Source organism: Chionomys nivalis, chromosome 18 (genome assembly GCF_950005125.1).
Source record: "Chionomys nivalis chromosome 18, mChiNiv1.1, whole genome shotgun sequence".
Lineage (NCBI taxonomy): Eukaryota > Metazoa > Chordata > Mammalia > Rodentia > Cricetidae > Chionomys > Chionomys nivalis.
This window is the reverse complement of record NC_080103.1, coordinates 22,256,104-22,393,068: the sequence shown is the minus strand read 5'-3', so window position 1 is coordinate 22,393,068 and position 136,965 is coordinate 22,256,104. Positions and strand designations below refer to the sequence as shown.

The 136,965-nt window shown below is 46.1% G+C and overlaps 4 protein-coding genes across 8 annotated transcripts; 3 read left to right on the top strand and 1 right to left on the bottom strand.

The window, feature by feature from the left end:
• Positions 1-30,391: 30,391 nt before the first annotated feature.
• On the top strand, positions 30,392-38,058 carry Gpr61 (G protein-coupled receptor 61). Of its 2 annotated transcripts, XR_009058623.1 has the most exons (3): positions 30,392-30,485; positions 33,372-35,545; positions 36,123-38,058. XR_009058623.1 is itself a non-coding variant. In XM_057793571.1 (2 exons), exon 2 carries the CDS (start codon positions 33,954-33,956, stop codon positions 35,301-35,303), a length of 1,350 nt encoding a protein of 449 aa, XP_057649554.1. In that variant the 5' UTR covers positions 30,392-30,485; positions 33,372-33,953; the 3' UTR covers positions 35,304-38,058. The 2 variants fall into 2 exon arrangements, 1 of the variants encoding a protein (XP_057649554.1); XM_057793571.1 differs by having other exon boundaries at positions 33,372-38,058.
• A 1,289-nt stretch (positions 38,059-39,347) lies between these two features.
• Positions 39,348-77,655, top strand: Gnai3 (G protein subunit alpha i3). Its single transcript, XM_057794247.1, has 9 exons — positions 39,348-39,583; positions 62,378-62,420; positions 62,530-62,671; positions 66,465-66,622; positions 68,842-68,970; positions 72,595-72,724; positions 73,060-73,213; positions 75,359-75,569; positions 75,659-77,655. The coding sequence occupies exons 1-8, from the start codon at positions 39,466-39,468 to the stop codon at positions 75,547-75,549; spliced, it is 1,065 nt and encodes a 354-aa protein (XP_057650230.1). The 5' UTR covers positions 39,348-39,465; the 3' UTR covers positions 75,550-75,569; positions 75,659-77,655.
• Positions 77,656-84,551: 6,896 nt separating this feature from the next.
• Positions 84,552-92,017, bottom strand: Gnat2 (G protein subunit alpha transducin 2). 2 transcript variants are annotated; one of them, XM_057794248.1, is made up of 8 exons: positions 91,900-92,017; positions 89,783-89,825; positions 89,369-89,531; positions 88,417-88,559; positions 86,852-86,980; positions 86,536-86,665; positions 85,292-85,445; positions 84,552-84,742 (listed from the first exon to the last, which is right to left on the bottom strand). In XM_057794248.1, exons 1-8 carry the CDS (start codon positions 92,015-92,017, stop codon positions 84,552-84,554), a joined length of 1,071 nt encoding a protein of 356 aa, XP_057650231.1. The 2 variants fall into 2 exon arrangements, with proteins under 2 accessions (XP_057650231.1, XP_057650232.1); XM_057794249.1 differs by having other exon boundaries at positions 88,417-88,574; positions 89,390-89,531.
• A 6,893-nt stretch (positions 92,018-98,910) lies between these two features.
• Positions 98,911-111,615, top strand: Ampd2 (adenosine monophosphate deaminase 2). Of its 3 annotated transcripts, none has more exons than XM_057794245.1 (18): positions 98,911-99,339; positions 104,513-104,643; positions 104,785-104,915; positions 105,225-105,293; positions 105,386-105,497; positions 105,710-105,896; positions 106,150-106,291; positions 106,398-106,487; positions 106,702-106,831; positions 107,514-107,708; positions 107,791-107,922; positions 108,072-108,235; positions 108,517-108,643; positions 108,731-108,894; positions 109,192-109,312; positions 109,569-109,742; positions 109,918-110,028; positions 110,161-111,615. In XM_057794245.1, the coding sequence occupies exons 1-18, from the start codon at positions 99,330-99,332 to the stop codon at positions 110,365-110,367; spliced, it is 2,397 nt and encodes a 798-aa protein (XP_057650228.1). In that variant the 5' UTR covers positions 98,911-99,329; the 3' UTR covers positions 110,368-111,615. The 3 variants fall into 3 exon arrangements, with proteins under 3 accessions (XP_057650228.1, XP_057650227.1, XP_057650229.1); XM_057794244.1 differs by lacking the exon at positions 98,911-99,339 and adding an exon at positions 99,673-100,320; XM_057794246.1 differs by lacking the exon at positions 98,911-99,339 and adding an exon at positions 103,296-103,330.
• Positions 111,616-136,965: the final 25,350 nt, after the last annotated feature.

Genomic DNA, 136,965 nt, shown 5'->3' with positions numbered 1-136,965 from the left:
TCTCCATCCTCATCATGCCCCAGTACCTCTCCTCCTGCTCAAACCCACTGGCAGGAAAAGTTAAGTCTAACTGGAGTTCGCTGGAGCCAGTGAACTGACTCCCGGGCAAGAAGCGTCACACGTCTTTTAATTTTCCTAATTAAAGAAATCTGGCTGGACTCCCGCTCTTCAGGATTGGCGGGAAATTCATTAGTCACGTTTTTTGACGTTCCTCCCGATTTTCCCCTGTGGAGCTTGTGAAGTCCCAAAAATTGGGGGGAAGAGCTTTATTGTGTTTTCCTCCATTCTTGATGCCACACTAGTCCATACACCTTGGAGTACCACTGAAGAGCACACAGCTCCATGGCCTGCAAGCCTGCTGGGCACGAGTGTCTTTGGGAGGTGTGTCCTTCTTTCCACCGATAACCCATTGTGCTCCCCCTCTTCTCATCCTAAGCAGCTCTCACTTGTCTTCTTCCCAAAGTAGTGCCTGCACTTTCTGAATGTGAGTCCTGCAGTTTCTCTAGTAACCTAATTCTCAAAAATGAAGGTCAGCGGTGGGGCATTTGCGGTGTTTTCTATAGGTTAATCCCGCAAACACAAAGAAGCTGTTAATCAATGTATGATATTGATGATTGGGGGCGGCGTGTAGGACAAATTAAGTCCATTCTTGAGATAGTGGACACCGAGGGAGAAATTACCAACCTGAAATTAATGTCTCAGCAGATTAGCTTGCTAACAGCCTTCAAAAGAAAGACTATCTGTCGCATATGGTTTCCTGTGAATTTAAACGACTGTATTATCTCTTCAAGGGATATTACCACGTTAACTTTATGCACGATTGAAAAGATATTTTCCCCCTTCCCTATTTAATCCAGGCATGGGTGAAAAAAGTCAGGGAGGGTGGATGGTCCTTTTTGGAGGAGAGGGAAGGAGGAATCATGAAACCAATGATTGTGAAAAGCTTCTGTTTGCCAGAGACTCCTGAGAAGCATGTTTGTTGGTCCTGGCCTGGAGGTTTCTCAGTTGCAGGTACGTGTCACATGGAAGCTGGTCATCAGAAAACTTGACTGGGACCAGAGGGTCAACTTGCACAGAGTCACATGGATCCCTCAGATGGTTTGTCTGTTGGCAAGGACTCAGTGACTCTCCAAGAAGGACAGGTCTCAAGACTACTTAAGTGTCTAGACAGGACAGCTTCCCTCAAGACAAGAGGTCCAAAAACATGCAGACAGAAGTCACAATGACCCAGCTCTTTAAAGGGTTGCTGTCAATCCACTTTGGTCACATAGACAGATCCTGCTGTAAAGAGACCACAATACAAGCATGAATTCCAGCAGAAGAGGATTGTTGGTGCAGGGTGGTGGCGGCGCATGACTTTAATTCCAGCACTCAGGAGGCAGAGGCAGGTGAATCTCTGTGAGTTCGAGGCCAGCCTGGTCTATAAGAGCTAGTTTCAGGACCAGCTCCATAGCTACAGAGAAACCCTGTCTTGAAAGAGAGAGAGAGAGAGAGAGAGAGAGAGAGAGAGAGAGAGAGAGAGAGAGAGAGAGAGAGAGGACAGTTGGGAGCCATCTTGAAGCTGTTATCACACCTATGGTCTCTGAAATCACATCTGTTTTTTTAACTTTGGAAAGTTTCAAACATACTAAAAGTATGGAATGAACTCCTGTATACCCACTATCCTTGTTCAGTAAATGACAAAGGAAGACTATCATTGTATTTTATGCAAATATCCCTGGAAAAATGCATCCTCCTACCTTGCTTTGGCCTCCCCATTCCTCCTTTAGATTTCACCATTCGAGGCTCTCTGGTTCTATCTCTCTCTTCTTTCTGCTGTGTTTGAAAGGTAAGGAAGACACGGGTAGTAGGAAAGAAGAAGGCCCTTTGTGCTGGATGCCAGTTTTAAGAGCTGGTAGCTATACTCTGGATAGGTGTCCTCAATCTCTTTCGATTTTGACTACACTTAAATTAAAAAAAAAAATGCATACGAACCACTGAAGGATCTTGTCAACAGTGAGATTATCACTCACTAGTCCAGAGAGGGGCCCAGTAGTCTGTGCTGCTAGCGTGGTAGGTGATATTAATTCTGCAGACCCACAGACCGAGTGTTGAGTCGCAAGGGGCTGGTAGTTTGCCATTCAAATCAGTAGCCGTGAGTCAGCACGTGTAGCTAGTTGAATTAATTGCAAATAAATAGCATTAGAAACCACATCTTCAGTTTTCCTAGCCACACTGAAGAAGGCATTGTCCCAGAAAGTCCTTTGGGTGGCATTGTATAGAGAACTGAGTCATAATAGCACTGCCACAGCTGCTTTTTAGATCAAACAACTATCTATTAATTCACAACAAAAGACAACCTGTGCAGGATAAATAGCAACAGGTTATTTATAGTGTGTATTTATTTCCTCTTGCTGGAATAGATCAACCCAGTGCTCCTAAATGCAATTTCAGAGGTTATTTGGCTAGCTCAGGACTCGAACAAAAGAGGTTGCATATATCTATTAACTTATGAGACTGGATGGATTGCTTTCGTCCACACTAGAAGTTATTTTTTTTTCCTATCGGGCTGACTGGTATTGATCATTAGACTTGAAAGAGGGGGCGGTAGCTGGCGCACACATTTAATCCCAGCACTTGCGAGGCGGAGGCAGCTACAAAGTGAGTTCCTGGACAGCCAGGGCTGTTACACAGAGAAAGCCTGCCTATAAATAAGTAAGTAAGTAAGTAAATAAATAAATAAATAAAATTAACAGAATAGAATCAAAGCAGAGGATGGCGGGGGAGACACCTATTAAGAAGCTAACTTTTGCAGGGCGGAGGTGGTGCACACATTTAATCCCAGAACTTGGGAGGCAGAGGCTAGTGGATCTCTATGAATTCGAGACCAGCCTGGGCCACAGAACGAGTTCCAGAACAAGTTCCAAAACTACACAGAAAAACCCTGTCTCAAAAAACCAAAAGGAAAAAAAAAAAGAAAAAAAACCTAACTTTTGGGGCTGGAGAACATAAAAATTTGGGGTCGAGGATGTACTCAGTTGGTAGAATGGTTGTCAAGCATTCAAGAAATCCTGAGTTTGATAAAGACCAGCATGGGATATAAAAGGTCCCACCTTAAAAATTAAAATTAAAAATAAATAATAAATAAGGATCTATAAGTTAATCTCTTTTTAAATGATTTGTGTATGTGTGTGTGGGGGGGTGCCAGTGCATATACATGTGTGTATGCATCTGTGTGCACCATGTGGGGGTGCCCTTGCAGAAGCCAGAAGACAGTGTTGGATTCTATGGAGCTAGAGTTACAGGTGCTTGTGAGCCCCTGATATGGGTGCTGGGAACAGCTCCTCTGCAACAGCGGTAGTTGCTCTCAACTGCTGAGTATCTCTCCTGCCCCCAAACTGAAATGCTTGAAGTCTTTCTTCTGTTTTGTGGAGAACATCAGGGTATTAGTAATAACAGTAACTTTACAGCATCCCCAGAAAGTGGAGCCTGTAAAATGATGCTTTCTTGGAGCAGTTAGCAAAAAAGATGTTGCTTAAGATTTGCTTAAAGGAATATGGTTTAGAGCTTACCGTTTGAGTTGCCTTCTTCCTATATCAAGAAGTTTGCCTGTGTTTCCCTTTTTGTTTTGTCCCTGATGGCGCTTCTTCTGTGGGAATCTTGTGGCACTTCCCGCCTTATAAATTATCACTTGTTTCCTTTGCTCTTTTACTTTTTCAGTTCTCAACATGCTCGTACATTCATGTCTTCCCCATCCTATAGGCAAATAATTCCCTCTTTTCAGACAGCTGATGCCACACTCCCTCTTGCCACGCCTTGCCTTTGTCATCTCCACCACGTGCACTTCTGAAAACTCTGGGTAGTCTGCAGTCCACAAGGATGAGCTTGTGGACGGGAGGCTGAAAATGGATCGATGGTGGAGGCCCGAGGGGGTACCACAGACAGTTTTCAGTGCTCTGGGATCTTCAGGTTTATCAAACCTATCTGATGGGACTTCCTTTAATCTATAGCTCTCAGTCAGGGCTGTCCTACCTTCATGGAAGTGATTGTTCCAGGTAGCTAGATTATGAACATTGTCTTAACTCTTGATACATATGAACATCTCAAAATAGTCCTGACCTGAGTCATCAGATAGACGTTTCTGGGAAATATATCTGACAACTTCATGGTTCAAAATGTTATTCCATCCCTGAAGGACAGGATTCTACCATCACAGTCTCTCTGCTCCTGACTAGGCATCCCAAGGTGTAGGGATGGTTCCAAAGAATGATTGCAAAAGAATCCCATAGAGCCCCCAGTGTACAGCCTTTTAAAGAGGATTGGGTTTTTTTTTTAGTTAAGGAGTTTTGTCATGAACCTGAAAATATTTTCTTTTCTTGCTCATGCAACCCCTTTTGATTTTTAAAAAAAGGCCTCCATGTCTAAAATCAAATCCTAGCTACCATTGAGACGTCTCAGCTAATTTTCATATCATACAAATTCTTGACTACTTTGTATCGTGTCTAGAGAGTTTAATATGCCAGTTTAGGAAGGTTGGGCTTTTTGACATAGGGTGGGATAATTGTTTTTTTGGTTTTTTTTGTTTTTTTTTTTGTTTTTTTGTTTTTTTTTTTGGTTTTTCGAGACAGGGTTTCTCTGTGGCTTTGGAGCCTGTCCTGGAACTAGCTCTTGTAGACCAGGCTGGTCTCGAACTCACAGAGATCTGCCTGCCTCTGCCTCCTGAGTGCTGGGATTAAAGGTGTGCGCCACCACTGCCCAGCTAGGGTAGGATAACTGTTAAACAAACTGCTAAGGATGTCTCCCCTGGACCTGTGACCATTTGATTAACACTTTATATACACAGATCTTTCACTAACCTTCCTTCCTTTCTTTTCTTTTTTATTTGCTTGTTTTGTTTCTTGTTTCTACATAGCCCTGGCAATCCTAGAACTCACCATGTAGACTATACTGTCTGCAAACACACAGAAATCTAGCTGCTTTTGCCTCCCAAGTGCTGGAATTAAAGTTGTATGCCACCATGGCCAGCTCTAATCATACTTTCTGACTCCAGTTATACTTGAGGAATTTCAACCATTTATACTCTTCTTAACTGATTATCATTTTATCATGATAATGATATCATTTTGGCTGGTCTGGCCCTTACCTATAGTAAAGAGAGCTTCAGACTGCCCAGGCTGTAAGAGATGTTAGCAGTCAAGTTCACAAGCTAGCTGGCAGAGCATGAAGAGCCAGGAGGGAGAAGTGTCATTTTGTGGTGTAGAGTGCAGTCTCAGCAGCCAGGCTTCCTGTCCTTGCTCTGCCCCTCACTGCGTAATGAAAGCAAGTAACTGAGGCTGTGCTAAGGTGACAGCAAGAATACCTGCCTAATAGGGTAATGAGACTGCAACAAGCTCCTACCGTCCCAACAGAGTCTCTTAGCAGGCAGTAGGCAGTACACACATCTGGAAGGAGGAGGGGGCTGTCCTTGTGTCTTTGGCTGGGGTCCTTTTAAATTTATTTTTGTTCTCACACAATCTCCTACGTGTACATAATAAATTATAGTCATTTTCACACGCCCCATTCATCTCTTTCACCGCTACTCCTCCCACTACTTCTTCACAGCAAGTTGCCTCCATCTTGTGTGTGTGTGTGTGTGTGTGAGAGAGAGAGAGAGAGAGAGGCAGAGACAGAGACAGAGAGAGACAGAGAGAGACAGAGTTTAATCAAACTTTCTTGCACATATAGGCTGGAGATTATTTATTCGAGTATGGGCAGTGTATGAACAGCCACATCTCTGCAGAAAGCTACACCTATCAACCAGCCACAATTAACTGTCAATAGTCCCTCAGAGAAGGGTGGGGCCTCATGAGCTCTTCCCCTGGCCATGATGGAATGTGGATGGGTCTAATGTGGTACAGGAAGTCACAGCTTCACTGAATGTCGATGCACTATAGGACTGTTAGGGACAGCACACACTAAAGCTGTGGTCTGTGGTCTATGTTCTGCAGAGTCCTGTGTTTCAGAATCCAGTGGAGCTTATGGACAGAACAGAGTTCTAGGTGATAAAGAATGGGGTGCTAGGGACTGGGGAGGTGGCTCAGGGGTTAAGAGCACTGAACATTCTTCCAGAGGACCAAGGTATGATTTCCAGGACCAATGTAGAGGCTCAAAACCCTCTGTACCTCCAGTCCCAGATCTGACACCGTATGGCTTCCATAGACAATGCACACATGTGGTGCCCAGACGTACATGCAAGGAAAACACCCGTACACATACAACAAAGAAAAAAAAATTTAAGAAGGATTGGAAAGTCATGAGGAAGCCACAATAGAGGCTGAGCAAACAAGGACCTGGAGTCAGTAGCCAGTCCTGCCCACTCCTAAGAGGGCTCTCGCTGTTCCAGCAGGTTCAGCCCAGCACAGAGTAGTTCCTTTAACACTACGGGTCTTTATAAGTACCGCTGTACTCGGTTTAGGCCAGACTATAGCTGCAGTATCCAGATCAGTTCTGGGAAGCTCATTTACAGCCTGGAGCACAGCCAGAGGTTGCTGATGGAGCGGTGCACAGTCCAGTAATCGTATCATACGCATTCGCTCACAAACATCTGTTGAGTCCCTAGGGCAGAGCACTATGTTACAGGCCTTAGGGGGAGGCTGGGTGAAGTGGGCTGTAAATACACTTTGGAAAGAGTCCTTCCTGTCGAGGGCCTAGAAAGTATGGCACAGGGACTCCATTTAGCAAGTACCTATCAACTGCCTACTAAGTTCAGGATCCCTGTAGGCTGCATGGCTTTTTCGGTCTAGTAGAAAGATCCCCCAATTTCCTCCAAGACAGCTGGACTCCAGTTCCATCCCTGTGGACCAGCTGTGAGACTATGGAGACATTACCCCGAGTCATAGTTTTCTCACACAGGCAGTAGATGTTATAAGACCTTCTTTATTAACAGCTCCAACTGGTGCTGGGGCGATGTCTCTGGCTACCCTTGCAGAGGAAGGACCTGGTTTCCATTTTTAGCACCCACATAGAGGTTCATAACCATCTGTAACTCCAGTTTCAGAGCCCTCTTCGGGCCTCTGTGGGCACTATATACATGTGGTGCACATACATATATTCAGGTAAAACACCCAGATACATAAAGTAAAAATAAATCTTGAAAAAGTACAAATGCAGAGCTCCAGACTTACTGAATGAGAATCTTCATAATTAAGATCATAGAGACAGTTTGGCCAGGAAAGTTGGGGAACGCCACCCTTTAGGTCAATCAATCAATGTTCCTAGGTGTGGGCTTCACACTGCCTGCATCGGAATGTCAAAGGAACCTGGAGAGAAGGTTCCAAAGCCCATCTCCAGACCTACTTAGAATTCTGGGGTGTGGGACCTATGAATCTTTATTCTATGTTATTCTAAGTGGTTCTTTGCACCCGTAGATTTAATTATCTAAGAATTATTATAGAATTTTGGGAAGGATTAAATGAAGACATTTGGGGAAACTTTGATAACTCACGCACAAAAGAGGATGGATCATGGGAAGATGTCATCACGTGCACTTCTGAACGATGTAGAATGGAACAGTGCGTCATTTGGAATCTTCAGATCTGCAAAGAAGAATCTTATGCAGCCTGGGTGTGGTAGTGCATGCCTTTAATCCTAGCACTTGGGATTCAGAGGCAGGTGGTCTATGTGAGTCTGAGGCCAGTCTGATCTGCATAGTGAGCTCCAGGCCAGCCAGGGATACATAGTGAGACCTGTCTCATCATCGCCATTGTCGTTGTAGTCATTGTCATCAGCAGCAGCAGCAGCATCGCCATCATCGCCGTCATCGCCATCATTGTCGTCGTCATTACAATCATCACAACAACAACAATGACCTTACATAGCAGGCTTTGGGAAGAGAGACTTGCTGCAGGATCCCAATAGGTAGCCAGGGTGCTGGCTGCGGAAATCATGGGCCCAGAGCCTCCATATGTTAGAGAATTGAAGTAGTGTTCTGAAATGGTATAAAGAGGCTTGCAGGGGCTGCAGAGTTGGCTCAGTAGTCAAGAGCACTTGTTCTTGTGAAGGACTCAGGTTTGATTCCCAGTACCCACATGGAGGCTCACCACCTCCTCAGGCACCAGGCATGCATGTGGTACACTGACATACATGCAGGTAAAGCACTCGAATAATTTTTTAAGAAAATCAAAAGAAATTAATTAAGAGAGAGAGAGAGAGATTTAGCAATCCAAAAGCCATTTTTTTATGGTTTCCACAAGAAAATACCTGACCTCCAAAAAAAAAAAAAAAAAAGGTCTTGAATGAATCAAATGGCTGCCATCCAATGTGGAGAACTACCTCTCTTTGGGTAGAATTTTTATCAAGTACCTCAAACATTCATGGTTAATTTTAGGATGTTGGTCAATCTTTATCTAATTACTATGATTAGTGGAGCAGTTTTGTTCGGGGTGCATAATACCTGTGGTCCCCTTTCTTTTCAGAGAAGTTAGCAGGAAAAATCTTTAAGGCTGACAAGATGGCTCAGAAGTTAAGAGCAAATTCTGCTCTTTCCAAATACCCCCCTTCAGATCCCAGCACCCACACCAGGTGACTCATAACCACTGTCACTCCAGCTCCAGAAGATTTGCTGCCCTCTTCTGGCCTCTATGGACACTGCACTCATGTGTGCAACTCCCCCCACCCCACTCGCATAATTAAAAAGAAACAATAAAATCTGAAAAACAAACTAAAAGCAAGCCCTCTGCTCATCTAGCATAGATGTTTATGGGAAAGGGGAGGAAAGAAGTGAAGTGTGCTTCAGAAATTTGGTGATGCAGTTCACTTTGCAAAGCTAGCAAATTCCCTCCCACTAAGCACACAGGCGGACATACATGCAATTTCACATTCTTTTTTTTTTTTTTTTTTTTTTTTTAGAAGCATAGACTTCATGCATTGCTAGATTGAGAACATCTATTCTTCTTGGCCTTCAAATGACATAACTGTACAGCTGGGTAGAAGAGGAGTCAGACAAACAGATTTCTACTCCAGGTTCAGAAATATCCTCTGGCATTTCAGTGATGAGGTAGCAGGCTTCCCATCCTAGGACGTGTCTGCACATGGCCAGTTTGCATGGACGGCCATTCATTACTCTCTTTTCATTCATTCTTTCCTACACACCCTCATTCACACACGGTGAGAACTCTTGTGAGCGTTTAGGAGTACAAGAGTGGACAGAATCTAAAGAGAAACGTCTCTGTCCTCAATGTTACAACTAAGTAAAGGAAACCAAGACCCAGGTGGTCATGGACATGATGAGAGCAAGAGCTTGTGTATAAAAGGCTCAGAGAGCCAGGGAAGAGAAAGAAATGAGTCTACAGCCGGGTCCTGCGTACACCAGAGAGTGGCTGAGGACCTCTCGTCTTCTTCCAGTTCTGATGTCGTATACAGCAACAGAGCCAAAGATGAACAGGTAGGAAGAAAGGGCTCCCACAATGTCCTTCCAGACAGATGCATTGTTAAAGTAAGACCACGGTGCACTTTTTGTACAAATAAACTTGAGGACAAATCATCCAACCCTCCACCCCAGCTCCCGCTTTCAACCAATCGGCACAGCCTTTTAGCCTGTCCTACGTGGAATTCCGTGACTGACGCTGACCCCATGTCCTGACCCCGTCCTGGTGATTAGTATCGGGATGGAGAATCTTCAGTTTGCTGTTGAAATGGAAGCCAGGGACTGCCTGTGAGAACGGGCTGGTGAGGATGCCGAAGTGGACAGCGGGCAGTGCACTGAGAACAGATTAGCTATGCCCAACCCCAGGGCCATCTCCCCATAATTGTTCTGACAACTCTGAGGTTTGAAAGCATTTCCTTCCCTGCAGGTTTTCTTCCTCTTCTGTGCCTGCTTGCACAGACAGTACACCCGCCCTTTCTCCCTCCCACCAAGGTCACCACTCAGCAGGCTTTGATAAATGTCATCTTTTTTTGAAAGTCGCCTTGGAAAAAGGCAATTTGACTGCAGTGAGGCAGAACAGGGAGTCGAGCGCAGGCCGCCCATTATCGACCAGAGCCCAGCCCAAGAGCAAAACGAAGAGTGTGGCAGGGCCTGAGCGCCTGGTGATGCTTCTTCGGCTGGCTCTCCCCAGGGATCTGTGCACTGAGCAGAAAGCTCCTCCTTCAGAGGAGCCTGGGCCTGGGGTCCGGGTCTCCTCCTCCCTCTGTCCCTCTCCTTGGCCCTTTGTCTTGTGCTACTTGTTTTCTGGCTGGTAACTAGAGGTCCCCGAGAACCCCCATAGCTCTGGGGGCGGGAGTCCTCTCCACTGTGCAAGCAGTGGGCTGCTGATTAGCGCAGGGAATAAATAACAGCAAGCTAATTATCTCCCTGATTGCGGCTTGCCTCACTAACAAGGCTGGGCTGGAGTGGTGATGCGGCAGTTGATACTATTCCAAGCATACTTCTGGGCTCAGGGAAATTTCCATGCCTTTCCAGTCTGTCGGTACTCTCCCTTCCCAGATGCCCTGGAGCTCTAAGTGGAAATGTTCACTCTTTTTGCTTCACCTTGGAATTGAGAGACTCACCCCAGACAGACTGTTTATGTCATTCCCTAGTGGGTGCTGGAGCCAGCTTCTCAAAGAAGCAGGCAGAGGCTTTCAGAGGGAGGCTAGAGGTTGGCCAAGGGCATGGAAGGATGGGTCCTTAGGGACCACATCCTGCAGTACTTAGTATCCTAATTACATCTGCTACTCTGACTCCTAAAACTGAGTGGTTCCCACTGGGCTAGCAGATCAAAGAAGAAAAGTGCAAAGAAGAATGTTGTTCTGGACTCTGGTCAGACCGTGACTACCTCTGTGGCCTTGGACGTGCTCCTTAGTCACTCTGGTCCCTCTTTCCTCTTTAAGAAATGAGGCAAAATGACTTCGGAGCTTTGTTTTGGTCTGGAAACACAATTTTGTGGCTGTAAGGCTGAAATCCGATAGCAGTGTTCTCCTGGAATTCCATGCTAAAAAAGCTGCTTGCGCCTCTTATGGCCACATCTCCAGAATAAATTTCCCCTTCTGTGCTACCAAACTTCCCCTTCTTCTCTCCCTGGGTCATGAAAACAAAGAGTGAGCGACCTTAGGAAGAGTTTCTTTCTTTCTTTTTTTTTTAAGGCTCGTTTCTATTATTTGGTAATTATATGTGTATTTGTGTGTGTCACGGGTTTGTGCACAGGAGTGCAGATACCTGATGAGTCCAGAAGGAAGTGTCACATACTCTGCTGCTGGAGTTACAGGTAGTTGTGAACCTCCAGATGTGGATGCTGAGAATAGAACTCGGTTCCTCTGCAAAAGCAGTACGTGCGCTCTTAACTGCTCGCCCATCTCTCCATCCCAAGAAGAGTTCTAGCAGCCTAGACAGTGCTAACTTTGCACAGTGCGTAGTTAGAACTTTGAAAAAGACAGGATGTAGAGGTGCCTTCCACTTGAGCAGAGCTGCTGCTGGCTTACTGTGGACAGAGGAAGAAATCAATTTGCCTGCCGACATTTTGGATCATCCCTGGCCATAGGGCCTATTAGCACCCTTAGACCAATTGCAAGACCCACTTGTAGGAAATTGAAGGGCCATCCCCTTCCCCTCAACAAAGAGACTATAGTACAGGGTAAACCTACCTCTGCTGGAGGGCAGATGCTAGACAAACTAGATGTTTTCATCTGCTGAAGACAAATCTAGAAAAAACAAACCTGGGAAAAGGATGAAGTACAACATCTAATCACAAACCCCTTTTCGAAGCGGGGAAGAAAAGGGGGCGGAACTAATATTATACTTGAACCAAAGGGAAAAATGTTGTTTGGGAATAGTCAAAGATAGGCTTGGAGCCTCCCCAGGTACCTAGTCTGGATAATCTGGCCTGATCTGATGGGAATATTGGACTTTTAATGTTGCATCTGAACAGTCTGTTTACTTTCTGTGTTGAGTAGGGTGAGCTAATGATAACCCCCCAACATTCCTGGCTTAGTTCAGTCGAAGACTGAGCGTAGCTTCACGTAGGGATGCAGTGAATGGCTGAGCTGGTGATCCTGGGATGCAGCACTATCCATTAAAGGCTCCGTTCCCGGTAAGGACTTTAGAATTCTCTGCTGGACCCTCTGCATTCAGCTGGCAGATGCAGGATGAAATGGAGCATGCCCAATTATATGGAAGGTTTTTACAGGTCACGTCAGCTACTGGCATTCATCATTTCTGCCACGTTCCCCTGACCAAGATTTGTTCTTCTGAGCACATCTGACCGCAGGCGACCTTGGGAAATGTAGTCAAGCTGTGGACACAGGAGCTCAAAGGAAACGGTTTAGTAAGCAGCTAGTCAGGCTCTGATATATATTGCTTGACATTTAGTTTCTGTGTGGAGAAGAGCCTGTGTTCTGTCTTGTCACCTGAGTGGGCAGGATAGAAAACAGGACAAAGTGCATGAACTTCACAAATCCAAAGTGCATGCAGAAGCAAGCATATAAACTAGTCTAAACACGAGTCAACACAACAAATGCCAGGCCAGCCAGCGCTGCCCAGTGAGGCCCTGTCTCAAAATTATTTTCTTTAATAATTCATCTAGTATTAACTTTAAGATTGCTATTAGGGCTATTAAAGCTCTCTGTAGTTGGAATAAATTTATCTGAACGATATGACAAGTGTTGGGATGATGGAGGAACTGATTTCACAGCGTGATAAGAGGAACTCTTCAATACATTCAACCCATAAACTTGTAGAACCTGTCCTTCCTCCCCCCCCCACCTTTGTTTTGAATGGAGGACTCAACCAGCATAGCCTGCGTGGCCAGCGTGACTGGGCTCATGATTTGGCTGGCCCAGTCTGCATACTGGATGAGCCTGTGGCCAAGATGGTAGCCTGTGAGGTCAGTAGGTTGGTTTGGATGAAAGAGACTGAACAAACAAATGAAGTGCTGAGGGTAAGAGCTGTCTTTTCTCCTGCTTAGTAAACTTGGAGTTGTCTGTGTGGGAGCAGGCAACTAATTCCACCTTCATGTTTGCAATATACATAGGTGTAGCTGTGTGTGTATGTGTGTGTGTGTGTGTGTGTGTGTGCATACGTACAAGCATATCTCTTTGTGTAGGTGTAGGTGTGGTGTGTGTGTATATCTGTGTGTGTACTTGTGAAGGCCAGAGGCAAACATCATGTGTCTTCGTCAATCACTCACCGCCTTTGTTTTTGAGACAGGCTCCTCACTGAGCCTGGAGCTCACTAATTCAGCTGTGCTGGATGGGCAGTCAGGTCCAGTCTCTGACTCCTCAGTTTAGGGACCACAGGTACTCACTACCAAACCTGGCTTTTACATGGGTTCTGAAGATCAAACTGGTCCTCACACTTGTGTGACAAACTTTACTGGTCAAGCCACTTCCTCAACATGTGGACAATTATTTCTCTATTGCAATCTAAGAACTCATTTGTGTGTCCTGAAAGATATGGAAAGCAATAGCAGCAAGCACCAGTCAGCCAGATCTTGGCTTCTAACTATCATTTTAGATACACGCACACACACACATGCATGCATGCACATGTGCACACATATACACACACACATATACATGTGCACACACATACACATCTGATCAGCCTAAACAATACTAGTGAACCTGGAATATCTTACACTACAAAGGAAGAAATATCAAAGAATAGTAGAAACCTGTCAAAAGCATAGAAAATTCGGCTTAAAGGGATGCTCACAGATCAAACCTGAGACCAGTTACACAGCAGGACAAGCCATTCTGATATTAGGTTATAACTCATTGAGTAAAATATGAATGGATTGGTATAAACATTTAATAAGTAAAGGGGAAAGCGAAGTGTTTATCTTCCATTAGAATGCCAATTGATAAATATAAAAAAGAACAAAGTTAGAAAAATCACCACTTGGCAACAATCATCCTAGTAATAAATAATTTAGGCACGATTCATTTGTGGATCTTAAAACCACTGGGTGAAATTTTGATGAGAAAGATGTTTACACAACCTCAAAATGTCTCCCCACAAATACTTACTAATTGATAAGTACACAATACTTATTGACTTATTGTGGAACGACTTGGCTGACCTCAACCTAACCAAGCGACAAAAGCTAATATCCCAGGGATAGGACAAACGTGGTGAACCTCTGGGTGAAATGAACTGAAAACAATCGCGAACACCAACAGTCACTTCTGTAAGATTGCTGTTAGAACTGTAGAACCTGAATCCACTCACTAAGGCAACATCAGTCAAAGCCAGGCTGAGAGACATTCTACAAGACAACCAGAGGAGTTATTCTTACAAGAGAGAGAGAGAGAGAGAGAGAGAGAGAGAGAGAGAGAGAGAGAGAGAGAGAGAGAGAGAATACACAGATTTGTGTTTTTCCAGTTGAAAGAGACAATTCTAAATGCAACACACATGGGTCTGGATTGAAGCCTAGATCTGTTAGCAATGTCTTTAGTACAGTCAGTGAAATTTGAATTGAACATTGTTCTGTATCAAGGGTAGTTCTTCAACTACAGTTTTTCGGTGTACTGTGATTATATAGGAGAATTTTTTGTTTTTTTATTAAGTATATACTGAAATATTAAGTGGTAAAAGGACATTAAGCCTGCAATTTCCTGTCCAATGTGTCAGAAATAAATACATGTGTATGTCGGAACGAGGGAGAGAGGCGGAAGTGCAGGGAGGGTGATAAAACTGAAGTGGAAATGAAGCTGAGGAAACTGAATGAAAGGTACGCAAGAGTTCTCTGAAACTTTTCTAGAAATTCAAAGCTATTTCAAAACAAAGAGTTGGAGCTGGAGAGGTGGCTCAGTGGTTAACAGCGTTGCTGCTCTTTCAGAGGACCCATCTTCCATTTCCTGTGCCCTCATGGTGGCTAAGGACCAGCTGTGACTCCAGTTCCAGAGGATTCAATGCCATCTTCCGGCTACCCGGGTACCTCATGCGCATAGCACACACACACACATACAGGCGAAACATACGCACAAAATAAATAAAATTGTAAAACGAGTAATGAAAGCACACACACCGAACAGAATGCTTTTGGACTCTGACAGGAGAGACACGTTAAGAGGTAGCGTTACCAGCGTGAGAAAGAGGTAGTGGCGTTAGAGGGACTGAATGGATCTGGAATCAGTGATCTAGATTAGATTCTGATCTTGTCTCTTGCCAGTTAGAGAGGATCTGGAAGAAACCATTGCATGCCATAGAGCCTCAGCTGATGGGACTGAGCCCCGCAAAAGTACCATGTGTGATTTAAATATGTATAAAATGATAATGTGTGTGACAGAACTTTGTAAGTCACAAAATGTGGCAGCAAGTGTGTCACAGTAGGTATGTATCTTCTTTCTCCAGGAGCCTACAGCCAGTGAATGCCAAGCTGCACCCTTAGCTCCGCCTCCCCACATCTTCAGCTTTTCAGCCAGGCATCATCTCAGTGTGGTCACTTTCTAAGAGATGACTCTCTGATGAACTGAGAACTAAGGACACCTGGCTCCCAGAAAGAGTCGCCGTTGCCAGGACTTGGCAATGGGGTGTGTGTTTGTGTCCGTGTGTGCAGGTGTGTGAATGCCCATGTCTTGGAAGCCTGGGTTTCCAGCGCTCTCTGTGTCTGCAGAGATGCTGTGGGAAATGATGCATGTTGTTGCCGATTCGTGAACATCTGTTTGAGTGCCCTGGACAGTCCCTGCTAGAAGGAAAGCCCTCTGCTTTTGTCATGACTGACAGAAATACTTGTGCACGCAGTGTTATGATGCCAGCTACTCTGACAGTAGGAAGCCGGATCCACACCCACTGGCAGACAGCAGCATGGGCTAATAAAAATCGCTGCTGAGGTCTGGACACTTCCTGAAGCCTTTCACCCACATTCCTTCGTGTAAGCCTCAAAGCCACAGCAACCTGGGTGGCAAGGACTGCGGGGTGTATTTCTTACAGATCAGAACTTGCCCCATCGGATCTGGGATTTGCCATAGGCTACAATGCTAATAAATGACACCCACAGGAACAAAGTTGGGACTTTAGCAATGCTCCTTACCACAGACATTGTCATCTCCCTCTGTTCCCTTTCCTGGGCCCCCTTTCCCCACCTGGAGAGGGGGGGTTCTTCTCCTGGGATCCTTGGCTTCTCTTCTCGGGGCTCTCCTTCTCTGTCACAAGACATCCACTGTTAGATCTTCAACTCTGGAATACCCTTCTCCTGCCCCTGCTCCAGCTGCCACAGACATCCCTTTCCCCAGCCCCCACATTCCAACTAGAACCACAGGGGTGAGCATCTTGGTTCCTGCTGCTGAGACTGTCACTCACGCCCTGTTTTGGAGCCAAGAGAAAGAAATAAAGATGAGGGTGCCTGCCAGAGGCTCCAGGAAGCTGGCCCAGAACTCACTTCTGTGCCCTCCCTCCTTCCTTGTCCTGTTGCTGTGTGTCATCTTCTAGCTCCTGTAGACGTCCCCTTCCCTTCCAATGTCAGAAGGAAGAGCAACCCTGGTTTCTAGTACCTCAACCTTCATTTCTGTGTTCTGGATGGAGGGAGTTCAGCTAAGGCCAACTTACCAGCAGGTTCTGTCTGCCCTGAGTACCGCCTGGCTGCAGACAGACAGAATGGCCCCCACGCCAGACAGAGCCAAGTCCAGTGGTCTCTGTTACACTTCTCCCTCATTTCCTGACCCTCATCTGATAGATGACCCTGGCAGTGATGGCAGTGGTCCCCTCACTGTTCTAAGAGTCCGGAGTGAGGATGGGGGAGAGTGAAGAGGGTGTGTGGGGTGGAGTGGGGAAGGGGGAAGGGGCTTGGATTGTTGGAGATCTCAGCTAGGCCATGTACTGAAATTCACCAACACTGACCTAGTTGGAGTTGGGAAATCTGATCTCTCGTCAGCCTGTGGATGTCCTTGAGCAAAGTCTCTTCACTGAGACACAGTTTCCTCATCGGTAACACAAATTCCAAATGTCCTTTTTCCTTTCTTGTGTTTCTACTTAGAGCCAAGCGCTGGTTTCTAAGGGCTGGAGCTGGGCCTGGATGGAGCTCAAGTCTAGGATTCCGACCACGGTCTATGCTCCACTCGCTGCTGAGGCTGCAGGGACCGTCATAGGTGTCTGGAGAACAGAGGGTGTTCTGTGTGGTCTGGCCTCTGTTCAGTGGGGTGGGGTGACAGTCTGGCAATGCAGCTGGGGCCGTGAGAGGTCCGGCAACTGGTGCCATTTCTCACGGCGGACAAGAGTTGACAGAGCCACTCCTCTCCTGCCCTGTGCCAGAAACTCAAGGACGTGTGCCCTGGAGACCTCCGGGCTACGTAAAAATTCCATGTGGGATGCTTGCAAGACGTGGAAGGGACCGGAAAGGAGCACCAGGTAGATGGGTCAGTGAGGCACAGCAGAACTCAAAGCTCAGGCCAACCTCCTCTTTCTCACTCAGTCCAATGATAGAGAAGCCATAAGGTTTCGGAGCATCCTTCCAGGTTTGACACTTTAAAACTCGGAAAGTAAAGGGTCAGTTTGCTAAGCAATGCTGGACTCCCTCAGATTCCTGGGGTCAGGCAGCATACACACCTGCCTCAGGAGCCACCCAGCTAAGCCTCAGGGCAGAATGGGGACCTATAGAGAGCCATTGCCTCTTCCCTCCCTTCTTCCAGCACCCCTATTCCCCAAGGATCAGAAGATCTTCTGCCGGTTTCCCCATCCCACAGGAAGCCAAACCCAGAGGCACACTAATGGCTGGGGGCCAAGAGAAACAGCTGCCTTGGGTGTCATCTTCCTGCAGAGTGGAGAGGACCTGGACTTTTAAGGTCCCCTTTGAGATTGGGTAGGTAATATGAGCCTTTTCCCTCCCAGTGCCCCGAGAGAAGGTTGGAAAGGTCCCCAGAAGCAGGGCCAGCACTGGCCCCCAAGTGAGTCTCTTCCTCCAGGCTCCCACATGTGAACTCAAAGCTTGTGAACAGGAGGCAGCCCTTGAGAGAAACACAGCCCAGAGTGCCAGGGGAGGCAGCCACCAAGCTGCTTCCCCCACACACAGACAGAGTATTGATCCTGCTCGCTCACCCCCGCCTCTTCTCCACTTCATGGCGCAGCTAATGGCCTGGAAAAGACTGGCCAGCTGTTCCCCAGCTGTGACATAATGAGCTCAGGGACGATCAATGCCGTTCCGGTCTCTAATTAGGCCGGGAACTGGCTGGGGTGAAAGTGTGGCCTGTTTCCTGAGGGCACAGCTTTCACTCCCAGCTGCAGTCGGCTGGCAGCCACCTGGGCCCCTGCATCTGCGCCCTGGAGGAGTCCGCAGGGCCCTCCAGTGACCGGTGGGAGGGTTTCTGGCTGAGCTCCTCCAAAGGCAGAAGTTGGGGCTACTGACTGAATCATGCTCTCTCTCTCTCTCTCTCTCTCTCTCTCTCTCTCTCGTTTGTGTGTGTGTGTGTGTGTGTGTGTGTGTGTGTGCGCGCGCGAACTCCCCCTCTCTCTCCACTTGCTGTCACACCCTTTACTTTCAGTCACTCTGTGCAGCGGATCTCCAATCCTCATCCCCTCTGGCCCCATAGCTCTGAGGCCCGTCCAGGATTCTCCCTTACACAGGTCCCAGATGCCCAAGCCAGGGGTTAAAGGCGAGTCTGGCTGCTGGCCCAGCCTCTGCTATTTATACCCTCATCCAGGGAGGCATGGATCAGCCTCTCAGCGTACTCATTGCCGAGGAGGAAGTGAGGCTGGGGAGAGACAGGGGGAAGGTGTACATTCAGGCAAAGACACGAGTAGAGCAGGGAGCTGAGGCCTATGGCCCAGAGCTTGAAAAGACTGGAAGCAGGATACATAGAGCAAAGGAGAGGGAGAGAGAGAGAGAGAGAGAGAGAGAGAGAGAGAGAGAGAGAGAGAGAGAGAGAGAGAGAGAGGAGAGAAACCAAAAAATCAAACAAGAGAGGCAGAAAAAGTGAGAAAATGGGGCACCGGGGAAGAAATAGGAGCTCAGAGAATAGAACCAGGGCACACCTTGTGCTTAGAGGGTCAAGCCCCAAGTGCCAGATCAGATGCCCCACCAGGGAAGCTGAGGTGCCGCAGAGACTATCCAGGGGCCTGGTGTGTAATTTCAGGACCAGGGAGAGAACGGTTGGGGTCAAAAGGGCACAAGGCAAGAATCATGACTGTGTAGGAGGCTCTGGCTTGAGGGCTGGGCAAGCCAGTGAACTGTGCACTGTGGGAGAGGGTTCAGAGGGCAGCTGGGAGCAAAAGTCAGAGTAGGGAAGGACTTATTGTTGGGATCTAGGAGGAGTCTGGGGGTGGGGCTCCAGGCTTTTTATAGCTTCTAATTCAGAGCAGTTCAGTATGGCCTCTATGGTGTTTAGGGATGGCCTGGGTTGAAAAGGGTACATTCTTTATCCCTTATACCATTTTCACCTTCAAATATGAACCAATCAGATCCAGTTGGATATGGTATCCCTTTCTTGGCTCATCCTCAGTTCTTGGGCACGATTTCTGCCTGGCCGTGATTCTGAGAAGAACGACCCATCTTTTTGAAGAGATCAAAAGTGACTACTGTCATTCATTTTCCAGCTCACCTGCCCAGGCCGTGAGCCTCTGAGGCTGTCAGCCACGGAGAGAGGAGCCACCCAAGAACCATAGGTGTTGATTCAGATTCAAACTACACACAATAAATGACCTTCGCGATCAACAGTCCTAGTTCAACTAGTCATTATAAGCTGAAGCTTAGAGGAGCTGGGGAAGGGTCTCCAAGTGTGGCAGGTCCCCTGACTGTCACGCAGGGCTGCTGCGGGGACCTCAGTTCATCAAATCCTCCTCACAGTCTTTTCTCTTGGGACCTCTGTCCCTTCCTGTTCAGCCTGCACAGATGAGACCGCAGAGGTGTGAAAAGATGCACGGAGGACCACACATCCCCAGGATAAAGAAAGCAGGTGTGGGTTTGGCAAAGAGAAGGTGTGTATGAAGACGCTGCGGTAACACTTCAGCGCTCTGTGGCCAACACTGCCCTCTTGTGCCTACAATCTGTCAGTGCAGGCTGAGGGCCCTGAATTATCGCAGCGGGGGTTCTCTTTCTCATCTAGAGCCTTCTCATCCAGGAACCCCTGTCTCTCTTAAGATTATTAAACTGTAAGAGGGACAGATTCCTCGTCCCATTTTCCACCGTTCCTCACCAGTCTCTGAGGGGATAGTCACAAGCTATCTCTCTATCCTTCAGGAGCCTTTGAGAGTTTTAGGACTTGGAGTGTGTTGTGGTCAGACAGGAATGAGAGCCCGTAAGGCGTGGTTCTGTTTTTAGGGAGCCCCGAAGCACAGGGAGAGGATGATGCGGGAAGGAGAGTTGCTGGGGGAAAGACCATAAGGTGGTTGGTCAGCCTAGAGAGGAAGACCTAGATTTCCCTGGAGCCCAGTAGGGCCTGTGAGACACTCGGCAGGGGCCAGAGGCACAGAGCAGAGGTGACCCTGAGAGTAAGAGAAGAGACACCTGGGAATGTTTAGGTTCTCTCCAGTGGGAAATCCAGCCCAGCTCCTTGTTCTTAGGCTGAAGCTAAAGAAGTTGGTCTTGGGTTGGGCATCCCAAGCTGAGATGCCCACCTGTGTGGCCTAGGGTACCACACATCTGTAGATCAGGCTGAGCGGCTTCTTATGACGTCAGGACTCTGGAGGGGTGATTTCCAGGCCCTCAAATTGCTGCTCTGCTCCTTTTCACCTCCTGCCCAAAGAATGGGCGTGCAGCATGCACACCGTTACCTCGGCCAGAGATCTCAAAGCCCGGCTGGAACCCCGAGGATCCCTGATCTCCATGTCTCCTCCACTCTGACCTGCCCTTTCCTCTGTGTTCACTCCGACCTTTGGTTCCCAGGCCCCAGCTCCTTCATGACAAAGGCACTGTGTGCTCCTCTCTCCGGCCATAAAACATAAGGAAAATTCCCAGTGTCTAGTTTAGCCCCTCCTTTCTCTGGAACTTGTACTTAATCATTGACTCACAGAAATCGGTGGTGATAACCTCAAATTTCCCTGTTCAGAACATTTTGCTGTGTTGACTTCCAAGCCTGGCCTCTCAGGTTGGCTCCCAAGACCCCTGTAGACCGGTAGAGCTACTTCTCTATCCTCACTTCTTACTTACGTAGAAATTATCTTCCCATCGAGTGGACGACTAAAGACATCCTGATGGTTCCTTTCCTCTTTTTCATCTGCCTTCCTTCTTCCTTCCCTGCCCTCTCCATTTCTTTGTGTATATGTGTACGCATGTGTGTACATGTCCTTGTACTGTGAAGGTCATATGTGATGAGTGCATGTGCACATGTATGTGTATGCAGATGGGCGCCAAGTACAACCTCGGGTATCATTCTCAGAAATCCCTTACATCTCTTTGGATACAGGGTCTTTCATTGGCTAGGAGCTCACCCTTTAGACTAGACTAGCTGTTCCAAAAGGCCTCAGGGATTCTCTTGCCTCTGCCTCCCCAGTACTGGGTTACACACACCTACAACCACTTCTGATATTTTTACATGAATTCTGGGGACCAAGTTCAGATCCTCATTTTTGCACCACTGGCGCTTTAACATCTGAGCCATCTTCTCTGATGTTTTCTTTCTTTGGAGACAGTCTCTCTGTAGCTTAAGCTAACCTTGAATTCATGATCCTCCTGCCTCAGCCTCCTGAGTGCTGGAATTACAAGGTGTACCATCATTCAGGGATCCTAATATAGTTTTTTCCTTTTATTGAAGACAGATTTTTTTTTCATATAATATTTCCTAATTGGGGCTGGAGAGATAGCTCAGTGGTTAAGAGCACCACTTGCTCTTCCGGAGGTCCTGAATTCAATTCCCAGCAACCACATGGTGGCTCACAACCATCTGTAATGGGATCTGGTGCCCTCTTCTGGCTTGCGGGCATACATGCAGACAGAATACTGAGAATACTGTATACATAATTAATAAATAAATCTTTAAAAAAAATATTTCCTGATTACAGTTTCCCTTCCCTCTACTCCTCCCAGTTCATCCCCACCTCACCTCATCTGGATCCACCCCCTTTCTGTCTGTCATTAAAAAACAAACAAAAAATAATAATATAATAAGATAAAATGAAAGCAAACACATCAGAATAGGACAAAACAGACAAACGAAAGGAAACGAGCCCAAGAAAGCTCGCAAGGAACAGATATAGATGCAGAACCCACTTATTCTTCCAGGAATCCCATAAAAACACAAAACTGAGAGAGAGCAAAAAGAAAAAAAATTAAACAAGGAAAAGCTCTGACACAACATTATGAGACAAGGAGCCTCCAAAGCCCCCGCTGAGTGTGTTTTCTGCCGGCCGTCTACTGCGGGGCATGAGGCCTACCATCCCAGGAGTTTGTTTCCCCATGAGACTCCCTTGGAGAAAACTACATTTTCATTTGCAGTTGATTACCAATTGGAAATACCTGCCACTGCTTGGGTGACCACAAACCTGAGACTAGATAGCCCAGGGGCTTAGGGTAAAACCAAATACGACTGTCCTATTAAAGGAATGTAGCAACGAAATGAGTCCTACTGACATTTCTCTATACGCATAGATCAGCACCTTGCTCAGCCCTCATCAGAGAGGCTGATGGGGAAAATTACAGAGATCCGTGGCCAGACAATACGCAGAGAGTGAGGGACCTCAAAATACTCACCTAAACAGGATGTCTTCATCAAATCCCTCCTGTCAGGGCTTTGGGAACCCTCAGGAAGAGGACGCAGAAAGAATGTAAAAGCCAGAGGGGATGGAGGACCCCAAGGAATTAAGATCTTCTACACAGGGGCTGGAGAGATGGCTCAGAGGTTAAGAGCATTGCCTGCTCTTCCAAAGGTCCTGAGTTCAATTGCCAGCAACCACATGGTGGCTCACAACCATCTGTAATGGGGTCTGGTGCCCTCTTCTGGCCTGCAGGCATACACACAGATGGAGTATTGTATATATAATAAATAAATAAATATTAAAAAAAGATCTTCTACACAGACACAACAGAATGAAGCACATATGAACGCACAGAGAATGAGGCAGCATGCACAAGTCCTGATAGATTTTTATCAAAGCCTCCATTCTCCTCGATTGGCTAAGCCAGTGCCTTCCTCCTGAGCTCCTCCTCCTCAGCTTCCTTCTGTCACCCATGTTAACATCCCACCCAGAAGTAGCTTCTACTATTCCACAGCACGGCAAGCTAATTGTGGTCAGCAAGTAACAGACTCTTTCAAAACAGCTCCTAGAACTGGGCATGGAGACACACGTCTGTCATCCCAGCACTTGGGAAGCTGAGGTGTGAGGACTGGGAGTTCAGAGTCAGCCTGAGCTGTGGAAGAACAATACGAAACAAACACAGAACAAAACGTACACCAAATAGCTCCTGGAAAGCGGTTGAATGCTTCAGCATAAGTAAATGATAAACAGGAGGGGACTGGAGAGATAGCTCAGAGGGTAAGAGCAAGGGTTGTTCTTTCAGAGGACTTGAGATCGATTCCCAGCACCCACTGGGCAACAAACAACTGTCTATAACTCCAGTCCCAGTGGATACAATGTTTTCTTCTGCCCTTGGAAGGCACTGCATGCTCATTCAGACAAATATCCATAACACATAAAAAATTTTAAAAGGGCCTGGAGCAAAGACTCAGTGGTTAAGAGCACTTACTGTTCTTGCAGAGGACCTGGGTTCAGCTCCCAGCACCCACATGGTGGCTCACAATTGTCCTTAACTCCAGTTCCAGGTGATCAGAAACTCTCTTCTGGCCTCCATACGCATCAGGCATACATGTAGTACACATATATAAACACAGGCAAAACACTCATATACAGCCAGGCAGCGGCAGCAGAATGTCTTTAATCCCTGTACTCTGGAGGCAGAGGCGGGAAGATCTCTGAGTTCAAGGATAGCTTGGTCTACAGAATGAGTTTCAGGACAGCCAGAGCTACACAGAGAAACCCTGCCTCAAAAAACAAGCAAAACAAAACAAACACTCATGTACATAAAATAAAAATAAGCAAATTTTTAAAAGAAAGAAATGGGGGCTGAAGAGATGGCTCAGAAGTTAAGAGCACTGGCTGTTCTTCCAGAGGTCCTGAGTTCGATTTCCACCAATCATATGGTGGCTCACAACCATCTGTAATGAGATCTGGTGTCCTCTTCTGGCCTGTAGACATACATGCAGGCAGAATACTGTATACATAATAATTAAATAAATGTATGCATAATAAATATTTTTTCTTTTAAAAATGGTAAATTCTGTAGTGATGTTAACTATCCTGATCTAATTATTAACACATTGTATACAGTTGTCAAAATGTCAGGTTGTGCCTTAAGCCATACAATTTCTATGTGCGGCTGTATGAATTGAGGCTGAGGAGATAGCTCAACTGGTAAAAAGTTTTCTGTGTATAAGGGGCTGAGTTTGATTCTTAGACTCTGTATTTTTTGTTTGTTTGTTTGTTTGTTTTTTATTTTGTTGTTTTTTTTTTTTTTTTTAAAAAAAAACAGGCTAAACTGGACATGTCAGAGTGCACCTTTAATCACAGCACTTGGTAGGCAGAGGTAGGTGAATCTCTTGTGAGTCCAAGACCTGCCTGGTCTTAGAGTGAATTCCAGGACTGACAGGGCTAAATAGTGAAACACTGTATTAAAAAACAAAAACATCTAGGCTTGTCATCTCAGCATGTGGGAGGTAGAGATAGGTGATGCCCTAAGATCCAGCCCCCCAGCAGCAAGCCCCAGCTCCCAGTGAAAGACCTTGTCTCAAAGCAAACAACAAAGCAAAATAAACAGAGTGGGATTGAACTCAGACCAGTCCTTGGGATCCACATAGTGGAAAGAAAGAACCACTCAAAAGTTCTCTCTCTCTCTCTCTCCCCACTTTCTCAATATACAAACACAAACACAAAGAAAACAAATAAGTGTTGGGAAAAAAATCAAAACAAAATGGCACCAGTCGGTGGCTAGGTGGGTAGAGCCAGTCGGGTAGTTGGGTGGGTAGAGCCAGTCGGGCGGCTCGGTAGGTAGAGCCAGTCGGGTAGTTGGGTGGGTAGAGCCAGTCGGGCGGCTCGGTGGGTAGAGCCAGCCGCCACACAAACTCGGCAGCTTCAGTTTCATCTGAACCCATGTAAAGGCAGACAAAGAGAACTGATGCCCCACCCCGTCTTCTAGTCTCCACACGTGCAGCGTGGCATACAAGTGCTCACACATACACACACACACATACAACTGAAGACAAAGTGGATGGATCCTGAAGAAAGGTACCCAAGGCTGACCTCTGGCTTCACACGCATGTGCACACACTCAAATGTATACACACATACCTGCAAACACACGCACAATAGATATGCAAATGAATAATAATTTAAAATTTGGGCTCACATGGGACAGATTGGCCTACAGTTTGTAGTCAAGGATGACCTTGAACCTCTGATTTGCCTGCCTCCATCTCCCCAACGCTGGGGGATTCCAGGTGTGTGTTACCATGCCTGGTTTATGAAGCCTCCGCAGTAGGAATTGAACCCAGGCCTCTGAGCACGCTAGGCAAGCGCTCTTCTAGCTGAGTACTCTAGTCCAACAAGGATAATTTTTCAATTTTTAGAAAAGAATCAAATCCAATCCGATCCTATCCCTCCTTTAGAGCTCATGCACTTCATGAAAATCTTCTTTGTTTCTTCAGGGAGTTCTTCTTCTTCTCCTCCTCCTCCTCCTTCCTCCCCCTGCTCCTCCTCTTCCCCCTCCTCCTTTGGATCTACATAGCACTTTGACTCTCCCTTATAGCTTATAATCCACCCTTTGTGCAGCAAGAGGCAAGGTTTACTTTGTCTTTGGATCCCACTCCCCACAGAGCAGGAGCACAATGCGCACACATTGAGTCTACAGAGCCAGCAGTTTGGGCTGCAGGGAGCAGAATGGGGTGAGGAAGGGGCGCTGTGTGACTTCCGAAGATGGTAGGAGTATGCAGAATGGGGATCCAGGGTCTGTACAGTGACGATGAGGGACGGTCTTGGCCCTCCCAGAACCTGGTCAGGACAAAGTTCTTTGTTGAAGAGTACAGCAATTGGGAGGGTCTTGGAAATGAGGTAGGTTGAGGAAGGGTGCCAGGGTGTTGGGAAGGACTCCAGACTGTCCTGAGCCAAGTCTACACATTCTTAGTAATAGACCACAGCAGGGGGAGAGGGATAAAATCTAGAAGCTCAGGGTCTGGTTGACCCCCATTCACTGTAACTGTGTAGCCTGGGGCAATATGGCCCCCTCTGGGTCTACTCATCTGTGAGAGTGGCCCTGGACTCCTAAACCCCGAGGACCCTCACTCTGTCACCTTTCTCCCCAGGCCTCAACAGCAGAGATAGTCTCCCCAAAGATCCAGAGCTTGTGGCCACGGGGGCGGGGAGGGGGTTGTCTCTGTGTGCATTATGTCCTCCATAAGCTGCCATCTCACTTGGAGGAGGCAGACGTCATGCAGATGGAGACAGCACCCTGATTCAGAGCAAGCAGGGCCAATTAGATAGTTAGGCCCCAGGGAAGAGTTTTGAGGGACCCTCTCCCCTTTCCTCCTTTATACTTCCTGTCCTCTTCCATACCCTATTCCCCATCAAGAGATGCTGTATCCTAGCAACTCAGCTCTGCTGCTTGGAGGAAGTCACACAACCTCTCTGAGCCTCCATTTCTGCACTGACCCAGAAGACTGGGCTATGTGTTTGAAAGGTCCAGCATTGTGCCTGCTTTCTGGCTGGGAAAGAACAACTGGTCCTCACTGTCCCCCAGGTCCCAGGCAGACGGTCAGTGGTGCTTTGCACGGGGCCCTAGTGTGGGGTGAGGCCTCTGGGGGGCAAGCTGGTGAGGGTGTTGGATGGGAGTTCCTGACAGAGAAGCGAGGTTCGAGCTGCTCTTTACGGCCACTGAGATGGTCTCTCGGCCCATAAACCTGTTTATTGTGTTGTTATGGAATCAGAAGCTGTCTGCAGTTTTTCTTTGGGGGTCTGGGGTGGAGACTGACTGCTGGTTAGCAAGCAGACAGCATGGTCAGGCCCGTTCATTCACTGTGGATGTTCCTGCCACTCTTTTGAGCCTGGTTCATCCGAGGCCCCCAGTTTCTAATCTGGTTGGGAAGGATTTATTTTTGGGTCCCTGTAACCTAGCAATGGGCTCACATGACCAGTGGCAGCTGCAGGCTGAATATACTGTGGGATCTTGGCTCCCGGCAGGGGGTGTGGGCCAGACTGTGGGGGAACAAAAGGAATGGAAAGGCTCTCACCTCTGCCCAGCCCTCTCAAATGGGGGCAGGGGAGGTGGGTGCCTAGGGAGCAGGTACCCTGGGGCTGATGCTCTGGGTCTCTGGACAGCTAGGGCCTGAGCCATAGTGGGGAGGCCCCAGCTGAGAGCCTGCTCTTTGAGTGTCTGTGATGGGGTGGAATGACTGGGTGTCCAGGGGATGGAGAGCGGTACAAAGAGGACACATCTGACTGACATGCTGGGGTGAGGCCAGACCGGAGAATAGGTGGCTTCATAGGCACTCTGTATATAATAATGAGATCTCAGGGACACTCCTGGTCCTTGCTGTCTTCCTAACATTTTGCTCCTTCCCTTTGTTTCCCTGATAAATTGTTAATATTCCCTGGAGAGAGAGAGCACACACGAAGCTGCTCTCTGTGCGAACGGATTGATCAAACTCTTTCCTGAGAGAAGGTTTTGGCAGAAAGCAGAGGGGCCAGGAAGGAAGAGAGGGTACCACTGAGCAGGGGAGGCACTTCGGGGAGGTGGGGAGGAGCATCCAGAAAGCCTCTCACCATTTACTGAGTGAAGAATGCACAGCTGAACGGTTTCATCCCCGGCAGAAAAGGGTGGATGGGATGGGGAAAGCCTACCAAGAGAGGAGGATGGGCAAAGATGGGACCGGGCTCTACTGAGGAGTTTAGGACGGAGCAATCAGCTCCCAAGGCTCCACCTGACCCTCAAAAGAGACAGGACACTGTGGGGGTGGGGGTCCTCCCCCCATCGTGTAACAGGGGTCCCAGGTATGCACACTGGACCGAGGGTTGCTGGACCTGGAAGGCCACATCCAGTTTCTCTCACTTGGTCTTCTCGTCTCCTCCGTTGTGCTGGAGGGGATTGGGCAGGGTATGGTGGCTCAGGTCTGTAATCTCAGCATCCAGAAGGTTGAGGCAGGAAGATCACACGTACAAGGTTAGCCTAAGCAACAGTGCCAGGCACTTCCTTAAAACAAACAAACAACAACAAAACCCTAAGCAAATGGCCTAGAGTAAAGGTGTTATATCAACAGCTACTCTGAACCCTCACTGAACGGACCTCAAGAGGTAACCGCCGCCCCTTGACTGGTACTAGCATTGCTGTTATCAGTTGGTCCAGTCTTAGGCAGTGTCCTCCCCTGCCCTCTGGTCCTTTTCCCTCTTCCCGGAGCCAAGATGGCTTCCAGCATCTGGGAAGATGAGCTAGAACCCACCATCTCCTTCATGCTCCTCTCCCCGGTAACTTTTTAGCAGAGGGCTCATGACCTTGCCCTTGGCCCCATCCCAGCTTATTGGCCAGTCATAGTAGCTGTGCTAGCTCCCTGGGAAGCATACCCCATCTGTATTATAGCCTCTCTAACTCCCCTAACTCCCCATTAGAGACACTGGGGAGCGAGGCCTTTTGCCTTTTCCACATATGGAAAAACTAATGCACAATCAGTTCAGCTCAAGCTCTCTCTGAATCCTTGGACAGGCTTCGGGCTCTGTATCAGTCTCTGCTTTTGTCTCTTAGTGTCACCTCGGGACTCCAGAGAGGTCCTGTGACCGGGGAATACTGAGAAATCATTTTATCTTTAAACAGATTTGGGTTCAGATATTGATTCTGGCTTTATTTGGCCTGGAGGAAGTCGCTTCGCCTTGTGCCCTCTTTTTTCTCGGAGGCAATCGCTACCTTAAACATTGGCATGAGAACTGAAGATATCATGGGTCATGAGTCTGCCACTCGTTAAGAATTCAGAGACAGTGATTGGTGGTAGCCATGATCACTCACCAGGTTTAGGAAGTCAGTTCTCTTGTCCAACCAGGCTGGCTGGTGGCGTGCGCCTTTAATCTCAGCAGAGGAAGGCAGAGTCAGGAGGATCTCTGAGTTCAAGGCCAGCTTGGTCTACGTAGCATATTCCAGGATGTTAATACAGAGAAACCATGTCTGGGTGGGGGGAAGCCAGCCTGACCTCTGAGTCCCCTGGGTAAGTCACTGGTTTTATGACTCCTTGTCTAGATCTAGCAAACAATTCTAGAATTCCCTTGGAGCCAGAAGGAGGTGTTGAATGTGCCTGTGTCCCCCTTCAAGGCTCTGGGGGCAGACAGCTACAGATCTGATCTGAATTCCTTGTTCAGACTGGAGGCTCTGCTCTATTGGGGTAGACTTGGAGGAATGTCTTCACTTCCAGAGTTTGGATGCCTTGGGGCTGGAGAGTTGACTCAGAAGGTATGAGCACCTGTTGCTCTTACAGAGGACCCAGGTTTGGTTCCCAGCAGCCACATGGTAGCTCACAGCCACCCATTCACTCCAGTTTCAGAGGATCCAATGGGCAGCAAACATGTGTGCAGGCAAAACACCCATACACACAAAACAAACCTAGAAGAGAGAAAATACTGAGTCCATATTCTGGGGAAATCATAACCTGCCGTGTTAGGCACCTGTCCTTGGTATCAGTCACTAACGATATTCTTCAGAGCCAGCAGGAGGCCAGACCCCTTCTCTCCCTCCTAAGAGTTTGTCACACAGTCGTGACACTTTGTGGGAGAAGCGCCCACCGTCTAGCCCAAATGCAGACCACCTGGAACCTTCCTGGGAATCTGGCTTCTACGCTGCCTCCGTGGAACAGAGGTGCAGACATGCAGAAGGTAGTTCAGGAGGTGTTAGATCCCCCATCTCCATAAACCCTCACAGGCATTCCAAATAAACATCCACTTTAGGAAAATAATGGGGGTGTGCTTTGGGTGGGGACAAGTGCAGGGTCAGATCCCACTGCCACCCCCTTAATCTGTCTGCTGTATGAATGTGTTTCTTTCTGAAAGAGTCAAACCATGAATCCACCTCAGGAGCCTCAGCTTTCCCTAGGTCTGTCTTGGAGTTCTGGCTGCCTATACAGAAGCATTTTGGTTCTGGTATCATACAGAACCATGCCATAAATAACCCTGTCAGAAACCTCAGGGGCTATCTACCCTGTAATTCTATTGAACAGCTAAGAAACAAAGGCCAAATGGAAGTGACTCACCCAAGGTAACTCAGCTGTTAAGTGTCTAGGGCCTTTTCTTTATCAGGCCAATTGGGAGAGTTTCCCCTGCCCACTTGCCTTTTGAGACACAGTCTAGAATCCTGAGGGAAATATGAGGAACTGAGCTTCTTGAGCACCCTGCCTGGAAGTCCTGAGGCCCAGCTGTTTGCTCCAGAAGTGGCTCTAAGGGGGATGGTGGAAAGCAGGAGGCCACTAGGACCCAGAAGCTCTCTGAGCATCCTGCTCTGCTGGCTGCCTCTCTCCGCTTACTGCAGTGGTTCAGGCTTCAGCAGCCTTGGAGAAGCATCAGCTGAGAGGAGCTATATCACACAGGAGCTGGGAGCTGCTCAGCAAAGGTAGGAGTTGCCGAGTAGGCCAGGAATGGAAGCCAGACCCAGGGCCTGGTGGTGAGGGCTGCAGAAGGGTGGTATTCCAAGGGGCGGCACACCCTGTGGTAGGGTGGGCAGTTCTGTCAGAGGATGGGGTCCCAGGTGTCCCAAAGGTAGTACTGGGATGCAGGCATCTCTAAAACCTAGGAATGGGATTGGTCATCTCCTGCTAGCAAGAGTAACTGCATCCTGCAACGGACATCATTCTCCGTCTGCCCGGCTCTGTGTCATAGAGATAGGTCCCCACATCCAAGAAATAGGCCCTTCGGCATTCCAGGATGATGGGCATCTGAGTCCTGGGCGTGGGCAGCTCTGCTAGGGAGAGGTGTTGAAGGTCCCTGGAAATCTCCCCTGGCCTAAGAGGGGCCATATTCTTGCCCGAAGGCCGGCCCAGCTCTGATCCTTGGCCCAGAGGCTCTGGATGTGAATCCCAACAACACCTATGTGGCCTTGGGCTAGGCACGTGTGCACATCCTACATCCTGAAGTGAGGATCTCTGTCACTCGATCGTGGCCCTGCCAGAGACCAGACCTCGGAGCCTATAGGGGCAAAGCCTTCCAGGTCCTGAAAGGTCTTGGAGGTGGTCCTGAAGGGGGCAGTGGGAGGATGCGTCTGCGGAGGGAGAAGGCGTGATGACATGAGCTAGGAGTGGAGTCAGGCTCCTTGGATTTCCCCTGTGAAGCCATTACACCACCGCTCTCCCCTCTACAACCGCCCATCAATGAAAGAGTACCAGGTAGCCAAGAATATTGGTCTATCTGTTAGGAGGTAAATTGGAATCCTGGAATTTGAAGCTACTGTAAAAATTTTGACAAGACCGGTATGTGTGTGTGGTGGTGGTGGTGGGGTATAAGAAAGAAAAAAATGCCTAGTGCTTTCTTGTCCAAGGCTCCATCATGGCTGCATAGCACCTCTGTGTGTCCATGTGTCCACATGAAAACCATGCCCGCTCTTCTCAGCCAGGGATAGTAGTTAGGTGTTGCTGGATTGAACTCCTCATCTTTTAGACCCCACTCTCAGGTAGAATGAAAACGGATAGTAAAGTGTAAAGATGCATCATCTAGTATTTCTTTGGGGCATTTTTTTTTCCTGGTAGACTGTCTTATGAGAATCTGACATCTCCCTGGAGAGACGCAAGTCTCTAGGGCAATTGTTCAAAGTTAGGGAAGCCGCAAATCCAGGAGCCTGGGCTATCCTTCTCAGAAGAGAATGCCCTGGCTGGCACACAGATGACTGACTGAACATTTTGGGAGTTTGTATTCTGGGGCCAGGATTCGATTAGTCAATTTGAGTTTGATTCAACTCACAGGAATTGCCCTGACCACGTAATGCATGCAAGGCATGTAAGAAGTTGGATTAGTGTGAGGTTTATAGTAACACCCCAAACCTATGGTGATTGTAGAGTAACTTTGAGAGAAGTATAGCTCTGGCCGGCTGTGTGGTTCTCTTCACTGTGCAATTATAGAAATGAAAGATCTTTCTTTAGAGTGGAGCAACTGCCAGGTGCTCCCTATCCCAGGAACTCCCAGAGCAGTAAAATGCTCTACGTCAGAAGCTCCATGGTCTTCTAGGCCAACCCTCCCATTTCACAGTTGCAGAAAGAATGGTCCAGAAAACTTTTAACTTGTTACAGAAAGGCCGGGCTGTGGCTTCTCTCTACACTGCTTGACTTAACATAATATATTGGGAAGATAGATATATATCCTAATATATCATAAAATATATAATATATACATATATATGTATATATTACTCTGGGGACACCCATTTCAATTATGAACAAACTTCATGTGAATAATGACACATAAAATGGATGCAACCTGCCACTTCATCAGGAGAGATGGTAGGTGCTGGTTTAGTCTGGTTTTCTCTGCTTTCTGTGTACCCAATTCTGCAGTCTAAGCCCTCTGCCCTGCCCCCAGCACCTTCACCCGGTTCATAGGGGCATCCGCTCTCACCCTTTGTTCTGTGACCGTGGGAGGAGGCCAGAACCAAGAGTGCCTTGAGCTGAGCTGCCCTTCCTCCACCAGCTAGGACATAGAACATAGGACATAGGACATAGGACAGCCACCCTAGCGGCTAAAGAGCAGGTAGCTGAGCCGGGCGGTGGTGGCGCTCGCTGTTAATCCCAGCACTCTAGGGCAGAGGCAGGCGGATCTCTGAGATTGAGGCCAGCCTGGTCTACAGAGTGAATTCCAGGACAGCCAGGGCTACACAGAGAAGCCCTGTCTCAAAAACAAACAAAGAGTAGGAAGGGAAGGACAGCTTTCCAGTGGCGCGTGCCCTCCGGCCGCGGGAGTTCAGGAGCAGATGAGCTGGTGTCCTTTGCAGCTGGACATTCTGTCTTCACTGAAGCGTCCTCATCATTCCCAAACTAGCAGCTTTTGTTTGGGGGTGATGACGTCAGGAGAGACTAAGGCACAGCTGTCCTTCCTGGGCGATAGCCTTCAAGTGGGGAGAGATGTTAGTAGGGTCTGATCAAGCTTGACAATGATGTACTCAATTTATGATTCTAGTAGATAGGGAAGCTACTTTCCTGCATGGCAAGGGATAACAGGCAAGAGAACTGTCCCTGGGGCCAGGCTGTCTTAACTCGGCTCTCCTGTGTTGTGTGTTTTGGGGTGCACTCCTTCCCTTCTCTGGGCTGCAGGTCTATCTGTGGAGAAATGGAGATCCTACTGTGTGTCCATAGGATCGTGTGAGGACGAAAATGAGTTGATGGCACAAAGTGCGTAGGACACAGCATGTGCCGTGCACCACGTGACCATTGCTCCATGGGATCAGTACTGCTTGTAAGCAACCAAACCAGACGCTGTGAGGTTATGAAATTGGTGTTATTCCTTCCTTTAATAGATGTCTTTGTGAGGAAACTGGAGTCCAGAAGAGTTGCAGAGTGAGTAATGCCCAGACCTGGACCTAGAAGCTGAATCGTGTTCTCCTACTCCCAGTTCTGATGAGAAATCAGAGAATTCACTCAAGGCACCCTAAAGCCAGGGCACTGTCTTAGACTCCTCAGGACCCTGCAGAAGGAAGACAGAGGATTTAGAATTGCCCTCAAGAGGGAAGAAAAGCATGGAGAACTAGAAAAAGGGGGAGAAAGGTGCCACAGACCACTCTGAAGGTGGAACACTGCACGTGAGGATCCATCCCTCGCCAGTGGGCCGCTTCCCATCACCAGGGCTGACTGACCCTGGGTCTACCTCCTGACAGAAACTGGACACGAGCTTCTGAGTCCAGAGCTGCTTGGCCTGGCACCACCACAGAAGAGCCCTGTTTGGAAGGCTGGTGATAAAGGCCTGCCCTACAGACTCCAGTGAAGGCCCCCAAGGAAACCCATCGGGAAGCCTGGGCCTGGGCTTCACCACCCAGGGCTGAGGAGTAGGATGGGGGATGGGCCCGTAACAGAAAGAGCCCTGGGTGTCCTCTTTCGGCCCCATGGAGTCCTCATCCATCCCCCAGTCATCAGGAAACGCATCCACTTTGGGAAGAGCCCTTCAAACACCAGGTCCCTCTACTGCCAGCGGGGTCCCCGAGTTGGGACTGCAGGACGTGGCTTCGGAATCCGTGGCCCTCTTCTTCATGCTCCTGTTGGACCTTACTGCTGTGGCCGGCAACGCTGCCGTGATGGCTGTTATTGCCAAGACACCTGCCCTCCGAAAATTTGTTTTCGTCTTCCATCTCTGTCTGGTGGACCTACTGGCTGCTCTGACCCTCATGCCCCTGGCCATGCTCTCCAGCTCCGCTCTCTTTGACCACGCCCTCTTCGGGGAGGTGGCCTGCCGCCTCTACTTGTTCCTGAGCGTTTGCTTTGTCAGCCTGGCCATCCTTTCGGTGTCTGCCATTAACGTGGAGCGCTACTACTATGTGGTCCACCCCATGCGCTACGAGGTACGCATGACACTGGGGCTGGTGGCCTCCGTGCTAGTGGGCGTGTGGATAAAGGCCCTGGCCATGGCTTCTGTGCCAGTGTTGGGAAGGGTCTCCTGGGAGGAAGGCGCTCCCAGTGTTAACCCAGGCTGTTCTCTCCAATGGAACCATAGTGTCTACTGCCAGCTTTTTGTGGTGGTCTTTGCTGTTCTTTACTTCTTGCTGCCCTTGATCCTGATCTTTGTGGTTTACTGCAGCATGTTCCGAGTGGCTCGCGTGGCGGCCATGCAACACGGGCCGCTGCCCACGTGGATGGAGACACCCCGGCAACGCTCTGAGTCTCTTAGTAGCCGCTCTACTATGGTCACCAGTTCTGGGGCTCACCAGACCACTCCACACCGGACGTTTGGGGGTGGAAAGGCAGCAGTGGTCCTCCTGGCTGTAGGAGGCCAGTTCCTGCTCTGTTGGTTACCCTACTTCTCTTTCCATCTTTACGTGGCCCTGAGCGCTCAGCCCATTTCGACAGGACAGGTGGAGAACGTGGTGACTTGGATCGGCTACTTTTGCTTCACTTCCAACCCTTTTTTCTATGGATGTCTCAACCGTCAGATCCGGGGCGAGCTTAGCAAACAGTTTGTCTGCTTCTTCAAGGCAGCTCCAGAGGAGGAGCTGAGGCTGCCTAGTCGGGAGGGCTCTATTGAGGAGAATTTCCTGCAGTTCCTCCAAGGGACCTCGGAGAACTGGGTTTCCAGGCCCCTACCCAGCCCTAAGCGGGAGCCACCACCTGCTGTTGATTTTCGAATCCCAGGCCAGATTGCTGAGGAGACCTCGGAGTTCCTGGAGCAGCAACTTACCAGCGACATCATCATGTCAGACAGCTACCTCCGTCCCGCCCCCTCACAAAAGCTGGAGTCCTGATGGACACTTGGAGGGAAATAAGGCTTGGGGCTGGTTTACGATCTTAAGGACTGCCTTTTCCAGCTGGCTGGGGTTTGGGCTGGGGTTTCTGGACTTAGCTTTTGCTTGGTGTTTCCTGGGTCAGGACCAGAGTCGACAGGATGGACATGTGGCAAAAGCCTTGGACTTGGCTGTGCTCTTTGACTATTGGGGGAGGGAACCTGGGTTTGGTGAGACGATGATGAGAGAAAAGGGTCACAAAGGTGAGGCGACACCTTTCTACCAGTGAACTTTTCATGCCTCAGGAGACAGGGAAACTTCCTAAGGGCAGGTGTTGGAGCAGCAGGCTAGGAGCTGGGGACCACTGAAGTTTACTTTTTTCTGGTGTAATAGTTCAGGGTAATACACTAAAACAAGGTAAGGGAGTGACCCACATCTTCTCACTTACTAGTTTAAAAAAAGAACAAAGCTGTAGCCAAGTGTCACTGTGAGTTAATAGATTCCTTTTTAAAGTTAAATGTCTAAGATTTCTCTTAAAGTGAGCAGACCAGTAGGGTGAACTCTTCTCTGGATGTTGCCAGTGGCAAGAAAAAATTGCAGTAAGGGTAGTGGGGGAGAAGACAGGAAAACTCTCTGCAGCTCTCTCCTGTTCTCTTCCCTGCATGGAGGAGATGAGGTATGGGTCCTGATCTCAGCACAGACAAACACGAGACAGGCTGCCCCTTTTCTCCCTGCCTTTTGAGTAGCTAGACTGACTGGGGGATCAGAGAGCTGTGGGTGGATACAGAAAGGCCAGGTAAGTCACTCTGATCAATAATACTGCCAATCTTTTCTTTCCAGGACTGGCCTCCCTGATCTCTCTCCTCATGGCAGTGACCCACTTCCAGCCCCCTGGACAATCGGGTACAAGAGACTAAGGTCGGGCAAGGGGAAGGGTGGGGTTTCCACAGTCCATGAAATGCCTCCCTCTCCTCGTTCATTGCTCTCAAAATTAGCTTCTGTGATAAAGACTTAAATGTGTCTCCTACCTGCAGCCCTGGGTTGGAGAGAGGGCAGAGAGTTGGGCTTTGCTGTTTATTGAATAAGACTATAGGAACCATGTTGGTTAGCATCAGCAATGGTATTTTCCATGGAGAGGGGTTAATGGCTACCTACCTGGAACCTCCTGTCCATTCCACTTCCCGCAGTTGAATACCAAAGGGTCATGGTAGAATTAGAGGGCGATGTGGTCTATACCTAAACAAATTTCTGGTTCACTGAATAACAAAGGGCGAAAGTGTGTTGGGGTGGAGTAGTTTCCCCTTTGGACAACTAATAAATTTTATGATAAAAGTTATATTAGTATCAACACTGACTCCTTCAGTTTTATTCAGTGTGTAAATAGTTGAATGCCAGCATTCGCTGGGGCACACACAGATGATGTGTGGTCTCTGCCTTCAAGGAGTGCATAGTCTAACTTGATCAGATATTTGTGTTTTTGTAGAGCATGTAGATCTGATAAAGTAGTACAATGTGGAGAATCTATCCATGGTTCTGACTTCTGAGAGTCCACTGAGGGATACACAGAGCCTCCCTGCACACTGTGCAAAGTGTGGGGAGTGGAAACAAAACACTCTAGCGAAGGAAACAACCCATCTGATGAAACCTGGCAAACAGCTTTCCCCCTTTCGGATTAGGTGAATTTCCAGGTTTCTGTCTTCCTATCTTTTGTGTAGTCTTCTAGTCTAGGGACTATTACACTGGGGAAATCCCTTAGGAAGTATACACAGTAAGCAGTGTCCTTTTATCTTCAAAACCATTTCTCCCTCTCTTCCGAGAGGCTGAGAAATTTCCTTCCTACTGTATCATAAGGGAAAAACTTTCATAAACCATGAATCCACCAATTAGCTAGTAGACCCAGACACTGCCAGAAGATGGCAGTGTGAGCCGTATAGAAACAGGAAAGGCCTGAATGGGTGAGCGTGCGCGCGCGCACGTGCGCGCGTGGTGTGTGTGTGTGTGTGTGTGTGTGTGTGTGTGTAAAACACTGCTTGGCAGCCTTTTTTTTTTTTTTTTTTTTAAACTTTGCTCTCTGACCCTTGCTTCACTTAAAAGGAAGTGTTACGTTCAAGGGTAGCTCCCATGAATTTCATACTGAAGTACCCCGACACTAAGACCTTGCTGCCATTAGCTAGTAAGTGGCATATAAGAATTCACTTGTCATTTTTTTCCTGGCTGTAGGAACAGATCATAAGGGAGGTAAAACTTTTCTATTATGCTGAGAACTTTCTCCGCAACTTTCGCTATAGCCGCCGTCCAGGAATTTTCTAGTCACCAAGATGCATTGGTAGAGTTCGGAATACAATCCTTAGCTCTGGAAAGGTCTTCTGGGAGCAACAGGATGAGACAATCACCCTGTCAGTTACTGTTGCCCACATCTTGGTATTGAGGTGATAAAAACTTCAGACTTTCTGTTGGGTGTCCCCAAGCAATGCCCTTCTAGAGGTCTGGTAGACAAAGAGGTAAAGTTAAGACCAGGTGGATGTACTTATTGTATGGACATGGGAAAGCTGGTTAATCTCTATGAGCCTATTTCCTCATCTGGCGATGGGGGTCGATATTACCTACCTCACAGGGTTGTTGTGAGGATTAAGAGATGAGACATGGAAACACCTAGCCATACCTGGCAAATAGGTATTCAATAAATGTGTTTCCCCTTTACTCTGGAAGTGATCATAAAGGAAAAGCAGGCTCTTTCTTTTTAATGGTCCTTTGGAAATGAATGGGCGACTTTTTAGACTTGGAATTGATAAGCATTATGAAGTGGATGAGGTCAATCTTCTAATTAAATGGTTCTAATTAATTAATTTTCACTCTATAGACCTTTCTGTCTGGAATTTGTATTTTAAATTTTGCTTCTACAGAAGAAATATGTTTTAAATTCCAGGGAAGGGCTCAAGGGCTGCAGAAAAAGATGCTGCTTCCTAAAAGTGGTGAGCCACTGTGGGGCTATTTGGCAGTACAGGCATTTCAGGATTATAAATACATCAGAACCTTGTGAAGGTAAATCTTCAGGCGATACTAGAGAGACAGCTTTTTACTAAACTTCCCTTTTGCTGTGGCTATCATGCAGGAACTCTCGTTAAAGAAGGATGCACTGGTTTGGGACTAAGACATGGGACTAAGTACCTAACACAGAGCCCGTGGTTTATATTGGAGAAAGGGAAGCAGCGAAATGTTATGAATGAACTACACCTCATTTCCATGTTCTATTATTTGCTAGAAGTCGAGTGATACTTTGCCAACATAGGAGTGCCAGGCAAATGTACAGCTCACAGAAATTCATGCTTTGCAGCAGAAGGGCTAAGATATCCTTTTTTTTTTTTTTTTTTTTTTGGTTTTTCGAGACAGGGTTTCTCTGTGGCTTTGGAGCCTGTCCTGGAACTAGCTCTTGTAGACCAGGCTGGTCTCGAACTCACAGAGATCCGCCTACCTCTGCCTCCCAAGTGCTGGGATTAAAGGCGTGCGCCACCACCGCCCGGCTAAGATATCCTTTAAGAGCAGGAGGAAGCCTACTCCTACGCATAATGGGGTGTAGCGTGAGGCATAGATGGAACCAGGCTGGGCAGTTTGTTCCCATCTCAAAGATCAGGCTGGGGCAGCTTTGGCTGACGTATCCAACACTCGGCTTTGGGCAAAGACCCGGGCTCCACAATCACTGATCAAAAGGGTTTTTCTAGCCAGGGAGACTTTTTCCCGGTTAAATTTCCAGAGGGGTGTGAGCACTTATTTAGGAACCCGGTCCTCACCACCAAACCTTCTGTGCTACCTCAAGAGGGCACAGCGAGCTAGAAGGCCCTCTTTTGCTACACTTGTAGCAGCCCAAGAGCCCAAGAGGTAAACGGGTATTAAGGCCGGGAGGTGCGGAGCGACGGATCTCCATCACTTCACGAGAACGGCCAGACTCCCGGGGACTTCCGCTTTCCGTACCTCTTTCGCTTCGCACCGCCACAGTGCTCCGAGTGGTAACGGCCGCTGGGCGTCGCCGGAAGTGTCGTAAACAGTAGATATCCGGTTCTTCCGGGCGCTAGGGGAGCTGACGGAGAAGGCCACCGCCCAGCAGAAGACGCGTCTCAGCCGGTGGAGTCGTGGTTCCCGCGGTGTGTGAGTGAGCCCGGGCCCGGTCCCCTCTCCCGCCGCCGCCATGGGCTGCACGTTGAGCGCCGAGGACAAGGCGGCGGTGGAGCGGAGCAGGATGATTGACCGCAACTTGCGGGAGGACGGGGAGAAAGCGGCCAAAGAAGTGAAGCTGCTGCTGCTCGGTGAGGGGCTGGGGGCGGAGCTGGAGTGCTAGAGTCCCGAGAGCCCGGCCCGGGGAGCAAGCTGAGCTGATGAGGGGTCTGGCTAGACCGGCGGAAAGGACCCCGAAGGGACTGGGAGGGGATGCCCGGCATAGGGCGGGTTTTGGCCTTGGTGACTGAGGCCCCGGAAGGCGTGGGGATTTCAGGTTGGAGAGGGTGTAACCGGCCTGGGATGGTGCTTAGCAGAGTTTGGGAGTTTGGAGCTTTGAGACTGTTGAGAATCCGGGAAAGGCTCATAAGGGAAGGGATCGATATTAGGGAAGGCTTTACGTTGGATTGGAACGTGCTGAGGAGAATAGTGTATGGTGTCAGATGGGCTTGTCCGGGGTTTGTGTGAGTTTGATATCTGATGGCAGGATAAAGCTGGAAGGATTGAATGATGAGAGAAGCTTGGACAGAGGGGTCAAATAAAGAACCTGCTGTTTGCAAAAGAGCACACACACATACAACACACATACATATGTGTGTGTGTGTGTATATATATATATATATATATGAGAGAGAGAGAGAGAGAGAGAGAGAGAGAGAGAGAGAGAGAGAGAGAGAGAACTGTTAGTAAGGTGGATTGTCCAGGAACATATAGGAGGAGGCAGGTGAAATAAATGAGAAGTTCTTAGGTATAGAAGAAAAGAACTTGGGTGTAGAGTCCGGCTTACTTTTTCAACTTTTCCTATCTTAAACATTCTCTTGAGGTTTTGTAACTCCTGTTTTTATTAACGGGATAGGGATGGTGTAAGCTGAGAAAGTGGAAAGAATGCCATCTTTGAGGTTTGTAATAGATTAGTGGGCACTAGATTACAGTGGTGACGTTCTAGGAACGATGTGCATTGGGAATAGAGTTAGAACAGGATAATATATGGAATGGGGGTGTATTTACTGTAAAGATTTGGTAAATTTGCGGGAGTTGTTTCTTATTCGGTTTTTAAAGTAAAAATACTGGCTTCCAGACTACAGCACGTTGCCTTGTACTCTAGTGGCTTTTATACATAGTCAGACATGTTTTAGTCAGGATAATTGAGTTTTAAACTTCGATAGGCCCAGTAGATCAAGTAAAGTCCTCTGATGTTAGCTTACCAATAAATCCAGCCGCCTTCATTATTCATATTTTTGAGGAATCTGTTCGGTGAGAATATGTACGAGTCACAGTTCTGTAAGCAACAGAACTTGTAGATAGATTGAGTTCCAAGGAATCACTGGAGAGTACCAGTTTCCCTTTGCGAAGCTGTAGAGGACAGCCTCAGCCACCGTAATCTCAGACTCACTCTGTGCTCTCAGATGTGCTGGGAACTGTATATATTGTGGAAGCTCTACAAGGCAGCTTGAATATAAAGAAAAGGTAACGCGATGGAGTTTGAGTTTCCAGAAGATAGGAAGTCAAATCATAGTTCTGGACTGTCAGTGTCTATATGGCAGGCCTCTTCTGTCCCTGGTTCCGGTACTTAGCTGGTATTTAAGTATTTACTATTAACCAACCAGCTTGATGAAGCTCGTGGTGGACATTGGTTCACGGGGGCATTTCAGAAGTAAGATAGAAAACACCCCACTTGCTAGTTTTCTGGCTTGCCTTAATTTTTGTGCATTGAGACAGTTATCACTATGTAGTCTAGGTGGGCCTCCAATTCTCCATCCTCCTGCATCAGCTTCCCCAGTGCTGGGATTACAGCATATATCACCATATCAGTGGCATTTGCGTTTTCTATTTTTAAATTTTTTTTTTAATTTCATAGCATTGGTGTTTTGTCTGCACATGTGTCTGTGTGAGAGTGTCAGAGCTGCTGGAACTGGAGTTACAGTTGTGAGCTGCTGTGTGGGTGCTGGGAACTGGACCCAGGTCCTTTGGAAGAGCAGCCAGTGCTGTTAACCCCTGAGACATCTCTCTAGCCCCTGACATTAGCATTTTCTATATTGATCAGTCAACTATGAAATTAAAAATGTGTCCTCGTCTTCTGTGATTTGTGACCATTGAAAAAAAACCTAGGCAAGCAGAACTATCCAAGACCATTAATTTAAAAACTAAATAAATAAACACACCATAGCTTAGAGAATTTGAAAAGTTTAAATAAAGGTCAAAGTACTGAAACATTTGTGTTATTTGTTTTTAACTAACTTTTTTTTTTTAAGCATTTTGTTTTGATTTGAGACAGAATCTTGGTCTCAACTCATGAGATCCTGTAGCTGAGATTATACGCGTGTACCACACCATGAGATCCTGTAGCTGAGATTATACGCGTGTACCACACCATGAGATCCTGTAGCTGAGATTATAGGCATGTACCACACCATGAAATCCTGTAGCTGAGGTTATACGCGTGTACCACACCATGAGATCCTGTAGCTGAGATTATACACGTGTACCACACCATGAGATTTTGTAGCTGAGATTATAGGCGTGTACCACACCATGAGATCCTGTAGCTGAGATTATAGGCGTGTACCACACTATGAGATCCTGTAGCTGAGATTATAGGCGTGTACCACACCATGAGATCCTGTAGCTGAGATTATACGTGTGTACCACACCATGAAATCTTTTTTCCCTCTTAGGATTTTTTTGCAATATTTTGAGCAGATTAAGTCAGTAAGTTGACGTAGTTTGCAGAAGCAGCTGGTCTTACCTAAACTGTGTAATAACGCATATGTGAAGGTAAAACGATCTTTCTTGGGACTGGAGAGTTGGCACAATAGTTATGAGTACTTGCTATTCTTACAGAGGACAGGGATTAGGGTCTCAGTATGTCTGTACGCATGTACTTGATACATATTCATACATGCAGATTCAAAACTCAGACATATAAAATTAATAAATTTAAAAACTTTTTAAAATGATCTTTCATGATATTTCTTTAAGTAAAATTTCCCTATATGGTATATAAAAACACCTATATGGTATTCAGTTACCCCCCCCCACTCTTCTGACAGCAGCAAGTTTCCTTTGATACTTGGAAGCCATCTTTCTTCAACACTATGAGACTATCCAATTTAGTTTAAATTGAAGTCTTCTTCTCTTGACTCTCCTGGTTTGTATATTTTCTTTTGTATGTAGTGATAATTTCATGTAGTGATTGCAGGCAAGATGGGCTTTGAAATCAGAATGTTTCAAATTCTAATTTGTGTTTACTGGCTGCAACCTTAGGAAAATATTTCCATTTGCCTCAGTTTCTTTACTTTTAAGGTATAGAAAGTAGAGATTCTTTAGATTTGCTGGAGGATTGAACATGATAATATAAAGCAAAACATGCAGTGAATATTAGCTGTTTATTGTTAAAAATCAGTATTACAGATTAAAAGTACTATAGAAGTTTGAATTAATAAGTTAATACAGGTTTCATTACTAAGGAAGACTTCAGTATTGTAATTGCCCCTTTGGTTTGAGTTTCCTTTAGATGCTATTGGGAGATCTTGTTATGCCAAATTGCTCCTGAACTGTATAAATATTCCCAACCAGTATGTATAGTGTGGTGTGTAGGTGTGCTACTTGGAGTTGTGTGTTCAGATTTTTTTTTTTAAATATTTATTTATTTATTATGTATACAATATTCTGTCTGTGTGTATGCCTGAAGGCCAGAAGAGGGCGCCAGACCTCTTTACAGATGGTTGTGAGCCACCATGTGGTTGCTGGGAATTGAACTCAGGACCTTTGGAAGAGCAGGCAATGCTCTTAACCACTGAGCCATCTCTCCAGCCCGTGTGTTCAGATTTTAAGTCTTGTTTTGAGACAGGGGCTTGTGGCGTGTGTAGCCCAGATTATCCTGGAACTCTCCTGTCTCAGCCTTCCAGTATCAGGGTCGTAAGTATGTGGCACCATGCCTACCTCTGAAAGCGTTTTACAGCTTCTAAATACAGCAGTTGAAATAGTATTTGGACTGTTTTGGTGTATATCTCTCTGCAAATTTCTTTAATTTAATAATTTGAAGAGAAAAAACTATTTGCAGAGTTTATACCAGTTCATTATTTTTTTTTATTCTTTTTTAATTAATATTTCCACCTGCTCCCCGTTTCCCATTTCCCAGTTCATTATTTAAAACCTGTAACACTTAACATTTCATTTTTATGGCATAATCTTGTAAGAAAGATAGCTTCTACCAAAGCCTTCCAGTCTATGTCATGGCGTCACAGAAGTCGGGAGGTGCTAGTGTAATGAGTGAAGACACGGCTTTTGGATTCCGACAAAACCGAATTAAGCTCTCACCTCTACTGGCGTGAAACTCAGAACAAATCACTTAACCATGTGAATTATGTTCACATATGTAACTAGGGATGATTCTTCTGTTCCATAAGTGAAATGACGTAATGTACACAAAGTGCTTAGTGTTGGTGTCTAGAAGAGGAGAATCAGTAAATGGCACCCTCTATTAGACTGCTTGTGAGGTCTGTCACTTTAGTTTCTGTTTTTGACAGGTGTTTCAGACAGCCCCTTGACATTCTTCATGTTGATATGCAAAGATCTTCAATTCCTAATCTTGTGCTGATAATAATTTATTTTATGGCAAACCTATGCACGCAGAAAATTGGAATACTATATTTAAATTTTATGTCATACAATTGATTATTCATAATATTTAGTTAGCAAATTACTGATAGAATGTGGTTATTGAAAGTAAGATTCTCCTTTGATTACCCTGTAAGTGTAGTAACAAGGAGCGGCGGGTTGTGTCTTGCCGCCCGGCTAGTTTAACCCCTAAAATAATCACACAAAAAATGTATTAATTAAATTACTGCCTGGCCATTAGCTCTAGCCTCTTATTGGCTAACTCTCACATCTTGATTCAACCCATTTCTAATAATCTGTGTAGAACCACGAGGTCGTGGCTTACCGGGAAAGATTCAGCATGTCTGACCTGGCATCTCCATGGTGGCTCTCTTTTTGATTCTGCTTTCTTCCTCCTACAACATGTAAGGGGTGATAGTCATTATAATTTTTGCCACCTATTAGGGAGAAGGTTTGTAGAAGCCAAATTTCTCGTGAGGATTTATCACACCTGGAGGAAAAAAAAACTGAAATAAAAAGAGACAAGCACTGAAAAAAAGATTCTTTTTAATAACCTTATCTTTGTGTCTTTAAATAATTTTTTTAGAAGCCAGGTGGTGGTGGCTCATGCATCTAATCCCAGCGCTCAGGAGGCAGAAGCTGGTGGATCTCTGTGAGTTTGAGGTCAACCTGACCTACAGAGCTACTTCCAGGACAGTCAAGCCTACACAGAGAATCCCTGTCTCGAAAAAACAAAACAGATTAACTTTTTACGTGTGTGGCTGTTTTGCCTGCCTGGAGGTGGGTGCACTGCATGTGGGCCTCTTGCCCACAGAGGTCAGAAGAGGCTTTCAGATCTCCTGGAATTGGAATTAAGGGTGGTTATGAACCACTGTGTGGGTGCTGAGCCCTTTGCAAGAGCAACAGGTGCTCTTAGCTGCTGAGCTGCCGTCCAGCCCCCTCTTGTGCCTTCCTGTGAGTGTATTCATCCCTCCCGCAGTGTGAGAGCGTAGCACCTCACCGTGTCCTGTCGTGGTTTCTCTGCTGCGCTGTTGTAGGCGGTGATAAATATGGGGTAGGTGTTCATTGCTTAGAAGATTTACAGGACATGTGACTTCCGAGTTGAGGCTGTAAGTGGGCTCTTTTAAAAATAATTTCAGCTGATTACACTTATATAACAGTCTTTTAGTTTGGGGCAGTTGTTTCTGCTAAGAATGGTTCTTGATGGGGAGGTCTGTTTCAGAGGTTAGTGAGACTGAGCTTTGTTCCTGCTGCTGTTCTGAAGTGGGTACGCTCTGTTCCTGTCATTTTGAGATTGTATGCTGTTTTAATGTCACCGTTAATGAATACATGTGTGCATGTGCTCACGCGTGTGCGCGCACACACACACTCACACCCAGCGTGCTCCTCTTTGTCCTTTAGGCAGGAGGACTAGGGATTTCTCTTTATCTTTTGTTGCAGGACCTAATAAAATCTAAAGATGTATAAGGAACAGGAAACAGACTAGTATGAGTCAAGGAGGGCTTCATAGACAAGACGTAAGTTACTAGGCAGCTTCACAGGCAGCATTCGAGGATAGGTAGAAAATGAAATAGAAGCAGGTTGCATGCTCATGAATTACAATACCTCCTCACTCACTTCTAGAGCAGACTGTCACTGTCCGCTTATACGGCTAAGTCTCTTCTTCGTATCATCTTTTTCTTCTTCCTTCTAATACTCCTCATCCTCCACCACATACCAGCCTCAGCTTCGACTTATGCTGAACCTTTCCTGCTTCGCATACTGCCATACCTAGTAGTTGTCTTGTTACCTTGCATGGGCTTCCAGGATCCCTAATGCAGATTCCTGGGAAAGTATCAGCTTGGTCTAACCTTGTCAGGTACCCACCAGAGTTTTGGTGGCTGCGTGGTAGAGTTGATGGAGTATCTCGAGTTTACAAGGCTGACTCAAGTGTCGAAGGAGGTCAGGTTCTCTAGGAAAAGAGTATGGCTAGAGAAATAATGATTAATGAATGATAGTGTCTATCCCTAATAGATGTTCATTAAATCTAAATTGGACATAGGTGGAAATACTGAAGAACCAAGCCCATCACTGCTTCCGTTTCTCTGTCATTCATATATGATTATTCTCAATGTTAAGTTGTCATTATGTGTAGTTGGCAGGTAGGTTTAAATTCTCCTGAGATAGGATGTCTTGTTATTAACACATCTAACCCAGAGTAATTTATATTACCTGGATTTAGTTACCTTTAATTTAAATTAGCAGTTAAAAAATACAGACAACCAATGGGTTTTTTCAGAGACTATGCTTCATCACTTCTGGTTTTTCTCTAGCTAATGTTTCTGTCTACTACTTTTAAGAAAGAGTATTGGGCCGGGCGGTGGAGGCACACGCCTTTAATCCCAGCACTTGGGAAGCAGAGGCAGGTGGATTTTTTAATTCAAGACCAGCCTGATCTACAGAGCTAGTTTCAGGACAGGCTCCAAAGCTACACAGAGAAACCATGTCTCAATATGATGTTTTCTAGCTCCATCCATTTGCCTGCAAATTTCAAGATGTCATTATTTTTTTCCTGCTGTGTAGTGCTCCATTGTGTAAATATACATTTTCCTTATCCATTCTTCGGTTGAGGGACATTTAGGTTGTTTCCAGGTTCTGGCTATGACAAACAATGCTGCTATGAACATAGTTGAGCACACGTCCTTGTGGCACGATTGAGCATCCTTTGGATATATACCCAAAAGTGGTATTACTGGGTCTTGAGGAAGGTTGTTTCCTAATTTTCTGAGAAATTGCCACGCTGACATCCAAAGGGGCTGTACCAGCTTGCACTCCCACCAGCAATGCAGAAGTGTTCCCTTTACCCCACAACCTCTCCAGCATAAGTTGTCATCAGTGTTTTTGATCTTGGCCATTCTTACAGGTGTAAGATGGAATCTCAGAGCTGTTTTTTTTTATTATTATTAATTAATTTATTTAATTATTAAAGATTTCTGCCTCTTCCCCGCCACCACCTCCCATTCCCTCCCCCTCCCTCAATCAAGTCTTCCTTCCTCCTCAGCCCAAAGAGCAAGCAGGTTTCTCTGCCCTGTGGGAGGTCCAAGGACCACCCACCTCCATCCAGGTCTATTAAGGTGAGCATCCAAACTACCTGGGCTCCCACATTTCTCTGATGAGTAAGAATGTTGAGCATTTCCTTAAGTGTCTTTTAGACATTTTAGATTCCTCTATTGAGAGTTCTCTGTTTAGGTCTGAACTCCATTTTTTTTTATTGAGTGAGGTAACCCAGACCCAGAAAGACAATTATCATATGTACTCACTCATAAGTGATTTTTAAACATATAAAGCCAAGAAAACCAGCCTATAAATCACAATCTCAGAGAACCTAGACAACAATGAGGACCCTAAGAGAGACATACGTAGATCTAATCTACATGGGAACTAGAAAAATACAAGATCTCCTGAGTAAATTGGGAGCATGGGGACCATGGGAGAGGGTTGAAGGGGAGGGGAGAGTCAGGGAAGGGAGCAGAGAAAAATGTACAGCTATTTTTCTTATTACCCTGATCTCTATATAAGGCAAATAAACTTGATTCTGCTCCAGTACCAAAAAAAAAAAGAAAGAAACCCTGTCTCAAACCCCCGCCCCCCCAAAAGCGGGGTTGGTAAAACCTTTGCTTAAAGGCTTTGTTAAGGGGTAGGTAAAAACATTTGGCAGTGCAGCTTTAGGGGACAGATAAGTTAGCTCCCTGTGCTGTCGTTTTCTTAAGGCCTTCAGTTGGGCTGTTTTTCCCTTGGGTGAAGCCTCAGGGGAAGTGAAGAGAGAGCTGCTTTACTCAGGAGTTAATGTAGTAATTGTAAAGACCAACTTAAGATGGGGGTCTGGTACTGTGAAGGATGCAGAGCCATGGGCACTGATTTGTCCTGATGATTAGTTTTAAAATGTGTTTTCTAGCCAACAGAATTTAATATATTAGTGTTTGTAAACCTCTTAGAACTGGTAACCCGATTCAGAAATGGAGACACCATATAATACAGGGCATAGAGCTTCAACACTGTGAGATTGAATTGAATCTCTAAACTTTATTTTCCCTTCTCTGAACCAGTGAAGTGGGTCTTAGGGAGTCCCTTGATTGTGAAATTTATATAATTTAACAAGTTATAAAGAGGACTGTTTTTGTGTTATTTTTTCTATTTAGTTCGGTTGAAGTTAGTTTAACATCCCAGACCTGCCTAGGAAGACAGTTGAAAACCAAAGAAATGCATCATAAACTGCCCACGGCGGAAATGTTCAGCAGAGTACAGAGAAAAGAAGTTATTTCAGCATTTTGTTTTCTCTGTGTTGTCTTCATTTTTGAATAGCTCTAGCTTATGCAGGCTCTAGCAAGTTGCTCTTCGTTATCTGTCCAGGTTATCCTGTTACCTGATTAGTGATCAGCTGTATCATTGCTGTAATTCAAACTGTTTGAACCGAACAACACTGTTAGGGCCGGTTCAGTTGTTCTAGTTTGAATATATTACTCTGTGTAAGTGGATTTCCTTCTGTTCTTCAGTTGTAACAGAAATTAATATATTCAATGTAAACTAAGCAAAGGAGGAAGGTGCTTGAGAATCCACATTTGACTGTACCTGAATAATTTCTCAGAGCTTAGAAATAGATTTTGGGAGGAGCTGGTCTTTACACCTGAACCTCCTTTGACTTCCACATAATGTGGGGTAGCTCAGTGATTAAAAGCTCTCACTGCACTTCCAGAGGACACAGGTTCAATTTCCAGTGCCCATGTGGCAGCTCTCAGTTGTCTGTAACTGTGGTTCAGAGGATCTGGCATCCTTAAAGAAACACATATGCAGGCAAAACAACAATGCACATACAATAAAATAAAAATCTTTTTTTTTTTTTTGGTTTTTCGAGACAGGGTTTCTCTGTGGCTTTGGAGCCTGTCCTGGAACTAGCTCTTGTAGACCAGGCTGGTCTTGAACTCACAGAGATTCACCTGCCTCTGCCTCCCAAGTGCTGGGATTAAAGGCGTGCGCCACCACCGCCCGGCTAAAATAAAAATCTTAAAACAAGAAAGACTAGCTGGGCGATGGTGGTGCACACCTTTAATCTCAGCACTTGGGAGGCTGAGGCAGGTGGATCTCTTGTGAGTTCAAGGCTAGCCTGGTGTATGAAGCGAGTTCCAGGACAGCCAAAAGCTGTTACACAAAGAAAACTCCAGTTCCGGGGATCTGATGCCCTCTTCTGATCTCTCTGGGTACCAGACAAACATGTGGTACACAGACATAAATGCGGACAAAATAGTCATACCCTTAAAATAAGTAAATGAAGAAAATTTTTAGAATAAAATATTTTAATAAGCTTTTTATTTTGGAATAAAATTTACAGAAAAATTGCAAGGATAATGCAGAGAGTTCCTGTGTACTCTTCTAGTTTTCCTTAGTGCTGACTTTCTAAATAATCACCATGGTAAATTTATTGTCACCAAGATATTAATGCTGTTATATAAATGTTAACTTTAGTACAGTATTTAAATTTTACCAGCTTTTCCACTAATGTTCTTTTTCTGACCTAGGGTCAATCTAGTATGCTACACTATATTTAATTAAGGCTTTCTTGAGCTCTGTGGTTTCCAATATTGTACTGTCTAGCAGGAGACTCATGTATTATTTGTGATTATGCATTTCTGATTTTCTTTCATAGACGAAGGTTCTCTCCTTTCTTCCTTCATTCTCCTTTAAAAAAATTTTTTTGAGACGTTTACATAGTCAGGGTGGCCTTGAACTTGTGATCCTCCTGTTTGAGCTTCCCAGTGGTGATGTGTGGAATGCATTTGATTATAGGAGTTGGTTTGGAAAGGAAGTTCTAGAAGACAGAAGACATGATATTTATGATATTTGAGATGGTCTTTGAAAGAGATACAGGAACTCTTTTTCGAGACAGGGTTTCTCCGTAGCTTTTTGGTTCCTATCCTGGAAGTAGCTCTTGTAGACCAGGCTGGCCTCGAACTCACAGAGATCCGCCTGCCTCTGCCTCCCGAGTGCTGGGATTAAAGGCGTGCGCCACCACCGCCCGGCCAGGAACTCCTTTTGATGTGGTTTGTGGTGCTGGAGATGGAGCCCATACTAGGGATTATTCTACCATTGAAGTGCCCACCAGCTCTAAAAGTGCGCAAAGGCACCAGACACGAGTGAGCAGGCAGATTGATTTGACTTAACGACTGGTATAGAACAGGATACAGGAGATGATCTTCCCGTCTTTGCCATCCCAGTGCTGGGATCACAGCAGTGTACCACCACAGCTCGCTTTAATTGAAACATTTTAAGGTTTATTTTTTTAAATTATGAGTGTGCACACATGCATGCTTAATGCAGGTGTTAAAGGCAGCTGTGACGCCCGACATGGGTAGTGAAAGCCAAACTCTGACCTGCAAGAGCCGTAAGTGCTCCTTAACGCTGGACCATCTCTCCAGCTGATACTTGAAACATTAAAAATATTTAAAATTTATAATTGTGTTGAGGTGAGTGACAGGGAGAATTTGAATGCAGGTGTTTTTAGTGTACTGTGGAAGTCAGAGGTCTCTTCTCATCTGGGTGCCAGGGATCCAACCCAGCACAGTGTGTGCTTTTACCTGCTGAGCCATCTTGCCGATCCTTCGTTGAAATTTTTAGTAGCTATTTTAAGCTCTGTTTTATTGTACACACAAATACATATGTTTCTCAGGGTCTAGAGACTTTGCATTGTTCTTATTACCAACTTTTTTTCTGGAGGTGCCACCACAATTAATATTGTCACAAAAGATAAAATAGATGTAGTAAATTTGTATATGAAACCCAGACTTCTTTGAACTTTGCAAGTGTTTATATGGTAAAAGAAATTGAAATCGAAGACTTTGATTTTGTAGGCCTTTACTCATTTTGTAATGTTTTAATGTCAGTGACTCTTTAGAGTATAGTATGTATATTTGGTTAAGTAAGAATGTAGAAGTGCTCTTTGCTGCCATCATTATTTGAGGTTCTGGCATAGGATACGATTCTAACATTTTAAAATATATGGGTTTAATGAATGAGTTTAGCATTGCTATTAGCCTTGGAGAACATTTTCAACTATAATGAAGAATTATTTTATGAGTTAAAATGAGATCTTTGGACTGCTGATACATTACAGTTTGTGGGATTTCTATTTCCTTTACTTCCAAATAAAAAATAGTTTTAAGTCATGGCATATATAAATACCATATAATTTATCACCAAAATGGGTTTTTGTTGCCTTGCTTTCAAAGAAGAAAAAGGAAACTTACTCACCATGGCAGAATTAGAACTCTGAAGCCGTCAGCATAATCTGGCTCCTTGCTCACAAGTGACTGCTTCCCAAACATTCTTATGTTCTGCAGAGGCAGTCTGCACTTATCCAGCCATTCACCAGCACTGGTCGTATTGTACATAGTAGTGCAAAATGTTAAGTGATGACATTTTGGTAATGTTTGGAGAGCTGAGTGAGCTATTTTTTTTAACCCAAATCCCTAGTCGACCAGTGTCTTCCTTCAGTGATTTATGGGTATAAGTTAATTGACCTTTCTATTTTTAAAAAATCTGCTTTATTCCCTGTGTGTGTGTCTGTAAGTATTCCAGGCTGGCCTTGGATTTCCTGTGTCGCTGAAGATGACCTTGGACTCCTGATCCTTGACCTCCCAAGCGCTGGGTTTATAAATGTGTGCTGCCATACCCAGTTTATACAATACCAGGGGTTAAACTCAGGGCTTTGCCTGATAGGCAAGCACTGTACCAACTGAACTACATCCCCAGTCCCTTTTATTTTTATTTATTGATTGGCTTTATTTGACTTACAGTGCTGGTGATCAAAAGCCTAAGACCTTGCTTGGCTAGACAAGTGCTTTACCCTCTGAGCTTTGAGTAGTATTCTGTTTTACGGTTTTTGTAGGATCATATCCATATACTTAGTAAAAGATGTGAAACTCAATAAACCATATACTGTCTTGTTAGGAATATATTAATTAGGGTAGTATTGTGTATGTGTGTACACATGCATGGTAGAATTTGGGGATACCTGCCTACCCCAAAATTGGCAGTGGCCGATGTCTGTACATATGCGCACACACATTTGTCCTTCCAAGTCTGGCTTATTGCACTCAACTTGATGCTCTCTAGTCCCACTCATTTTCTGGATGATGATGTCATTTCACATTTTTTATGGCTGAGAATAAAACACCATTGTGTATCTATACACAATTTATACAGTTTTCTTCATCCATTCATCCTTTGATGGAATTTAGGCTGTTTCCACACGCTGGTTCCTGTGGCTAGCGCAGCAGTAAACATGGAGTGCAAGTACCTCTGTGGCGTGCTGGTTTGCATTCCTTTGGTTACACATGCAGACGTGGTGGGGCTGGATCATGACAGTTCTGTTTTCAGCTGTTTGAGAAATGCCACACTCATTTACATGGTAGTTACACTAGTTTACATCTCACCAGTATCATCTAAGGGCTTCTCTTCCCCACATCCTTACCAGCATTTTTTGTTGTTTGTTTTCTTCATGATAGCCATTCTGACTGGAGTAGGTTGTGAATCTCAATGTAATATCAATTTGCATGTTCCTAATGGCTAGGGAGACATCTTTCATATACTGTACTTATTAGCTATTTGTATTTCTTCTTTTGAGAACTGTCCACCTCATTTTCATGTTCATAGATCAGTTTTAGGGCATTTAGTTTTGTGAGTTCTTTATAGGTTGTACATACTAATATTCTGTTAGGTGTCCAGGGGCAAACATTCTCCCATTTTTCACTTTTATAGCCCTGGGCTATTGTCGTCCTTTCAAGTCCTTTATGCCTGGGTGCTGAAGGGTTGTCCCTCAGGTCTTCGCTTAAGGCTCTGATCCATTTCTAACTGGTTTTTATACAGGGGAGAGTAGGACCTAGCTGCAGTTTTTTACATGTGGATATCCAGTTTTCTAAGCACCATTTGTTGGAAAGGCTTTTTCCAATGTGTGGTTTTAAAACTTTGGTGAAAAATTGGATGACCATTAATGTTTTATAAAATTGTTTCTCATAATATCCTTTAAGTCTTTTTGATGATGGCTAACTTTTTCAAAAAGAAGACCCATGATCTCTGCCTTAATTGCAAATTTACTGCCCTGTTTTATTTGTTCATCCACTGGACAGATACTTGTGCGTGTTGACTGCTTATACCCTCAAGAGTTAGGATTGCAGTGGATGGACAGATTCATAGCCGATATTCCATTGGAACACAAGAGTGGGTGCAGAAGGATCCAGGAGAGAAGGGTAGAAGGAAGTGAGGCAAGCACTGAGTCCAAATTTATTGTCATTTTGGTCATAGGATGAGAGTTGAAAGCATAGTCAGGAGTCGGGGTGTGGGGCCGAGTCAAGAGAGCTGAGGAGTGGAAATCTCCCTGTTAACTGCCCACATTGAAAGTCCTTCCATTGCGAGTAGCAGTTACAAAAGTGATTGGGCAACCGCTGAATATCATAGACACTAAGTCATTCATCCCACGGCTAATTGCTCAGTGTCTCCTCTGCCCTAGATTGTGCTCTGAGTTTGGAGGAGTGGGCCACAGAAAGAAGGCACTGTTTGTACGTCGAAGGATTTTACTCTTGAGTTTAGGGCTGGTAGAGTTCTAAACAGGCACAAACTCAATTACTTAAAAAAAATTTGGCCAAGTACTTGTGTTACAGTGTCCTGTGGGGCCAGCGTAAGCCTGGTTAGATAAACAAGCGGGGAAACATTTCAGGTTATTCTGAAAAGGGTTTCAGAACTGTACTAATCAAAACCAAGAAAATCAATGAACAACTCATGCCAAGGCAGACTAGGAGCAGGGAAGATGCTTAGAGCTGCGCAGTGAGCCAGAGGAACAGCCAGAGTTAATTCAGACCCTAGGATTGATGCTCACAGGAGAAACCAGAGGAACAGCCAGAGTTAATTCAGACACTAGGACTGATGCTCACAGGAGAAACCAGAGGAACAGCCAGAGTTAATTCAGACACTAGGACTGATGCTCACAGGAGAAACCGTTTCCAGCCACCCTGGAAGTCATTGCTGTGCCTGGCAGAAATCAGCGAAGGCCTCAGCAAGGACTGAAGATGGCCTCAGTAGGCGTTTGGGAAGGCTTGGGTGCTTAGAGGTCTGAGGTAAAAAGCTCTGTTCGTACTTTAGACCAAGGAGTGTTGTAGCTTCACAAGGAAACCCTTCCCTCTGACGTCTCCCACCAGACCAGATTCCAGAACTGAGTTGCTCGTGACACCTCCCTGTCCAGCAGTTCCAGGCATGCAGGAGGCATTTGTTAAATAGAAATGAAGAACAGTTTTTTTGTGTTTGCAGAGACATTTTTCCTTTGTAACTCTTCTAACCTTTTGTTTACTTATTTTCACTTTCATGACATTAAGAAAAGATGTATCTTTATGTGTTTTGCCTGCATGTTATAGGTATACCACATTCATACAACGCTTGAAGGCCAAAAGAGGGTATCAGGTCCTCTTGGACTGGAGGTATGGACAGTTGTGAGCCATCCTGTGGGTGCTGCTAATTGAACCTGGGTTCTCTGAAAGAACAGCCTGTGCTCTTAACCTTTTAGTCATCTGTCCAACCAGTTTTTATTGTACCCTCTTCCTTCTTCCTTCCTTCCTTCCTTCCTTCCTTCCTTCCTTCCTTCCTTCCTTCCTTCCTTCCTTCCTTTATTTGTGTGTGTCCTTAATTTGCTTATTTGTTTGTGTGTGCGTGTGTGGCTGACCCGGTGCTCATGTGGAAGTTCGAGGACAAATTGAGGGAGTTGTTCTCCCCTTCCATCACATGGGTCTTGGAACTTGAACTCCGGTTCAGCTTGGTGTTAGTGCTTTTGCTCACTGATCTATCTCTCCAACCCTCTTCTGAAAAAGATTATTTTTTTTATGTATCTGTGTGTCTTTGAGTGTGTGTGTGTATGTGTGTGTACACCACATATATGTAGGTACCAGTGGAGGTCAGAAGAGGATATCCCTTGGAGCTGGAGTTACAGATGATTGTGATCATCTACCCAGTCAGTATAGGTGTTGGGAACCAAACCTGGGTCCTTAACAAGGGCAACAAGTGCTCACTCATAACCAATGAGCAATCTCAAGCCCCCTCTTCTAACCATTGGATGAGTTAAGCAGTTCCAATATCGAGCCCCCAAAGTAGGAGGATCATGAATTGAAGTCTGAGACCCTGTCTCCACCCCCATCCCCACACCCCAAAAAAAGAAAGAGAAAGGAAGCAGCAACTGGATTTTGTAATAAGTATAATGCATTGAAAAGCATTTTGTGTGAAATATTCTTAACGTTGATCTAAATTTTTACTGTTGTTAAAAAAGAAATCATGAGGTCGGGGTGGGGAGTGGAGGGTGGCCTGAGATTACTGAGTCTGTAAGAGCCTTTACTTCTTCTTACACAGACCACAGTCTGGTTCTTAGCACCCCAGTCAGGAGGTTCAGCCACCTGTAACCACAGCTTGAAGGGCCTTAAGTCCTCTTCTTGTCTCAAGGCCCCTGCGTGCACGTACATATAACATACCTCACACAGACATATACTCACATGCATAAATCTTAAACAGTGAGTCATGAAGCCAACAAGATGGTGCTTGTTGCCCACCTGTGATCTGAGTTTGGTTCCCAGGACCCACATGGTAGAAGGAGAGAATCCGTGAAAACACTTGTCGCTGTTGGAAGTAGCGTGGTTTGTGCTCTTCTCATCTTTGGTAGTAGCAATTCATCGTTTGCCTCCCATCTTCCCTCCCTTCTCTGTGCTGTCCCAACCCTCAGCCCCCACCCCCATTGCGTCCATACAGCAGTGTAAACGCGAGTGCTGTGCCAGATGAATATGGGAGTTGGCATGTCCAGTGACTCTGCTTCCTCACACAGGTACTTCCCGCTGGCCTGCTGATAGACTAGTACCTGTAATATGGTAGTTGTTTTAAATTGTTGAGTTGTTAGGATGCTGTGCATTTGTGGTTTTGATTTGAGTCTTGTATAGAACAAGAGATCAGTTAGCTTTGGGTGTAACTGTAGTCCATCTAGGCCAAAGCTCTTCATTCTTTATTGATAAGGAGGCAGACTTTGTAGTCAGGTAACTTACCCAAGGTCACATAGCTGCACACTTGGCACAGTAGCACTGAACTTTACTGTCCCGTTGAGTTTATTACTATATGGTGGCACCAGCTAGGAAATTAAGATAGAAAGAAGCAGAATTTATTTTTTACTCATGTATATGTCAATAGAAGTCTAAGGAGAGAGTCTTGGTCCAGCACTGCTAGTTGTTCACGAGTGGTGTCAGTCTGGGACCCAGCTGCCCAGACTGTGCTCTAGTTATAACGTGGAGTTGCTAGGAATTTCAAGATTTCTTTATAGAAACAAGTGTTTAAAAGAAAAAGGTGTCTCTGGTACCACTGGAAAGCTTCTGTCATGGCTTAGACCTGTGGGGCACTTGGAGGAAAAGTTCTGAGACCAAGATGGGTGAAGCCTGCGAGAGGGGACGGCAGCCAGGACCGCAGACAAACCCAAGGAAGAGAGTCTTTGTTCCTCAGGGTGGGGTGGAGAGAGTGACGCATACATTGCTGTAGTTTGCTGGAGCTGTTAGCTTGCATGTTTGTTTGTTTTTAAATATGTGTGAATCCATATCCATCTAGAGTTTTATTACTTTGAGACAACTGTTGAATACAACTGCCCTTTCTGTTAGGAATTTGCACCAACATCAATAGCAAAGTAGTTTTTAGAAAGTAAAGTCCTTTGAGGCCCTAACATCACTTGGTAATGTTCTCAGCAGCGAGGGCAGTTTTACAAACAGTGGCTGACTGACGGTCACTGAGCAGTACTGTGGACCAGGCACTGTCCAGAGCATTTTCTGTTGACTGTTCTGCCATCTTGGCATGTGAGCAGAACAGGACCCAGTACACTTAGGACCTTCTTTGTTGGACTGGCCTTAGTTAGATGAAAGAAAGAGGGAATGTATGGAGTGACCCTCCCAACTCTCTCCCTTAGAGCCTCCCCCTCTATGGTTCCCATTCTTATTGTCTGTAGAGTCATCTTCAGTTTCTCCTACTCCAAGGTGTAGTTTTTTTCTCTGCCGTAGTCTATAGCAAGTCAGTATTGCTTTAAACTTACTATTTTTGAAGTAATATAGGATAAAATATAGGTAAAATTAGAAGTCCAAACATCATACGTAGTTGGCAAGGGAAGTACAGTGTGTGGAACATGGTGGGCAAAACCGCAGAGGGAAATGCTGTGGAAGAGAGCTTGCTGCCTGAGTGATGTATCTCAGGTGAAGCTGGAGACCAGAGTCAGAGGAGGTGGCTGGAGAACTGGGAGAGTCACTGGCTGGTGATTTGTGCAGTGGTGCTGTTCAGAATGGTGAAGACGCAGGAGCTTTGAGAAATATAATAGACACAGTATTAGGCTCAGATACGTGAAGAGTCAGAGATATTTAAATCATTTGAGAATTACTTAAGGAGAGAGAAAATTATTTTACACCTTGGTAAGCTACTGTGTTGACTTATTTTATGCTTACTTGATACAAGCTTGGGAAGAGGAGTTTCAATTAAGAAAATGCCTCCATAAGATCCAGCTGTAGGCATGCCAGTAGGATTTATTTATTTATTTAATTTTTTAAGACAGGGGTTCTATGTGTAGCCTTGACTGTCCTGGGACTTGATCTGTAGATCAAGCTGGCCTTGAACCTTGACTCATAGAGATTTACTTGCCTCTGCCTCCTTAGTGTGTGCCCCCACTGCCCAACAGGACATTTTCTTAATTAGTGATCATGGGAGAGGGCTCAACCCATTGTGTGTGGTGCCTTCCCTGAGCTGGAGGTCCTGGGTTCTATAAAAAAGCAGACTGAGCAAGTCACGAGGAGCACGCCAGTAAGCAGAACGCCTCCATGCTTTTGTCTGCATCAGCTCCTGCCTTCGGTTTCCTGCCCTGACTTCCCTCAGTGATGGAGTGTGCTCTGAGATTTGTAAGATGAAATAAACCTGTTTCTTCCCAAGTTGCTTTGGGTCCTGATGTTTTATCACAGCAGTAGAAACTCTCTAAGTAAGACACCTAGAATAGTGAGTGGATTTCAAGTGACTCAGATTTCAGAGTGTACTTGGAAGATGGACAGAATGTTGGAACTTTGCATGAGTCTACAAACTGAATGGGCTAAGTAGGCCTTTTGATACAAAATGTGATTCACTCTTTGTGTATAGCAAATGCCCAGTAACATACACTGAAAACAAATCCTGTGGGCAATAAGAGTTGCCTTCATTTATGAGACGGACTGAACGTGTAATAAAAGCTAGGGAAGAAATACACAGATTAATAATAAAAGGAAGGGGAAGCATACATTTTCCTTTTCTTCTTTCTGCAACCCAGGGAATGAACAGGGCCTTGTATATGCCAGACAAGTATCCTTCCACTGAGTTGTATTTCCAGCTCCCAAAATGATATTCTCTAGGGAACCTTTGAGAAATAAAAGTAGGACAGCATAGAAGGAGGCAGGTGTGTGTGTGTGTGTGTGTGTGTGTGTGTGTGTGTGTGTGTGTGTGAGGGGGGGTTCTACCTCTTTCATAGAGTAGAACCTAGCGAGATGGGTAGATATTAGTGGTGTTATTAGCAGATTCATTTATAATGCCTTTCAAAATAATCTGACATGAGCATAGGTATACCATATTCAATATTGAAAGGAGAGCATTTAGTACCTCATTACACTAAAGCTCACATGGTCTGGAATTCTGAATTTAACGATTTAAAAAACATGTAGCATGCATTTCTGATTTTTTTCCCCAGAACTGAAAAGTTTTTCTAGGTATGCATAGCGAAATTTGTATTTTGCCAGTGTCATAAGAAAGACACTGTGCTACTTGAAGATTGTAGTAATAACAGAGTAATAACATTTTTGAAGATTTATTCATTTTTTTATGTACATTAAGGTTTTGCCTGTATGTATGTCTCTATGAAGGTGCCAGATCCCCTGAACTGGAGTTACAGATAGTTGTGAGCTGCCATGTGGGTGCTGGGAATTGAACGCGTGTCATTTGGAAGAGCAGTTTCTTAACCACTAAACCATCTCTCTGCCCCGTACAAAAACTTCTTGATTCTGCAAGAGTGTAGTTATTTTGGGTTTTTATCTTCAAATACTATTTTAACTTAAATATTTTGTTGATAAAATGAAGAAATATTTAGTGCATTATCATGCATATTAGATGTACATTTGTGCTGGGCATAGTGGTGCAGGCCTTTAATCCCAGCACTCAGGAGGGAGAGGCAGTTGGATCTCTGTGAGTTCAAGTCCAGCCTGATCTCCAAAGGACAGGCTGTTATAGAGAGAAACCCTGTGTTGAAAAACCAGAAGGAAAAAAGAGCACATTTGTTCAATATTTATTTGATTAATTATTTGACTAATTGCTATCAGGCCCAGTATTTGACTAATTGCCATCAGGCCCAGTTGGGGCCCCTGGGAACACAGGGAAGAACAGTCTGGCAGAGCTTTTGTTTTAGTGGGGAGATGAGAAAAGTAAATCTGCTGTGAAGATCCATGCTGTGAAGGAGTACACAGTGTGGGGAGGAGGTCTTCGGGTGATTTTATCAGGAATTGTTCTGAGGGAGCAGAAATGTGAGTGAAGAAGAAAATCCTGCAAAAATTATTTCAGTCAGATGGAACAGCAGATGTGCAAACCGTGAGTCAGATCTAGCCTGGTGAGAACCAGTTTTGCGTGTTAGAGGAAACCCGAAGAAGCTGGCCTGACAAGAGCGTTGAGGACAGAGTGGAGACAGATGAGAAATGAGGGTGAGGAGGTAGGCAGGGAGCAGAGTATATTGGACCTTATTGCCCACACGTTGTAATTTGAGTGTAAATAGAGGCCACGAGGCAACTCTAGTCAGTGTTGTCACATGATCCAGACAGGCGTGCTGTATGCTTGTGATCCCGGCTATTGGATGGCAGAAAGAAGAGGATCCTTAGAAGTACAAAGCTACCTTGCTATACATAGAATTCTCAGACTTCCAGGACTACATAGCTAGACCCTATCTTTTTTGTTGTTTTCATTTTTGTAGACAGGATTTCTCTCCTGGAACTCCCTTTGTAGTCCAGGCTGGCCTCCAACTCACAAGATACACCTTCCTCTACCTCCCAAACGCTGGGTTTAAAGGCTTACGCCACCACTGCCCAACTGCTAGACCTAGCTTAAAAATTAAAAAAAAAAAAATTGACAAAAGCTTTGCTAGGAATTAGGTTTCCAGTGTATTTTTAACACTAAATTTTTTATGGTGGTAGTGGTGCACACCTTTAATTTGAGCACTCGGGAGGTAGGAACAGGCAGAGTTCAAGGCTAGCCACACAGAGTTCAAGGCTAGCCTGGTCTACAAAGAGAGTTCCAGGACAGACCGGACTATTACACAGAGAAAGCCTATCTTGAAAAACTACCCACACAAAACAAAACAAAAACACACAAAATTTTAGTAATATTTAACATGTATTAACACTGTTCCTTCTATGTGAATTACCAGTTTTGACTTTAGCATGTTAGTTAAATGTTAGTGCCTTTTACTGGGATGAAAAGACTAAAGGAAGAACAGGCTTGTTTGAGGTGGAAGTGGGGAATGAGTAACTCGGTCAGTATTGGCATTAAGTTTGAGATGCTTACGGGACATCTACTGTGATATATCCCGTAGGTAATGACTTTGAAGCCGAGTTTGGAAAGTAAGAATCTAACACATGCCAGTTTTGAAGCTAAACTAAGTGGAAATGTCTATTTTGCCACCAGATATAACTGTGGACAATTTCCCCGCCCTTCCTGCTTCCTTTATCTCATTATAAAATGAGGGTAATAGTGTCTACCTTACAGAGGGGTGAGGATTGAATGAGTTAATGGTAACATCCTGATACATTTACTCTTTGGGGGTTTATTTTATTCATGAATAGTGCTTTAAACCACCAAATTAGGAAAGTTAGAGCATTAGTATAGATAAAGACAAGGATTAACTTGGAAAAAGCAGATTTGAAAGGCAGAATAAGGACTAGAAATGACCACTCAGCTTGTCAAAGGTCCCAGTGGCTTGAAGACCTTGAGAAATGGTTTCAGTAGTGATGGGGATGAATTGGAGGTATTTAATTAGAAGTGTGGATGACACACTAGGGAAATTTTGCTACAAAGAAACATAAAGAGAGGTAACTCAGTAGGTAGAGTTGCTTGCTTTGCAGTCCTGGGCCCCTCAGTGGAGGGAGAGAACTCACTCCTGCAGGCTGCTCGCTGCCCTCCACATATGTTCTGTCGTGTGTGTTGTTGCTCCCTCCCCACCCCCATAATGAGTAACGGTGGTAGATCTTTAAGAGGCACAGGGAAAGTGGAGGAGTAGCTAGAGGAAAATGAGTGTGTGGGGGTGTCAGAGATTGATGGGGCGGTGTGCTGAGGCTGACATAGTCAGGAGAGAGCAGTGATACTGGACGTCTCAGCAGCCACAGGTGAGGTGAAGCGAAGGTGATAAATACATAAGTAGAGCAGTGAGGACATCGAAGAGACAGCTCATCCGTCGATGAAGCTAGAGAATGTTAGTGGAGCTAGAAGTAGATTAGTAGATTGGTTGTAGGAAAATGAGTTAATGTTCTCTGATGGCCTTTGTCTAAAAAGGATGGTCAGGGTTGTCAGAATTAGCATTTGATGTTGGAGAGATGTGGTAACGTTTTAAGAGCATTTTGGAAGATGGAAGAATTATTGACCAGAGAAGATCTAGCAGGCAGACTGTCAAGGTTTAGAAGTTTACTTGACCTTTAATCTTTAGCTTAAGTGATTCCAGTTAGCTAAGGAGGGCGGTACAATCCTTCCTGGAAGAGGAGCTAGCTGTATCACGAACGGTAGAGGCAATACAGGTTCAGCTGTTTGGAAGCTTTCTAGCCCTGTGACTGGAAGGATCACTTCTGGAACATTCCGCAGGTCCATTGGCCAGTCATAGAATTAATAACTATGAATAGGCCGTAAGCCACAAATTCACAATTGCTCTTTTGCCTGTGTTTATTGAGTATTTCATACTTTATGATGCTGCTAAAAAGATATGTGTTGCTCTCTTTGAGTAATGTCTGTTTTGCAGAAATGATACCAAAATAAAGAAAGCAAAGTGCTCTCACTGAGGAACTCACAGTTATCCTGATAAACATGAAAGCTCACAAAATTTCACAGGACCTGTATTTTCCATTAACCTAGACTTACCAGTCATACTATTCCATACCTTTGTTTGAGTACAAAGAAATTAAAAATCTATTTTTCTTTTTCAGGTGCTGGAGAATCTGGTAAAAGTACCATTGTGAAACAGATGAAGTAAGTTCACATAGGGCCTGCAAGACTGAATTTACCCCCTTCATAGAAAGTTCATAATGTTTTCATTGTCCGTTCATGGTATTGACTTGCGGTTTTCTTCCTTTTGAAGAATCATTCATGAGGATGGCTATTCAGAGGATGAATGTAAGCAGTACAAAGTAGTTGTCTACAGCAACACTATTCAGTCCATCATTGCGATCATCAGAGCCATGGGGCGGTTAAAGATTGATTTTGGGGAAGCTGCCAGAGCAGTAAGTATTTCTCATTTCCTCTTCACTTGCTGCTCTTCTGTAGATGCAGTTAAGCCAAATGTGTGTCATGTTTTAGGGAACAAGAAGAAGATAAGATGATGCGAATACTGTGTGCTTGTTTTTGATGTGCTGGCTGTCTGACTCAATAGATAGTAAGTTACTGCTGCAAGCGGAGCCAGGAGTGGGATTCTGTCGATAGAGTGTAGGTCTCGGTGGGCTCTACTCAGTCGCTTCTGTCACAGTACCACGGCCTTTATTTTATCGTAGTTGATGATAGTGACTGTAAACTCTAGAAGACAGATTGTGTAGTTGTTCCTGCTTTCAGAGCTATAGGGGTCAAGGGTAAATTCTGTAAGACCATAAACACAAGCTCTCCAATTTTAAAAGTGATTTCAGGTATTCAAAAAATGTTTTGTCACTATCTTACATTGAACTCTGAGTTATTACTTACTCAAATATAATTCTTTGTTGCTTTACACACATTGGAATTTAAGTCAGTTAATGATAATAATAATATATTTAGTAGACTTTGAGGGCAGTTTGTGAAGTAGGGTGTTTGATGCCAGTGGAGAAAGGGCCAAAATGAAGACAGGAAATCTTTTATATTGTCACCAGCTCAGTCTCAGAGAGTGCTAGAGAAGTACAGGGTGCATCAGAGGATGTCAGCTGTGTTCAGTGACACAATACTCAAGTGCCATGGGAAAATAAGTGGAGGAGACTTGGGAGCTTTGCCTAGAAAGACAAAACTGTATGGTTCGAGTAGCTTAGGGACTCTTATCAGCTGCTCAGTTTATCAAGTGCAAGTTAATGTTTGGTAAGTGGGAAGTTGACGGGGAACATATTAAAAGGGCCATTGTGGCTTCAATGTGTTATTGAGTAGATATATCTTTGGGGTGAAATAAGGGAACAGGACCTAGATTAAGTGTCAATGGCGAAAAAGGAGGGGAAGGAAAATGTGAGTGACTTTCCTTGTCATATGACATAGTTTAGGGCCTCTTCTTCCCTCCTGGGCATTGTCCTAAGGGCCCGCAATGCTCGGTGAGTAAGTGAACAGCATTCAGCCCAGAGGCTGCTTTCTGCCCCCTTTTCTTTCTCTTTGAATTTTATTTAAATTATGTGTCTATGTGTGTTTAGATGTGGATATGTCCCTATGTGTGTGGATCCCCTTGGAGGCCACAGGGGTTTGGTTTTCTGGAGCTGGAATTGCAGGCACTTGGAAGCTACTTATGTGAGTGCTGAGACTTAACTCCAGTTCTCTGCAAGAGCTATGCATGCTCTTGACTACTACGCCTGCATTTTTGGTTCCTAGAGACAGTGTCTTACACACTAGTCCAGGGTAGATTTAAATTCACAGTGGTCTTTCTGCGCAGGCTAGTTTTCTGTTCTTCTTAGGGAAATTGGAGAGTTCAAGTAAAGTTTTTATTACTATCTGAGCCCTTTCCAGTCTTTGTCTCTTGTTGACTTTTCTTCTTTGCACTGGAGTTCTTCCGTGTTCTTGTCTCTCCTTCATGTCATCCAGCTACTTCTCTCTAGAACTTGTTGTATTCTGTAGCTGACTAACAGAACTGTGTTTATTGATTTTTCTTGTCTCTCTTGGCTTTTCTCCTGGTATTTATTCCTCTTAGTTTCTGGGATGGCTCCTTTAGCTTGTACTTCTTTCCATCACCTGCCCACCTCTGTTTCTCTTGACTGTTCCTCTCCCTTTCATTTATAAGGAAATCCTAGTACCTTTGTTACAGGGAATCATGCATGGTCCTCCGTGTCCTATACTAGGGGCAGAGAAAGGCAGATCCTTGAAGCTTGTTGGCTGGCCAGTCTAGCTAAATGACGAACTTGAGGTTCCGTGAGAGACCATGTCTCATGGGAATAAGGCAGGGTGATAGAGACATCTGAGCCCTTCCTCTGGCTCTCCTGTATGCATATACGTGGGCGTGCGTGCACACATATATACAGTACTCCCACACCACAAGAAAAAGGAAATGAGAGCGAGAGAGGAAGTACAGATCGTGCATGAAAATTGTTACAGAGATCTACAGTGTTGCCAGAATGAATATCGGACAGGATCTGGACGTAGAGTTTGGCAGAGTTAGTTTAAGTGCACTGTGGTGATTTTGTGGGTGATAGGTAGATGTACAAATTGTCAGTGTTACTGCATCTGTGTTCCACCGTGCTTTTTGCTTGCTAGTTTTTGTTGTTGTTGATATAAACATCCCAGGTGGTAGTGGTGCACACCTTTAATCCCAGCACTCAGGAGGTAGAGGCAGGCAGATCTCTGAGTTCAAGGCCAGCCTGGTCTATAAAGTGAGTTCCACAACAGAGTTGTTACACAGAGAAACTGTCTCAAAAAACAAAACAAACAAAAGACATACATAATCTCTTCTCCCTTTACTTTCTATTTATGTATTATGTGATTAAAAAATAACTTCATCTTTATAGTTACTTGGAATTTTTAAGGTTGTAAATACTAGATTTATATAGAGAAATCTTTGAGATCTGGGTTCAGCTTGGTTGTTGTTTTGAAACAGGGATTCTCTGTGTAACCCTGGCTGTCCTATCTCAGTCCATACACATTGAATTTAGAGATCCACTTGCCTCTGTCTCCCTGAGTATTAGGATTAGAGACGTGCGCCACCACTGTCCTGCTGTGTTCAGTTTTACATGTGTATAGAAATGGGTAAAATAAACCATCAAAATTCTCATATCACCTTTTTTAAGGCTTACAAACTAATAAAATTCCCGTCTGAAGGTCAGGACATTATGATTGTCTTTCTCTGCTGCCATCTTTTCTCCTGCTGGAGAATGTTGGTGGTGTGTTCCCTAGATTTCCTAACATTTTCCTTGAGGACTTGATTCCTGTTACTGGGCCTTAATCATCTCCTTCCTGTCTCTGCAGTGAAGGGGAAGGAGCAGACAACCTTTGTCGTAGTACCTGAGTCATGTTCAGACTCCACTTCTTTTTTTTTTCTTAAGATTTATTTATTAAGTATGTATACAGCATTTTCCCTACATATATGCTGCAGACCAGAAGAGGTCGCCAGACCTCAGTACAGATGCTTGTGAGCCACCATGTGGTTGCTGGGAATTGAACTCAGGACCTCTGGAAGAGCAGTCAGTGCTCTTAACCTCTGAGCCATCTCTCCAGCCCCAGACTCCACTTCTTAATGCGCACATCTTTTTGTTTCTATGTAGTGGTAGGCACATGCTCTACCACTGAGCTACACCCCGTAGGTCTCGGGAACATATACACCTGTGCGTATATGTGTGGGCATAGAGTGTGGGAGGCTGGAGGGTGACTGCAGGTGTTTTCTTCTACCATTTTCCACCTTATGTTTGGAGACAGTGTCTCTCCAGATGGGGAGCATGCCGTTTTGGCCAGAATGGTAGGCCAGTGACCTCCAGGGATCCTTCTTTCTGTGCTTCCCAGCACTGAGGTTACAGGATGTAGCTCACTTGTGCTGTGGCCTCCAGCTTTTACATGGATCCGACCTCAGTCCTCATGCTTGCATAGCATGTACTTGATCACTGAGCCGTGCTCCCAGTCCTCATTCAGGGCTTACTTTAACAGCATGGAGATCTATTACATTGTCTTTATGCTGTGTCTCACAGACCAGTATTGCTACTCCCACCCAGGCATTACTCTTGAGTCATCAGGAGAGAGGATTGTGAGTCCATCAGAAGGATGTTGGTATGACATCTAACGTATGTGTATATGTGCAGGAGCGTGTGTGAAGTGACACTCGTCTAGTCTTAAAGAAGTGGGAACTCATCTGCCCTCTCTTAATTGTTTTCCTAGGATGATGCCAGACAGTTATTTGTCTTAGCTGGCAGTGCTGAAGAAGGAGTCATGACTTCAGAACTCGCAGGCGTGATTAAACGGCTGTGGCGAGATGGTGGGGTGCAGGCTTGTTTCAGCAGATCCAGAGAATATCAGCTCAATGATTCTGCCTCATAGTAAGTAATTTTTTTCCCCTTGAAACTGTAATAGAAAATGATTTGGTGAGTCTAGAGAAAGTTCGGTACTTATCTTAAGGAAATATTTAAGTATGAGAAATGTCCAGAAGTCTATGGAATCCTTTGTTACAGCGCTCTCACTTTAAGACTCTCTGTGGTGCATTTATAGCAGGCAGGTGAGGCTGACACGTGTAGTAGAGGGAGGTCCCTGTGTATAGGACAGGCACTGACGGCCAGCTGCAGGGGAAGCTAAAATTGGATATGTCTTCTCTCTCACACGCACGTACACCCAGGTTTGCTGTTGTATTTGACACAGGATCTCACTGTGTAGCTCTGCTGGCCTTGAACACACAGAAATCCACCTGCCTCTGCCCACCATGCTAGGATGAAAGGTGTGCAGCCCCACATCTTGTGTGTTAGCCCTTTTTACACTCTCTCTATTGTACTATGAATCTTTCTGGTAGTAGTGATTGCCACTTAATTTTGTGTGGGGGTGGGTACTAGGGATCGAACTAAAGTCTCCTGCATGTTAGCGCATGCTCTTCCAGTGAGCTACATCTTCAACCCTCTTTTTAGTTTTTATTTTGAGACACAATCTCACTCATGTTGCCAGTGAACTCATTGTATAGCCCAGGCAGGCCTGAGCTTGTGATCCCTCTGCTTCAGCCTTCTAAATAGCTGAGATTACAAGCCTGCGCCACAGGACCCAGCACCATTCACACCTTGTGCCAGACTATGCTAGTAGACTTCTATAGGATGAGAATATTGTGTCAGAGAATAGAGTTGAATCATTTCTTCATCAAGGAAGTTCTCTTGAGTATTAGTTTTAAAGAATTGGTAACTACTACTGTTATTTTACTATTACATGGGATCCCATTTTGGCCCCTACATGTTTATTTTTAAGGCCTGTATTCATGGTGTATTTTAAAAATGTGGTTTTGTGTGTGTGTGTGTGTGTGTGTGTGTGTGTGTGTGTGTTGGGGGGGCTCGTGAGTACTTGTCATCTGCAGCCCTCTCTGAGCTAGATAATGCACTTATGATTATTAAGGTATTTTCTCTAGTATTATATTTCCCCATCCTCATTCTGTCACAAATTGTTACGAAAAATTAAATGGTATTTATAAAGCTTCCTTACTCTTATAGTGGAAATGGTTTGGCATACAGTAAAAGGATTTTTATCCACTTTTTAAAAATAGGATTGTTTTTATGTGCTAGTTTAGGTAGTTCAGTCGTCATCAAGGGTAGATTTTTAATTGCTTCTTCTGTCATATAGTGGGTAAGCTGTGACTCCCAGTTATGTGTTGGGTGGGTATAGAGTTATCTCCCGCCAAAGTTGTTCATCTGAGCTTGATTTGGATTTGGTTTGTGGAAGAGCTGGGTGACACACAGTAGTGCTGCCTGCTCTTGTACATCTCTGTCTGGAGTCAATGAAGATTTAGCTTTTTTTCTCCTCTCTACTCTTGCCCCTTTTTTGAAAGAGGATCTTGTTACATAGCCCAGGCTGGCCTGAAACTCTTGTATTATATGTATATCTTCCTGATTGCTCTCAAACTTGGAGCCTTTTGCCTCTGCCAAGTGCTGGTTTTACAGGCATATATATACTGGTGAGACACCGGGTGTAGTTCTTCTAATTTTTGTAATTCAAATGTCATTCCCTAATGAGCTCTCAAATAGTTATGTATGCAACCGACATAAATTTAAGTATCGAAGAACGTGTGTTTTAATTTTTTGTGTTTTATTTTCATGGGGTCTTATTATGTAGCCCAAGCTTTCCTGGAACTCTGGATTCCGGGTTACAGGTCTATGCCACCTGTAGGTTTGTTTTTTTCTGTATAAATACATAACTCATTTCATATTAGATTTCAGGAGTTTTTCTTTAGCAGGAACAAAATCGCCATGGTTTTAAAATCTGCCTTCACAGCGTATTTAAAGCCATTTTTGATACTTTGTGCAGAACCTATTAATTTCCCCCTGCTAGATTTGCTTTTCCCTCTCATCCTATGATTCCGAAGATATAATGTTCTTCTGTCCCATCAGTGAGTTTTAGGGTCTACTTTTTTTGTGGTTTGTTGGTACTTAGGATTGAACCTTGCACCTTACACATCTAGTACCTAGCTAGTCTCAGGGTCTACTTTTTGCTAAGTAGATAGTTTAGTCTGTTGACCTGTTGTGTCCATGGTTGGCTTTACCAAGTAAAAACCAATGTGTATTTCATCTAGTTACCTAAATGATTTGGATAGAATATCCCAGACCAACTACATTCCAACTCAACAAGATGTTCTTCGGACAAGAGTGAAGACTACAGGCATTGTGGAGACACACTTCACCTTCAAGGAGCTGTACTTCAAGTAAGTTAAAGCCTTTCCTTCCTGTGCGTGGCACAGATTAGCCAACATGGACTTGTTTTTGGTTTTGAGACAAGGTCTCACTATGTAGACCAGGTTGGCCTCAAACTTGCATCCTCTGCTGCTAACTGCCGAGTGCTCAGGCATACACCACCACACCTGGCTTATTAGTCCCCCTTAGTTAACTTCTCTGTAGGGGTGTAAAGTTTTGTAAGCAGTGGTCCTTGGTTTAGAAACTAAATATATTTATCGGCCATTAGCTTAAGGTCACATCTGATTGAAGCCCACATATTTTTTTCCACATATTTATTTTTTTCTCCAAGTAACATCAGTATTTATGCTCATTTAGAGGAAATTGAATGTAAAACTAAATAACAATTTACCTACCATTAGAATTAATCATGTAATTGCCATTTGTGTTAGTTCACATTTATTTTCAAGACCTTTTTCTTAGTTGCCAAATAGGTATTGAGTGTTGTTAGGATTGCAACAGTACTAAGTAGTGAGAAAATAACTTTCATAGATGGCTTTGTTCTGACATTGTGATACTAAAATAGAAATATTTTCTTAGCAGCATTCTCTCAATGGCCCCTTCCCGCTCAGCTTAATGGGGTGGAGCTAAACTTGGCTTTTATATTGATGTATGCAGTGCAAAGTAGGCCTGGGAACAGAGGCGTCTTATGGTGGTGAGACGACACAAACAGTAATTGTTTTAGAGGACATGCTAGCGCTTTGAAAGAATCGCACCGGTCATTCTAAGAAAAAGCCTCCACTTCTCTTTTTGTTAATGGTCTTTTAAAAATGCTAAAACTGCTGTTGGTTCCTTTTTTTTCTGTTTGTGACCTTTGAGTTGGAAGCAACCTTTCCCCCTTCAACGGCAGGTGTGGTAAGGTTTTGAGAGGTTCCTTGGTTGTGACTGTGTGACTTGGGGAAGTCACTGCTACTGCACACAACGGGAGCACTACCTCAGATCCTCAAATGAAGAGTCAGGGCTTCCAAGTCCACAGAGGACTTAAGCACCAGTACCAGTTGAGGTATTGGAATTCTTGGGGTTGGCAGGGATTGAGACAGGATTTCTCTGTGTAGCCTTGCCTGTCCTGTAACTAACTCTGTAGTCCAGGCTGGCCTAGAACTGAGAGACCCACTGGCTTCTGCTTCCTCAGTTCTGGGATTAAAGATTAAAGGTGTGCACCTCTACCCACCAGCAAGGTATTGAAATCTTTTTATTTGTTTGAGACTTAGTCTCTCTATGTAGCCTTGACTGTCCTATAACTCACTCACTCTATAGACCAGGCTGGCCACAAACTCAGAGATCTGCCTGCCTCCTGAGTACTAGGATTAAAAGCGTGCACCACTACCTGGTAAGGTATTGGAATCTTAGCACACTAACTTGGATTTGAAACCTAGTGAAGGATTTTAGGGTGAACTGGCTGCTTATCTTAAGTACTGGTGAACTTAATAACAAAATCAGCAGAAACTGTATGGATTACCCTTGAAGCCATAGGAATGAGATGTTTCTTTGTGTACTATAAAATTAATAATTCAATTCTAATTAAATACCAAAACCAATATTTAGTGTGGGAAACATTTTTGGTCATTCATAGATTGGTCTTTAGCTAGGTAACCTTGTCTTTCTATGTAAGGGTCAGTAGCCAAGTCAAATTACTTACTCTCTTTCTATGCTAGGATGAGTAGCCAGTCAGATGAAAGTGCCACATCCACGTTATTATTGGCTGGAGATACCTGATTATGAAGTACTATCACCTCTTCCTTTTCCTCTTCTCTCTAGGCAAAACCACTATCCATTTATTCAAACATTTATTGAGCATCTACCATATGCAAGGCATTGTGTAATTGCTTACTTGCCTCTCAGTTATGAGGTAATGTTTATAAAATGTTGATCTGTTAGTGAATAATACTGTGTTACTATGTACTAAAAGCCAGTAGTGGGAATTTATAGCATTCTGCTAGTTTTATGGTCTTTACAGAAAATGGGACGTTAACTGCAATTATTGGTGTGCTAATGACATACCTCTCTTTCAAAGATTTATATGGTGAAATGTTAGCCTTTTTAAGTCCTTCAGTGCGACTCTGGACTAAGGCCAATTTGTGATGACATCATTTAGCTGTCGCACAAGACCAAAGGTTACAAAGGACTGCAAGATCCTCCAGAAGGGAGAATTGGGCCAGGAAGAGAGAGGATGAATGTTCACATAAAACGTACTTAGAGAAAGTACATGGATCTTACTTCTCTAAATCTATAGGGGCAAAAAAGTCCCTGGACATTTAGGCTCTGAGTTACTGAAGATTTCACTCACTAGCCAGACACGGATCGTGAGAGTATGTGAACATTTGACTGCTGACCCCATCCGAGAAGATCAGCTGTTCCTGTCATTGTAGGAAGTAAAAACAGACACTGTTGACACAAACTTAGCACTTAGAGGTCTAAAATAAGTCTGGAACAGAACATAGTATGTGAGCAGTTGAGGCTTTGCTACTGCTGATTAGGTTCAAGCAAGATATGGTGTTGGGAAATGCTGCTTAGGTTTATTTATTTTTGAGATAGTCCTGCATTGTAGCACAGGCTGGCCTTGAACTTGCCATTCTTCTAGGCCTCCAGAATACTGGCTGAGTCATTACTCCCAAACTTGGCACAGGGATTTAAAAAAAAATTATTGATCAAATTCCTAAAATTCCAATATAAAATTTAATTTTTTCTGCAAGTATCTGTATGTTTTTCATTAACGCAAGGCAAATAAACTTGGGACTCAGAATGCAAGTTGGGAGTGCAGAAACAAGCTACTTTGAGAGGCAGCATAGTGAGGCTGAGGAAAGAAAGTGGAGTTAGAGGGGCTGGACACATGGCTCAGAGATTAAGAGTGCCAGCTAGGGACTGGAGAGATGGCTCAGCGGTTAAGAGCATTGCCTGCTCTGCATAAGGTCCTGAGTTCAATTCCCAGCAACCACATGGTGGCTCACAGCCATCTGTAATGAGGTCTGGTGCCCTCTTCTGGCCTTCAGGCATACACACAGACAGAATATTGTATACATAATAAATAAATATTTAAAAAAAAAAAAAAGAGTGCCAGCTGCTCTTCCAGAGGTCCTGAGTTTAATTCCCAGCAACCTCTTGGTGACTTTCCAGCCATCATATAATGATATATGGTGCCCTCTTTTGGCAGGCAAGCGGAACAATGTATACATAATAAATAAATAAATCTTTAAAAGAAAGAAAGTGGATTTAGAGTGCCAGCTGGTCTAGAGTGTAGTGCCTGGCACCATGGTAGACACCCAGCAAACACCAGTTGTTATGGCTGCAGTTATCTTCAGCTGGGCTCTTCAGCTCTGCATGGGTTCTTTCTTTTCTTTCCTTCCTTCAATCCACTTGTAGTTCTTAACTCTGCTGACATTTGGCACATCCAGTACATGTTTTGAGAGGGAGGAGGCTCAGCTGTGGGCTCTACTTTTAGCCACTGACAATTATTTAGACACATTTGATTTGAACCTTATCTTTTCTGTTATAAATGGGATTTGAATATGTGATAATGGGGAGATTCTTAACCATGACAGACTAGAGAGAACTATAAATGTGACTTTGCTGAATCTGTGCTTTCTTTCTTTACTCAGAATGTTTGATGTCGGCGGCCAAAGATCAGAACGGAAAAAGTGGATTCACTGTTTTGAGGGAGTGACAGCGATTATCTTCTGTGTGGCCCTCAGTGACTATGACCTTGTTCTGGCCGAGGATGAGGAAATGGTATGTTGAAACATTTGATACAGCTATGAGTTGGGACAGAACTCCTAGGAAGATGGGTTGCCACCATTTGCTCATGAAAACCAAAACTTAATGCCCTCTATTTTCTTGTCATTGAGGTTAGATTTCCAAAACCAATTAATTGTTCCAGTCTCCATTTGTTCTCGGTAGCCACATTATGTGGACAGGATTGCATCTGGTCAGCCATCCCTTCTCATCCCCTAACCCCAAGAATTGCACAAATCAAGATTGACTCAGCTTCAAGCTATGCTAATGTCTAACTTAGTTCCGTGAGTTCATTTTGCTGCTAACCCATCCAAATCCTGTTTGTTTTTCAGAACCGGATGCATGAAAGCATGAAACTGTTTGACAGCATTTGTAACAACAAGTGGTTTACAGACACGTCAATCATCCTCTTTCTTAATAAGAAAGACCTTTTTGAGGAAAAAATAAAGAGGAGCCCATTAACAATCTGTTACCCAGAATACACAGGTAAAGGTTGTGGGTCCTGTTGGGTGTGTCTTAGGTCAGCAGCTATGACTCACGCGTTCACTGGGTGTAACATGGAGTTCTGGTGGGTACATACTGTACATATTGTACCCACTGCAAGTAACCTTTATCTCTTACCTCAACTCCATGTTCATTCTTTCTTTTCTGTCCACTTATCAACTTTCTTGGCTATTCAGTTCATAAGGTGAAAGATGGCATCGCCACCATTTCTGTGTCCCCTCCATTAAAACGAGGCTGCACTGGGATTGCTTAACCTCAAGTTGAGTTTCTAGCAAAAGATTCTAGTTATGGCTAAAGAAAGTATGCCAGGCGGTGGTGGCGCACGCCTTTGATCTCAGCACTTGGGAGGCAGAGGCAGGCAGATCTCTGTGAGCTCTGTGAGTTCGAGACCAGCCTGGTCTATAAGAGCTAGTTCCAGGACAGGCTCTAAAAGTACAGCCAAACCCTGTCTTGAAAAAAAAGAAGGTAAAAAGCTGGAGGCCAGTCAGTTATTTGAGATTAGGGATCACAAACAAGAATGGCAGGACTGTACCACTATGTGAAAAGCCATAGTTAATTATTTCCACAGAAGGACTCTTGTTAGCTGAGACACGATATTCTTTTTATAGTCAGAGAGATGATTGTAAAATGAGGAGAGAAAGTGATAAAGTGAGAAACATGCTAGTTATCGATAGGAGAGAAATAAAGGTTTATAAAGTCTATAAAAGAAAACAACCAGTATCTTACTTTAGGGCACTGGGCCAGGGGGATGGCTCTGCAGGTAAAGGTGCTTTTGCTAAGCCTGATGACCCAAGTTCAGTCCCTGGGACTTACAGAACCAACTCCTGGAAGATGCCCTCTGACTACCATGTGCACACTGTAGCATGCATGAACCCACATACATACACCCCATAAATAAATAAATGTAATAATTTTTTTTTTTTTAAGAAAGCAAGGAACATGCTTACAAAGTGAGTAGTCAGCAGTACAGATTTTAAAAAGACTAGAAAATGACCTTTGGAACTGACTGGTTTTTTTTTTTTTTTTTGGTGTTTGATTGGTTGGTTTTTCAAGACAGGGTTTCTCTGTAGCTTTGGAGCCTGTCCTGGAACTTGATCTGTAGACCAGGCTGGCTTCGAACTCAGAGAGATCTGCCCACCTCTGCCTCCCGAATGCTGGGACTAAAGGTGTGTGCCACCACCATCTGGCGAGCTAACTGTTCTTATAGTTTTGTTGTGAGTCTAGCCTTCAAGGGCCAAGCCATCCCTCCAGGCCAGCACTACCAGCTGCTGTTGTCTTTGTAGTTTACCTGGCTTTAACAGGCAGTTTCTAAGTCTGTCCTAATTAAAGGCTTCCCAAGGCCAAAAGATGATGTAGAAAGTAGATGGCGAGTACTAATGATACGTATTAAAAGTAAGGCTTGCTGTTGGTCTTCTCTTCCTACTCCTTAAAAAGCAACAGCTCTATTGAGATGGAACTCAGCCTTTAAAGTGTGTTGTTAGCTGTGCATAATGGTGATGCCTGAATGCCGCATTGGGAGGATGAGGTAGGAAGTCGTGAGAGTGAGACCTGTGTCAGAGTATGGAACTAGGGTCCCACTTCTTTCCATCTGCTAGTTTGCCTTGACTTAAGCCTTTTAAAAACTGGAATGAGGGGGGAGGGGGCAATATTTGGGAGGAGGGGAGGGAAATGGGAAACGGGGAGAAGGTGGAAATTTTAATTAAAAAAGAATAAAAAAAAAAAAGAAAAAAAACTGGAATGATTTTGAAATGAATGCTTTACCTTCTTGGGATCCTTATTTCAGGATCACTCCAAGGGGCAACATGTGCCTTTTAAACACTTGCATTCTCTAGAAACATACCCGCCTACTTTTCCTCTGTACACTATCTAGATTTATTTTTTAGCTAAACAATCTAAATGAAGAGGAAGTGAAATTTGTTCTTTTCCTTATTCCTTGTGTGTGATGATTTTATTTTAGTTACAGTGGTAGTCCGTTTTCCTGAAGAATCTAGTGATTATAGAACATCCTAATGACAACAGAAATAGAGGAAGAATTCTGTTTGTATTCGGCTGTGTGGTGTTGCCTTTCTTAAGTGCATACGGATGGCTGTTATGACTGCAGCTGACAGTGTTGGTTGTCTGTTTCAGGCTCCAATACATACGAAGAGGCAGCTGCTTACATTCAGTGCCAGTTCGAAGATCTGAACCGAAGAAAAGATACCAAGGAGATCTACACTCACTTCACCTGTGCCACAGACACCAAAAATGTGCAGTTTGTGTTCGATGCTGTTACAGATGTCATCATTAAAAACAACTTAAAGGAATGTGGGCTTTATTGAGGAGACGGGATTAGTGACAGGTAAACTCTCGGCAGTTGGTTGCAGTGCTCTGGTGGGGTGTTCTGCCATTGTAGTTGTTTTTCTAATTAATGGTGTTCTTCTTTTTCAGTTACTGCAATGCGGAGTGTTGAGACCCGACACCACCTGCTGTCTCTTGGGTCAGCTGCAAGCATGATGGGACCAGGGAATGGCAGCAGCATGCAGAATCTTAGCACTCTTTAGCACAATCTTCTGTATTAGGGAATGTTTAGTTGGCATGAGGCGTTCGCCTCAGACATTGGAATTGGAACAGCTGTAAGTGTGGCTGGCTCATCGAGGCATCACTCGGATTTTCTAATCTCAAATGTTTAGGGCGTGTTGACGTCAAGGTGCTGTGTTCCAGAACTTAAATATGTAGCTTACTTTTTTTCCTTCTTAACAAATCACCAGTAGTTAGTTTCTAAGATTTTTCTCATCAAGAGAAGAAAAACTAAAAAAAAATCTTTCTTGTTTGCAAAAGAATCTTCTGAGAACTCAGTCTTAACTATGCACATGATGTGACCAGACATCTTGAAAATATTCCTCTTAGTAGGAACTGTTTGTTTTTACCTCTTGGAACAGTCAGGCGTAATATTTCCATAATTAAAATTTTTTCCTGGTTATCGGGACTACGTTACTACAGCTTCTCTGAATGAGATTCGTGTTGCCGTCATGTTTAAAGTGCCATGGTGGCTTCCAACCAGCCGTTAAATTGGAGAGCTCTACAGTTTGCTCCTAGCACTCATTTCTTAAGCCGTGGTTGAAGGTTAGCCTTGTTTATGCTGGTTACCAAATTTCTAGGTGAGTACTGATGTAATATGATATAAATTCTGCTTCTTGGATACAGTCACACTCAGGATAGCTGTCAATTAGAGATGCAGACTAGCAAATTGAGAACCAGATCTACTAAAGTGACCACTTGATTCTTGCCTATTTGTCTCAGTCATGGAGAATTTTGTATGAGGTGCCCCTGTTTTCCATCTTCGTGGCCTTTTTTTGTTGGGAGACATCTAAGCTGTATTAACAGTGCATGCTTTTCCTGTAAATGTGGTGCCAAACCCGTTTGCCGTTGTTTTTGGCTGTAGCGGTGTTAATTGTAGCAGTGATCCATAGTCAGGCTGCTCTTTTTCTAAACTTGCCTTTGGGGGCTTTTTTCCACTTTGTCATGTGTGCAGATGTTAATCTGTTACAGTTGGCAGCAGTATTAAAATGGTGAGTAAAGAGTCCAGGATTACTCCTGCTTGTAACTAGTCCTTTCTGGAAACCCTGTCTTCTGTTTCCTTTTGCTCCTGCTGAGTATGCTTTGGCCTTTGAGAGTGGGTTTCGGTAGAATGGGGTCTCTGGATTTGTCTCAAATCTAGGGCTGAGGGTGTTATGTCCAGTCTGTGTACAAGGGGTGTGAGTCATAGTCTGGCTTCCTGATGTATATCTGCTTGTGCTGAGAGCTACAGTCCTTTTGTGTGATGTATAGCAACTGTCATTGAACACTGAGTGGACCACTGAGGTTGGCAAACAGAGTGCATTTTGAGCATTTCAGATCAGTCGTTTGAGCAGTGCCTTTTGAGGTCCAGTCTTTTTAGATTGGACCCGGTTCATCTTTTGATGACACCTCCTACTCATTTAAAAGGTTGGTGGTCAGAACTGCTTCAGAGAGCAAGCCACAGTGACCAGTGCCTTTGCCGGCAGCTTTTAAAATTTTTAATTCTCACGGGAAATCATTCTTGTGCAGACAGTATAACTATTATCTGACATGCATTTCTTTAGGTCTAGGAAAATATCATCTAAAGAAAGAAAAGTATTGATTTTAATCAGCAATTGACTTAATTCCCAAGTGTAGGGGTTCCTAATTCCTACTCTGAACTTGTCTTTCCTTTGCTGTGTTCTGTAATATAAAATATCTGGGAATGAGAACTAGTGAAATGTTGTTTTCATGACTTTTCTATACTTTGGGTTTAATGAAATGGTGTTGATAATTAAAATAATAGATAATCCATGCTTAATTTTACTTTAGAATGCATTTTGTATTTTCATTTGAATCTGTCTATTTTTTAAACCTTTCTGTTAATTAAAAATAGAAGTTCTCCACTTCTTGGCCTCTGCATACTACTTCTATTGCTTTCTGTCTACATGGAATCACCCTCACCAGCCAGATACCTTCAGAGCTGACCTGAGGAGGAAAATGACCGAAACTGTCTGAAGAGATTGACTTCTTGGTCGTGGGCTGGTGATCTGTGAATTTTAAAGTGCTTCTGTTCAGCTAGGCTTTCAGATCTCTAACTTGTGTTCAGCATTTCCTAGGCAGAGTCAGAATGTGGAAGTTAAACATCCTATGAGCCTGGAGGAAAAAGATTGAAGCCGAAAGTTAGGAGTTTCATCTGGAAAATGCTGGAGTTTTATAACAGATAATGTTCATTTTGAGGTGGCCAGACCTTTGGATCATCTAAGAAGTCAACTAAGAAAATTAATGTTTATTTAATAAAAAAACAATAGATTGACCTTAGTTGGGAAGATGGCAACCATAGTCTTTGTTGTTGACAGCCACATTTTCTCCTGAATGGAAGTTTGGGCAGATGGGAGGCATTCCTCTAATGGACTCTCTTTCCTCACCTAATCAGTTCAGGCTTGTGATGGACTACACCTGCCGTGAAACTCCCAAAACTATTACCTGTGTCTGTCACTGAATCTTCACATAATATTTTCATCTTAGATAAATCGAATTCTAAACTGTACAGCTCTAGCTCACTGTATTACTTAACTGATGGGTTGTTACTGTTTAAAAGCTACTAAAATCATAGGACAAGTAGATCAATTAAAAATTTTTCTTTTAAAAATTCTCATATAGTTATACATACACATAGACTTTTTAACCAATCTCTCCCTCTCCCTCTCCCCCTCTCTCCCTCTCCCCTCTGTTTTTTGTAACAGTCCTGGCTGTCCACTTTACAGACTAAGGCTCACAGATCTGCTTGCCTCTGCCTCCTGAGTGCTGGGATAAAGGCGTGTACCACCACCACCCCCTGGCACTGCTGGCTTTCCTGGCTGCCGTGGCTGTTTGTAGCTGTGGCTTTAGCTAGTGCTTCTCTGGGCTGACATGCCACAGTCATATCTCCCTCTGGTTAAGCGCTTGTTGCGGGACTCTTTGTGGAATGAAATTACCTAGAAAGTGAAGACAATTTCATTTTAGTTAAAAACTTTTCTTTGACTTTTCCCTCTTCCAGATGTTAAGGATGTCAATCACAGTCCTCTCATCAAAGCTAAATAGCACTCAGGTTGGTGAGTGTTACTGTTTGGGAATCTTTTTTAAAAAAAAAAAAATTATTTATTTATTATGTATACAATATTCTTTCTGTGTGTATGCCTGAAGGCCAGAAGAGGGCACCAGACCTCATTACAGATGGTTGTGAGCCACCATGTGGTTGCTGGGAATTGAACTCAGGACCTTTGGAAGAGCAGACAATGCTCTTAACCGCTGAGCCATCTCTCCAGGCCCGGCCCCCCCCCGTTTGGGAATCTTGCTTTCCTTGTATGCTGCTGTCGGGAAAATGTTATCTTAGTTTGCCTTTATCCCAGGTAATTATTGTGTTCTTTCTCAGGCTCCACAGTACAGACCAGAGACCTGAACTGGATCAGACAGAGCTCTCCATGTGCCTCTGACCATTGTACATTATTATATGGTTTCCTAAGCACACACACAAAAAAAATACAGGACATCTAGAGGCTTGCCAAGGAAACTTGGTTTCGATATGAATTTTTAGGAAGTAGAAATAAAGGTTTCTCTTTAGAAGCAAGGACACTGATTTCCATAATGGCCAAGGTCTTCGTTCTTTCATCGTGTGCGCACGCACACACAGAGTCCTGAGGAACAATGGCGGCACTTGGAGTGCGAGGTTGATTTGTGCAGACTCCCCGACTGACTGCACTAAATTCAAACTCACAAAGACACCTTGGGAAAATGTGGTTTTTTGTTTGTTGTTTGTTTAAAGTAAATTTGAGGCAACAGAACAGACTAATATTAAGAAAAACATGTATTCATGCATAATCGCAAAGTCACTAGTGAATGACAGGGTTTCTGTCAGTAACTTAGACATACTTCTGGGTGCTAGGAATTATCTCAGTTAAGAGCACTGGCTGCTTTTCCCGAGGATTTGATTTTAGTTCCCAGCACCCATATGACAGCTCACCACTATTGATAACTCCAGTTCCTGGGACTGTGACATCGTCTTCTGTGGACACCGGGTACAAGTGGTGGTCAAGCACATACATAGATACAGGTAGAACACTCATACACGGAAATAAAATTTCTTAACGTTTTTAAATTTATTTTCTCACATGCCTTAAAAGTGCCTTTCGTACAGACAATTGGTATGAGGGCTTCTGGGTCAAACCATTTCTACAGCTCAGATGGCAGAGTATTTAATTTTTATTCAGAATTTCAAGAGATTTGGGACACACAAACATTTATTTCCATATCATTTACGTACAGTATTTATTTATGCAGTAAAATGTTTAAAAAATCTTGTGACAAGGCCAGGCAGTGGTGGCGTACACCCTTAATCCCAGCACTCAGGGAGACAGAACCAGGCAGATCTCAGTGAATTCAAGGCCAGCCTGGTCTACAATGCAAGTTCCAGGACTACATAGAGAAACCCTGTCCTAAAAAGCCAAACTATATATATATATATATCTCCTGTGACAAATGTGTGTAATAACAGATAAATATGCATTTATGGGGATCACAAGGTGGCAGAATAAATAATTAGTGATACATTATTGCAGTATATTAAATTGGCTAACTTTAATACATTGGCTAAATTGGTTTTGTGTGATCTGACCTATGTTATCTACCTATCTCCAGGCCCACCTCCATATTCGTTGGGCTACTCAGACAGTGTAACTGAGAAGTTTGTGAGAGAGATAGATAGAATTCTAGAAATTACTTTTTTGTTTTTTAAATCTTTGCTCATGTAGGACAAAAGTCCTGAGACCTCTTAGAAATCTTAGGAGACCAAGAATTACTTGGAGTGCTGGGTTCCGCTCTGTTGCGGCTTCTAAGCCTCTGTGACCACAGGCAGCACCCCCAGGCTCTAGCACTTGCAGTCCCTGGCCAGCAGTGGAGTCAGCTCTGGGGGCTGTGCTGGGTAAAGAGGGCAGTGGGACATACGCTCTTCCCCCTTCACCACCATACCAGCACAGCACCTTGGGCATCGATGGCACACTTTAGTCTCCGGCTTTTCTTCAAGCAGAGAGTGGGGTTGAAATGCTGCTTGGCTGTGAAAACAGCAGGGACTAGTGATTCAGACAACGTCAGTGTTCTTAAAGTATGTGTGTCTTTCACTGAATGGTTTCTGCTTTTGTCTCATTCCTTTACCTACAGAAAGTGTCCAGCACATTGCTAATTGTTTTTCCATTGTTTTTACTGCAGGAAAGAATACATAACAAGAACTCCAGGTTTTATAATTAAGTAAAGCGCACATTCCCACTATTAGATTTCCATCACCCCCATCCATCTCCAGAATTTATTTCTTCTCCTAATTGGAAGCTCTACATGCTAAATAGTAACTCCCGTTTCCCTCTTCTTCCGGGCCCTGGTACCCACCATTCTCTTCTCTTTTTCAGGCTCTTACATTCCGCAGATAAGCGGATTTACACAGTATTTGTCCTGTCCTGTCATCCCAGTATTAAAATACCCATCAGATTTATGTGAGCTTCTAGCAGCCTCTACCAGGTTGTCACAGTGTTCTCTAACCACGCAGTGGTAGGAAGTGCCTCCCAGCCTCTCAGTGCTGTTTAAGGCTGTATAACAGGAACTTAGGCCGGTAAACAAGCAAATTTGATTATACTTTTGTGCTGCTCAGTTCAGTGTGGGAACCTGTTTATCTTAGTTAAGTTCCTGTTGAATTCAGCTTTCTAAGAACTAAGGTTGCAATAGAAGAGGGCTGGGCTGGTGAGAACTCTCCGCTGGCTCACAAAGAATATGACATCTCACATAGTGACTAACGTCAGCTTTTAATGAGGCAAAAGAAAGAGCAGAATAAATGGCGTAGATTTGACTTTAGGCATTTTTGTGGTTTTTTTTTTTTTTTGCACAAAATCTTTTGATACACATAATCAGAATGACTGAGATAAAAATAGGCTATTTAACCTGGTTGTTCACACCTTGAATCCCAACAACTGGGGGACAGAGACAGGTGGGTTTCTGTGAGTTTGAGGCCAGCACGGTCTACACAGTGTTTCAAAAATAAAAAAACAAGCAAGCAAAAACAAAACAATCAAAAACCAGGCCATTTATATGAAAGTAAAAATTGACTTTCTCTGTAGCTCTGGAGAGTGGAACAGAGGGACAGGCTGAGCTGGGGCGAGGGCTAATGGCACCAGCATCTACGTTTCCCCATTTCCCTGGAGGTGAGCCTTGGATGAGTTTCAGGAATTCCTTTTGAGTTTGTTCTAAGGTATGGACGAGCAGGTGAATGGGACCCAGGGGGGCCCACAGAGTTAGTGTATGTGGCCACATCCTGACGTCAGTTGAAAGCAGCTGGGGAGATGGGCCTCTCAGGAGTCACTGTCTCCTGTGTCTGCCGAGAGAGTCATTTTGTGAGATGTGTGTGCAAGGTACATTATGTGGATCTCTGAGCCAGTTAAACATTAACCTGTCAGAAAACAGGAGAAGACTAAAATGCAGCTGGTTTTGGCTTGAGAATTTCATCGCTCTGCCAGAAATCCTGTTCCATTGGCTCTTACACTGGAGAGCAAATGAATATTAGCAGCCAGAGATCAATAGAAGCAAAGAAACCATTGCAGTCCGGAGGGGCGGCTCTTAGAAGGAGCAAGTGGGGTAAAATTGTTTCGGGCTTGAATAGACAACCATCCTCTGGGTTCTGCCTTTTGAGACAGAGTTGCATTATGTACCCCTGTCTGCCCTGGAACTCCCAGAGACGCCCCTGCCTCTGCCTCCCGGGTGCAGCGCTGAAATTAAAGCTGTGCAGCACTACTGGCTGTAACTCGGTTTCTGTTAAAAGTTGGGGCTTCAGAGCTCCAGAGTCTACAGAGAAAATTGCTTAATTTGCTTGTTTCCTTTGAATTTTATTTTATGCATTGTAAAACATTCTGAGGGACAGAGTGATGGCTCAGTGGTTTAAAAATACGGTTGTTCTTCCAGAGAACTGGGTTCTGTTCCCAGCACCCACAGGGTGGCTCATAACCATTTGTAGCTCTTGTTCCAGAAATTTGGTGCCCTCCTTGGACATCAGTGAACACCTGGTATGCAAGTAGTTCACAGACATATGCAGGCAAAACACTCATCCACGTAGAATAAGGATAAACCTTTTTTTTTTTTTTTTTTTTTTTTTTAGCATTCTGAGATGGGGATGCTGGTGTGTGCCTGTAGTCCTGCTCTTCACAGAGTGAGGCAGGTGGATCTCTTGAACCCTCAAACTCAAGAGCAGTTTCCGTAATACCATGAGCCCCCATCTCATAAAAACAGAAAAACCAAACAAACTGTTTCTCCGAAGAGAGATCCCTAGCCTTCCTCATCCTGCTGTAGGAGTTCATGATCTAGAACATTCTCAGAAGAATCATTGTGTACTGAGTTAGAGTGAACAGGTCAGTGATGACACTGTGCCATCAATGTGGTTCCTGCATTGCCTTTAGTGCAAGTGCTTTGCCCGGATGGGCTTTGCTTATTATTTGTTTTATTAATAGCCATACCTAGAGTAGTTCCTATGGCGATTCTGGCAGGTTGCAGTGTGCATGTGTGTATTCTTTTGCTCGTTCAGACTGTTAAGCGAATCCTCATTTCAGTGGTCTCACGTTGGTTCTTTGGTGCGTTTCCAGCCCGTGATGCTGGCTGGCTCTCTGGTATTAATATTGCTGGAAGCATCTGAGTGTGAATGGGTGTTTCTGGCAAGGAGCAGATTTTCATGTTAATTGACACTTTCTTTTATATACTAAACTGTGGATGCCAAGTGCTCTCCTCACTAGTAGTTGTAAATGCTAAATCTATACATGGCTTTACCACCTCCTGTCAAGATAAATGCAAGCTTCATTTCCCCTCAGAGGACTTCAAAGGAATAATTTATCCCTGGTTTGTTTGGGAAGATGTTTGCAGCCAGTCTCACGTGGACCCAGCTGCAAAAATTTCCAGTGCCTAAAGCCAGCTCAGCAATAGCTTTTGTTCTTGGGAAGCCTGGAGCAGTTGGAATGAGAATCAGATTGGTCTCTTGTTCCAGTTCTATGATACAGAAGTGGCAGCAGTAACGTCCTAAGTGGGAGTGTGTTGGTGTCCTCGAGTTCAGCCACACACTCTTACATAGATAGCTAAGCAGTTATTTATAGAGAGAAAGGAAGTTGTTTGGGCACCCAGGGTAAGGGAGAGAGATAACTTATTTTTAATGAGGATGATCGTTTCTGAATGAGTGCCTTAGAAACGAGTAGGCTCACATCCTTCATCCAGTGAGCCGGGTGTCTGAGCTGAGGCATATTGATCTGCTAGTAAAAACCCAGGAGCAGGTTTAATTTTTAATAGTTTATCGCTCAATGTAAGGAAGGTTTGCCTTTACATTTTTAGATAATTTACTCTTAATAACCAAGTGTGGTAGTTGCAACCTTCATGGGCTTTTTGTAGCCGACCACAGCAGCTTCCAGGTGCTTTCTCTTCAGTGAGGTTTGTGCTCCTCAGGATAGTCCTGTGAAGTAGGTAAGGAGGTTACCTTCAAAACACAGACGAGGGACTCTTGCTTCGGAAAAATGGAAGTGCTTCTACTCTACTAAGCAGAACTAGTACTGGAACCTGGGTCTTAGGCTCCTTGGCCTTGCATTCGTTAAACTGTATTAGCCACACTACTTGAAAGACAGTTGTAAGTGTTCCTTCTGTATCTCCAACAGAATGGGCTTGTCTGTCATGTCCCGGCACTTGTTGACTCATCTTCTGCCCGAAGTCTCTCAGATTCTAAGTCTGCTTGTAGAATGTGCACCCGAGGAACCGAGCATTAAAAGAGCCCACAGTCCTTGAGGTTTTCTTTGATGATAATATCTGTAACTGCATCGAACACAAATTTGACATTCTGTGTGTCTGTCGCACAGGTCATGTGACTGTAGATTTCTTTGACATCTCTTCTCATGTTGAGGTCAAGGAACTGGCTCTTGATATAATTCCCGGCATCCTCATAGGAGTTGTTCCCTGGTTTTAAAAAAAAAGTAGAATAAATTAACCTGTAGGGCTCAATTTTTAGGTGGCTAATTTGCTTCTTGGAATATTGTTTTAGACAAATTTGATCAGGGACCGTTGGAGTGAGGGCTCTGTCGTGCATGCAGGTGACTGTCAGGAGTGAGGATTCTGTCGTGCATGCAGGTGACTGTCAGGAGTGAAGACTCAATGCATGCAGGTGACTGTCAGGAGTGAAGACTCAATGCATGCAGGTGACTGTCAGGAGTGAAGACTCAATGCATGCAGGTGACTATCAGGAGTGAAGACTCAATGCATGCAGGTGACTGTCAGGAGTGAAGACTGTCATGCATGCAGGTGTTTCTCACTTGAGTGAAGCAGAACAGAGGAAAGTTCCCTGTGTTTCCATTTTTGCTTCTTGATAGGTATCCTTGGAACAGTCGGTGGCTCTGGTGTATATATCTGTTCTATTCCAGAAACATCTGAACTTGAACCTTAAAACTATTCCCTTTGCCCTGGAATGAGGCAAGCCCATCACTCTTGTCTGCAGCAGTCAGCACCTACCATCATACTCTGGAAAACAAATACTGAGGTGGACTTTCTTAATTTTCTCCTCGAAGAGGTCCTTCTTGTTGAGGAAGAGGACAATGGAGGTGGCTGCAAAGAACTTGTGGTTACAGATGCTGTTGAACAGGTGCAAAGACTCATGCATGCGATTCTGGGGAGGAAACGTGGGAAATAGCAGATCAGCTTGTGGGGTGGATGTCTGTTTATTCCTGTTCTAACTGAACAGGCCAGTGTTCCAAATAAAAAGGGAAAGCAGGGGAACAGATCATCTGTTTTTAGTGTGGTGGGGGACAACCAAACATTCAAACTTCCCTTCTGTCATTTTAATAGCTTGATTTGAGGGAGATTATTAACATTCCAGAGTCTCAGTTTCCTTGTAGTTATGAATGCTAGAGAGGACATGGATCTGTGGTATTAACTGGCCCTGGCGAGGAACACCCATGTGTGTGGAGATCTTTAGCTCCAGAGTCCAGATAGTATTCATAGTGCTGCAGTTAGGCTGAAACCAGGCCCAAATCAGCACTTTGTTGCTTGCATCTCCAGGATGATTTTGCTAGGCTTCTGTCAGCTGGGGCATGGCTGATGTGGATTCTCTGACCCCAGTGCCACAGGTAAGGGCTGGAGGATTTCCCAGTGCCATACCGCCGGCACTGGGGAGATATGTGTGCAGAGTCCAGAGTCAGCCAGTCCCCATGTCAGGTGAGCGGTTAGGGACCTGAAGTGCGCCATCAGCTGACTGGAATTCATTCTTGTCATCTAATCAGGGAAAACTGATTTGTAGTCTCCTCACTGGTAGCGCTCCTGCTGTTGATAACTTCCATACCTGGTACACTCAGACTGACATGGGAAGGACAACAAAGCTGTATTTCTGTTGGGCACTTGGCCAACATGGAATAGACGTTTATGTGAAATTAGTGTTTCCACATCTTTGGCTTCTTTTTCTCAAATCAAGAGAAGGGAGCTGGCGTAGACATCCTAAGTCCTTGCACTGCCCATTTTATCTATCTGCTCCGCTTAGCATCACTTCCTCTATCTTTGTGATGGCCGCACTACAATGCTTGGACTCCTGATCGCACACCAAACTCTTGCTCAGAAAATTTGGAGCTTTAAAGTACAAACCTCAAACCTGCAGAAGAAAGGGAATTTTCTAGAGTTAATAAGCTCCAGGCAGAGATGTCTAGGCTGTCAGTTCTAGCCAGTTGGGCAATGGAACGACAAGATTTAGAGACAGGGTCTCTCACCACTTCGTCGTCTTCCACCAGCACCATGTCATAGGCGCTGAGAGCCGCGCAGAAAATGATGCAGGTGACTCCCTCAAAGCAGTGGATCCATTTCTTCCTCTCTGATCTCTGCCCTCCCACGTCAAACATCCTAGGGAAGAAGCAGCTGTTATCAGGGGTGTGGCCAGCGTGTGAGTCACTCGCCTTTGGGGCCAGTTAGTAGCAAAATCAGAAATAGGAGAGGCAGGAGGAGGACAGTAATTCCAAATTGGGCTTCAGCAGAGGCCAAGAAACAAGCTGTGAGACCCAAGATGCCCCCAGGGAACCGAATGCTGACCTGAAATTCAGATCTTTCACAGAAAACTTGGTCTCTATAATGCCTGTGGTTTTTACTCTGGATCGGAGCACATCTTGCTCACTGGGGAGGTAGTCAGGGTTTGTAATCCGGTCCAGCTGGTTCAGGTAGCTAGGGGAGAGAGTGGTGTTGGTGATGTTCCAGTCTGCAGTCCAGACTAAAGGAGGCACAGGGTCTTCCCCTAAGTCACACGCTAATAGAAGCAGGGCTGGCGTCCACATCGCTGTACCAGGATCGTACAAATGCTTATGGGCTTAGGGGAAGGAAAGGGGCTGAGGGCCACATCCACCTGAGACAGGTGTTCTGTCCTCCTGACTAAGCCTTTCTAGACCCTTGAATAAGACTTATTTAAATGTGTGCAAAGTTCCATCAAGAGACCGGAAACAGATTGAGAGAGAGTTGGAAGACACAGACAAGGCAATGTGTGGGCCTTCTCCCCTGAGTCAACCGGGAATGTGAACACACTTTAATATTTGGAGATACTAAGGAATTATTAAATGTTTCAGTATGATATGATTTCTTCTTTGCATTCTAAATCCATAGTGAAATTGTTAGGACGAAGTGATAGCTGTGGAGGACTTTAACCAGCGGAGGGCTGTAAAGTGAGCTCAGGGTGGTTGTGAATCAGCTAAACTGGACGCATCACTGTGCGCCCCGTTTTCCTGAGAACATGAGGAAGTTCACGAAGGGTGGACAGAGGGCAGCTGTGAACTAAAATGACCTAAGATGGAGCAGGAGGAAAACTGACAGGAATGTCTAATGCACGCTGTGTAGTTTCACATCTAAAGTCTCACTAAATCTTGGGAGACTTTGAGATTCCTGTCCCCCTTTACAGATAAAGGAAAACTTCAGAGGGATTCCTTGGGAGGACCGAGTTTCATGGCAGTCAGCCCCTGTCGCAACGCAGAACAAGAAAGCACTGTGGCCTGCTCTACAGCTCAGCTCTGTAGTCGCCCGGACCTGGAGCCAAGGGCAGCCGCTGCTGTTTATGCACAGTCTTTGCCGCACTAACTGACTTCACTGGGCTGTAATTTTTCTACCAGAAAGTGGGGCTAATGAACTTTGAAGGCTAGTGTACAAGCAAGGATTCTGAGGTGTACTGTATGTTGTGCCCTAGCAGGGACAACCTTCCTAAGGGAGGATTCCAGAAACTCAATGGTAACATCTCAAGATGAAGTGACCAAGGGGTAAACATGGGTCTGTTTGGTCTTACAGCTCATGCCCACTTCTGATACTGTACTGTGGGGGGCTGATAGCTGTATCCCTTATCTTTCTGGAACCAACTTTGCATGGCCATCTTTCTTTGGTTTGCCTCTTGAGATAGGACCAAGGGCTGCTAAGCAGAACTGCTGTTTTGAATTTTGTGTCTTCAGCTTTGTAGGCTGCAGGGAGGCAGTGTAAAGAAATGCAAAACAGAGGGAACTGGCAGATGTCCCCACAGCCTTAAGTTTAGTTTGTGGGTCTGCGGCTTCCACTGCCTGGCGCTTAAAGCTGGGTGAGGTTTCTCCTGAACATCATCCCATCCCACCTCCCACCCGGAGCCTTACTAAGATGCCGAGTCATTGAGCTGGAACTCTGCAGCTCTGTCAAAGCAGGCTTGAATGCCACTGTCCTTCCACAACATCCTGATGACCTCCACCAGCTCAGGGGGCATGGTCCCCTCCTCAGTGGAGTCTGCCAGGTTATTGAGCTGTCGACCGGCATCCTGTGTAATCCAGAAATGTGGCTGAGAATGAGCTAGGAGGACATCAGTGACTGTCCAGGTTTCTGGGAACTTACTGGATGGAAAGTAGGCATTGCTACCAAAGCCTAAGGTGGAACAGTCTCAGTGAGAGAGCAGTGTAAGGAAATATGCTAATTTACTTTGAGCATGCTCTCCAGATGTAGCTAGTCTGGGATGCCTAGAGGATAGTACCAGATGATCCTTCAGGTGCTAGATTCAGATCAGGCTGAAAGTGGACGGCTAGAAGGTATAGGTCCTTCGCTGCAGGGACTGGAAACGTAAAAGCTACACTGGCCTGTGTATTTCAGTGTATACAAGGCTAGTATTAGCTTATAAAAGTCCTGTGGCTAGGACTAGAAGCTCAAGGAAAGAATTTAAATGATACGGTTGAGAGGCAAAAAGATGCTGGGAGTTGATTTCATAAACATTCATTATAGGGGCTGGAGAGATGGCTCAGCGGTTAAGAGCACTGCCTGCTCTTCCAAAGGTCCTGACTTCAATTCCCAGCAACCACATGGTGGCTCACAACCATCTGTAATGAGATCTAGTGCCCTCTTCTGGCCTGCAGGCATACATGCAGGCAAAATACTATATACATAATAAATAAATGAATAAATCTTTAAGAAAAAATTCATTATAAAGGTAGAGGTTGTTTACCTTACTAGGATTAAAGTGATTTGAAGCTTAGCAGATGCAATTTGAGTCACACAGAGCTTTTTCTTACCCGACTTTCCTTGTGGTTTGTGGTTTTCTTGTCTACTGCTTCCACCCTGAACCAGATAACATTCATCACGTACCGCACAACTTGGTTCCGCATAGTCGATGCCTAGTGTGGCCATGGCTCTGACGATGGCCAGGATGGACTGCAACACGTTCCCATAGATGACAGATTTGAACTCTAGGCATTCTTCTGGAGAGTATCCATCCTGGTGAATGATCCTTCAAGGAACAGACACTAAACTTTTGGCGGGACCTGAGGAACCAGACCTAAGGGACTGGGAGTCTAGGGGATGTAGGGGTCATAGGAAACCACCTGTTTCTACTGCTGTCTCCTAGTGCAGGTTGAGGGGAGGGACACTGAAAATCAGGTCTTTAGCCCAGGGTTCTTTGGCGCTAAGGACCCTTCTACTGGACCAACACTGGCTCCATGGCGCCCCACCTCAGTCCTCCTGGGATTGTGTTCCACTCACTTCATCTGTTTGACGATGGTGCTCTTTCCTGACTCCCCAGCACCTGGAAGGCAAATGTCAATGCCGTCAGTTTCCACCGGCTGTCCCCAGTGGTCCAGAACATGGTGTGTGACTTTTCTGGGAGACTTACTGAGAGACACCATGAGCTTTAGGCTCATCCACCTGGATTTACAGCAGTTTGTCCTCATTAACGCTGTTTATATCGAGACCTGGATTCCTTTTTTTTAAATGGCTATCGTATACATTGTAAGCTGGTTAGCACCATTCCTGGTCTCTACCCACTAGAGGCCACTAGCAGCCCACTCTTAGTTTGTGACAACCAAGGATCTCTAGACATACCTTGTGGCCCCTGGGGCTCAAAAGTTCCCCACTGGGAACCACTGATAGACTTGTAGATATTCCTTTAAGATAGTCACGCTGCCTGTTTAGACACAAATAGTCTTGGTTGGGATTGGAAAGAGCTGGGGCTCTTTGTTGAGATGCTGTTTTTCCTACCATGACGGTGTCTGTTATTAGCTGAAACATTCCAGTGTCCTCTTGTCCATCAGTTACTCACAGTCCTTCCAGGCCTCTCTACTGACCTGATCCCTCCGTCCCCTCCCACCTTGCCTGTGGTTGTTTCCTCTAAACTGCTTACCCTGAACCTAGACAATCTGCTTAGACTTAAAAGATTTGTCCATCAGCCACTGTTCCTGTGTGACTCCTGCGTTCCTCGGCAGAGCCTGGGTCCATCAGCCCCTGTTCCTGTGTGACTCCCGCGTTCCTCGGCAGAGCCTGGGTCCATCAGCCCCTGTTCCTGTGTGACTCCCGCGTTCCTCGGCAGAGCCTGGGTCCATCAGCCCCTGTTCCTGTGTAACTCCCGCGTTCCTCGGAGCCTGGGTCCATCAGCCCCTGTTCCTGTGTGACTCCCGCGTTCCTCGGCAGAGCCTGGGTCCATCAGCCCCTGTTCCTGTGTGACTCCCGTGTTCCTCGGCAGAGGCTGGGTCCATCAGCCCCTGTTCCTGTGTAACTCCCGCTTTCCTCGGAGCCTGGGTCCATCAGCCCCTGTTCCTGTGTGACTCCCGCGTTCCTCGGCAGAGCCTGGGTCCATCAGCCCCTGTTCCTGTGTGACTCCCGCGTTCCTCGGCAGAGCCTGGGTCCATCAGCCCCTGTTCCTGTGTGACTCCCGTGTTCCTCGGCAGAGGCTGGGTCCATCAGCCCCTGTTCCTGTGTAACTCCCGCGTTCCTCGGAGCCTGGGTCCAGCTCACAAATGGCCCCTTTAGTGTGCATTTGGTCTTTACTGCTTCAAGTCCCCAGGTTCTTCATGGAAACTGTCCCAGGCAGCCAGCTTTCTGCTACACACAGATCAATGGTCCCACTTCAGTTGTAACACTGGTGTTTTTATTTCTTGTGGTTTTTTTTTTCATGGGCCAGGTGTCAGTTGCTTGTTTTCTGTTTGAAGCCATGATTGGTTCCCATGACTGACCCACAGAAGTGCTGTATCATCTCTTGCACCAACCAGTGATCTGCTTACAATACCTCCAGTTAATGAACTTTCCAGATGTCAGGGGCTTTAGAGCAATTACTTAACAGAAAGCCAGGAGGGCATTTCTGTTAAACACTCCATCTTCCCTGTGGCCCTCCCCTCCTTACCAGGCTCCAACATTTATTTTGAGAGCAAGGAGAAGAATCCAGATTCCTTGGCAAAAGCCAATAGGCTTCTCCTTGAGACTGTTGGGATGGTGTGGTGCTTTACGAATCCATTGCTGAGAGAGAGAGAGTCCTATCTTATCGTATACCACAGTTCTCTGACTGCAGGATTGGGGTGTGCCTGCATGGCCAGGGTTCTTGGTAGTTGTTGAACCCCAAAAGAGGTGTTGCAGTTGGGTAGCCCAGCTTTGTCCTTGCACTATTAATAGTTCAAGGAAAAGCAAGACAATTCCAGTGACCGTGACATTCTGGGTCCCCATATTAACTTAGCTCTAAGCTCTGCTTGGTTTCTTAGCTTGAGGACTGGATCAGGATGAGAACATGCCTAGCCCTCCCCGTCCCTTGGGGTTGACCAGACACCATCAACCCACCAGAAAGGCAAAGAGTGTTAATCTTCCCCTCCGCTAGCCCATCTCATGTGACTCACCAAGCAGCAGCAGCTTGACCGTCTTGGCTTCCTTCTCAGCATCCTCCTGCAGCTTCCTTTCCAGCTCCTTGGACCTCTTGGCAAGTTCTTTGTCCTCGGCACTGATTCCACTCCCCATTTCTGCTGTCTCCTCAGAAGAGAACCGCTTTCTCTAGCTCCGAAAAATTTCCAGTACGGCTCCTGTCTGTGAGATCGAGATAAAGAAAACCTGGGTTGGGATAGAGTAACAGTCTCCTGCTCCCATAAACATTAGTGACAGTGTGGACAGCTTGCTGGTTCTCGCACCCTGGCTGCTTTGCTTTGAGACTCCCTCCTCCAGCTGGAGAACTGCTTCTGAGTCTAGGGATTGTCCCCTTTATGTCTAGCAGTATGACAGGGTAAGCTAATTAAAAGCTTTGCCAGTCAGGCAAAGGGCAAAGACTCTGATGGTCTCTAATGAGGGAAATGACCTGGGTTTTGACACAGCTGGGTAGAATACAGGTACTGGAGCCCTGGGAGGAAGCAGCCACCTCCTCCCTTCTGAAGAGCTCATGCAAGCCTGCAAGTCACTGTTCCAGGGGTTCATGTGCATTGGAGAGCTGAAGAGCTGAAGGTTAAGAGTGATTCCCTAGCTGAGTTTACAAAGTCTTGGTTTTAGGGAATCAAAGGGATAGTCCTGGCAAAGACGTCTGTTCCAGGAGTTGTTATTGTTGCTTTGTGCCGGCTTATCTCTCAGAATGCCGTGTGTGTGTGTGTGTGTGTGTGTGTGTGTGTGTGAGAGAGAGAGAGAGAGAGAGAGAGAGAGAGAGAGAGTTTCTTTTCTTTCTTTTATTGTTGTTGAGACAGGGTTTCTTTGTATAACCTGGTTGTCCTGGAGCTGGCTCTGTAGACCAGGCTGGTCTTGAATTCAAAGAGATCCACCTGCCTCTGCCTCCTGAGTGCTGGGATTAAAATCATGTGTCACCACCAACTGAGTCTTTGTTTTTCTGATTTACTACTGTACATTTCTTCCATTCACAGATTAAATCTGATTCGACTTTGAATTTGTGGTTTACTAGTGAGTCCTCATCAAATATTTGCTTAATGAAGACAAAGGAAAAGGAGTATGTGGTAGAGAAATTTGCCTTGCTTCCCCTTACCCCACACCAGTTACACTTGGCTAAGTGAACTTCACGTCACCTTACACAACAAGCTTCTCTCCTGGGCACGTGAACTCTGCCTCTGGAGAGGCTGGAATAGCTCTGCTCCCTCGCCCTCATCTTGGCTGTCCTGTGGGGGTGAGGGCGCAACCTCACAGTTGCCTCACAGACACTGAATGCACCTCGTTGGCCATAGTTCTCAAGGCCAGTAGTTCCTTTTTTTTTTTTTTTTTTTTTTTTTTTTTTGGTTTTTCGAGACAGGGTTTCTCTGTAGCTTTGGAGCCTGTACTGGAACTAGCTCTTGTAGACCAGGCTGGTCTCGAACTCACAGAGATCCGCCTTTCTCTGCCTCCCAAGTGCTGGGATTAAAGGCGTGCGCCACCACCACCGGGCTCCAGTAGTTTCATTTAAATGAGTCTTCCCAGTGCAACCACCTCAGCTGGACTGAGATACTTTAGAACAGGGATTCTCAACCTTCCTAATGCTGTGACCCTTTAGTATAGTTCCTCATGTTGTAAAATTATTTTTGGCGCTACTTCATAACTCATTTTGCTGCTGTTATGAATCGTCATGTAAATATCTGATCTGTAAAATACCCGATATGCGACTCCTGTATGCCATTCAGCCCCTCAGAGGGGTCGCAGTCCACGGGCTGAGAATCACTGTCACGCAAGGAGCAGGCACATCAGAGGCCCTAGAAGTTTGTTAGAAAGGCAATCTCAGACATCAGCTCAGAAAGCCCAATAAATAATCAGGATTTAACAGTACCTTGGGTGACCCACAGGGTGTTAAGGTTGGGAAGACCTGCCCTAAGGAACTGTTTCTCCCCAGACTTGCCTATACCTTTCTTATGTCTGTTTCCTGAAATATGGTTGTGAGATCACCTGGCTTTTCAAAAATGTTAAAATAGTTAGAAATACTTGTAAGGGATGTGTTTTAGAATTTCGGTTACTATTCATTTTGGAAGCTAAAATGAAGTTACTATAAGTGGTTATTATCATCTGGCAAGTTTGAAAACTCCGCCCTACAAAAGTAAATTTGGGATGTATACATTGGCATTTACTAGAAAGATTTTTTTTTTAAAACTGTGTCTCATGTAGCCTAGCTTCAAAGCACTGTGATTACAGTTAATGTGCCCCCACACCGGGTTTATTTGTGCTGGAGATCAAACCCAGGCCCATGTGCATGCCAGTGTGTGTGTGTGTGTTTAAAGATAGTAAATTGTTTTGGATGTCCAGGCATGAGATTTAAGTTTTTCCCCAGATGATTTCCAGGAAGAGCCAAGGCAGAAAAGAACCTTTAGGATAAACAGACTGGTGGCAGCTTTAGAGCCAAACTTGTGTGACAGCGGCAGTATAGGAGAAGCGAGGTCCCCCACGAACCGCATACTCGGAACCGTGGCTCATCATCTTCCTTTGCCCTCCTCCCAGAGTCTTGGAGACTGATGAGGGACATGGCTGCTAAGGGCCTGCAGTGGCAATCCCGCTTTCCCAGTCAAAAATTGGCAAGTGCCTAGTGACTTAAGGACAAACAAGAGTCCCTTTGAAACTGTGGCTGTTTTGGAATCCTGGCTAGGAGGTTCCAGTAATTATACCTCCAGCGCTGGCTGCCCTGCCCTGCCCTGCCCTGCCCTGCCCTGCCCACAGTATTGGTAACTTAGACCCAGATCAGACCTGCACTGAAGGCCCAACTGTTCAAAAGGGGACAGCAGAAGATGTCGCTGGCGGTTTCTGTGCCTTTGCTGCAGGTGGGTTCTGCAGCTGCTTTCATGGCACGCAGTTTGGTAAACAGAGAAGTCAATAGTCTTCCTTTCCCTAGCCCCCCACCCATCCCCGTGAGTGAGAAAAAGAACCGAACCGTTGAGCAAATGGGGAAACTGGACAGCGGGCCTGTGCTTGAGAGAAACCCCCAGCTCGGTTAACACATGTTGAAACACTTGCACCCTTTCTCATCCCAGCTGCTGTTGCTCCAGACTCTGGTTGGTGCTGCCTCTGCTTGGTCACAAGCGGTAGGAGGAAGCTCCCCATTCTCACGCTTGAGCTGAGACACTCTCAGACTGCCTGCCTTCCCAGAGTGCCTCTCTTAGAGTAGTGGTCCCCCCTCTGCATGAGGCCTGACAGAAGCCAGGGGTTTGGTTCACAGCCCTAGGTGGCCGTATCATTTTGAGTGAAAGCAGGCGGGAATTTGGGCATGCTTCCTAAGTGAAGGAGCTCTCAGGATCAGTCTCACATTTTGTGAGAAGCTGTGCCCCAGGTGAGTGTGGGGCACCAACACAGGAAGAATTGCCTTTCTGTGTGAGGAGGCTGAGGAAAGCAGAATAACAATTAAAGGGCTGATGCTAATGTTGGAGATTGAGAAAACCTTGCTTCCACCCCCTGGTAGGAGAGGCAATTATACATCTATTGTGAGTTTTACAAAAAGAGCGCAAGCCCACGCGCGCGCGCGCGTGTGTGTGTGTAAGCCAACAGCTCATACCCTTAACAAAGCATGCAGCAAGTCAGAGTAGAAGAATCCTGAGTTCTCGGCTAGCCTGAGCTACAGAAAGACCACATTTTAAATAACGATAATATTGAAAGCAAGCGGTGATTGTGAAATGGACAGACTTTCCACAGGGAGCCAGGTCAGCAGAAATGGAAGATAAGAGTCTGGGGAGGGGAAAGGATGAAAGAGAAAAGGTATAAACATGAGCTTAGACTGCAAAGCTCGATGGGACTGGACAGGAAAGGGTGGGAGCGCTGGGAGGTGAGGAAAGGGAAACGGAGCAGCCAGTGACGGGCCTGGAGTGTCAGGTAGGGCCGACCTGCAGACAAGCACAGAGGCAAGTGCTTGGTGCTGTTGTAGTTCTGGGTGACTGAGTTGATGCTGGGTCAAGCTTGATTCTAGAAAGGTCTGGGAATAGGATGGGGCATAGGAAATTGCCCTGGGCAAGTATTCTTGGGGAGCTTCGACTGTGTTCTCCCAAGTCTAGTATCTGCTAGAAGAGATCAGTTCCTAGTCAGGCTGGCCTCACTAGAGAGGGAGCTGAAGGTCAGAAAAGCAGGGAAGCTGTTCAGACAAATGGGAGCATACTGATGTCAGGAGGGGTTCGCAAGGTCCAGTTGAGAAGCCATGGTGGAAATCAGTTAGGAGGAGGAAGAAGCGGTGTTTAGAGGTAGGTAAGTCCCAGAGAATGGAGCAGCATTAAGGGCTTCATTACCACAAAGTCCAAGGCCACAAGGGGACCCACTCCTTCATTCCCCAAGCCCTGCTCTGCATGGACAATAAAACCCCACTGAAATTCTGCCCATGTGAGTAGGTAGGACACTGACGGAAGCAGGGCGGACTTCCTAACAACCACTACAGACCACGTGACCTCAAGTAAGGGGTGGGGGAAGGCTATCTAGTGAAGGGTGTGCTGTTGCTGGTGGGACTTGAAGATGAAGGCGCCCAAGAACTGGTTTGCCTGGGTTGGGTGGAGAATAGGATCGCCACCTATTGGCTGGGTAGGTAGATCTGGATTAGGGGATCTTCATAGGCCTGGCCCAGTGTGTAAGGCTCTGACCCTTAAAATTATGTCAAAATCTGCATTTTACCAGACTATAAATGACCTTCTATATGGTCACATGGAACTTGATTGATGATTTTGGGATTTATTTTATTCATTTTTGGAAACCAACCTTCTCACAATGTCTAAGGGCTATATTCAGAATAGCCCACTTTCTAAGTCTGGGAGAGGCTGGGTGATTAGTTCTGCAGGAGTTTTGTTGATTTCCATCCTCTTGATTAGGCTGTAACTCTGTATACTCTTTTCTGTGTGTCTCATATAAACCACACAATTAGGACCTTTCTGTTTGTGTAGCAACTTGATGTTGTAAGCATTTTCATGTGACTAAAACGTTCTCCAAGAACAGTACTAATGGTTGTATTTCATTGAGTTCATGTTCACATTCCCCTGTTTAGCCAGGAGGTGGTGGGGAGGCAGAGGCAGGTGGATCTCTGAGCTTGAGGCCAGCACACAGAGTTCCAGAATGGCCAGGGCCACAGAGAAATCCTGCCTTCCAGAACCAACCAACCAAACAAACACCATTCCCCTTGGCCCTTTATGTTTCTAAATTTTCTGTGGCAAACATTGCAATATTGAACAACTTTGTGGATATTTTTCAGATAACCCTTTATTTTTATTATTATTTTTGTTTTGTTTTGTTTTGTTTGAAACAGGGTTTTTCTGTGTAACCCCAGTTGTACTGGAACTCACTCTGTAGACCAGGCTGGCCTTGAACTCAGATTCTCCTGCCCGTACGTACCTCCAGATTGCTGGGATTAAAGGTGTACCACAACTACCCAGGTTCAGATAATCCTTTTTTAAAAGAACAGTTTTGTGATCCCCATCCCCTGAAGAAATCCCTAGAAACTACTGTGAAATTTGTTGGGTCTGCCCATCTTCCTGAGTCCTGAGGGGCAGTTTTTCTTTTCTCTTTTAAATGTGTCTTCCTTTCTCCTCTTCCAGGCGACTGCTGAGAGTCACAAGTTGCAGCTCTGGGGCTTTTTCTTTAAACACTAATAAAATTATTTTTTGATCTGTAAAAAAAATGTTAGAAGTGGATTACTGGATCAAAACAGTAGAACTTGAGACCCTTGATTATATTTTGCTAAACGGTTCTTAGATTATATGAGTGTGTCCCAGTTCAATACACTCGTCTGTATTGGGATGCTTTTAGTGGCTCCTGTTTTGATATTTAAACATAACAAAGTAGGAACAAGGTATCTCTTGTTCTGTTTTAGACTTAGATTCTCTGTGAGCTGGATTTCCCCCACTGCTCTTCTAAGTTTAAGGGGCCACTGCAGGGGGTTTCTTGTTTGTGTTTTTGTCTTCTTGTAGTGCATTGCCTCCCACGTGTAGAGGGATGCTACCACTGAGCCCTCAACCCCTTCCCAGAGCAATAGTTTTCAAAGTTTACGAAGAGTGGACAGGAGACACCCTGGAGGTAGGCTCGGATGTAGATAGAGAATGGGGCTCAGGACCCAGAGGTCAGGGTAGGGTCAGGAAAGAAGAGTTGTGGGGGTGGTGAGACCTTTAGAACAGCTGGGTGGGGGGGGAGGGGATGAAGGACTCCCCCAAGGGCAAGAATAGAGACTTTTAGTGAGAGGACTTTCCAGGTTTCCTTTAGGTAGGACTGACCCTCGGGCACAGGAATGCTGGTTTGAGAGGAGTTGAGAGGCCCTATTCAAACAGTCCAATTTCACTTAACCCACAAGGAGAGCCAATGAGTTGGCAATGAGGATCCCAGGCATTGGGTAGTAACTTAACAGACCAGACACAGGTCTAAGCACTTATAATTAACTCATTTATCTTCACCACCATCATATAGAGCAGATACTCATTTACAGAAATAGCTCAGAGAAGTTCAGCGTCAAGTCAGGAGTAGGTGGAAATGCCTGAATTTGAACCTAGATATTCTGGCTAGTCCAACCTCAATATAGAAACTAATGTGGGATGGGGAGCTAGCCTCGAAGGGCACACCCTGTTTACCAATGTTCAGTAGAAGGAAACAGATTCAGGTGGGAATGCCGAGAATGCAAGGGCAGGGCTTCTGCTTAAAATGGATCCTGGGACCCTAATAATAGCTACCTGACTTTGTGCCAGGCATTGTGCAAAGGGGCTTTACATTCAATCCTCAGTAACTCCTTTGAATGAGATGCTGTCATTACCTCATCTCATCTTACTGATGAGGAAGTTGACGCACAAAAATTGCCCAAGACCAAAAGGCCAAGCCAGGCCAAGCCAGGCCAAGCGTGGCCGAGCGGCTGCCCTCGTGGCGTTAGGGGAAACAGGGAGAATGGTGGGGGCGTGGCTAGACGAGCGGAGGCGTGGCCGAGCGGGGCGTGGCCGCAGATTTGGCGGGGCCTGGGGCCAGGCGAGGTTGGCGCGCGTCCGGGAAGGTTTAGGCGGGGTCGCACCTGTTGCTTGACTCCCCCGCAGCTCGACCACGGGGTTCGGATCGCTAATTGATGCCCAGAAAGTAGTGAAAGAACCCTAGGCGAATTCCGGGTCCGGTTTTCTGCGGAGCACGTGGCCTGCTTCCTCTTGAGTGCGGGCTGGGGGGTCGCGACTCCAGGGTCTCCTGAGGTCATTCTGGCCGCTGAAGTCGGCAGAGTCCACCTTCGGCCAGCTGGCCATTTTGAAAAACTGCCTTCCCGCCTCTCAGTGCGGGTGCAGGGGCCAGTAGCGCGACCTCGCCCCGGTGGGGCCCTCTCCCTTCACCCCAGCCGGGCTTTCCCGCTGGGCAGGCTTTGCCAGGCAGCCTCCCTGGTACCACTCGGGACTCGGGCAGTATGGCCTCAGGTAAGCGTGGGGCGCGTGTTTTGGTGATACAGAGATCCCGGGACAGAGGTGCCTTGGTCCGGGTGACAAGAGTGAGCGTGAGGGTCTTGGCACAGCCTGCAAGACCTAGGGGATGTGAGCAGATCCTAGAAGGGTCTGGGAAGCAGAGCTTGAGTATGCAGGCAGAGGGACAAGCAGGGGAGACTGGGGTCTTTCCCACAGACCGCAGACAGGACCGTGCCTCCTGCTCTTCCTGTCTTCCTAGGAGGCAGCGTCTGCCAGTCAGTGGAATTTTCCCAAGACAGGCCCCTCCCTCCCGGCTCGAATTCTCCGTTCAGCCTCCTTCTCCCAGAGCTGAGCTGTCCCTAGAGCAGGGGTCAGATGGAGTAGAGAGTGGGCTCTACCTCAGAGGCGCTGGGTTTTCATGAGTACGCTTGCCCTGTCCCTGGAGGAAATGGGTTTTGAGGTTGGAGAAGCTCAGGCTGTATTTTTGCTTATTATTTTTCGCTCTGGTTGGCCGGACCAGCCTAGCGTGGACTTTGGCTTCTTTGCCTTGAAGCTTTGGCAAGGGATGAGGGCTCGCGAGGTGGGGTGAGGGGTGGTGCAGAGCTGAGAGCTGGCGCTGCTCCATCTGTTTTCTTTGCACCCCCACCCCCACCCCAGTCCGCGTTACCATCAGTCACGTCACTCTAGGGACTGGAGTGGGAAGGGAGGGATAAGGGGCAGGATGGAGGCCCCACTCCCCGAGGTTGCCTAGACAACATCAGAAATCGTGGCCAGGGCCTCTTCCGCCGGTGGGGCGCTGCTTCCTGCATCAGTCACTCCCGCTGGGGGCGGGGCGGAGGAAGGGGTTGGATGTAAGAGAGCTTGGCCTCAGCCGGTGAGGTTCCTCCGCTGTCGCCTTGGCCCCAGCCATGGCATCCTATCCTGGCCCAAGCAAGTCCAAGTCCAAATATCCCTTTAAGAAGCGGGCCAGCCTGCAAGCTTCCGCTGCTGCTCCAGGTAAGTGTTCTTGGCTTCAGGCATGGGCTCCTCTAGGCCACCTGGTGCCTCAGAGAGGGGCCCCCTTCTGCAGCACCCTCTCAGCAATGATGCCTCTCTAACCTCGGTTCCAGGGCTGACTAGCTGGTTTCGATGGCAGAGGGAGGGGGCCGGGAGGGGGTGCCTGAGGTTTCCATGTCAGGGATGCTACCCTCTGTAACAAGGAGTGGGTGTGGATGTGGGTGCAGGAGAGGCGTATGAGCACACGTGCCTGCTTGTGCAGATGCTAAGACGGAGTGTGAAGTGTATGTGAATGGAGTGGGGAGGGTGTGGGACTGCCTGCTTTGCGGACTGGCTACCGTGTTTGGTGCCTGTGCCTAGACAAGGCAGGCTCGTGTTGTTAACTCTTTCCAAGACCCTAGATCTAGGACTCCCTCGTTGGTGAGAGTGGCGGACTTTGACATCTGGGGTCATGCATTGCTGGCACATACGGAGCTAGGGCTCAATTGCTACTATCCTTGCTGTGTGCTTGTTCCTGGTCTGTGTTGTGAGTCTCTTTGGGAGAGCAGGAGTCCTTGGGATGCCTAGTGGGCTGTGTACCTTGCACCCTTGGGTTTGGCTCCTGTTTTGTGGGTATCTCTGCACCATTGGCAGCAGTTTGTGCGGTGCCGACTGTCGATGCTGGTGAGAACTCAGCTACTAGAGTTTGTGTTTCCAGGGGTGAGGGTGCCCCCCACGCTCAAGTGTTCTGGCTAAAGAAAGACCTTTTGGTGATTGTTGTTAACCCATCGTAGCTGTATTTACACCCTGGCCACCCTCCTCTAGCTTGTTCTTAGGGTGCACAAGATGCCTGACTAGGGCTTTGTACTGTGCTGAGCTGTGTCTCAGGCTGTGTGCTCTGGGGCTGCGTTGGTTACTCTGTGGCTGAACCAGAGACCCTTAGGTGGTTAGACCCTGAGAGCATCTTGTCCCAGGGGTCAAGGCCTAGTGAGACAGTCTTGATAATGAGGGGGCGGGGGGAGACTCCTAATCAAGAGGAGAGATTAGGCACCAGAATCCTGGGGCTGATGGTGTGGTTCCCTCTTGGCTTTGGGCTGTATACATGATGTTGTGATGCCAACTTATGGCCCCGGGCCAGGGAGACAGGACCTGGCCTGAGGGAGTGTGGAGGTTGTTGCCAGAGTGTCTCCTCTGGTGAATCCAGTGGTGTTTTGTAGTCATGTGGCTGGAACCCTGCTGGCTCATCCAGCTCTACTGCATAGGCCCAGGGTTACCTGACAATAAAGGGTTTAAAATGAGGGCTTTTGACTTCATTTCTGCAGCTCTGAGGTCTGCCTTCAGGGATGTAGAAGTGGCTGGTGGCTGGGTATAATGATGCACACCTGTAATTAGCTACTTGGGAAGCTGAGGCAGGAGGAGCATGAGTTCCAGGTATGCCTGAACACTTAGTAAGATCCTGCTTTAAAGAAAAAGAGAAAGGGTGAGGATTGAGCACACACAAGGCCTCAGTGTGGTCCCAGTAATGAAAAAGACAGAAAACAAAACCCCCAAATGTATTTAAGAGGATGGATAGGAGGCTAGAGAGATGGCTCAGAGGTTAAGAGCATTGCCTCCTCTTCCAAAGGTCCTGAGTTCAATTCCCAGCAACCACATGGTGGCTCACAACCATCTGTAATGGGGTCTGGTGCCCTCTTCTGGCCTGCAGGCATACACACAGACAGAATATTGTATACATAATAAATGAATAAATATTTAAAAAAAAAAAAAGGATGGATAGGATCTGGATCTGGGTTATTTTTATTTGTTTGGTTTTTGAGACAGGGTTTCTGCCTTGGCTGTCCTGGAATTCACTCTGTAGACCAGACTAGCCTCAAAAGCAGAGATTGTCCTTGTCTCTGGCTTCTGTGTGCTGGGTTTAAAGATGTGTACCACCACTGCCTGGTCTAGGATCTGGGTTCTTGATAATCAAAGACTTTGAAACCTGGGTTGGGTAGGTAGGTGTTGATCGTTACCTATTCTGCTCTCTCGCAAGGGAGAAATGGTATCACCTCATCACCCCTACAAAGCTCCTTTCTGTTCATTGCTCTTTCTACTTAGCAGCCTTGTCCCTGTACTGGGCTCAGAGGCCCTCTCACCCTCCCAGCTGAAGGGGCTCCATGTGGGAAGTGTTTGGAGCATCCCAGGAATTTCTGATTGCAGTCTCCTGGGCTCAGGGCCCTAAGCTTTACAGAACACTTGTAGGACATTCCCTGTGAGTCCTGGGGCTGGGGCCAGGTAGGACAAGGCCACTTCTGACCCACTTATAGCCTGTGTCCAGAGGTTAAGACAAGCAAATAAACAAAAGGAGAGTCCTATGTGTCTCCCAAATGCTGTTCCCATATTAGAAGGTAGTCTTCTTGAATAGGTTGTTCCTACACTGACAGTGGGCTTGGGACTGGCGTGGAGGCCAAGAAGCCTCTGTAACTAGCTCCTGTCCAGATTCAACTGGTGGTCCAACTACCAGCCAGCTTTTGCTTGTAGCAAAGACCTTGTCTCTCCCAAAGAGCTCGTAGTCAGGACCCAAAAGACAGTGGTGGACAGAGGTAACTGCCCAGAGGCTCCGGGCCCAGGGGAGGATGGCTGGTCTCCCTTCTTGTCTCTTCTCCTACCCTTTGGCCAGCCAGACTGTGTCTACTTTCTGTCCCCTAGGGCTGTGGTTTTAAGGAGACTTGGCCCCTCCTTTTCAGACTGCCTTGCTTGGCCATGTCAGCCTGTCTTGTTTCTCCCTGTTGAGATCCCTGCATCGGGGTGGACCTCGCTGGCACTGAAGAGGTTAAGGTTCTGTTAGAGTTCTCCTCTGGGTTTCTGAACTCCCTTGAACTCTCCCAACCCCCTACTTGGGGCCATCCCAGGGTCTCCCCTGCTTATAGCCGCACTTGGTACAGCCCATGCCAGCCCCTGAGCTGTCCTGGGGGACTGACTGCAGCTTCACAAGGCAAACAGGCAGGCAAGGGGCACGGGGCTGCTACCAGAACACTCTTGAACTCCGCAGGTAGGGTGCCAGTAGGGACCACGGCAAGTCAGTAGCTGGGTCCTGATCTAGGTTAAGCTCCTTTCTCTTTCTTTGTCCAGCTTTGGGACTGTACCTGGAATACTAGGAAGTGGGTGCAAAGACCATAAGGCATACTACCTAGACAGAGCCTCCGAGTCCTTTTCTAAGACAGAGTGGAGGTGGGGAAGAGGGTTCTGGAAGGATGGCTGCATCTTCTCCAGCTGGCTGTGAGAACCGAGGGTCTGTGAACAGCTTCCTGCAGGAGGAGGCTAAGACTGTTGAAGGACCTGTCTGGGTCCTTCCTGGTGGGCTGGGGTCTCAGGCAGTCCAGGAGACTAGCTGCTTCAGACTGTCAGTGTTAGCTTCGTGGTGAGCCCATGAAGAGTTGTTCTGCCCTGGTTGGAGTAGAAAGACCCCTGGCTTCCAACTTTTCCTTTCCCAGGGCCTTCCGTGGGGCCTCCAGCCCAGATGCTAGTGCCTCCAAGTGGCATAGACTGTGGTCGCTCCCTTCAGGACAGCTAGCAGTGGGTGGGGCAACCTTGGCAGCTCTGGGGTCCTCGAGAGAGGACAGGCCCCCACGGGGAGAGAGGGCGCCTTAGCAACCAGGTCCTCTTCCTGGATAGTTGCTTCTCAGGTCAGAGCCGAGTGTCTGCTGTACTTGTCTGTGCCTTGCAGGTCTAGGAGAGGAGACGGCCGCACTCTGTTCTTGTCTGTGAAGGACCTGTTAGGCCAGGGGTGGATCTGATCCTGGGTTTGTGCCCTAGAAGCTGACGATCCTTAGTGTGGCCACTGGTCCTAAATGAGTGCCGTGTGTGTGTGTGTGTGTGTGTGTGTACATGTGCACCCCCCTTTCTGGGAAATAGTCACATGCAGATAGATCCTCCTGGTCTAAGGGAGGGGGCCACCCCCACCTCAAGTTCTTATCGCAGAGTTGATTCATTTGCTCTATAGGCAGGCGCAGGACCTCATCCCTGAGGCCGGGGTGGTGACGGGCCTCTGTGTAGATGTGGATGGGTTTTTTTGGGAGCCCCACATGGCTGCTCTTCTGTCTCAGTGGATATATTGCCCAGTGTCTAGGCCCTGGCTTTTAATAGGTTCTGGCCCCAGGGCGGGAACAGGCTCTTGGCTTCCTAGTTAGGTCCTCCCCTCCTCCTGTTGACCCTGGCATCACTGTCTCTGCAGAGGCTCGGGGTGGTCTGGGGGCCTCTCCGCTGCAGTCTGCCCGATCCCTGCCGGGCACTGCCCCCGGCCTCAAGCACTTCCCACTCGACCTTCGCACGTCTATGGATGGCAAATGCAAGGAGATCGCTGAGGTATCACCTGGCACCCCACCCCTTCTCACCTCATTCTTGGCTGTCCCTGACCCTAAGCCTTGCCCAGACTCTGCCGGGTGCGGGCGCAGAGGGCTTGAAAGCATGGCCGCCTGACCTTTCCTCTTCCCTCCTTGGTACCAGGAGCTGTTCAGCCGCTCCCTGGCTGAGAGTGAGCTCCGCAGCGCCCCTTATGAGTTCCCAGAGGCCAGCCCCATCGAGCAGCTGGAGGAGCGGAGGCAGCGGCTGGAGCGGCAGATCAGCCAGGATGTCAAGTGAGCCTGCTCCTGCCTCTCCCCTGTCCCTTTGTCCCTTTGAGGTCCACCGGGGAGGCAGCGCAGAGCACATTCTCTGGAGCCAGGCCATGCTGATTCCATCTTCTGGGAGGTTTAGAGTCTACGGGATAAACTTACTTCTGGGACTGCTTTCTCCTCTCTGAAGTGGGCTGCGAGCAGCCCAGGGTCCACAGCCCTGCCCGCGAGGACCACCTGTGGGAGTTGTGTGCACAGCAGCTGGCACAGGTGGTACCCGGCTGCGGCAGCCAATGCTCTTGCTTTACCAGACCCTTTTCCTCTCACCTCTAGGCTGGAGCCAGATATCCTGCTTCGGGCCAAGCAAGATTTCCTGAAGACAGACAGTGACTCGGACTTACAGTGAGGAAGGAAGGGGGCATGCGCAGGGCCTGTGGAGCTGGGGTCTGTACGGTGGCTGTCTCAACCCTTTCTGTCTTCCATTCCCCCCATAGGCTCTACAAGGAGCAAGGAGAGGGACAGGGTGACAGGGGTCCTTGGGAGCGCGATGCAGTACTGGAACGGGAATTTCAGCGGGTCATCATCTCTGGGGAGGAGAAGTGCGGGGTGAGTGTGGAATGAAGCCTTGGGTTCTAGAGAGTTCTGGCCTGGGGAACTGGCGGGAGCTAGAGAGGGCATCTTTCTTCTGGTGCCTGGAGTGTCAGAGGTGCTGGGACTGGAGAGGGCAGTGTGCGGTCTGGGGATGGCCAAAGGGTGAGTATTATAAGCCTGAATGTGGACAGAGACCCAAGAAAGTGACGGCCTGTCCTTGTCTTCAGGTGCCATTCACAGACCTGTTAGATGCAGCCAAAAGTGTGGTGCGGGCACTCTTCATCCGGGAGAAGTACATGGCTCTGGCCCTGCAAAGCTTCTGCCCCACCACCCGCCGCTACCTGCAGCAGCTGGCTGAGAAGCCCCTGGAGACGCGAACCTATGAGCAGAGCCCCGATACTCCTGTGTCTGCCGGTGGGAGCTCCTGTCCCTCCCCAGACCCCAACTGCCCTGGGTGCCTAGGCTTGGAGCCTGGGCACTTCTGCCCTGCCTGCATTTCCCCACACCCAGGCTTTCTGGCTTCTTACCCTCTGGGAGGGTGGAGGTTGGGGCCTGTAGCTGCTCTTTTGGAGCCTTTGACATCCCTTGCTATGGACCCCACAGACTAGGCAGCTGCAGGCTCTGAAGCTCCCTGGCCCTGACTCTTCCCCCGCTCTCCCCTTTGCAGATGCCCCGGTGCACCCCCCCGCCCTGGAGCAGCACCCGTATGAGCACTGTGAGCCTAGCACCATGCCTGGGGACCTGGGCTTGGGCCTGCGCATGGTGCGTGGTGTGGTGCATGTCTACACCCGCAGGGATCCCGATGAGCAGTAAGAGGGGTGTGGTGTGTGCTGGGGGTGTGCCGTAGGGAATTGGCTTGGGAGAGGGGCCAGGCGGCTTGCCTTGCTCTCCTCACCTGAGCTTCCTGCATGCTAGCTGTCCAGAGGTAGAGCTTCCGTACCCTGACCTACAGGAGTTTGTTGCTGACGTCAATGTGCTGATGGCCCTGATTATCAATGGCCCCATGTAAGTTTCCACCTGTCCCACCTCACAACCCAGATCTTCCAGCCTCGCCCTGCCCTGCCCTGCCCTGCCCCAGACAACTGTCACTTTGTCTCCTGCCACTCCCGAGTCATGTATTCCTAGTCTGCTGCCCTTACTCTGTACGCTCCTGCCTCCTGCCTTCGCCCTTCCTAGGAACCTCCATCAGGAGCTGAGTCTTTCTCTTCTTCTTGCCCAGAAAGTCATTCTGCTACCGCCGGCTGCAGTACCTGAGCTCCAAATTCCAGATGCATGTTCTGCTCAACGAGATGAAGGAATTGGCTGCTCAGAAGAAAGTGCCCCACCGGGACTTCTACAATATCCGGAAGGTGGGCCCTCAGCTTGTGGTCTCTGTGTCCTGATGCACCTCTCTCAAGACTGGGGTTCTCCCCTCGCCCCCCAACAGTCAATATGGAGAGCCCTCTTTTACCCCGTTTTGGCCATGGACATTTCTTCTAAAAAATTACTACGTTCCAGTTATGTAATTGTGTGTGTGTATGGGTGTGGGCATGTGGAGGCTGAGGAAAACTTCCCAGAAGTCCTTTCTCCTCTTCTGCCCTCTGGGTCCTGGGGAGTGGCTTGTCAGGTTCAGTGGCAGGTGCCTTCACCTGCTGAGCCCTCTCTCCCCAACTTTGCATTTGTTTGTGTGTGGTATGTGTGCATATGTTTATGCATGCTTGCAAGTACATGGTCACAGTGTGTGTGTACGTGCGTGTGCATGTGCACATGCTTGTGCACACTTACCCATGTGGCGGGGAGGCCAAAGTTAACATTGACAGAGTTTCTCACTTGAACCCAGAGTTTGTTGCTCCGACTAGTCTAGGTTTATTTTGTGTCTCCCTTGCCTCTGCCATCTCCCTTGCCTCTGCCATCCTCATGTTAAGATTATAGGTAGACTGCTGCATACCCCTGGCATTTATGTAGGTTCAGGGGATCACTACTGTAGTCCTCGTGTGCTGAAGTGACAAAGCCCTAGCTGTTGGTGAACCCTGCGGTCCTTCTCTACTGCAGGTGGACACGCACATCCATGCCTCATCCTGCATGAACCAGAAGCATCTGCTGCGCTTCATCAAGCGGGCGATGAAGCGGCATCTGGAGGAGATCGTGCATGTTGAGCAGGGCCGTGAGCAGACCCTGCGGGAGGTCTTCGAGAGCATGAACCTCACGGCTTATGACCTCAGCGTGGACACGCTGGACGTGCATGCGGTATGTCCCAGGGGCTGGGGTGTTGGGTCGGCACTAGGGCCAGGGATCAGGGGTGTGACCTTGGCCTTCCCATATCCTCCAGGATAGGAATACCTTTCACCGATTTGATAAATTCAATGCCAAATACAACCCTATCGGGGAGTCTGTCCTCCGCGAGATCTTCATCAAAACGGACAACAAGATTTCCGGGAAGTACTTTGCTCATATCATCAAGGTATGGAGCGGCTCTTCCCTGCTGAGCTAGAGCCCAGGTGTAGGAGGGCTCCAGTGCCAGGAGGAGGGAGGGAGGCAGGAGGCCTGAGGAACACCTGTGGTGAGTCCTCGGGCAGGGAGGAACCTGCTGTGATTGCTTCTGGTGTCTAGGAGGTGATGTCAGACCTGGAGGAGAGCAAATACCAGAACGCAGAGCTCCGGCTGTCCATCTACGGGCGCTCGAGGGACGAGTGGGACAAGCTGGCACGCTGGGCAGTGGTGCACAAAGTGCACTCTCCCAATGTGCGCTGGCTGGTGCAGGTGCCCCGCCTCTTGTGAGTGTCCCTTAGAGTGGGAGGAAGCCCCAGGGCTGTTCAGGTACAAAGGGCCAGGGCCTGCCTTCCGTTCTGCTGGGATGGCTAAGCCTTCAGGAGCCAGGCTAGGCACTCTGAGTGCCAGGAAGGACCTCCCAGGCCAACCCATGGTCTGTCCTGCCTGGTCTCTCCAGATGTCCCACCTTCCCACTGTGGTTCAGGCTGGTGCTCTTCATGATAGCTCTGCCCCTTGCTGTCCTGCTGCCGGCCCTGCATCTGCTTGTGTCCTGTCTTCCCTGCAGTGACGTGTACCGCACCAAGGGCCAGCTGGCCAACTTCCAAGAGATGCTGGAGAACATCTTTCTGCCACTGTTTGAGGCTACCGTGCACCCTGCCAGCCACCCAGAGCTGCACTTGTTTCTGGAGCACGTGAGCAGTGGCCAGGGCGGGGCGAGGGCAGGCTAGCTGGGCGAGGGCCCAGCTGTGACCCTCGGACTGACCACAGCTCTCTGCCAGGTGGATGGCTTTGACAGTGTGGATGATGAGTCCAAGCCAGAGAACCATGTCTTCAACCTGGAGAGTCCCCTCCCGGAAGCCTGGGTGGAGGAGGACAACCCACCCTACGCCTACTACTTGTATTACACCTTTGCTAACATGGCCATGTTGAACCATCTGCGCAGGTGCTTATCTCAGGGGTGCTGACCCTCTGCTTGCCTTGCTTCTGAGCGCCCTGAGCTAGCACTAGCACCCTGGCTCACATTGCCCTGGGGGGGGGGGCTCCTCCTGCCTGGGCTCTTTCTGTGCCCATAGGCTTCATTTGTCATCCTCTCTAGTCGAGAATCTGCCCCTGTCCTCCATCCTAAGCCCCCACAGTGACTAGCTAGAGGGCACATGTGTGCTGGAGGTGTGGGATCCGGGGTCAGGTAAGCTTAGGTGTGGCTGGGCTCTGGAACTGACTGTGTCTTCATGCCCCTCAGGCAGAGGGGTTTCCACACGTTTGTGCTGAGGCCGCACTGCGGGGAGGCTGGGCCCATCCACCACCTGGTGTCAGCCTTCATGCTGGCCGAGAACATCTCCCACGGGCTGCTTCTGCGCAAGGTCAGGGTCTACACCTCCAGCCTCCACATGCAGTTGTTTGCCTTCCTGCTCCTCCTCCTCACCCAGCCATGAGATCAGATTCCTTCCAATATAATTAGCTCTTCCCACCCATCCCCTAGCGGAGGAGCCCGGCTTGAATTTACCCTTCTTATGTGAGACCTAACCTGGAGCCCCCTTCCCCTGCTCCCCAGAACCAGTACGCCCTCTCAGCACTGAGCCCCCCCCCACAACTCCTCCTTTCCTCCTACCTCCCCAGGCCCCCGTCCTGCAGTACCTATATTACCTGGCTCAGATCGGCATCGCCATGTCCCCGCTCAGCAACAACAGCCTGTTCCTCAGCTACCACCGGAACCCTCTACCCGAGTACTTGTCCCGCGGTCTCATGGTTTCGCTGTCCACGGATGATCCCCTGCAGTTCCACTTCACCAAGGTCAGACCCAAGGCAGCAGGTGGCCTTGGGCGGGTGGGTGTCTCAGGGATCCTGGGGTTTCTCTGGGTCTGTGCTGCCCCTTGCTGGTGGAGCACTGCAACTGTTAGCTAAGCCCTTAAAGGAGGGAGAGGCTGCAGGGACCGGATGTCTCTCTCAAGGAACCTGGCCTGTGCAGGAACCCCTGATGGAGGAGTACAGCATTGCCACTCAGGTGTGGAAGCTCAGCTCCTGCGACATGTGTGAACTGGCCCGGAACAGTGTGCTCATGAGTGGCTTCTCCCACAAGGTATGATACACAACCTGCCCGGGGCTGGGTGTCACCTCTTTGTCATCCTTTGCTTTGGGGTCCCGGTTGTGTCCCTGTGATGATTTGATCTCCCTGCAGCTCTGCTCATCACCCACACCACACCCTCTGCAGGTAAAAAGCCACTGGCTGGGACCCAACTATACCAAGGAGGGCCCCGAGGGCAATGACATCCGCCGCACCAACGTGCCAGACATCCGAGTAGGCTACCGCCATGAGACCCTGTGCCAGGAGCTGGCCCTTATCACACAGGCCATCCAGAGTGAGACGCTGGAAACCATCCCAGAGGAAGTGGGCCTTGTCATGAGCCCGGGGCCTTAGTGAACCTGGTCCATGCAGTGCTCGCCCATCTCGGCGACTCGATCGTGTCTGTGATTGGCCGCCTTCCACCTGGTGTGGTCTCTGCATGTCTCTGTTCTCTGTTTCCGTCCTGCATGTCTTTGACCAGGTCTTGCCTCTGGGCCACCTCAATGAAAGCAAGTCCAGGTATCTGCTTCACTGCCGTCTTGGCTCAGGTGGTACCTGATGACTGAGATTTAGGGCTGGCCCTGCTAATGACCCATCCCAGGGTTGTCAGAGGTCTGGCTGTCCTATGGTGTCTTCAGTGTCCACAGGGGCTTGGGATAGTTGTGTGGTGTTAGCCCCGTAGCCTCCGGAGCCCTACCTCGGCAAATCCAGGCTTTGACTAGACTTCAAGTTGTGGTCCCTTCTTGTTTATGTGGCCATGGGACAGTCAAGAGGGGCTTATGGTCCCTCTGTTGTGGCACTGGCTGCTCGGTGTCTGTGCTAGGCAGAGTAGGCTTTGGCTTGCTCATGGCCCTGGAGGCCTGGACCACTGCCCCTGCCAAGTCACTGCCTCCTCTGTTCCTCCCCACTCCACATGTCCCTCTGTTACCAGCTCCCAGGAGCCTGTGGGAAGGGGCAGCTGCCCTGATCTGTGTGTACAGTTGGGGGGTGCTGGGCCTGCCGTTAGCCCTGGGAGTGGTACCACCTTCGGGGGTTCCCAGGTCTTTGGCCAGGCCCAGATCCCAGTTAGCCTTCTGCGTTATGTTCTAGACCAAGGCCTTTGCTATGAAGAACAGTGTTTCATATGACCCATTTTCCTAGTGCATGAGAAATAAAGATTATTTAAGTAATGAGGCATGCGAAGGTCTCTGTTGGGAGGAAAGGGGTGGTAAGTGGCAAGGCTCTCTGGATGGAGTTCAGCCTGGGCCGCTGTCTAACAAAGGCTGGTGGCGGTCCTGCCGACACTTCTGAGTGCTTGGGTCGTGTGTGTGTGTGTGTGTGTGTGTGTGTGTGTGTGTGTGTGTTTGTGTGGTCACAGCTATGACGTGCAGCACATTCTGAGGCGCACGGCATGGATGAAGTGGATTAGTGTGTTTGCACAGAGACCAGGGTATCATCAGTAGGAGAGAGGAGATGCCCACTGCGCTATTACCTAGTTTGTCCCTTCTGAAGGGGACAGGTGGCTCCAGCTCCATGGTGTATTCTTGTCACACCAGCTTGGAAGGATGGCACGCTTCCACATCGTACCTCCTATGCAGCTTTAGCATGGCAGGTGGGAACGTATGCCCCTGCATGTCTGCCTGAGGCCTGTGGTTCCAAAACTGCTAACCTGTCTGAAACACTCTTGCCAGGTCCCCCCTTGAGGAATCTGACAAAAGGTGGCAGGTGTGAGACAGCTCAGATTGTGTCGCAAGGAGCTGGAGCTGCTGGTGTTTGAACCCCTCTCTAGCACTTCACTTTCCACCCCAAGTTTGTGGTACGGTTTGCAGAGCATCTCTTTGCCTCTAAGGTGCTAGAGTCCATTGCGCGTGTAAAGAAGGGAAGTACACCTTTAATCCTAGCACTAGGGAGGCAGAGGCAGGTGGATCTCTGTGAGTTTGAGCCAACATGGTCTATAGAGATAGTTCCAGGACAGGCTCCAAAACTACAGAGAAACCCTGTTTTGAAACACCATAAATAAATAAATAAATAAATAAATAAATAAATAAATAAATAAACACAAGCAAATAAATAAGTAAACGGGAAGTAGAACCAGCCCTGAACAGTGCAGGGTATTTCCTGCATAGACAACAGACGCTTGCACAGCTGCTGCTGGCTGGAGAGGTACTAAAGGCTTCTTGCTTCAGAATTGCAAGCCGTTGTGATGGAGGGCCTGGCTGGGAGCCCATGGAGGCTGGCAGCAGCCCCTACTCCCTAACTCTGACTCTGAGCAGGTAGGAGGGCCCATCTGCATCTGGCCTCAGACTGCAGCAGTGCCCCAGAGACCCAATGCAGCTCTGTTTACCTTTCTGATTCTCACTGGCTCCTAGCCAATTCATTTTAGTCACTTACATATCTGCATTGAATGCTGGAGTTTGGGCATGAGCGGAAGGAAGGCTGACCCAACCAACCAATCAACAAAACCACACAAAAAAACCACTAATTTCTGCTTATTGAAATGGGCTGTGGAGGTAGAAAGGGCTAGCAACAGACTGGAGACAAGTGCCCTAAGTTCTACACACCTTCCTGGGCCTTGTCTGCACCCCTCCCCCCCAAAAAACAATGCTTTCCAGGAATGAGGGGAGCTAACTTTGTGAAATCGGGCAAACAGGCTTAGTAGGTGTAGACCATGCCTTGAAGGCCAGCCCTGCCCGCCCCACACCAGCACTGAGGACTCCATATTCTTCTGCTGAATTTGTAATTAAGGCAAATCCTTTCTTTCATATTCTCGCCCGGCTTTTCTCAGTGCTGAGGCCCAGCCCTCAGTACACCGCTAACCAACAAAAACGGTTCTTAGCCACCTCTCCAGTTTCATAACAACTGGACTTTGGTTTTCAGTTTTGCAGAAAATTCTCTTTCAAACATTTATCAACAGTGAATCACTGGATGGTGGTGGTTCATGCCTTAAATTTCAGTACTCAGGAGGCAGAGACAGGGGGATCTCTGAATTCGAGGCCAGCCTGGTCTATAAGAGTGAGTTCCAGGACAGGCTCCAAAGCTACACAGAGAAACCGTGTCTTGAAAAACAAAACAAAACAACGACAAGTGAATCTTTTTCCTTTTTGGAATTTGGTTTTGTGGTTCCAGGGATAGAATGCCAGACCTTTTATATTCTAGGTTAGTGAGCTGCACACACAGCCCAGGAGCAACTAACCTTTCAAAGGTAAGGAAGGTTTTGCTAACTAAAAAGGAAAGGAGCCGAGCAGTGGTGGCGCACGCCTTTAATCCCAGCACTCGGGAGGCAGAGGCAGGCGGATCTCTGTGAGTTCTAGACCAGCCTGGTCTACAAGAGCTAGTTCCAGGACAGGCTCCAAAACCACAGAAAAACCCTATCTTGAAAAACCCCCCAAAAATAAATAAATAAATAAATAAATAAATAAATAAATAGGAACTTTTCTGCACTACGGAATGGGGCACATGTATTTCCCAGTAATGCTCTTGTAAATGGTGCTGAAGAGACACATCCCATCCTTATCAGCCTGTGCTCCAGAGTCGTCACCTGGCTCCTAACCGAGGAAGAAGCATGGCTATGCTGGCAGTCATTGCTGATCACAGAGCCGGGGAAATGAACCTCGCTGCCAGGCGAAACAAGTGTGGCATGGTCCCAGATGTGATGTGCAGCTAGGAGACCTAGGAAAAACAGGCAGAATAATCTGCTCCCACCCCGTCAGCTTGGTTTCATTGTCCTGACAACCTCAGACGGTAGCACGAACCATGAAGAATTAAGATGAAAATAGACGGGAGGGAAGATCCTGGAGCTTCTAGGGGCATAAAACAGAAACATACATATAAATAAAATGACCGAATTAAAGAAAAATTTTTTGAAGATACAGGAAAGTAAGAAGTAAAAATCCTATTCTTGCCTATGCCAATTTCACCAAGTGTTTGTTTATAACAAGCATACTTGAGCTATGTGTATGCATGAGTCTACTTTACATATTTATGTTTTCCTTCTAGTTCACGATTCTTCTACGCGGTCTTCCTTGTGCTGGGGTTACAGCTGTGTGTCACCATACTCTAAATTCAAGTAATTTCTTTGAATCGAGATTATATTGTATATAAATCTGCTTTTAAAACATTAACATATCTTTAACGTTTCATTAAAATAATCTGTAAGCCAGGCGCACATCTTTACTGCCGGCACTTAGGAGGCAGAGGCAGGCGAATCTCTGTGAGTTCGAGGCCAGCCTGGTCTACAAATTGAGTTTCAGGACAGCTACGATTGCTACATAGAGAAACCGTGTCTCAAAAATAAAAAAAAAAATATATATATATATATATATAAATGTAAATCTTGTTTCTGTGCCTTATTCCATGATTTACTGTCATAACTTTTCTGTGTTAAGAATAACTGAGCCTGGGCTGTGAAATGGCTCCGTGGGTAAAGGCGCTTGCTGCCACAACTGCCCTGGGTGGATCCTTGGAAGGGAAAGATGGTTCTTGAAAACTGTCCTCCAGCACATGCACCATGGTATGTGTGCACACCGTGGCATGTGCGTATGTGCACGTATGTGTAAAAAGATAGTTGGCCTGGGGTGAGTGACTGGCACTGTGCACTGTGGAGTCAAAACTCCTGGTCTGTGTGATCACGGGCAAGATCCTTCTCTGTGCCTACGGATTTTTATCCATAGTACTTTCCTTACGCTGGATTCTTCCTGCCATTGGGTTTAAAGCAGTCGGTAAGATTTTGGTAAGCTTCAGCTTGGGTTTGCAAATGACTCGAGATTCTCACCCTAACCTACAAGCCCATAAGAGAGATTTACCAGGTTTAAGACATCTCTTTCACTTGATAGAGCTAAGCAAAGCCCTTTGCTTGCTTGCTCTCTGCCTTGCCAGACCTCCCATACAGTCTCCCTGCCAGTCCCTCCCTGTGGTCTGCTTGTGAGATGAGTGTGGACCCTTCCTGGGAGAGGCAGCATCTTACCAGCCTCCAAAGGCTAGCCTTGAACTCATTGTGTAGTCCTGGCTGGGGCAGAAACTGCCTCTTGTTTGCAGGGTAGGGGAATGGTTGGTGGCTGAGTTTTACAATCAGTGCTTTAGAATGCCCCAAACGGCGCCTGCCAACAGAATAATCACCCTCCTTGCTGCCCTGGGCTGGCCCAGAGTGAAGTCTACACCTAGGCACTGCAGCCATAACACCGAGTCAAGCTGGTGGTAATCTGGGCTGCACTCTGGGCGCCCCCTCCTGGGAACCTGGAGAGGAGCAGGGGGGACATTTCGTGTGCTCATTCAAACCCTGTCACACTATTGCCTCATGGGTGAATGTATTCAAGGAAAGTCCAATAGAACTTAAATATTAACTCACATTTAATGTTCAGCAATTCACCTTGTTTTCTAAATAGGAGTGAAGTTGCTCAGCATTGCCTGGTTGATGACCTGGGTAGGTGGTCTCTGCAGGTAGAAACCACAGGGTCTCCTGCAGTGTCTGGAGTTGGGGTGACCCAGGAAGGAGCCCCGGCTGTGGATGCAGACCTGAGGAGTGAACTTTCAAAAGCTCAAGGAAAGCTGTGGAGCTAGAACTTTGGAGGCTGTAAAATAAGAAAAAAAAGAGAAACCGAAACTAACAAATGTTTAAAGAAAATAGCGTGTCAGTTTCAATATTTGTTAATTTTAGTATCCATACAAATGTCATCATATTTGAAAACAATTTGTAAACTGGATCTTTGGCAAACACTCCGGACTCCACAGCATGATTGCAGTCGTAGCCAGTTCTCAACTACACGAGTTGCTCATAGTCGGGTAACTTCAAAAGCAAGTCAACGGAGGCCTGTCTAGTTTAAGCCGAAGAAGAGTTACGTTGAATGAGGGCCATGGGTGCATTTTAACGTTTGTAACTCTTGGAGGGGAGGGGTCCTCAGAATCAGATGCAGGATCTGCCTGGGGCTCAGGAGAGCCGTGTCCCCAGGCCTCTTCCAGAAAAGATTGGCTCAGCCTCCGGTCCGATCTCCAGGTCAGTGCTTCTGTCTGGCTGAAGAGGTTGTGCAGAACAGCTGTCTCAGTTGCAGCCATGGCTGCTGCCTGCTAAACAGCTACAAGAAATGATTAGAGCGTCCATCTTCACTTGGCTCACGAGGAACTGGTCGGGTTGTGAGCCTATTTGCTGGGAGAATGAGCCCTGAGACATACAGTAGGTAGAGGAGTGGAGACCGGCAGACCCCAGCCTGGGGCTCTAAGGAAGGAAACGAAAGGACCCGTGTGTTTCTAGCAGGATAAAGACACCCCTGGGGCTGGAGAGATGGCTCAGAGGTTAAGAGCACTGATTGCTCTTCCGGAGGTCTTGAGTTCAATTCCCAGCAACCATGTGGTGGTTCACAACCATCTGTAATGAAATCTGGTGCTCTCTTCTGGCCTGCAGGCATACATGTAGACAGAACATTGTAAACCAATAAATCTTTTTTTTTTTTTTTTTTTGGTTTTTCGAGACAGGGTTTCTCTGTGGTTTTGGAGCCTGTCCTGGAACTAGCTCTCGTAGACCAGGCTGGTCTCGAACTCACAGAGATCCGCCTGCCTCTGCCTCCCAAGTGCTGGGATTAAAGGCGTGCGCCACCACCGCCCGGCAACAAATAAATCTTTAAAAAAATCTTTGAAAAAAAAAAAGACACTCTCGCACACAGAGGTCTGCGTCCTTCCTGTGTGTGTAATGTACTGAGGCCTGCTCTGCATATGAATCTGTGGAGCTCTTCATTCTCTTTATTATTTTTCTAGTTCCCCATGCCCCTACCCTGGTAAGTGGTATTTTTGTCCGGGTTTGTCTCCGACAAATGGCACCCAACATGGGGTGACAGGTAAACCCCAAAATGCACCAAAGTGTGGCCAATGTACAAGGGAGTACATGAAGGATCCTGCATGAGGGAAATTACACCACAGGCGTGGAGGTGAGTAACGGGTGCTCAAAAATAAATAATAATAGATAATAAAAAAGGAAAAAGAGGCGGGGAAAAATTGGGAGTGAAACTTGTAAATAATATTTGTAAATAAAGGACAAGAAAATAGTATTCAAAGCCGGGCGGTGGTGGCGCACGCCTTTAATCCCAGCACTCGGGAGGCAGAGGTAGGCGGATCTCTGAGAGTTCGAGGCCAGCCTGGTCTACAAGAGCTAGTTCCAGGATAGGAACCAAAAGCTACGGAGAAACCCTGTCTCGAAAAATCCAAAAAAAAAAAAAAAAAAAAAGTATTCAACTATCGGTGCGGGAACTAAACTGGGACAAAACCAAAGGCAGACATTTTTAGAGCTTGCAAATATTATATTCACCCCCCTCGCTGGTAGTGCACCCACTGGCACCTTTGGGGTGATCCAGGACTTGGAGAGGCCAAAGTGCAGCCTGACCTTTGCCCCCTGACAAGTTATAATGCTGTGGTCACCAAGCCACAGCCTTTGCTGCTGCTGAGCAGGTGAGGAAAATGATGGCGGTATGGTGTGTGGCCCAGCAATGGCCCGAGTTACCACTGATTGTAGCAGTCGGTGGAAACATACTGTAGCGAGTCTGACCCACACTCTGTGGGGGAGCCAAGAAAGGAAAGAGACAGAAAAGTTTGAAGGGCTTTACCTCCCACAGTCGGCACCGGGAGCCGGCAGTGAAAATGCCTAGAGGCCGATTAGCCCGTGAGCCAAGAAGCCTGTGGATAAATCTATGTTTTTTAACAGAGGAGAGGATTCAGGAATTTTCCTAATTTTATGATTACAAGATTTAAAATAAATAAGCAGAAGTAATTAAAAAAAAATCAGCATGACTGTACCAGCCGAAGATTGTGGACGCAGCAGTCTCAGAACCACTGCAATGGCAGGCACCTGAAAACCTGAGCTAAATTTGCCAGCCAGTCACAGTTTGTGTCGGGGCCACTGAACGTAGCCTGTACCCTGCCCAGGCACAACAGGCAATGAGGGACTGGCCTTCAAAAAAGGACATGGCCAAGCAGTGGAGAACGTGACTTCCACTCAGCTGCTCGGCCCAGCTTCAACCCCGAGCCCCAATCAAGGTTCCCAACCTGACAGCCAAGCTACAAAAAGGTAACCTCAAAAAACCTACAACTCCAGCCCCCGGTCAAATGTCTTTTAAAATGTAAATGAGCAAATTAAAGCTGTCAGCTAGGCAGACTTGCAACTTAAATTAAAAAGATAGCTTACAAATTTTTATTTATTTATTTATTTATTTATTTATTTTTTTGTTTTTTCGAGACAGGGTTTCTCTGTGGTTTTGGTTCCTGTCCTGGAACTAGCTCTTGTAGACCAGGCTGGTCTCGAACTCACAGAGATCCGCCTGCCTCTGCCTCCCGAGTGCTGGGATTAAAGGTGTGCGCCACCACCGCCCGGCAGCAAATTTTTAAAAAGACATACAATGGCACAGACCTTATTTAAAAAATCCTATAAGAGATCTTGAACCACTAAATACAATTCTTTGAAAAAAAAAAAGCAGTGATCCAAATTCCACTAAACAACTTAGAGAAGCTGCTGAACAGGTACTCATGCAGGTAAAACATGCTATGCAAAAAAATTAATTACGATTAGCCTTGACAAGCATGTATGTTACCTACAAAAGTTACTCCTACAGCAGCATTATGCAAAATGATTCACTTTTATGGCTAAACCTTTTTCCCTTTCACCAATTAAGGTATTAAACTCTTATTTTAAAGCAGTAGCTTACTTAACACAAAAGAACAAAATAAAATCTAAGAGATATTTTAACAAAAAACCTACGATGATCAACTTCCATTATACTAAGCAACAGATTGATTAGTTATTTCAAAATAATAATTTTGGGGTAATTGTGTTTGCTCAATTTAAAGGCCAGATTAATAATCTTTTCCCAGCTGATTCATTGCTGAAATTCGCACAACTGTATTCCTTTATTTTTCCAAAAGTTATAGCAAAGGATCCCTTAAAGGATGCCTTTTTTTTTTTTTTTAACAAATGGTTCTTCCAATAAAAGAACTGCATGTGTTGTTAATGGAGAAGGACATGTAGTGCAAACAGAACCAGCCTTAGTTGATAGTTGAGCTGTGAGCTGTTGCTATAGTGTTTCAGCTTTCTTCAGATAAGGCATTTAATCTATATACTGACAGTCAATATATTTTTATTGCTTTTTGAGTCCTAGGAACCATCCCACATATTGGGACTAGTAATAAGCAAGTTAAAATGCTGTTCCAGCAAATTCAAAATGCCATACAACAAAAAAAGAAAGTTGTCATGCTTTGTAGGGTATATTAGAGTGCATTCAAATCTTCCTGGTCCACTGACTGAAGGTAATGCTTTAGCTGACAAGCTTATAAAACTAATCACTCTGTCTCAGGTTGAGCTTGCTCAGCGATCACATGCTCTGCATTGTCAAAATAGTATACGTTTAAGAAAACAATTTAGATTAACAAGAGAAGCTGTTTGCCAAATTGTTAAGCAATGTGATATATGCCCACAGTATTTACCTGTACCTCATCTGGGAGTAAATCCCTCAGGACTACTTCCTAATCACTTATGGCAAATGGATGTTACTCATATTGCAGAGTTTGGCAAATTAAGATATATGCATGTGGCAATACATATTCAGGATTCTTGATGACCACTGCACAAACTGGGGAAGCTACTCAGCATGTAATAACTCATTGCTTAAAATGCTTCTCATACATGGGAACCCTAAAAATCGTAAAGACGGATAATGAGTCCTGATATGTTAGTAAAGCATTTAAGCAATTTTGCTCCCAATAGAATATCAAACATAAAACAGGTATTCCTTATAATCCCCAAGGACAAGGAATTGTGGAGCGTGCCCATGGCTCCTTGAAAACACAACTTCAAAAGATAAAAACAGGAGAATTATATCCTCAACTGCTACATGATGCCTTAAGCCATGTATTCTTGAATATAATTTCTTGAATATAGATGTCCATGAGCACTCTGCCATGGACAGATTTCAGCATGATGGCACCAAGATGACTTTTGCTAAAGCAAGGTGGAGACCCTTGCACTGGATTATGGAGAGGACTTGACCCTGTGTTAATATGGGATCGAGGGCATGCCTGTAATTTTTCACAGGATGAGGATCAAGCAAGATCCTCGTCTTCCAGAATGTCTGGTTTGATGTGTCCAGAAGAAGAGTGCCAGCCTCAATGACATCATAGATGCTAACACCCCCACAGAGAGTTGGAGTGAGAGTCTGTGTTCCTGATTTCCTCATAACCCTATGCTGCAGGCTGAGGAAAAGGGTTACCTGAACCAGTGTTCCTGACTCACAGAATCATGCAGCAGTCTGAGAAGGGAAAGAAGATCGTGGTGACGGCTGGTGATTTCCAGCCTCTTGATGGACTTGCTGCACAAACTTTCAGACCTAGTGAGTCCTGTTTACTTTGGAGCCAGACCAGAAATACAGACCGAACATTTGGCTGTTTTATACCTTGGGACACAGAATTTGGATTGTCTGCTATTGAAATGTTGAAAGAACCTGAAAACTGAGACCTCAGTTTTCCTCTCTGGGGAAAAGGGACTTGTTATGGAGAAAAAGGAGTGACCAAAGGCCCTCTTCAGAGATGAGGAGGGGAGCCTAAGAGTTTTTGCTGCTGCTCAGAGACTGGGAAAGTTACTTAAAAGCAGCATTGCAATTGGACTCTCACCCATCAGAGAAACCTTTTCTTGTCTTTTGATTAGAACAGATTTAAGAAAATTGTGGATTTGACAAATTGTGTTTATCGTTAATTTTCACACTAGAATTATGGATGGCATTGACCCATTACTGTTTGTATCTACTTTAGTTCAGAGTAAGATGTTAATGATTAGAAGAGGATAAAGACTTGTCTAAGAGAAGTTTGACATTTCCAATGAATTCTTAAATTGGACATATTTGATAAGACAGATTTAGATTTTGATACATCTGAATACTGCTAAGAAACACTTTAGACCAATTCAAAAGGGCACTCCCACCCCTGGTGACCCTCCACTCCTTTGATTAGGAGATGCTGTAGCCATAGGAGCATGTATATTACAAAGCATCATCTGCTTGCACATGGTTATCTCGTTTTTGGTAAACTCTCTTGACAAAATGTTGGCTCAAAGGCACAGGGCATCAAGAGAGGCCGTCTCCCTTAACCCTCTGCTTACAGAGGCTGGCAGTCAGAGATGGGTTTGAGCCTTTTCCCCCTAAGACATGGGCATGCATGAGTGGAATGCATGTACAGAAGATGAGTAAATCTGGTAAATGGGCAAGTGTTCACCTATGGCAGGCACTGCTGTCCTGTAGCAGAAGCTCAGGCTTTATTAAAATTAATAAAAAGGGAGGAATTGTGGAGGCCCAAAAATGTGAGCCAATTTTCACCTTGTCTGAAGATCAGAGAATTTTAGCTTGTTCAAAGTTGTGGACAAGTGTGGCTACACACCCTGACCTAGTGTGTGGTTACTTGGTTTCTTTGACATTAAGAAGGCCCATACAGGCAGATCCGCTCCACCCTGACCAATGGTCAGGAAATTCAAGCATACTTCTGCGCCTTCTTTTGCAATAGGAAGTTTGACCGTGGGAGTGGCTGCATAAACAATAGAACGCTAATAACTTGATGTCTCAAGCATTGAAGCAAGTAACAGTTCTAGTTGTCCTTTGTGTCATATTAAAACAGTCTTTTGTCTTCCCCTGTTGTATTGAGGAATAAAAGTGTATGGAAGATTAAACGCTGGCGAATTTCAGTATTCGCTGGAACTCCCTCCCATACTATCTTATGCTTTCTGTTTTATTATTTTATTTGCATCTTCATTCTCTTTACTATTTTTCTAGTCCCCATGCCCCTACCCTGGTAAGCGGCATTTTTGTCAGAGCTGGTCTCCGACATCAGCAGCATCATAGCCCCACTCTTTCCTTTTCCATACAGAGGTTCTCTCTATATCGCAGGCCAGCGTTCACTATGTAGCCCTGGCTGGCTTTGAACTAACATCAATCATCCTGCCTCACTCAGCCTCATAAATACTGGGATTTCAGGAGTTCACCACCATGTCTGGCATTCTCCCTCATGAGAGGAACTTGAGGTACAGTGAGGGTGGATGATTGTCTAAGATGACTCAACTGGCACGTGCAGAGCTGACGCTCGGCCACTCTACTGTGTCCTCAAGGTATGTGTCTGATTGGGGGCAGAAGTCTCTAAAAGGGGACAATGTTGTGTCCCATCCTGGCATGAGTGATCTGGATGTGACTGGTCGCTGTGGGCGTGGAGAAGGGCATCAGAGGAGTAGTTAATGGCTGGAGAGATGACTACGTGGTTAAGACTCTTATAGACAGTCTCCAGCACCAACATGACAGCTCACAATCGTCTGTAACTCCGGTTCTAGCAGATCCAACTTCTTCTGACCTCTGTGGGTATGTGGCACACAGACATCATGTAGGCAGAACACCCATACACGTAAAAGAAAAATAAGCACAATTTAAAAAAAGATCGGTGGTTAAGGGGCTAGGAGGATAACTTAGTTGGTAAAACATTTGCCTTTCAAGTTCAAGGACCTGAGTTCAGGTCCCAGAATCTACAGAAGAAAATGCTGGGCTTGCTGGGTAGTTGTGACTCGCCTTTAACCCCAGCACTTGGGAGGCAGAGGCAGGCGGATCTCCGAGTCTGAGGCCAGCCTGAACATAGTGAGTTCCAGGATAGTCATGGCTATACAGAGAAACCCTGTCTCAAAAAAAAAAAAAAAAACCAATCAAACAACAACAACAAAAATGTTGGGCTTGAGGGCACCTGCTTAGAATTCCAGTGCTGGGCAGGAGGCTCCCTGGGGTTCAATGACCAGCTAGCCTAACCTAATTGTCTCAAATGATGTGGACAGTGTTCTTAAGGATTATACCAGAGGTTGTCTTCTGGCCCTTAACACATGCATGTGTATGTGTGTGTTTAAAAAGACCAATAGTTAAGACAGGGTGGCCTAAATACCCAGTGTCGTGACTGGCTGGCAGTCTGACAAAAGACATGCTGAGAGATGGTGACAAACTTCCCTGCTGCTGAACACGGAGGTACATGTTTTGGGTTAAAACTCAGTTTCAAGGTACACTGTCACTCACTAACGTAAGCTCCTGAGGAAATTATATGGACTCTGAGCTTTCGTCCCCTTGTCTATGAAATGTCACACCAGGGTGTGTTAATTCTGTCGCCAGGGCAGAACACCTGGGATAACTTAAAAGCAGAAGTTGGTTTTGGCTCGCATTCAGAGGCCTGCATCCCTGGCTGCCTGCTCCTTTTGCTGTGAACCGGTGACGGAGGCCAGGAATCATCACACGGGAGGAGGGGAGGGTCCCAATATCCTCTTCAAGGGCACATCACCAATTACCTACCTTCTTCCAGGGAAGCCCCCCCTCTTAAAAATTTTGCTAGGGAGCAAGCCTTTAGCACATGCCCTTGCATGTCCACATCGGAACCCTGGCACAGTTTCTCGCGAGAGTCTGTTGAAAGATCAAAGTCTATGTTTTTAAAGCTGGGTTTGAACACGGGACTTGCACAATTCAGGGCTTGTGTCAGAAATTCTGTTGGGAGACCTAGATAAGTTGAGGTAAGTTACTTTTCAGGGAAAATAATCGTAATCATATCTGTTTAGCGGCACTTGGCGTTCCACATTTTAGCGTTCACTAGACTGTTGTGGGTTAAACAGGAGTGGGATTATTCCTACCAACAGCCTTAAGCCTTTCGGAGCAAGGCGGGATCAGAATTGTTCTGGATAATGGCGTAGACAGCTAAGTGGCCACATATCTCGCCAGTCTCAGGGCTAGGAAGTGAGCCGGGTGAGGGTCAGCATCAGACTCCTGGCCCAGTGTGTGCCCTTTGAGCTCCCTCTGGGACATCCTGCGGATTTTTGTAAGGTCCTGCAAAAAGGCCTAAGTGAGAAACGGAGATGTTGGGGTCCAGGGTGAGGATGGAGGGGAATGAAGGTGTGTCTGGGCACACGTTTGAAGGCAAGCATGCCAGTGTCTCTAACTCCCAGGACCTCCTCCTCTGTTCCTGCTGCACACTCTGGTCTTGGCCCAGAGCGCCCCCTGGAGGAGCCGCCATGAGCATGGATCTTAGAAAGCTTTGGGAGTAACAATGGAGACCCACGGCTGCAGCCCTTTTCGCAAGCTCCCGAGCTCCCAGCCCCCACCAGCTGACCAACATTCTGTTCATCATGTTTTCATCCCTGAATTACTTTCCTTTTCAAATCTGCACAGCCCACTGGACAGTAGCTCCATTACTGTCTACATCTCACAGATGGACGCTCTAATCTACAGATTAAGGGATTTTCTGGCTGTTCTGTGTTGCGATGTAGAGCTAGGCTTCAAATTCATGTCTATTTGACTTTAGACTCCAAGGTGAATCACTGTGGTATACCACTTCTGTGTTCTAGAAATCCCTAGAGCCTTGCAGATGAAGCTATCTCGGAGTAACTGAATTTCACATCAAGACACAGTGACACACACAGGTGCTTCTGGGAGATGTTTACAGGTTGTGACAAAGCATAAGAGCACACAGCCCCCTGATCTGTCACCAGATTCTGACTAGCCTGTCCTGCCTTGCATTTTCTTCTGCGTTATAAACTCTGCCAGGGGCCACCCAGGCTAACTTTTTATTCTGCTTATATTCATTAATTTTACACTCCCTTCTTCAGTTGATGCCACTAGAATCATTTTTTAATAAGCAGGTCACCAGTGGCTGGGGGGATGACTCAGGAGGTAAAGTGTCTGTCTTTTAAGTCCAAGGACCAGTGTTCAATCCCTGGAAGTCACATTAAAAAAAAAAAAAAAAGAAAGAAAAAAAAAAGAAAAAAGCTGCACTTGGTGAGGTGCAGTTTCTCTCTCTCTCTCTTTCTTTCTTTCTTTCTTTCTTTCTTTCTTTCTTTCTTTCTTTCTTTCTTTCTTTCTTTCTTTCTTTCTTTTTCTGTCTCACTGTATAGCTGTCACTGTCCTGGAACTTTTTCTGCACACCAGGCTAGCCTTAAACTCACAGAAATCCGCCTGCCTCTGTTCCTGAGTGCTGGGATTCAGGGTGTGCTCCACCACCACCAGGCTCCTGATTCGCTTTTCTAATCCCTGCACTGGGGAGGTGAGACAGGAAAAGCCTTGGGGCATACTGGTCTAGACTTAAAATCCTGGGATATTTGGTAAATTCCAGGCCAGGGAGAGAATCTGTCTTTAAAGTAAATGGCAGAGGGTTGGTGTCAAGTAACACCACCAGAAGGGGTCCTCCGTCTGACACACACACACACACACACACACACACATGCACGCACACACGCATGCACGCACACACGCATGCACGCACACATGCACGCACGCATGCACGCACGCACACACACATTTCCTACTTCTCCTACTCCTCTACGTCATCCACTGGTCCTCCATGGTCCTCAACTGTTGACCTTCTGTCGCTCAGCTGTCACTTCTCCCAGGTTGCTTCTCTGGTCTCTTCTTTGATGTTTTACCATTGATGTCTCTGCTCTCTCGGTGTGGGTCTTTGAGCTGCTTTCTGGCCCCTTTGCCTTTCAGCTGCCCATCTTGTCACCAGACAACTCTGTTTCCTGAGGTGGCCTAGGAGATGGCTTTTCTGTAATTAACTGCTCTGTAGCTGTTCTTCTCTCAGGCCTTGGAGTCAAAAGCTCCTGAGGGGACAGACACGGGGAGGAGAGCATTGACAGGCTGTGTGGCTAGATTAGCAGAGGCCACGGTGGGCAAGGAGATCAATTTCAGATGTTCAGGAGGCTCCCGGGGGACACAGCCTCACAGGCAGATCCTCATATGGGCATCTAGAGATGGTCAGTCCCAGAGTTGCTAAGCCAACCACTGGGTCACTTAAAATAAAGACTCAAAATACCAAACACAGTGTGCGTAAAAATGTCGGCCAAGAATGATGTGTGGTGCAGGGAGTTGAAGCATGGTTCTGAGAAGAACGAATCGTCTGCATCACCCCTGTATCAATTCGGCCCAGGTCAGAGACGCGCTACTTTGGAGTCCAGTGCCTTGTGCCTGCAGAAGGGCCTCCTTCCATGGGCTGACACAACTTTTTGCCGGGCAACATGGCCTTTCTATGCTAATGGCCAAGGAGCTTTTTGTGAGATAATAACCTGTTTTATTCTTTTTTGTTTTGTTTTTTCAAGACAGGGTTTCTCTGTCTAATAGCTCTAGCTGTCCAGGAACTAGCTCCATATACCAGGCTGGCCTCAGACTCAAAGAGATCCACTTGCCTCTGCCTCCCGAGTGCTGGGATTAAAGACGTGTCCCACCATCATCCGACTTAACCTGTTGTATTCTTGAGGTGGTCTGGAACCAGGATCACTGAGGCTCTGCCAGGTGTAGCTGAGTTATCATTGATACCTCTGGTTCTTAGACTTTTAAAAAAATATATGAATATGTATGAAACTGCAGTATATATTATGCAATATATCCTGACCATATCGACCCCCATCCCCCATCCTGCCACTGACTCCTTGTCTGAGGCTGCCACCTGATTGGGTGTGGAAGCTGCAGACAGCCTTCTACATGAGCCTAAATCAGCTGATGCTTCAGCCGTCCCTGCTCCCACACCACCTCAGTCCTGCAGTCAAACAGAAGCTGAGAATTTGGGGAGCTGGAGGTGCTAGGGATATGACTGTGTTTTGCATAGTCACACCGAGAATCTCCAGGGACCCCACTGCAGGGAAGCCTGCTGTTTCCCTCTTCTCTGGCACACTCTGTACCCATTCAGGCCCTTGCTGGGTCTTTGTGTTAGTGCAAACCCATGGCTGTTCTTCACCCCATACCACTTTTGTGGGAGTCAGGAAATGGTGGGTTCTCTGGGGAGACATATGCCTGGTAGCTCACAGAACTGATGGGGTCTTTGGTTAAAAAAAAAAAATCTTTTCCTTTGGATAACTGTGGCTGTGTGGCTGTACCATATCTCTTCCACATAATGGGCTAAAAGAACCTTAGGGCCACTGATTTGTAGTTGCACATTTGGACACCAGGGGGCGCTGTAGGAGTTGTTGATGCCAGAAACCTCGTGGACCTTTAAGTCTGTACAACAAACTAGTTACTTCAGTTTGCAGCCGTGGTTACTGATAATCAGGAGGTTTAGGAGATGTGGGATGTCAGGGTTTTCCTGTTTAGTAGGTCTGGGGTTAGCTAGTCTCAGTGGCAGGTCTCCGTAGGGGATTCTCAGGCTGTAACCATCTATGAGGAGGAAGTTGTGGTCTGTGCTCTTTGTATAAACTATCAACATTCGCCCCTGGACAGGAAGGCTTGCCAACTCCCATGGGTCTGAAAGCACGGGGGTGGGGGGGTGGGGGGGGGACGACACGGACACATTGTCAGTAACAGACATTCGCTCTGGTCTGGAATTTGCTATATAGACCAAGTTGGCCCGGAACCCACAGAGCTCTGCTTTCTCTCTTCCCACCTGCAACAGCACATCTGGCAGAAGCAGCACTCTGAAGGCCAGGGGAGGATGAGGGGAGGGCATCAGAGGGGGCAGTGATGCTTCCCTCCCCCTAGGACTTCAGGAAGGAAGGCTGTGATTAGACACCCCGACTAGGACTTCAGGAAGGAAAAGTTTATTTTAGCTTACAATTCCAGAGGGGTAGAGTCCACCACAGCAAGGAAGGCATGGAGCAGGAGCAAGAGGTAGGCCTTTCTGAATTGCATTGCCCAGCAGTCTGGAAGGAGAGAGAGAGAGAGAGAGAGAGAGACAGAGAGAGAGAGACAGAGAGAGAGACAGAGAGAGAGGAGAATACACAGGAGGCATGCCTGGGCTGTAGAACCACAGAACTCACCCCTAGTGATGTACTTCCTCCACTTTCTCAAACAGGGGTCACCGGCTGGGGACCAAGTGCTTCAACACACACACCTTTGGGAGACATTTCTCACACAAACTATAACAGAGAAATTTTACTAGAATTGACTTGTCTTTATTTATTTTGGTTTTTCGAGATAGGGTTTCTCTGTGTAACAGTCCTGGCTGTCCTGGAACTAGCTCTGTAGACCAGGCTGACCTCGATGAACTCACAGTGATCCTCCTGCCTCTGCCTTCCGAGTGCTGGGACTAAAGGCCATGTGCCACCATACCGAGCTTTAGTTTGTCCTTAAAGTTAATTATATTAAGCAGTTTTGGAGTTCCTATCACAAGAATATTATGTCACACACAGAGGTAAGTATCAGACTAGGTATTAATAAGGCTAAGATAACTGAAGATCATTTTGGAGTTATGCCAGACTTTCTGTTTACATAAGAGAACTCCGGTTGCATGAAAGGCTATTGGTTTTACTGGCTGAGTTGCCCTGACAGCCCCCACCCAAGTCTTTTGACAGGACTGATCAAAACCAGTGATTGTGCTGCAAGCCTGACATCCCAGCCCCAGGGAGGCAGAGGCAGGGTGATGTGGAGTTTGAGGCCAGCCTGGGCTACATAGTGAGACCCTGTCTCAAAACACAAAAAACCAGAAAACACCTTGAGGCTTTCTTGTAGGCAAACTTTTCTGTCCCGCCAGCCAGTTCCCAAATAACCACACATAGTCTTAATATTAATTATAAATGCTCTGCCAATAACTCAGGCTTGTTACTAGCTAACTCTGACATTTTCAATTAACTCATATTTTTATCTATACTTTGCCACATGGTTTGGTACCTTTTCCCAGTACAGCATGTTATCTTGCTTCTGTGTATGCTCGCTACTCCTCTGACTCTCCCTTCTTCTTCCCAACATTCTTTGTTTGGCTCTCCCCCAACTTTATCCTGTATAACTATTGGTCAATCAGCTTCTTTATTAAACCAATCACAGTGATATATGTTCACACACTGTAAAGGAATATCACACATTTTCTCTACAGTTGATGGTTGCTGTCAGGAGGGAGAGACATTTTCTTCAGTGATGTAGCCACTGGTAAGTTGCCAGTACTCCTGTAGAGAGCCCTTCAGCCAGGCTCCTGTAAGCAAGTCTAATGCAGCTCTTTGGTTCATTAAAAAAAAAATGGGGGGAGGCATAGTGGTGCACACCTTTAATCACAGCACTCAGAAGGCAAAGGCAGGTAGATCTCTGTGAGTTAAAGGCCTAGTCTACATAGTGAGTTCCAGGACAGGCAGGGCTACATAGAGAGACCCTGTCTCATAATAAACCAGAAAAAAATGAAAGAAAAGGAGAGAGAGAGAGAGAGAGAGAGAGAGAGAGAGAGAGAGAGAGAGAGAAAGATAGAAACAAAACATAGAAAACACAGGGTGGAGGAGTATAGCTTAGTGGTACATCTTTACGTGTGTGAGGCTCTGCATTCATCCCCAATACTACAAGTACAAAACAAAGCCAAAGTCTCAGCAAGTTACCATCGCAGAAGCGCTTGACCAAAGAGGTGGAACCCTTCAAACCTTCGTCTTCCACAAATGCAGATATACAAAAACCATGTCCTCACTTACCGAGACCATTTCAACATCTTTCCATGCATGAGCAGTGCTCACACACAGTCCGTGAATGAGCGTGATGATATTGGACTTCCGAAGAGTAAAATTTGCAGAAAAGCAAAAGCTTGCTGTGAAGTGGAACGATGAAGGGCTTCACATAACCTATGCTTCCAGGATTTGGAATGATGCAAACTTGAGATACGTGGCACAGTAGATTGTAAAACCTGGTGCTGATAAGCAGGGTGAAGGGAGGCTAGCTAAAAGAGCCCAAGAATGTGGGATTGATGGCACGGGTCCGGGGGTCCAAAGGCCGGAGAACCTGCAGTGCTGGTGTCTAAGGCCGCAGCAGGAAGCTTGGTCTCAACTCTCAGGGACAAGTTAGCTTTCTGTTTGTTTTCTGTAGCTGGGCAGCCTGGATCGTGCTGTAATGGTTCTGGCAGAAGGTGTTGGGAAGAGAGGCACTTGCTTGTACTACTACACTCTTGAAATGAAGGCTTCGAAAATTAAAAATAAGATTTCCCAGGAGCCCCATAATGAAGGAAGGGAAAGTCTGAAGTCCTAGTGCCAGCCAGAGGAGGAACTTGCCTCCCATAAAGAGATTTCACACTGGTCAGGGTGTCAGATTTCACACAGGGCGACACAGGTCAGACCTCCAGGTGAGACAAACCAGACCCTAGAAATGGCGGGGGGCTGGGCGGGGTCAACCTTCACACCAGTACACCAAAGACCGACTGGAGTGACACGTGACCTCGCCTTCTTCTTTCCAATGTGGCCCTGCTGAATAAATCTCCTTTCTCTGATAGTCAATATCACTTGTCTCTTTAATTGTGTGTTGGGGACAGATGGCCCAGCCTACCTTGTAGGGACTGCCAGATCCCAGGCTTTGACCCTAACAGGTCCAGTTATAGCACCACACCGAGGCTTATCTTCCCCTGCTTGTCCATTCACATGCCCCCTAATCTTCTCTGGCAACACCCAGCAAGCCCTGAAAATACTTCACTACACTCTTAGAAATTCTTTTTGCCCAACAAGATGCAAACATCCTGGAAATCACAGAACAGGCTAATTCCCTCACTAGTCTGGATTTCTGCTGTCTTATGCAACTGTGTTTGTTTGCTTGCTTGTTTGTTTGTTTTCCAGTGAGAGTTGTGGTTTTCAGCTTTCAGGACTTCCACATTTTGGATTTCAATCTTTTGAGGTTGTGATTTTTCAGATTATAAATTTTCATCTTTTGGGATTTAGACAGGTAGGATTACAACATTCGGGAGTCTGTCTTTTAGGATTACAACCTGTATTGCAGTTAGGTAGACACAAAAATTTGGTGTTGTGGGGGGGGGTGTGCTTGCGGGGGACAGGACGGGATACACACACACACACACACACATGCAGGGAGGCAGGTGTCAGGCTGGAAGGGGCAGAGTTTCAGATGGGAAGAATTAGAAAAGCAGCTCAGTGGCTGTGTGTGACCTGTCTGTGTGGGATTTAGTCAAAGCTGTCTATCACCGTGGTAGTTTGAATGTAATTGGCCCTTATAATCTCATGGGGGCACTATTAGGAGGTGTGGCTTTGCTGGTGTGGGTTTAGCCTTATTGGAGGAAGTGTGTCACTGTGGAGGCGGGCTTTGAGGTTTCCTATGCTCAGGATACCGCCCAGTGTGTCAGTCAACGTCCTGTTACCTGCAAGATATAGCACTCTCAGCAATTCCTCTGGCACAGCTCCTCTTCATGATGATAATGAAATGAACCTCTGAAACTGTAATTGAGCCACCCTGATGAAATGCTTTCTTTGTAAGAGTTGCCATGGTCATGGTGTCTCTTCACAGCAATAAAAAACCCTAAGATAATAACCATTCATGACTGAACAGGGGCTTCTGATTCCAGGCAAATGAAATAGCTTTTATAATTTAGAAGGAAAAGCCAAAAACATTTGTTATGAAAAAAAATTTGTTATGAAACATAATTTTAATATTTCCTTGTGCAGTACAATAACAAAATATGCAATTATTTTTAGAGATGATAATGCATGTATATTTGCTTTCGCTTTATCAGAAGGTTTAGGTAATATGATATAATTGTAGAAAGATAGCTAAAGTATCAAATTATGGTTAAAAGAAACTTTGGTGTGTTATATAGCATAGGAAGCTAACTATGCCTAACAATAATGCCATGTGTTCTTCTGAAAGCTGGAAGATTCTGCATTTTTAACTATAAGAAATAATTAATTATGACATAAGTTTAATATGATTTATTATTATTATAGTATTATTTTATGTTCATTTGTGTTTTGCCTGCATGTATGTCTGTATGAGGATGTCATCAGAAGCCTTGGAACTGAGTTACAGACAGGTATGAGCTGCCATGTGGGTGTTGAAAATTGAACCTAGGTCCTCTGGAAGAGCAGCCAGTGCTCCTGACCACCTCTCATTATATGATGTATAAACTTATATACACTATAAACAAAAATAATGTGGTATATACATATATATGTGTATGCATGTGCATATATATGTATATATGCATATATATATATATATACACACACACACACACACACACACATATATATATATATATATATATATTAGTTTTTTTGAGATAGGGTTTCTCTGTGTGTAGTCCTGGCTGTCCTAGAACTTGCTCTATAGACCAGACTGGCCTTGAACCCACAGAAATCTTCCTGTCTCTGCTTCCAAAGTTCTGGTATTAAAGGTATGCGCCACCATTACCTGGCTAATATGTATAACTTCTTATGTATTATTTAAAAATAAATTCAAAGGGGGTTGGAGATGTAGTTTGGTTGGTAGTGTTTGCCCAGCATGACTTGGGTTGGATTCCCGTCATTGCATAAATCAAGTGTGGTGGTCCATGACTGTGATCCCAGCACTCAGCAGGAGAAGGAAATTTAAAAGTAGCTCAAAAGTTTTAAACACACCCCCTAGGATTATTTTGTGTCTAGAGAAAACAAGAAAAGATTGGTTACTCTAATTAAAGAAAATAATTAGACTAGACAGGTAATTGCATTGACTGCAGTAATTACAGAGAGACTCAGGTATGTGCGCAGAATATAGGGAATGATTTTCTACCTGTTTAGAAAACTTATTACAGTTCACTCAGTGATAAATTTAATAACTTGTTTTATTTAGCATGGCCAATAAATAAATTATATTTTAAATGTATAGTTCAAGACTTTGAAAGATGTTTTGCGGCTGAGTAGTGGCAGGTTCCTAGTCTACTTTAGGTATCCACTCTTCACTAGATGTGTAATTCACAAATGTCCCTCTCTCCCCCACCCCCATTACTTTTTGACTTTGCAGAAGGTCACCTGGTGTGACCCTCTTGTCTATTTTTACTTTTGTTGTCTGTGCTTCTGGTGTCATCTCCAAGAAGTCTTGCTTAGACCAGTGTCCCAAAGAGTTTTCTTGTAAGGGTTCTATAGAATCAGGTCTCAAATTCCAAGGCCTAGGTGTGCGTGAGTTGACATTTGGGGAGGGTAGAAGGTTCCAGTTTAATTTTTTGACTGTAAGCAGGAGATGATGGAGGTTATCCTTCCACAGATAATGCTCTCCAGTTAACTATGTGTCTGTGTGTGTCTATGTGTGGGTGGCTAAGAATGAGTGCAGATATCTACAGAGGCCAGAGGGGTCAGATCCCTCTGGGGATGGGGTTCAAAGGCACCCACACTACAAAAAAAGAAAATGACCATGAGCCCCTTAATATGGGTGCTGAGAACTGAACTCAGGTCCTTTGGAAGAATATGTGCTTTAAACTTGCCCAAAATTTAAAAAATTCCGTGTACCTGTCTGAGGGTATGTGTATGTGAGTGCAGGAAGACACAAAGGGCATTGCATCTTACGGGGCTGGGGCTGCAAACACTTGTGAGGCATCTGACCTAGGTGCTGGGAACCAAACTTGGGTCATCTGCAAGAGCAGTCTGTGCTCTTAACTGCAGAGCAATTCCTCCAGACCTTCATGATGGAGCCTACTCCAACACAGTCAGTCAGGATACCTGGAGGGGGGGAGCAGCGCTAAGGCTAAGGAAATGTCAGATGAAAAGAGCTGAGACAGAAAACACAGGATAGATTCGGGAGGTCTGTTGGTAAAAGACCAACCAGTCCAGAGTTTACTTCAGAGCCTGCTTACATGCAAAAGCAGCACAGAGCACCGCAGAGACAGACAGTCAGTATCCAACCACAAGACCATCCCTGTCCTTGGGCAAGCAGTTTCTCCTTCTATCTGAATGTGTCCTCAACTGGCATTCACCAGCCCGTGTCTTAGTAGATAATGTGTTCTTTCTCAAGGGCAAAATGCTCTTTCCCATGGGCTCAATCTGAACTTTCTCACAGTCCTCAAGGATGCCGGCGGAGCAGGCAAGCTTGACCTCAAATGACTTTTAAGTCAGAATTGACTCCAGATGGAAGCTGAGTCACATACAATCTCCTACACCTTGATTATTTATTTTTACTGCTGTTAGGGATTGAACTCAGGGCCCTGCACATGCTAGGAATGTGCTCTACCACTAAAGCACACAGCAAGGTTTTCTGTGTGTGAGATTATGAAATTTGCAAATCAAGGTAAACGTTCTTCCTTCTTTGCAATGTGGGTGCCTTTATTCCTTCTGCTCGCCTGGTTGCTGTGCCACAACTTTGAGTGTTGTGCTGAACAGAAACCATGAGAGGTATCATTGTTTGTCTTGGTTATGAGCTTTGGGGTAGAGCTGGAGAGATGGCATAGTGCTTAGGAGCAGTGGCTGCTCTTGCAAGAAGACCAAGGTTTGATTTCTAGGACCCTCATGGTGGCTCACAACTGCCCACAACTCCATTCCAGGGGATCTGTGCCCTCTCTTGACCTTTTTGGGTACCAAGAACATGGTGGGCAGAGATGCCTGTGCAGGTAAAACACCACATGTATAATCTTTGAGGAAAAAAAGTTCCAGTATTTTGTTTTTTTGTTTTGCTTTGTTTTGATATTTGGTTTTTCGAGACAGGGTTTCTCTGTAGCTTTGGGGCCTGTCCTGGAACTAGCTCTTGTAGACCAGGCTGGCCTCGAACTCACAAAGATTCACCTGCCTTTGCTCCTGAGTGCTGGTATTAGAGGCGTGCGCTACCATTGCCTGGCAAGTTCTAGTTTTTACAGCTAATTATTATGGAGGTTTATTACACATGCTTTTATTATGTTGACATTTCTAATTGACTTGTGAGTATGAAAAACTCATAACCTTTTCATCTAGTTTTTGAGTTTTTGAATCATGTGAGTTGTTGACTTTCACCTTCCTATGTAGATCTGTTTGAGACCTCGGACCTGAGGGTCTAATGAATGGATGGACTACAGTCCACTGCTGCAGACAGCCTTCCTTAAAGGTCAGTGTGCTTTTATCCCTAATGAAAGAAAGACAGCGATGACCCAGGTGAGGATGTTTGAGTTCAGAAAAACATGATAAAATTGTAAATAAATACCAGAAAGCACAGACTAAATATTAACAGAGCAGCCGTTTCCCAGAACGTCCTCAGGACACACCAGTTTAAACACCATTGCTTGGCATATTCTATAGATTATATCTGAGAAAGCATGAAAGCAAGGCAGAGCCCATATGCAGATTCAGGGAAGACACTGGGGACAGCACTCAGCAATCCTTTCACCAGACTGGGTTCTATAGCTATGTTCCGACATCCAGCATCCAATGAATGTGTCTTGTACATGCAATGTAAGTGTTTAACACAGGAGGTGCGATCACATCCAAGAACAATCCAGGGAATGCGATGCACCTGAGGTAAAGGCTCTGCCTTTTTCCCTGGAGCCTTTCTCATAGCTCCCCAAGGCATTGTTCTCCACTCCTCAATCTTTTGACCATGTTCCAACAAGAGCGGCTGAATTTTACAAGGTGCTACTTCTATATCTATTAGAAGGACATAGGATTTCTATCTTGCATTCCGTTACCATAACGTGTCCATCTGGTTGCATTTGTTGAACCATCTTTGCCAAGGACCACAATAGACATCTCTCCAAAGAAGACACGCAGATGGTAACAGGCATGAGGGGAAGACAATCAAGTGCACAGTGAAGTATCATCTCATACCTAGACAGAGCCGCTACCCCCACAGAACAAGCATAGAAACTGGAATGCCTATAAACTGTTGGCAGGAATAGAAAATGATGTAAGAGTAAGGAGGGAGTTAAAGAAGACCCTACCTCATGATCCTAATACTCCCACATCCAGGGATATGGCCATTCTTCTGTTTATTGCAGCACAACCAACCACAGCCCAAGCAACAAGCAACCCAAGTGCTCAATCAGTGGGTTAATGGATAAGGAAAACGTGTTACATTTACTTAGCATTAACAAAGAAATTCTTTACACAGAGAAACCCTGTCTCGAAAAACCAAAAAAAAAAAAAAAAAAAAAAAAGAGAGAGAGAGAGAGAGAGAAAGAAATTATTTTAAAAATCCTTTATTTTATGTGCATTGGTGTGAAGGTGTCAGATCCTCTACAACTAGAATTACAGACAGTTGTGAGCTGCCATGTGGGTGCTGGGAATTGAACCCGAGTCTTCTGGAAGCAGCCAGTGTTCTTAAATGCTGAGTCACCTCTCCAGCCCAAGAAAGAAATTTTGCAACATACAGCAACATGGATAAATCAGGGAGGTGAAATTAGTCATATACAGGGAAACAGACATGGCATAGTTCCACTTCACGGAGACGTCTAACAAAGGCAAACACAGAGTAGCACAAAAATGAGGTCTGCCTGAGGTTAAGGGAGCAGACTATGTCAACTGCCCCTGAGCGGCACAGCCCCTCTGCCACTCAGGGTGAACATGCTGTAAGCATCTGCTCTGGGACATCGTGCGTGCAGTTAGCAGAACCAAACCGTGCACATAAAGACTTATTTATAGCTTTAAGCTGGCCATGGGGGCCCATTGTGGAATTCTAGCAGAAAGAAGGAGACTCGGAGTCCAACCTGGGCTACCTGCAGAGACCCTGTCTCAAACACAAAGACAGTTAGCTTTAGTATATCACTATTTCTTTTAAGTTTACATGTGAAAATCAATTATAACTTGTCACAAAAGTTCAATGCTAAAGGAATGGACTTAGGATCTGGATTTGCACGCTAGGTGACTTAGTTATTTTATACTGGGTTCCTAGAGCTTTTTTTGCACGGAATTGTTCTGTTAATTCTCTGTGTTTTTCTTTCACTCTTAAATCTTTTTTTTTTTTTTTTTGATAGTCACCTGAAAAGCCCAGGCCTCACTTTATTTTCTTATATTTTAACATGTTATGACAGAGGCTGGAGAGATGGACTGGGGGTTAAGAGCATTGTGAAACCACCTACCTATCACCTGCAGTCTGGAACTGTTCTAAAAGGGCCTAGAAAATTTTCCCTTGAGCCAACATGAAAAGGATTTCATGAACCTCCAAAGTATTGATCTGTGTGTTAGTACTGCTCAGCTCAAAGGATACATATTCCCACCAAAGCACTGAGCTATTGTATTGCAAATGCTTTTTAAAGACTTTATTATTATTTTATAGGTATGTATGTGTGTACCACATATGTGCAGGTGCCAATGGCAGCCAGAAGGGGGCATTGATCAGGAGGTTGTGAGTT

Excerpts from the sequence above, each read along its gene's own strand:
- Gpr61 (XM_057793571.1), top strand. The coding sequence starts at position 33,954 with ATGGAGTCCTCATCCATCCCCCAGTCATCAGGAAACGCATCCACTTTG.
- Ampd2 (XM_057794244.1), top strand. The coding sequence starts at position 100,233 with ATGGCATCCTATCCTGGCCCAAGCAAGTCCAAGTCCAAATATCCCTTT. Across the intron at positions 104,916-105,224 it reads CAGATCAGCCAGGATGTCAA|GCTGGAGCCAGATATCCTGC; the intron begins GTGAGCCTGCTC and ends TCTCACCTCTAG. Across the intron at positions 110,029-110,160 it reads TGAGTGGCTTCTCCCACAAG|GTAAAAAGCCACTGGCTGGG; the intron begins GTATGATACACA and ends CACCCTCTGCAG.
- Gnat2 (XM_057794248.1), bottom strand. The coding sequence starts at position 92,017 with ATGGGGAGTGGAATCAGTGCCGAGGACAAAGAACTTGCCAAGAGGTCC. Across the intron at positions 89,532-89,782 it reads ACCATCGTCAAACAGATGAA|GATCATTCACCAGGATGGAT; the intron begins GTGAGTGGAACA and ends TGTTCCTTGAAG. Across the intron at positions 85,446-86,535 it reads TGGTGGAAGACGACGAAGTG|AATCGCATGCATGAGTCTTT; the intron begins GTGAGAGACCCT and ends TTTCCTCCCCAG.
- Gnai3 (XM_057794247.1), top strand. The coding sequence starts at position 39,466 with ATGGGCTGCACGTTGAGCGCCGAGGACAAGGCGGCGGTGGAGCGGAGC. Across the intron at positions 62,421-62,529 it reads ACCATTGTGAAACAGATGAA|AATCATTCATGAGGATGGCT; the intron begins GTAAGTTCACAT and ends TTCCTTTTGAAG. Across the intron at positions 66,623-68,841 it reads CTCAATGATTCTGCCTCATA|TTACCTAAATGATTTGGATA; the intron begins GTAAGTAATTTT and ends TATTTCATCTAG.